Here is a 125,385-nt window from a genome sequence, read left to right on the forward strand (position 1 = left end):
GGAGTGGCACCAGGGCACGGGGAGGGACGGCAGGGCCACGGGCTGGGTGTGGAACCGGGGGGAATTGGGTGCTGGAGCGGGCAGAATGGGTGTGAAACAGAGGGAAAGGGGGGTAAAGACGTGCAAAAGGAGGGTGAAATAGCGCAAAAAATGGTGTAAAAGTGTGTAAAGGAGTGCAAAAGTATAATGGGAAAAATAGGTGTAAAACGCTGTAAATAACCAGTGTAAAACAGCACAAAAAATGGTGTAAAAATACGTAGAGCAGTGCTAAACTGTAATGTGAAAAGCAGGTGTAAAACAGTGTAAAACACTGTAAATAACCAGTGTAAAACAGCACGAAAAATGGTGTAAAAAATATGTAGAGCAGTGCAAAACTGTAAGGTGAAAAGCAGGTGTAAAACAGTGTAAAAAACACTGTAAATAACCAGTGTAAAACAGCACAAAAATGGTGTAAAAATACGTAGAGCAGTGCTAAACTGTAATGTGAAAAGCAGGTGTAAAACAGCGTAAAACTCTGTAAATAACCGTGTAAAAGATGTGTAAAGCAGTGCAAAACTATAATGTGAAAAGCAGGTGTAAAACAGTGTAAAACACTGTAAATAACCAGTGTAAAACAGCAGTAAAATGGTGTAAGAAACATGTAAAACAGTGTAGAATGGTAATGTGAAAAGCAAGTGTAAAACAGTGCAAAACCAGTGTAAAACAGCACCAAAATGGTGTAAAAAACATGTAAAAAAGTGCAAAACTGGCATAAAATTGTGTCAAACAGTGCAAAAGTGGTTTTGAACCCCTGCAAAACCAATGTAAGACAGTGCAAAAGCAGTGCAAAACAGCACCAAAATGGTGTAAAAAAACATGTAAAAGAGTGCAAAATTATAATGTGAAAACCAGGTGTAAACCAGTGTAAAACACTGTAAATAACCAGTGTAAAACAGCAGCAAAATGGTGTAAAACAGTGCAAAACTGGAATGTGAAAAGCAAGTGTAAAACAGTGTAAAAGACTGTAAATAACCAGTGTAAAACAGCAGCAAAATGGTGTCAAGAACATGTAAAACAGTGCAAAAGTGGTTTTAAACCCATGCAAAAATGGTGTAAAAAACATGTAAAGCGGTGCAAAATTATAATGTGAAAAACAGGTATAAAACAGTGCATAACCAGTGTAAAAGAGCACCAAAATGGTGTAAAAAGCACATACAACAGTGCAAAACTGGTTTTAAACCCATGGAAAACCAGTGTAAGACAGTGCAAAAAACACCGCCAGAATGGTGTAAAAAACATGTAAAACAGTGCAAAGCTGGAATGTGAAAAACAGGTGTGAAACAGTGCAAAACCAGTGTAAAAGAGCACCAAAATGGCATAAAAAACCACGTAAAACAGTGCAAAACTGGCATAAAATGGTGTAAAACAGTGCAAAATTGGCATAAAGATATGTAAAAACGTAAACCAGTGCAAAACTATAATGTGAAACCATGAAAAACAGGTGTAAAACATCTCATAACCAGTGTAAAACAGCACCAAAATGGTGCAAACCCCTGTAAAACGGAGCAAAACTGGCATAAAATGGTGTTAAACAGTGCAAAATTGGCTGCTGGGATTGCTCAGGGCACCTGAAAATCTCTGGAAAATCTTTGGAAATTCTCTGATGCCTGGGGAGGAGGTTTGGGCCCCAATCAGCCTCAGCGTGGGGTTACAGGGTGACAAAGCCACCAGGGGATTAAATAAATTCTCACCTTGGTCTCAATAAATTGAGATCAAATAAATTGTCACCTTAGTCCAAATAAATTGAGATTAAATAAATTGTCACCTTGGTCCCAATAAATTGAGATTAAATAAATTGTCACCTTAGTCCCAATAAATTGAGATTAAATAAATTGTCACCTTGGTCCCAATAAATTGGGATTAAATAAATTGTCACCTTAGTCTCAATAAATTGAGATTAAATAAATTGTCACCTTAGTCCCAATAAATTGGGATTAAATAAATTGTCACCTTAGTCCCTGTTTCAGATCAAACTGTTGCTGCTGTCCCAACCAAACCTGGGGTTAAACCCAGATTAAATTTTGTAAAACCAGAACCTCCACCCTGCCCTGGCAGTCGGGGTTCCTGGGCTGGGCTCTTTTTTTTTCCATCCCCTTGTGCTTTCCTTGGCTTAATTTCTCCTAACGAGCTGCAAATAACACAAATAAATAATCCACAGGGTCAGGGCTGACAGCAGGATCCTGTTCTGGGGGTGAGAACAGAACCCAGGAATCTCCACCTGCTATGGAAAAAGGGACAAAGGCCGAGGGAAATGAGGATTTGTGAAAAATTTGTTTTTAAAATTTTAAAAGTTTAATATTAATAAAATGGTTATAAAAATAGTAACAAAATTAGAGTAGTAAAAATTTGGACAATTAGGGTTAGGATTATATGAGACAATAAAAATAAAGAGTTATAGATGGTTTGGGTACCTTTTTTGGGGTAAAATAAGCCTGAAAAAGGACACATGTTAACAGAGGATTAACTTTTAAAAGTAATAGTTTATTGCATTTCATACATTTAATACATGATGTAGAAATTCTATTTAAACAAAGGATTTTGTTTGGTCAGTGTTAACTTCTTCTTAATCTTGACAGTGTCTTTAGGGCTCAGCGAGGTAGGAAGAAGTTAATTTCTTCTGATAAGGGAGCAATAAATTTTTTTTTTTAAAGATTTAGGTGTTTTGTGGCTGTTATTTTGGGTGTGAATACTTTATTTTTCTCTTTAAAAAAGTATCTTACATAGCATAGTTTCTCTTTTAACATTATGCTATAACCTAAAACTATATTTAACCCACTATTTAAGGAAATTAATACAGCATAACTTTCTAACATAACACATACAATATTCATTTCAATATTTGTGAAAAGCCAATCATAAAACACGCATTTTTCACATGGGGGACGACGGAACTAGTGTGTCCCAGCTCCTGGAATCCTCCTGTGCTCCCCAAGGCCTCCATGCCTATTTTTAAAGCTGTATTTTTAACACTCCTCAGGCCAGGAGGGGTGGGACGGGGCTGGATTTCACAGCACTCCAAACCACGCAGTGTTCAGGCTTCGCTCCTCGTTTATCTCCGTTTTGCTTTCATTATTATTATTATTATTAATTCAGCTTTTTCATTTATTACCTATAACAATTACTTGTGCTTCTAGTTCTCTGCAGATCGCTTCCCTGGCTCTTAGGAACCCAAATTCCAGCCCGGTTTATTGCTTTTTTAAGGCCAGAACGAGCCAGAAGGAGGCCAAAGGAGTCAAACCCAAAATCAGCAAAGTGCTGGAGGGATCAACCAGCTCCTGGGCAGGCTGCCGAATTCCAGTCCAGCAGCTTTTTGGGGCTGGCAGCACCGATCGTGCCCAAACCGTGCCAGCAGGGGAGTGTGGCAACGGGGAGAGCCCCGCTGTGCCTGGGCCTTGTCCCGGTCCCGCCGCGTGGCACCACAGACTACATTTCCCGTGCTGCCTCGCGGCGGGGCACGCGGGGAGGCGGGCACAGCGCTGCTCGCGGTGCACGCCGGGAGTTGTAGTCCTGCGCGGCTGCAGCGCGGGCAGCGGGGCGCTGCCGGCAGCCATTACCGGGAGCGCGGAGCCGCCGCCGTCGCCTGTCCTCGCTCCGCGGCTCCGCTGCCGCACGGGGAGGGGCCGCCATGGCGGCGTAGCCTCGCCCCCGCCCGCCCCTTCTTCCCCGCTGCGGGCGCTGAAGGCGCGGCGGCGGTGCGGCCTAGCGCGGAGGGTGGATCCCCGGCCTCGCGTAGCGGCTGCTGCCCGCCAAGGGCCGCCCTCCCCGCGGCCATGTCCCTCGTGGCCTATGCCAGCAGCGAGGAGGACAGCGATGCCGAGGAGCCTGCGGGCGAGGAGGAGGAAGCCGCCGGCTCTCCCCCATCCACAGCCGAGCAGCCCTCATCCCGAGGGCTTTTCGCCGCGCTGCCCCCGCCCAGAGCCCCCGCGGTACCCCCGGCGTTCCTCATGGGCCCCCCGCCCACCCTGAGCGGCTTGGGCAGCGCCCCGCCGGGCCAGGCCGGCACCGAGAGCCCCCCAGAGCCGGCTGCCAGCGGGGACGGGGCCACAGAGTCCCCCCGGGCCAGGGGGCTCCTCCTGCCGCCCCCCAGGAACGCGGGCACCGCCGCCTCCCCCCTCAGCCCGCCCCCCGCTGCCTCCCCCGGGGCGGGTTTGGGCCTCCCCAAGCCAAAGAAGAGGACGGAGCCGGTGCGGATCGCGGCGCCCGAGCTGCACAAGGGGGATGTGAGTATGGAACGAACCCGAGCCCTTCCCTTCGGGGGTGAAACTTCCCCCCAGCGGGGCTCTTCCCTCGCTCTGTCACTCCGAGCTACCGGGATCTATTGTTGTGTCATCCACGGGCAGATTTGTCCTGGCTGCCTGCCCTAATGCTAAAGCGCTTAGCAGAATCAAACTGATATAGAAACCTTATTTATAATCATAATGCAGCCAAACCCAGATTATCTGCACCCTTCTTATTCCTGGAGTTTAAGAGTTGATGATGTGGAGCTGCAGGGCGTTGCAGTCCAAAATCATCTTTTGTTTCCTGTGCAGGTGATGGATTTTTCACTCAGTTTATTGCTTATTTGTCTAAAGGCTTCGGGCATCTTCCAAACTTTTTGGTGACCGTTTCCGTCTCATTTTGTGGTTGTTTTTTGTTTGTTTGTTTGTTTGTTTGTTTGTTTTGTAATTACTGTGCCTTGCAGGCTTGTGAACCCAGACAGGGAGAGCAGGGAGAGACAGGTCCCTTTGCATCTGGTTTTTAAGTGGGGATCCCTGCTGATGAGGTTTCATCCTCTCCCCACTGCTCATTTCCTCTGGGACAGCACTGTCACAGAATCGTGGAATGGTTTGGCTTGGAAGGGACCTTAATGCCCATCTTGTTCCACTCCCTTGCCATGGGCAGGGCACCTTCCACTATCCCAGGCTGCTCCAAACCCTCTCCAACCTGGCCTTGGACACTTCCAGGGATCCAGGGGCATCCACAGCTTCTCTGGGCACCCCGTGCCAGGCCCTCCTGGCACCTTCACAGAATAATTTTTTTCCTAATATCTCATTTAAGCCATCACCTGGAGTGGTGTTTGGGTTGGAAAAGACCCTTAAAACTCATCCTGTTCACAGTGCCCACAGGCAGGGACAGCTTCCACCAGCCCAGGTTGGCCCAGCCTGTTGCCATGTGGAGGTGATGGTTGTGTCGCTGGTTTTGGTGTGACAGGAGTGTCTGTGGCAGTGGGAAGAGCTGACCTGGGAGCTTGGGGTCATTTCCATGGGGACAGGTGGATTTATAGACAGTGCCCATGAATAGTGGCCTGGCAGCATTTGGGGGAGCCCAGGTGAAGGCAGTGCTGTGTCTGGGGGGGTGACAGAAAGAGAGGGAGAGGACACAGGTTCCCCATCCCTTCCTGCTCCCAATAACCATCCCAGGGTGGCAAATCCCAGAGTTTTGGAGGCTCAGCCTTTGGGACAGAGGGGTGAGGGATATCCCAGTCCCTCCTTGCAGCAGTGTGCTGGGATTCCAGGCAGCTGGAATGAGCAGGGATCTGTTCCTGCCTCGGCCCTCTCTGTGCTCTGCTGTGACCACGCAATCTGCAGGTTCTCACTGTTGAGCAGATGAATTTGGAAGGGACAAAAAGTGCCTTAAAGTGGAGCTAGTGTGAGCAGTTCCCACTTGGGGTTCCTGGAGGTTCCTTGGGCTGTGGCTGACATCCTCAGTTGTTCCCTGTTTCTCCTTAAAACCCCTCCCATGGCTGTGGTTCACCCCCTGGAGATGCTCCAGTGTCTCCTCTCTCCCCTACCAGCAGTGGGTTTACAATCACTCCCAACTCTCTTTATTTATGCACATTTCTCGTCTTTCCCTGGTTTATGATTTGGAGGCAAACTGGCACAGGCCCTCAATCCCTGCTGCCTCTTCCAAGTTCTCTGAGGAGCCATGAAATTAGAAAGATACCTTTTCTGCTGCCAACCAGGCTTCCCACACAAGTTTTAACCACATATTTAGCAATTTCAGCATTATTTGGAACAATTCTCTGTATCCCTGCAGTGAATTTTGCATCCTTTGTGTGGTTTGTGCTTCCCCTCCAGTAACTCTGTTGTTGTTTGCCCCTGACCTGTAGCTGTGCACCTGCACTTCTTCCCTCCCTTTGGGTTTATTTTCCTGGGATTTATTAACATAACTTTTTTAGTTTGCTGTCTCAAGTTGTGCTGAGCTCTGGTTTTCTCTCTCAGTCAGATTCAGAGGAAGATGAACCAGCAAAGAAAAAAAATACTCTTCAGGTAAATAACAAGGGCACTTGGTTAAACAATTTTCATGGGAAAAAGTGTTTGATTCTTGGCCTTCCACTTGTGTAAATCAACCACTCTGATCACCTCATAGCTTTAGGGATATTCCTAAAATCCCAGGGGTTTCCAAGTAATTTTTTTTGCCTCCCATGAAAAAAAACATTGAAATAAATACATTTTTTAACTTTTTATTTCCCCCCAGGAATAAAACATAAAAATATTGCCCTACCTTTACACCTTTCCTTAAACTCTCTGATTTTAAGAATTCCCACACTTTCTTTTGGGCTCTTTCACCAATTTAAGTCTTGGCTAAAGAGGCATTAATTTGGGAATTGGGCAGATATTTGCAACATTGACATTTCCCTTCAAAACCCCTCTGGCTTTTTATGCAGTGCAGAGTGGCCAAGTGATGAGAAACCCACAAGAAGTGTTAGAATTGAGGGAGATAATTAGAAAGGAAAAGTGAATAATCTGCCTCTTTTCTTTCTGTGATCCCTTTGTCCACTCTGATCACCTTGGGCAGATTTTTGTAACATTTAACATATGCATAATGCTTAAGATATTTGTAACATTTAACATATGCATAATGCTTAACATTATGCAGTGCAGAGTGGCCAAGCAGTGAGAAACCCACAAGAAATGTTAGAATTGAGGGAGATAACTGGCAGTAAGTCATGAAAAGTCAATAATCTCCTTCTTTTCTTTCTGGGATCCATTTGTCCACACTGATCACTTCCCTTTAGGGATATTCCTGAAATCCTGTGGGTTTTCAAGTCCTTTCTTTTGGGCACTCTCAGCAATTTAAGTCTTGGCTAAAGAGGCATTCATTTGGGAATTGGGCAGATATTTGCAACATTTCCCTTCAGAATCCCCCTGGCTTTTTGTGCAGTGTATTCAGAATAGCCAAGTGGTGAGAAACCCACAAGTGTTAAAAATGAGGGAGATAATTGGCAGGAAGTCATGAAAAGTCAATAATCTCCCTCTTTTCTTTCTGTGATCCCTTTGTCCACTCTGATCACCTTGAGCAGATATTTGTAACATTTAACATATGCATAATGCTTAACATATTTGTAACATTTAACATATGCATAATGCATAACATTATGCAGTGCAGAGTGGCCAAGCAGTGAGAAACCCACAAGAAATGTTAGAATTGAGGGAGATAACTGTCAGGAAGTCATGAAAAGTCAATAATCTCCCTCTTTTCTTTCTGTGATCCATTTGTCCACACTGATCACTTCCCTTTAGGGATATTCCTGAAATCCTGTGGGTTTTCAAGTCCTTTCTTTTGGGCACTCTCAGCAATTTAAGTCTTGGCTAAAGAGGTATTCATTTGGGAATTGGGCAGATATTTGCAACCTTGACATTTCCCTTCAAAACCCCTCTGGCTTTTTATGCAGTGCAGAGTGGCCAAGAGGTGAGAAACCCACAAGAAGTGTTAGAATTGAGGGGGATAACTGTCAGGAAGTCATGAAAAGTGAATAATCTCCCTCTTTTCTTTCTGGCATCCCTTTGTCCTGCGTGGACATCACCAGGGACGCGGCGAGGGCTCCGGTTTGTCCGCTCTGCTCCCTCAGCCCAAAAACACGCCAGTGAAAGAGACCAATCGCTTGCTCCTGCCCTACGCCTTCTCCAGGAAAGCAGGAGAAAACTCCTCTGACTCCAAGCCTGCCAAGACCCCGAGCTCTTCCTCCAAACCCAAAGCCGTGCCCAAGCCGGCCGTGCCCACCACCCCGTCGCCGTCGGCCATCAAGGCGGCGGCCAAGAGCGCGGCGCTGCAGGTAACCAAGCAGATCACCCAGGAGGAGGAGGACAGCGACGAGGAGCTGCAGCCAGAGAACTACTTCTCCTTGTCCGACAGGAGCGAGCCTGGCACCGCTGGCACCGTGGGCACCGAGCCCTACCTGTACCCGGGCTCGGAGGAGCCTCCTCCCGGCACGGAGCCGCAGCCGCAGTTCCAGGACGCGGCCGCTAACGCCCCGCTGGAGTTCAAGACAGGAGTGGGCTCCAGTGGAGTTCAGCACAGCTGGGCACCCAAAGCCACTGAGGACTACGGCAGCCAGCCCTATGGGCAGTTCCCCCCTGCCTATGGAGAGCCTGGGGGCTACTACCAGGTGGGTTTGTTGGCCAGAGGGGAGAGGAGGGCTCTGGGCAGCTGCGTGAGTGAGTGGCTCCAGTTGGGTACTGGGTGCTGCTGCTGGGAGTGCAGCCTGTGTCAGGTGCCTGGGCAGGGAATGCAGCCTGTGTGAGCTGCTTGGGGCTCAGGGCAGGGAATGCAGCCTTTGTGAGGTGCCTGGGCAGGGAGTGCAGCCTTTGTGAGCTGCTTGGGGCTCAGGGCAGGGAATGCAGCCTGTGTGAGCTGCTTGGGGCTCAGGGCAGGGAATGCAGCCTTTGTGAGGTGCCTGGGCAGGGAGTGCAGCCTGTGTGAGGTACCTGGGCAGGGAGTGCAGCCTTTGTGAGCTGCTTGGGGCTCAGGGCAGGGAATGCAGCCTGTGTGAGGTACCTGGGCAGGGAATGCAGCCTGTGTGAGCTGCTTGGGGCTCAGGGCAGGGAATGCAGCCTGTGTGAGGTACCTGGGCAGGGAATGCAGCCTGTGTGAGCTGCTTGGGGCTCAGGGCAGGGAATGCAGCCTTTGTGAGGTGCCTGGGCAGGGAGTGCAGCCTGTGTGAGGTACCTGGGCAGGGAGTGCAGCCTTTGTGAGCTGCTTGGGGCTCAGGGCAGGGAGTGCAGCCTGTGTGAGGTACCTGGGACACAGAGCAGGGAATGCAGCCTGTGTGAGGTACCTGGGCAGGGAATGCAGCCTGTGTGAGATACCTGGGACATGAGGCAGGTAATCCAGCCTGTGTGAGGTACCTGGGACATGGGACAGGTAATCCAGCCTTTGTGAGCTGCTTGGGGCACAGGGCAGGTAATCCAGCCCAAGCTGTCTGGGACAGGGAGCCACAGCACCAGGCCAAAGGGGATTCCTACAGCATGAGAGCTGCAGATTTGCTTTGCCAGACAGATGTTTAACAGCTGCACTCCTGTGAAAATGCCCTGCATGTGAGGGTGCAGAGTCAAGGCTCACTGGAGCTGGTGTCTGAGCTCTGGTTGTTTCTAATAATTCTAAGAAATGGAATTCTAAGAAATGGAATTCTAAGAAATGGAATTCTAAGAAATGGAATTCTAAGAAATGGAATTCTAATAAATAGAATCCTAGACTGCTTTGGGTTGGAAAGGACCTTAAAGCCCATCCAGTGCCAGGGTTCCAACCTTCCACTATCCCAGGTTGTTCCAAGCCCTGTCCAGCCTGGCATTGAGCACTTCCAGGGATGGGCCAGCCCCAGCTACTCTGGGCAGCTTGTGCCAGGACCTCACTGCAAGGGAAGAATTCAGGGAAGAATTCCTTCCCAATATCCATCCATCCCTGCCCTCTGGCAGTGGGAAGCCATTCCCCTTGTCCTGTCACTCCTTGTGAGAGGTCCCTCAGAGCATTTGTTGCTTTGTCCCTCTGATGGGCTCACCCCACAGGGCAGTCTGTGCCTGGTGCCACTCCAGGATTGCTCTCATGCCAAACTGGTTTCCATTTCCCTGTTTCCCTGCCAGGATTACTACAGCAGTGGGTACTACCCTGAGGTGGAACCAGCCCAGGCCTCACCACAGGAGACCAGCACCGACTCCTCCTTCATCGACGACGAAGCGGTTGGCACCTGATTTTCTGTCCCCAGATTCTGTGGAATTTGGCTTGGAGCTCTGCCAGAGCTCAGGAGCCTCTTGGCAGCCACTCTCCTGCCCCCCAGCACAGCCTGGGTTTCCAGGGCTTTGGGCTGGGTGGTTTTTCTGGGGGGGCCTGTGCTGTGTTGTGGGCACGTGTGGGCTCCTGCTCCAGCTGGCTCTGCAGGCCCATTAAGTACAGAATAGAATCAATTGTTGAGGTTGGAAAAGGTCCCCAAGACCATCACCCAGCACTGCCAAGGCCACCACTAAACCAAGTCCCCAAGTGCCACATCCATGTGGCTTTTAAATCCTTCTGGAGGTGGGGACTTCCCCACTGCAGCCTGTGCCAGGGCTGGACAACCCTCTGGGTGAAGGAATATTCCCTGTGTCCAACCTCATCTAACCCTGGCACTCCTTGAGGCCATTTTCTCTTGTCCTGTCCCTGTTCCCTGGGAGCAGAGCTCACTGGCTGTCCCCTCCTGTCAGGGCCTTGTGCAGGGCCAGATTGTCCCCCTGAGCCCCCTCAGCCTCCCCAGGGCAAAAGGCTGCAAAGAGAGGCCATTTTGCATGGGAAAAAGAAGTCCTTTCCCCAGGGTCTGGGTGTCAGATGAAAGGTGGCCTTTGGGGCTCTAAGGACTTGCAGGATACTTCTTACTGGCAGCTTTAGATTTGGAGAAATCCAGCAAAGTTTGCAATTTTCTTGCTGGGCACCACCCTATTGGTGTGGGCAAGAGGCCACAAATGGAGGCCATTTTCCATGGGGAAAATGAAGTCATTGGCCCAGGGTCTGGGTATCAGATGAAAGGTGGCATCTGGGGCCCTAAGGACTTGCAGGGTGCTCCAGCCCCTTCCTCAGCTTTGTTTGCTTCTCTGGACATGCTCCAGCTCCTCAATCTCTTTCTTGTCATGAGGGGCCCCAAACTGACCCTAGGATTGGAGATGCCAGCACAGGGGATGGGCACTGCATGGAAACAGCAGCAAATGCTGCTTTCTGCATAGGAAAATGAAATTAAAACCTTCATGCTAAGTAGTTTTAGATATTCTGATGTCCAGCACACTGGAAATCTCCAAAAGATCAAAACCCCAGCTAAAAAACTGTTAGCTGTGCCTGGTGTCAGGTCAGTGCTGGGTGTAATTCCAACTCTTCTGTTCTGCCTTCAGTTCAAACGTCTGCAGGGCAAGAGGAATCGTGGGAGGGAGGAGATCAACTTTGTGGACATCAAAGGTGACGACCAGCTGAGCGGGGCCCAGCAGTGGCTGACCAAATCCTTGACAGAGGAGAAGACCATGAAGTCATTCAGCAAGGTGGGTGGAGGGTGAGGGCTGTGCCTGGAGCCTCTGCTCAGTGCCTAAATCCTGCTGGAGCTGTGCTGGGTGCTGGGCACTCAGCAGGGAGGGGAAATGATGACATGTGAGACCAGTGGAGTTCCTCAGAACACAGCATGTGGCTGGGGAGGGCCAGCCAGGAAGTGCTGCAGCCCCAGGAATTTAAATCTGCAGTTTAATGGGGAACAAATGCTGCTGGGGATGGCTCTGTGCAGGCCCTGGTCTTGGTTTGCTGTCCAAGCACCTCTCCAGGCTGAACACTTCACCTCTTTCTGCTTTTCCAGAAAAAAGGAGATCAGCCCACAGGACAGCAGAGGAGAAAACACCAGATCACATACCTGATCCACCAGGTGAGTGACCTCCCTGTGGTGTGTGAGCTGATCCAGCAGAACTGCAGGGCAACACAAGGCTGGGGTGCCAGGGGCTGTCCCTGAGAAGCCCCTGGTGAGACCCAGTGGGGCCAGGAGTGAGTCCTGGCTCTGAGGGGATCCCAGCCCTGAGATTTCAGCTTTGCTTTGCCCTTCCTGCACGTTCTGAGGCCCTGGGATCCTGTCCTGCATTCTGGCCTGGGCTTGGCTGCTGAGCCCATCCCCACGAGAAGCTGCTTTTCAGCATCAATGAAATGTCTGTGCATCCCAATTAATCCAGGCCTCTGTCAGGATGATTGTGCAAACCCCTGTCCCCACGAGAAGCTGCTTTTCAGCATCAATGAAATGCCTGTGCATTCCCAATTAATCCAGGCCTCTGTCAGGATGATTGTGCAAAGCCCTGTAACAGAGGCTTCTGGCTGAAGGGCTCCCTAATCCACATGAGGCAGGAATGCTGCTGAGTCACTGAAACACAGAGGCTTTAACAGCATCCTCTCCATCTCTGCAGGCCAAGGAGAGGGAGCTGGAACTGAAAAACACATGGTCTGAAAACAAGCTCAGCAGAAGGCAGACTCAAGCCAAGTATGGATTCTGACACATCTGTCCTGCTTTTTGGCTGCTGTGTCCGGTGTCTGCTGGGCTCCTGGAGATCAGCCAGGCCCCAGCATGGGGCTGGGAGGACACTGCACTCCCTGGCCTGGCAGGAAGAAGGGGCATTGCAAGCAGGTCCTGGAACTCCAGCTCTTAATCCTTCCCCTCCCTCCTTGTAAATGTGGAAGGTTCCCACCGGCCAAGGACGGTCCCGAGGCACCGCAGGGAACGTGCTGGGTGTGAGGCTGCAGCTCCTGGCCTGAGGGAACAGGCTGGGCCTCCTGACCCTTCAGCAGAGGCTCAATAAACTCCCAGTTCCCACTTTGCTCCTCTCTTGGACTTGCTGTGCATTGAGAATGTCGTTTTCCTTTCTAAAACACGGTGAGTTCCAAGAGCAAGCCTGGCTTTGGAATTTTTAGTTTGATCCTTACCTTTAAGGTGTCCTCACGGCTGTTTCCTCGTGTCTGGGCTGCTCCAGCACTCCTCTCATGTCAATAATTTTGAATAATTTTGATATCCTGGTTTTTAATTGGGTGTTTTCTCTCTGGGCTCCACAGGCTGAGGGGACACCCTCGTGCAGCTCAGAGCCTGTGCCAGGGGAAGCACCACACGTGGAGGGGAGGCTCTCCTGCCTGGCACACTCAGGGCTTTGGGTTCCCCTGAGCCATGTGTGCATGTACATTGTCCTTCCTTTTTCCTCCTCTTTCCTTCTCCCCCAGCCCAAGGCCTCCTGTCCTGCCCCAGGCTGTCCTCAGACTCATCAAAGTGAGTGTCCTTCGTGTGGCTGCCTGGGACTGAGCTCTGCACTTTCCTCTGGGCACACACAGAGGACAGCTGCCAACTGTAATTTTTTTTTTTCCCAGCTTGTTTGTATCAATTCTGTTTCAATTAAGTGTTGACTTTACCCTCCTGGCTGGGAAGAGGAGACTGCCCAGCCCTAATTTCTTCAAATCAAACCTTTTTTTTTATTTTATTTAAGGAATTCTCTCAAGGTGATGCGACTGCAAATCCTGTGCAGCTCTGCTGGCCCAATCCATGGATCCAAATCTGTGGCATCACTTTGTTGTTCACCAAAGCATGTGATGCTGAAGGGAGCAGAGAGCTGGCCTGGGTATTTAACTTATATTCCCACCAATCTGGGTTTTATTTGGCTCAAATGGCCAATATTTGTTATTCTGGTAAGAAGAACTCCCAAGAGGTGTTTTTTCTCCCATGGTACCTCTTAAAAACAGGCAAACCCCCATGACTGAAGTCTTTTCTTAGAACATTTTAAACTAATCTCATTTTTAGTTTAGCTCCCTGTATGTTTAGTATTTTGCAGAGCCTGTTTTGAGTATTTGAATGATCAGAATAAAGTTACTGTTGAGTAATTTATTCATATCTTGTATGTACAGTGAAACCCTCCCAGAAGAGATTTGCTGAAGGAACATATTTCTAAATGAACACACCCAGCCCTGTTTCCATCACCAGGGGCTCAGATCCTCATCCAGGTACCCTCTTGGCCTGGGGATTTTGCAGTGTGGGGGCTGGAACTGCCACCTTCCCCTTTCCATTTCTCGTTGGGGTTATGGCTTGGGTTTAGCACCAAGGGAAGTTCCAAGGGCTTGTGTTCCACTTTCAGCCCTCTGAGAGCAACAAAATTCAGGTCTGTGAAAGGTCAGAAGCGAATTTGCCCAGAGATTAAACAGCTACAGTCCCCCAACCCTCCTTTCCCCTCCAAGCCATGGCTTTGACCATCCTGGCTTCCCGCTCCTGTTGGGCTGGGAGCCTCTCAGGACAGCCCTGGGACAGTGGTGTCATCCCAGATTTTGTGGCTGAGGAAGCAGGCAGGGCTTGGAGTGTTGGCTGCAGGCTGGGGAGGTTCAGTGTAGCATCACTGCAATTTCTGACCAATTTAATATCCAAGTGCATGCACCAAGTGTGCCAAACCCATCCCTGTTTTTCCTGTAACCTGTAGCCTTTTTCCCAGTTTCTGGCCAATTTAATACCCAACTGCCTGCACCAACTGTGCCAAACTCATCCCTGTTTTTCCTGGAACAGCCTTTTCCCCTCATTTTATTACCAGAAGTCTCCTGGAATGTGTTCATGGGTAGGGTAAGGCTCCCCCTGTGCTGTCCAGCAGGGTTGGGAAGCTGGAGGAGCAGGTTGGCACTGCCAGCTGGGGCCAACAGCAGCCTTGGAGCTCCTCCCAGGGCCAAGGGCTTCCTGCAGTGAGGGGGAGGCTGAGGTTCCTCCTGCCTGGGAGCCAGGTGCTGTCCAGGTGGTTTAGGAGCAGTCCCCAGGCAGCTGCTCATACACATTCTCAGCCGTGGGGTGCAGGTCCCTGGGTGTGCTCCTGCTGTACACGGGGTCATCCAGCTCCAGCTCAGGGCTCAGGACAACCTGGGGGATTCCCAGAGAGAGGGAATTGAGAGCCAGGAAAGAAACAGCACAGGGTTGGGTTTTCACCCTCCCAGCCCTTGGCTTTGGGACAGGGACCCAGTTTTTGTAAGGACCTGGAGTGACAGGACAAGGGGGAATGGTTTCCTGCTGCCAGGGATAGGGGGGATATTGGGAAGGAATTCTCAGTGCAGAGGGCAGGCTTAGGTGGGATATTGGGAAGGAATTCTCAGTGCAGGGGGCAGGGTTAGGTGGGATATTGGGAAGGAATTCTTGCCAGTGCACAGGGCAGGGATAGGTGGGATATTGGGAAGGAATGGCCTCCCACTGCCTGAGATGGATGGGATACTGGGGAGGAATTTCTTCCCACTACCAGAGTTAGGTGGGATATTGGGGAGGAATTTCTTCCCACTGCCAGGGATGGATGGGATATTAGGGAGGAATTATTCCCACTGCCAGGGATGGATGGGATATTGCAAAGGAATGGCTTCCCAGTGCCAGAGGGCAGGGATGGATGGGATATTGGGAAGGAATGGCCTCCCACTGCCAGGGATGGATGGGATATTGGGAAGGAATTTCTTCCCACTACCAGAGTTAGGTGGGATATTGAGGAGGAATTATTCCCACTGCCAGGGATGGATGGGATATTGTGAAGAAATGGCTTCCCAGTGCCAGAGGGCAGGGATAGGTGGGATATTGGGGAGGAATTATGCCCACTGCCAGGGATGGATGGGATATTGGGGAGGAATTCTTCCCACTGTCAGAGGGCAAGGATGGGTGGGATAGTGGGAAGGAATTCTTCTCTGTGAGGGTGATGAGGCCTGGCACAAGTTGCCCAGAAAAGCTGTGGTTGCCCCATCCCTGAGCGTTCCAGGCCAGGTTGGACAGGACTTGGAGCATCATGGAAGGTGTCCCTGCCCCTGGCAGGGGGTGAAATAGGATGGGTTTCTTTCCAACCCAAACCATTCCAGGTTCCCTGCGCTCCTGGTGTGGAGCAAACCCCGATCCCTCCCAGGACTCGTGGTGGGGCTGAGCTCTGGAGCCATCACCTGCCCTGGGGCCCCACCCACCTGTGTGCCCGTGCTGGGAGCTCCTGTGTCCTCCCTGTCCGTGCTGGGAGCCGCCGAGTGCTGCCTCCTCCTGCAGTCCTGGCTGGAAACGCTGCGGAACAGCCGGCGGTGGGGCCGGCCTTTGGGGGGCAGCGTGGAGAAGGCGTTTTGGGGGGCTCTGGGGGGCCGGGCAGGCACATCCTGCCCAGCCAGGGCCACCTCAGAGTAGATGTTCTCCTCGGGGCTGCCGCGGGGGCTCCAGCCGCGGGCCATGGCATAGAAGGGGATGGGCCCCTCAGGGCTGGGGGGTCCCCCTGGGGTGGGGGGTCCCCCTGGGATGGGCTCCTGGGGTTCGGTGGGGCTGGGGTCGATCTCCTCACGGGGATCAGCATAGACGTGGAAGCACATGAGCTGCTGGTATTTGGCCTCGGGGGGCTCGGGGCGGGCGGGTTCCTTGTGCACCTGGGCATAGGGAGCCTCGGGGGCTGCCGCGCTGCTGGAGGGGCTCTGCAGCCCCCGAGCCGCGCCCCGGGAGCTGCTCTTGGCAGGGAGAGACGGCGGAGCCTGGGGGGAGATGGGACAGGGTGAAAGTGAGGGTGGGAGTGGCTGTCACTGCATCCCTCCCCTTCTCTCTCATCCTGTCCTTGGGCAGTGCCTCCATCCCCTCATGCACAAGTGAGGGTGGGAATGGCTGTCACTGCATCCCTCCCATGCTGCCCTTGGGCAGTGCCTCCATCCCCTCATGCACAGGTGAGGGTGGGAGTGGCTGTCACTGCATCCCTCCCCTCCCATCCTGTCCTTGGGCAGTGCCTCCATCCCCCCTGCCTGTTTTTACCTCCCTGAGGAGGTGAGGGCTGGGAGTGGCTGTCATTGCATCCCCCTGCCCCATCCTGTCCTTGGGCAGTACCTCCATCCCCCCTGCTCCATCTCCCTGGTGGAAGTGAGAGCTGGGGGTGGGTGTCACTGCATCCCTCCCACCCTGTCCTTGGGCAGTCCCTCCAATCCCCCTGCCTGTTTTTATCTCCCTGGCACAGGTATGGCTGGGAGTGGCTGTCACTGCATCCCTCCCCTCCTCTCTCATCCTGTCCTTGGGCAGTGCCTCCATCCCCCCTGTTACCTCCCTGGCACAGGTGAGGCTGGGATTTGCTGTCACTGCATCCCCCCTGCCCCATTACCGCAGCTCTGGGAGGCTCCGGGAGCTTGGCCGCTGCTTGGCTCGCTGGGGAATGAGCAGCATCGCCCCCACCCGGGGGCTGTGGCCGCCCTCGGGGCTCGTCCTTCTGCGGGGAGAGCAGAGAGCTGTGGGGATGGGTGTGTGCTCAGGGCACGCCCAGCCGGCTGCTGGCTCTGTGCTCCTGCTCGCCAACCCCGGCTCTTGTGATGCTTGGATTTCCCTTGGGAAAATCCTCCGATGGCTGCAGGTGTTGTGTTGTGATTTCAGGGTTTAGCTCAGAACCCTGGGTCCCTCCCCTGATAATTCCCTGCCAGGGGTGTCAGTCACCTCTCCTTCCCCCTCCCAGCACTGTCTGTCAGTCCTGGAATTCCAGAAGGCATCGAGTGATTGGCAGACTCAAACCCCTGGGGGGCATTGGGCCATCCAGGTGTCCTTTGTCCCTTGTCCCTCCCCTCCTGTCCCTGCTTGGTGCCTCCCTGCCCCTTCCCTGCCCCTCTCCCCGGGGTTAAAGGAGCAGCAGCCACGGGCTCAGGGAGTTCTGTGGGAGCTGGTGCTGCATTCAGAGGCCTGAGGGCCAGAATAAAGCTCTGGATCCAAACCCTCCAGCAGAACCGACTCCTTTCCTTCACCATCGCCTCAAAGCTTCTCTGGCAGAGATAAACCTGAGGAGCAGCCCCTGTTATGGGGGGAAGCTCCATCCCAGCACCACCAGAGCTCCTGCAGGCCTGGACTTGTCTCCAGTGCCCAGCTGCAGCACCCAGCCAGCCCAAAGTGTCTGTGGGGTGAAACACCACACACCCAGCCAGCCAAAAGTGTCTGTGGGGTGAAACACCAAAGTGCCACTATTTGGTTCAGCAGCAAGGGCCAGACAAGCTCAGGCACGTCCTGTCCAGCTATATTGGTAATATTCCAATGTGCAGGAGCTCTTGGGGGTCTCATGGACTCTCGGGGGCTCTCAGGATCTCTCAGGAGCTCTCAGGGCTCTCGGGAGCTCTCAGGGCTCTCAGGAGCTCTCAGGAGCTCTCAGGGGCTCTCAGTGGCTCTCAGGGCTCTCGGGAGCTCTCAGGGCTCTCAGGAGCTCTCGGGAGCTCTCAGGGGCTCTCGGTGGCTCTCAGGGGCTCTTGAGGGCTCTCAGGGCTTTCAGGGGCTCTCAGGGTCTCTCAGGCACTCTCAGGGCTCTCATGGGTTCTCAAGCACTCTCAGGAGCTCTTGGGGGCTCTCAGGGTCTCTCAGGCACTCTCAGGATCTCTCAGGGTCTCTCAGGCACTCTCAGGATCTCTCAGGCACTCTCAGGAGCTCCCAGGCACTCTCAGGGTCTCTCAGGCACTCTCAGGAGCTCTCAGGATCTCTCAGGCACTCTCAGGAGCTCTCAGGGTCTCTCAAGCACTCTCAGGCACTCTCAGGCACTCTCAGGATCTCTCAGGGCTCTCAGGCACTCTCAGGATCTCTCAGGGTCTCTCAGGTCTCTCAGGAGCTCTCAGGGTCTCTCAGGCACTCTCAGGGTCTCTCAGGCACTCTCAGGATCTCTCAGGGTCTCTCAGGTCTCTCAGGAGCTCTCAGGGTCTCTCAGGCACTCTCAGGCACTCTCAGGATCTCTCAGGGTCTCTCAGGTCTCTCAGGATCTCTCAGGGTCTCTCAGGCACTCTCAGGGTCTCTCAGGCACTCTCAGGCACTCTCAGGGTCTCTCAGGATCTCTCAGGGTCTCTCAGGTCTCTCAGGGCCCCCGGGGCTGGCACTCACCCGTGTGCAGGGCAGGGCCACGGTGAGGAACTCTGGGTACGGGGTCACCGGGGCCGTGCTGTGGTGCTGCAGCAGCTGGGCCAGCTCGGCGTGGGCGCTGCGCTCGCCCAGGATCACATAGCGCCCGTCCGGCTGCTGGTCCAGGACAAAGTGCCGGCAGCGATCCCTGCCCCTGGCCGGAGATGGCACAGCATGGCATGGCATGGCACAGCATGGCACGGTATGCATGGCATGGCACAGAATGGCATGGCATGGTATACATGGCACAGCATGGGTACAGCTGCCAGGAGGGGAGAGAGCACGGCATGGCATGGCATGGCACAGTATGCATGGCATGGCATGGCACAGCATGGCACAGTATGCATGGCATGGCATGGCACAGCATGGCACAGTATGCATGGCATGGCATGGCACAGCATGGCACAGTATGCATGGCATGGCATGGCATGGCACAGCATGGCATGGCACAGCATGGCACAGTATGCATGGCATGGCACAGAATGGCACGGCATGGTATACATGGCACAGCATAGGTACAGCTGCCAGGAGGGGAGAGAGCATGGCATGGCATGGCATGGCACAGCCGCTGGGAGGAGAGAGGGTATGGCATGGCATGGCATGGCATGGCATGGCATGGCATGGCATGGCACAGCATGGCGTGGGCACAGCTGCTGGGAGGGGAGAGAGCATGGTATGGTATGGTATGGTATGGTATGGTATGGCATGGTATGGTATGGTATGGTGTGGCGTGGCATGGCAAGGCACAATATGCATGGCATGGCACAGAATGGCACGGCATGGTATGGCACGGCATGGGTACAGCTGCTAGGAGGGGAGAGAGCATGGCATGGCATGGCACAGCATGGCATGGCACAGCATGGCACGGTATGCATGGCAAGGCATGGCACGGCATGGCATGACATGGCATGGCACAGTATGCATGGCATGGCATGGTACAGCATGGCATGGCACAGCATGACATGGCACAGCATGGCACAGTATGCATGGCATGGCACAGAATGACACGGCATAGCATGGGTACAGCTGACCCATGGCACAGCATGGGTACAGCTGCCAGGAGGGGAGAGAGCACGGCATGGCATGGCATGCATGGCACAGCATGGGATGGCACAGCCACTGGGAGGAGAGAGGGTATGGCATGGTATGGCATGGCATGGCATGGGCACAGCTGCTGGGAGGGGAGAGAGCATGGCATGGCATGCATGGCACAGAATGGCACGGCATGGCATGGGCACAGCATGGCACAGTATGCATGGCACAGCATGGCATGGCACGGCCAAGAGGGGCCTGAGCTGGCCGCCCCTCCTCAGCCTGGGCCGTATCTTTGCTCACCTGTAGGACAGCACGGAATGCACAGCACGGAATGCACAGCATGGCACAGCATGGCACAGCATGGCACAGCGTGGCACAGCGTGGCACAGCATGGCACGGCATGGCACGGCATGGCACAGTGTGGCACAGCATGGCACGGCATGGCATGGCATGGGCACAGCAGCCAGGAGGGACCTGAGCTGGCCGCCCCTCCTCAGCCAGGCCTTGTCTTTGCTCACCTGTAGGACAGCACGGAATGCACAGCACAGCACAGCATGGCACAGCATGGCATGGCATGGCACGGCACGGCATGGCATGGGCACAGCAGCCAGGAGGGACCTGAGCTGGCCGCCCCTCCTCAGCCAGGCCATGTCTTTGCTCACCTGTAGGACAGCACGGAATGCACAGCACAGCATGGCACAGCGTGGCACGGCATGGGCACAGCATGGCATGGCATGGCACGGCATGGGCACAGCAGCCAGGAGGGACCTGAGCTGGCCGCCCCTCCTCAGCCAGGCCTTGTCTTTGCTCACCTGTAGGACAGCACGAAGCCCACGGTGCTCTCGCTGAAGCGCACCAGGAAGCAGCCCAGGGGCTGATCCTGCAGCAGCTCCTCTGCCTCCCTGCAGGAATGGATGACACCGAGCCGTCCGAGCTCATCCCCTCCCTGCCATGCAGGGCTGCAACTCCCTGTCTGGGAGCCCAGGGAGGGGACACCGGGCTGAACCCATCCCCTGCTCCCCGCCCTGCCCTCCCTGCCTCACCTGCGGCTGATGAAGCCGTGGAACCACGAGGGCAGCTCCCCCTCGGGCCCCAGCCTCTGTGCCTGCGTCTGCTCGAACCACAGCCGGGTGCGGGCCCGCAGCGCCACCCTCTCCTCATCCTCGGGCAGGGACTGGGCTGCTGGGGCTGGCCGGAAACCTGGGGGGACCTGAGGGGACAGGGACAGCACCGGGAGCTCAGGGGAGGATACACAGCAAGGACATTCAGCTGCCAGTGCAGCCCAGAGGGCGTGGGAGCACAGGGAGGGTGAGCTGGGCTGTGCCCACCCTGGTGTGCCCATGTCCCACCCTGCCATGGCTGCTGTCCCTGTGTCCTACCCTGCCATGGCTGCTGTGCCCATGTCCTACCCTGCTGTGTTTGCTGTCCCCATGTCCCACCCTGCCATGGCTGCTGTCCCTGTGTCCTACCCTGCCATGGCTGCTGTGCCCATGTCCTACCCTGCTGTGTTTACTGTCCCCATATCCCACCCTGCCATGGCTGCTGTCCCCATGTCCTACCCTGCTGTGTCTGCTGTCCCCATGTCCCACCCCGCCATGGCTGCTGTCCCCATGTCCTACCTTGCCATGGCTGCTGTCCCCATGTCCTACCCTGCCGTGTCTGCTGGGCCATCCTGGGGGCTGCTCTGAAGCCCCCTGGGGCTGGCTGGGGGCGCTGCTGGCCGCTGCCTTGGCTCTGGCTGTGCTGTCCTCACCGAGGGGCTTGAAGGTGCTGAAGAGGGGTCGCTCGTCATCCATGGAGTGCCCTGTGCCAGGGAGAGGGGAGGAAGAGGCTCAGGGCAGGGGAGAGCACTGGGGGGCTCCAAGACAGCCCCACAGGCCCTGCTGTCACCATCACCTTCACCTTGTGCTCCCCAAGCTCAGGCTCAGCACCCTGATCCTCCCCGGGCTGTAAAATGGAGGGGGACGGGGGACAGTGACTTTGGCACCCCAGAGGAGAAGGGGGGACACTGATGTAGGTGGGGAGGAGCTCAGCAGGGAGCATGTGAATCCTCCTGCCCCTCCGAAGGCCTCACTGTGTCAGCTCAGCCCTGGGAAGGTGAGGGAGAGGCTGAGCAGCTCCTGAGGGACCTTGAGCTTGACCCTGAGCTGCCAACACCCAGCAAAACAACGTTAATGCCCAGCAGATGCCTGAGGGGGTGGAAGATGCCGGGGCTGCTTGGATCTGGGAGGCAAAGCTGAGTCAGAGGAGTGGGTCCAGGCTTGTTTGAGAGGAAGAGGGACCCAGCCACCTTTTCTGAGAGCAAGGGGACCCAGCCACCTTTTCTGAGACCAGTTGGGACCCAGCCACCTTTTCTGAGAGCAAAGGGACCCAGCCACCTTTTCTGAGAGTGAGGGGACCCAGCCACCTTTTCTGAGACCAACTGGGACCCAGCCACCTTTTCTGAGAGCAAGGGGACCCAGCCACCTTTTCTGAGACCAATTCAGACCCAGCCACCTTTTCTGAGAGCAAGGGGACCCAGCCACCTTTTCTGAGATCAACTGGGACCCAGCCACCTTTTCTGAGATCAACTGGGACCCAGCCACCTTTTCAAGGGGATGCAGCAAAGGCACCCCAGCTCCACCTTTAACCCACAGCAGTGCCCAGCCCAGCCCTGCACCCCTGCAGGCAGGGGAAGGTGAGGGAGGTGTTGACAAAGAGAAACAAAACGCCCCAAACTGCACTAACCCAGCTCAGGGAGTGCTGGGAAGGAGAATTGGGGTCAGCTCCTGCCCAGGTCAGGCTGTTGGGGACAATGCCACTGTCCCCAGCTCGCTGTGCATCCCCCAGGGGTGCTGGCCAGGGCTGGGGGGCTCAGCCCTGCTCCCCCAGCAGCTTTGGAGGGGCAGCTGGGGGGGATTTGCTCCCTGGGGCAGGATGTGCCTCTGAAACCCCGCAGTGCTGAGGTGGGAACGAGTCAGATCAGCCCTGAAACGGGCTGGAGGTTTTGCTCTGTGAGACAGTTCCGGGCTGAACTTCCCCCTTTGGAGAGGATAAGATCTGGCTGGAAGGGCTGGCGTGGGCAGGGGACCACAATCCCTCTCTTTTCACCCCATTAATGTGCCTTTTGTCCTGCCTTTGGGCAGGGGGACATCCCTGCACTGCCTGTCCAGCATCCCCAGCTCAGGGTTCACTCCTTGGCCTTGCTGCAAACCCAACCCTAGCCCCCAAACCCAAGCCCAGCCCCCAGCCCAAGCTCCTACCTCTGCTCAGTGTCTGTGGCTGGTGATGCAGGGGCAGGGGACGGGCAGGGGACAGGCAGGGGACAGGCAGGACGGGCAGGGGATGGGCAGGGGACAGGCAGGACGGGCAGGGGATGGGCAGGACGGGCAGGGGGACAGGCAGGGGGACAGGCAGGACAGGCAGGGGGACAGGCAGGACGGGCAGGGGATGGGCAGGGGATGGACAGGACAGGCAGGGGGACAGGCAGGACAGGCAGGGGATGGGCAGGGGATGGGCAGGATGGGCAGGGAATGGACAGGACAGGCAGGACGGGCAGGGGATGGGCAGGGGATGGGCAGGGGATGGGCAGGGGATGGGCAGGGGACAAGCAGGATGGACAGGGGACAGGCAGGGGATGGGCAGGATGGACAGGGGACAGGCAGGGGATGGGCAGGGGATGGGCAGGGGACAAGCAGGGGACAAGCAGGGGACAAGCAGGATGGGCAGGGGGACGGGCAGGGGATGGGCAGGGGACAAGCAGGAGGACGAGCAGGACAGGAAAGGAACAAGCAGGGAACAAGCAGGGGACAGGAAGGGAACAAGCAGGGGACAAGCAGGGGACAGGCAGGGGACAGGCAGGGGACAGGCAGGGGACAAGCAGGGTGAGGCAGCCCCGCTGCCCTGCTCTGCTCTGCCTCTGCTGCCGGCCACAGGCAGGAAGCAGCGACCAAAGCTGCAAGAGGCTTCATGTGATGGGGAAACGTCACAGGAAGGTGGCATGGTGGCCCTGCGGTGACAGCCAGGTGACAGCGGCAGCCTCGGGACAGGCTGGGCTGTGGCGAGGAGAGCACTGAGGCCGGCTGGCCACCGGCACGTCCAAGCCTGCAACGGTGTCATTGTCCCTCCTGTCCTGTCTGCATCCTGGCACCTGCCACTGATGGGCACAGGGAGAGCAGAGCTCGGGGGGGACAGCAGAGCTTGGTGGGAACAGCAGAGGGGACAGCAAAGATCAGTGGGGACAGCAGAGCTTGGTGGGGACAGCAGAGATCAGGAGGGGCAGCAGAGGGGACAGCAGAGATCATTTGGGATAGCAGAGCTTGGTGGGGACAGCAGAGATCAGTGGGGATAGCAGAGCTTGGTGGGGACAGCAAAGATCAGTGGGGATAGCAGAGCTTGGTGGGGACAGCAAAGATCAGTGGGGATAGCAGAGCTTGGTGGGAACAGCAGAGGGGACAGCAGAGATCAGAGGGGACAGCAGAGATCAGGAGGGACAGCAGAGCAGGGAGGGGACAGCAGAGATCAGTGGGGATATCAGAGCAGGGAGGGGACAGCAGAGATCAGAGGGGACAGCAGAGGGGACAGCAGAGATCATTTGGGATAGCAGAGCTTGGTGGGGACAGCAGAGATCAGGAGGGACAGCAGAGGGGACAGCAGAGATCAGAGGGGACAGCAGAGCAGGCTCAGCAGGCCCAGGCTCACACCATGAGCCAGGATTCAATCCTTGCATGGTGCAATCCTGCACCATCCCCTTCCTCAGACTCTGGGTGCCAGAGCTGGGCTGTTCTGGGCCGTTCTGGGCCGTTCTGGGGCAGCAGCCGAGCTGCCAACGCTGTGGCTGTGCCACCATGTGCCCTCTGCCACTCTCGCCCCAGTGGTGCCAGGCTCCAGCTGGAGCAGGGCGAGGGCAGTGCCAGCCCCAGGGCAGTGCCAGCCCCAGGGCAGTGCTAACCCTGCTGCATCCCATGGGTTGGGAATTAGGGCAGGGTCTGGCTCATCCATGGCACTGGGGCAGGGATGGGGGGTGTTGTTGGTTGGGGGTTTATTTATAAATTACAAATGGGATGGGACTGTTGAGGAGTTTGCTTTGAGCTGTTTTGTTTTTTGGTATTGGTCTCATTACATGGTTGTGATAATGGGAAGATGGTAGCAGTTTACATTTTTGGTAGTAGACAAAGAACTCAATGTTACAGCTCACTTTTAAAATTTTTTTGACCAATCACACAAAGCAGAAGCACATTGACAGCAGTTCTATCCAACCACCATAAGCACATGTACCTTTGGTTAAAACAATGCCTGCTTATTTCCAATACAATTCCTGCTTGTAAGCCTTGAGATACAATGCACAGAGCTCCATTATTAACCTTCAACCTTCCTAATATCTCACTAAGAACTTCCTAATATCTCTCTAGATACACTTTTTCTGCAGCTTAGGGAGTTATTTTAAACAAGGATCAATACACAAACCATTGCTCTATTTGTCCTCACTTTCCATTTCTTGTATCATTTTTTTGCTGACAAATTTTATGGTTATCACTTAGTTCTGCTCTTTCTGAGGCTGCCTTTTGCAACTTTCCCAAACCCCTCAGATTTTGAGGATTAAAATCCTTAAAATTTAGGATTCCCAAAGCTGAGCTGTGTGGTGACTCTGCAAACCCCGGGGTGGTGCCTGGTGCCCCCTGGCAGCCCTGGCTCCCTCCACCTACAGAAAGTCCCTCTGTTAAACACAGGTCAGAAACTGTTGTAAAATACTTGATAATTGCTAAGCATGTACTGTTAGTTTGGTTATTACATTGTAAAAGGGGTTAAAGGGGTAATTATTAGAAATATGGCACTGCACGTATGGTGCACCACGAGCCAGCCTGGACAGAACTGTCACGGCCAATCAAGGCCTTAAACCTTCATGCAAATGAAGGATCCAAACAGAACCCAATCCAAAGGGACAAAAAACAGGATAAAAAGGGAATCTGACCCAGGGAAGCTGTGCTGCTCCACCTGCTCAAGAAAACCCAGTGCCGGTGCTGCAGCATCTTCCATGGGAACGCCCCTGCTCGCCCTTTTCTTTTTTATAATAAAAGCTGAAATCACTTCAGTCCGGGAGCTTGCTCTCGTGTTTATCACCTCCCCAAAACCTTCAGGGCCTCCCACGTTTCCCGTGGCTCCGTCAGGCTTCCTGTTTGCGATGCTCACCGGAACGGGGAAAGCACGGGCCGAGAGGGGACAGCGCCTGCCCCGGCTCATCCCGCCGTGTCCCGGCTGTTCCTCGGGGAGCTGAGGCTGGAACCACCAGGAATTGCTCCTGAAAGGCTTTTTCTGGCTGCTCGGCACAGCCGGGGGTGTTTTCAAGAGGAACGCAAAGAGATCTCCTTGTCCCGAGGCGCCGGGGCCGGAGCCTGGCGCAGCTCCCGGGAATGCCGCGGCTCCGAGGAAGATCCTGGCACTGAGGAAGGTCCTGGCACTGAGGACGTCCTGGTACTGAGGAAATCCTGGTACCGAAGAATATCCTGGTACTGAGGAAGGTCCTGGTACTGAGGAAGATCCTGCACTGAGGAAGATCCTGCACTGAGGAAGGTCCTGGTACTGAGGAAGGTCCTGGCACTGAGGAAGGTCCTGGCACTGAGGAAGGTCCTGGTACTGAGGAAGATCCTGCACTGAGGAAGGTCCTGGTACTGAGGAAGGTCCTGGCACTGAGGAAGGTCCTGGCACTGAGGAAGATCCTGGCACTGAGGAAGATCCTGGTACTGAGGAAGATCCTGCACTGAGGAAGGTCCTGGCACTGAGGAAGGTCCTGGTACTGAGGAAATCCTGGTACCGAAGAAGATCCTGGTACTGAGGAAGATCCTGGCACTGAGGAAGGTCCTGGCACTGAGGAAGGTCCTGATACTGACAAGGTCCTGGTACTGAGGAAGATCCTGGTACTGAGGAAGGTCCTGGCACTGAGGAAGATCCTCGTACTGAGGAAATCCTGGTACTGAGGAAGGTCCTGGCACTGCCGGGGCTGCTGGAGGAAGGCTGGAGCTGGAGGTGAGCGGTCCCAGCTCCCCATGACGCACCAGGTTCGGGGGCTGGGGGGGTTTTGGGGTCCAACGGGGCTTTTTGGGGTCCAGCGGGGCTTTTTGGGGTCCAGCAGGGCTTTTGGGGGTGCAACGGGGCTTTTTGGGGTCCAGTGGGGCTTTTTGGCAGTTGGATGCTGAGCTGGGAGCTCATTTTTGGGCAGGCTGGTTGTCCTGGTGAGCGGCAGCGGGACACGGGGGGACAGGACAGGACAGGACAGGACAGGACAGGACACTCTGCCCCCCGTGGGTCCAGCTCTGCCCAGGAGCTCAGTGGGCTGTGGCCACCCGTGCCTCAGTTTCCCTCCTTTCCAAAGCAGCACAATGCCTGACAAGGCACGGGGCAATCAGCTGCTTGTGTCCATTGCCAGGGGACAAACGGACACACTGTGCCCCACGGACACAGCACAGAGCCAGGGGTGCTGGTCAGCTGCAGCTGCAGCCGGCCCCGGGCACAGACCCACCTGGGGATGGGGATGGGGATGGGGATGGGGATGGGGCAGCGCCGTGCCAGGGCCGTGCCAGAGCCGTGCCAGGACCAGCTCCGTGCTGTGCCAGGGCCAGCTCTGTGCCAGGGCTATGCCAGGGCCAGCTCCGTGCCGTGCCAGGGCCAGCTCCGTGCCAGGGCCGTGCCAGGGCCAGCTCCATGCCATGCCAGGGCCAGGGCCAGCTCTGTGCCGTGCCAGGGCCAGCAGAGCCTGCCCGGGGGACAGGGGACAGGCAGAGGGGACAGGGGACAGGCAGAGGGGACAGGCAGAGGGGACAGGCAGAGGGGACAGGCGGTGTCCCCTGTGCAGGCTGGCAGGCTGGGCAGTGAGGAAGAGGCGCTGCTGGATGTGGAGGAAGGCTCGGGCAGGGTGAGGGGGCACAGCTGGGCTGGGAGGGGGAGAGGCTGGGGGGGAACTGAGCTTGGGGGCCACCAATTGTCCTTTAGGGTATGGGGACCACTGATTGTCCTGTAGGATTTGGGGACTGTCCTGTAGGGTTTGGGGACCACTGATTGTCCTTTAGGGCTTGGGGACTGTCCTGTAGGGTTTGGGGACTGTCCTGTAGGGGTTGGGGACTGTCCTTTAGGGGTTGGGGACCACTGATTGTCCTTTAGGGTTTGTGGACTGTCCCTTAGGGTTTGGGGACCTCCTACTGTCCTTTAGGGCTTGGGGGCTGTCCTGTAGGGTTTGGGGACTGTCCTTTAGGGTTTGGGGACTGTCCTGTAGGGTTTGGGGATCACTGATTGTCCTTTAGAGTTTGGGGACCACTGGCTGGGGCTTGGGGACCTCTGACCGTCCTTTGGGCTTTTGGGACTGTCCCTTAGGTCTTGGGGACTTCCAGCTGTCCTTTAGGGTTTGGGGACTGTCCTTTAGGGTTTGGGGATGGTTCTTTAGGGTTTGGGGATCACTGACTGGGTCTTGGGGACCTCCAACTGTCCTTTAGGGTTTGGGCACCACTGACTGTCCTTTGGGGTTTAGGGACTGTCCTTTAGTATTTGGGGACATCCAACTGTCCTTTGGGGTTTAGGGACTGTCCTTTAGGGCTTGGGGACTGTCCCTTAGGGTTTGGGGACCTCCTACTGTCCTTTAGTGTTTGGGGACCTCCTACTGTCCCTTAGGGTTTGGGGACTGTCCTTTAGGGCTTGGGGGCCACTGAGTGTCCTTTATATATATAAAAATAATATTTATTATATAAATAATATTCTATTATATATAACAATATATTCACATTTATATATAATATTTCTTACAGAAACAATGTTTATATGTTGTATATTTACATATAAAATTATATATCGATATAGATATAGATATGTAAATAATTTCTATTTTTCAATAATATCTACATTATTGCTTGGATAAATATTAGTCTTAGAGGCTGTGGGATTTTAGAGCAGTAAGCATTTGCCCATAGCAGAAGTAGCCACAAGTTCCTCATTACATGACAATATAAAATTTCTCATTTAATGGCCAGTTGCTACAAGGTTTATTTTGCTTTTCTAACTTATCCCCTTTATTCCCTTTTACTGCAGTGTGGTTTTTTAGTTTATAGGCTGCTGTTGCATGTATACACATGTGCTTCTGTTATAACTTTTAAACTTTTAACTCTATATAATCACATTACTATACTGTAGACTCTTCACCATCTTATCTAACACAGTTTCTTATTTACTTAAGGTGTATTCTTACTTATAGAAACAGAAGTTTATGATTTTTCTACTTAATGCCTGTGCACTTTATTTTTACATAAATTTTAATTTGATTTTTACATCAATTTTCAACTTTATATAATCACATGACTATACTGTAGACTCTTCACCATCTTATCTAACACAGTTCCTTACTTAAATTATATTCTTACTTATAACTATAGAAACATAAGTTTATGGTTTTTCTTAATTATTTATGATTATAAGTTTATGATTTTTTTCTTTTTATTTTTTTTTTTACTTAATGTCTGTTTACTTTATTTTTATATCAATGTTTGGGTTCCTGGGTGGGGATAATGGCAGGGAAGGGTTGCTCACCCATTAATGTTGTCAGGAAAATGAACCCACAAACAGCAGAGGTTTATGTCCAAAAAGGAGACAGAGGAGTTGTTATTATTGTTATTATTCAATTTATTATTGAATTATTATTATAATTCAATAACAAATTGAATAATAACAATTTATTATTCAAATAAAGGGAGAGGCCATGGGGCATTCCCCTGGGGTCTCTCTAATTTTTATCCCAATTTCCCTCTCTCTTTCCCCATTTCTGAGGTACTTGAGAGGTTCAGACTTCCCAAAACACCTGATACCAAGGATTTCCCTCTAATGTATAATCCTCCCCTTAATTTTTAATTCTTATGGAATTTAGGGGTTTCCCCCATTGTTTCTTTCATCTTTCAATGTCCAATTTCATTTATCAGCAAACCTACAGTTTGTTTGTTAAATCAAATCTCTTTTTCCATTCATCAACCAGTGGAATCCTTGCCATTGTTTCTTTTATCTCTCAGTGCTGGTTTTATCTACCAACTTGTCTGTAAAGACAAATCCCTCACTCCTCTCAACGTCGTGGGCAAAATAGACTCGACTTGGGGAAATTAATTGCATTTATTACTAATCAAATCAGAGCAGGATAATGAAAAGCAAAACCTTAGCAACATCTTCCACCATCCCTCCCTCCTCAGGCTCTCCCTCCAGGGGAGCAGGAGATGGGAATGGGGGCCCTGGAATCCCTGGAGGCCCTTGTGCCCCTCCTTCTTCTCTTCTCTCTTCTCTCTTCTCTTCTCTTCTCTTCTCTTCTCTTCTCTTCTCTTCTCTTCTCTTCTCTTCTCTTCTCTTCTCTTCTCTTCTCTTCTCTTCTCTTCTCTTCTCTTCTCTTCTCTTCTCTTCTCCTCTTCTCTTCTCTTCTCTTCTCTTCTCTTCTCTTCTCTTCTCTTCTCTTCTCTTCTCTTCTCTTCTCTTCTCTTCTCTTCTCTTCTCTTCTCTTCTCTTCTCTTCTCTTCTCTTCTCTCCTCTCCTCTCCTCTCCTCTCCTCTCCTCTCCTCTCCTCTCCTCTCCCCAAAACTTCCCAATTCTCCACAATCCATTTTTCCCTCCCTGACTCTGTTTTTCCACAGCGCTGCCACCATCCCCACCAGGCCTGGCTCCATCCCAGGGTGGTGGTACCGGCTCTCCCGGGCATGGAGGGGTCCTGGCAGCTCCCACAGCAGCTGCCCCTGTCCCTGTCTCTGTCCCCCCTGCCCCTGTCCCCATCCCTGTCCCAGTCCCTGTCCCCATCCCCGCCCCTGTCCCTGTCCCCATCCCTGTCCCCGTCCCTGCCCCTGCCCCTGTCTCTGTCCCCATCCCTGTCCCCGCCCCTGTCCCCATCCCTGTCCCCGCCCCTGTCCCCGTCCCTGTCCCCGTCCCTGCCCCTGTCCCTGTCCTTGTCCCTGTTCCTGTCCCTGTCCCCATCCCTGTCCCCATCCCTGTCCCCATCTGTGTCCCCGTCCCTGCCCCTGTCCCCATCCCCGTCCCTGTCCCCATCCCCGTCCCTGTCCCCGTCCCTGTCCCTGTCCCCATCCCCGTCCCCATCCCCATCCCCATCCCCGTCCCTGTCCCCATCCCTGTCCCCGTCCCTGTCCCTGTCCCCATCCCTGTCCCTGTCCCTGTCCCCGTCCCCGTCCCTGTCCCCATCCCCGTCCCTGTCCCCATCCCCATCCCCGTCCCTGTCCCCATCCCTGTCCCCGTCCCCATCCCTGTCCCTGTCCCCATCCCTGTCCCTGTCCCCATCCCTGCCCCTGTCCCCATCCCCATCCCCGTCCCTGTCCCCATCCCCATCCCCGTCCCTGTCCCCGTCCCCATCCCCGTCCCTGTCCCCATCCCCGTCCCTGTCCCTGTCCCCATCCCTGTCCCCGTCCCTGTCCCTGTCCCCGTCCCCGTCCCCCCAGACCCAGTGTCCCCCTGATCCCCCTTGTCCTGCAGGGATGGCCCAGAGCGGGCAGGTCCCGGCTGAGGGGGGTTCCAGGGGTGCCCCTGGCAGCCCCCATGTGAGCCACAGCTCTGGGGGGGCACGGGGGGCACTGCCAGGGCGCTGGGGGTGGCTGAGCTTGCCATGCTTTCATCTCCTCTTCATCTGCTTTTTTAAAAAAAACCCAAACTTTGTGTTTTCTCTGCATTTTGCACCCTCAGCACACTGAGGGAGGGGGAGGCTGCTGTGAGCCTCCCCCCACCCCATTCCTGCTCCTGCCCCGTTTCCAAGCCCCCTGAGCAGCTCCTGCAGGTCCTTCCCAAGGGCTGAAAGTCTCCAAATTTCCACCTGCTGGAAAATTCGGTGTAAACTGGGAGAGCTGGGCAGGGCCTGAGCTCTGACACAGCAATGGGAATTCCCTTTGGAGCATCCTGGGGGGATCTGGGGGGTCCTGGGGGTCCCTGGGCAGGGGCTGAGCTGTGACACAGCACTGGGAATTCCCTTTGGAGTGTCCTGGGGGGGTTCTGGGGGTCCTTGGGCAGGGACTGAGCTCTGACACAGCACTGGGAATTCCCTTTGGAGTGTCCTGGGGGGGTTCTGGGGGTCCTTGGGCAGGGGCTGAGCTGTGACACAGCAATGGGAATTCCCTTTGGAGTGTCCTGGGGGGGTTCTGGAGGGTCCCTGCACCCCCAGGTGTGGCCCAGCCCTGGGCAGGGGCTCAGCCAGGTGCTGCTGCTGCCTCACAGGACATGGCTGAGCCCAGGGAGGACGAGGGGAGCCAGGGCCTGGCAGCCACCACGAGCCCGGGCAGCGTGGAGGACACGTATGAGCTGCTGGAGAGGCTGGGCAGGTGAGGGGGAGCTGGGTAAGTGAGCAGGAATTTGGGCAGGTGAGTGGGATCCAAGCAGGTGAGCAGGAATCTGGGCAGGTGAGGGGGATCTGGGAAGTTGAGGGGGACCCACCACAGGTGAGTGGGATCTGGGCAGGTGAGGGGGATCTGGGAAGGTGAGGGGGATCTGGATCCAAACAGGTGAGGGGGATCTGGGCAGGTGAGTGGGACCTGGGCAGGTGAGGGGGATCTGGATCCAAACAGGTGAGGGGGATCTGGGAAAGTGGGGACAGCCCAGAGTGGGATCTGGGCAGATGAGCTGGAATCCAGGCAGGTGAGTGAGATCCAAAGAGGTGAGGGGGATCCAGGCAGGTGGGGACAGCCCAGAGGGGGATCTGGGAAGGTGAATGGGATCAGGCAGGTGAGCAGGAATCCAGGCAGATTCAGTGGGATCTGGATCTAGGCAGGTGAATGGCTCTAGGCAGGTGAGTGGGATCTGGGCAGATGAGTAGGATCCAGGCAGGTGAGCAGGAATCTGGGCAGGTGAATGGGGTCTGGGAGGGTGAATGGAATCCAAGCATGTTCAGTGGGATCTGGGCAGGTGAGCAGAACCCACCACAGGTGAGCAGGTTGCAGGCAGGTGAACACAGGGCAGGTGGGGATCTGGGCAGGTGAGGGGGATCTGGGAGGGTGAATGGGATTCAGGCAGGTGAGCAGGATCTACCAGAGATGAGCAGGAATCCAGGCAGGTGAGCAGGTTGCAGGCAGGTGAGTGGGATCTGTGCAGGTGAGGGGGATCCAAACAAGTGAGTGGGCAGGTGAACAGAACTCAGCCCAGGTGAGCAGGTCACAGGCAGGTGAACACAGGGCAGGTGGGGATCCAGGCAGGTGAGCCCAGATCTGGATCTGGGAAGGTGAGCGGGATCCAAACAGGTGAGGGGGATCTGGGCAGGTGAGCAGGACCCAGCCCCGGTGAACCCAGGGCAGGCAGGTGAACCCAGGCAGGTGAATCCAGGCAGGTGAACCCAGGGCAGGCAGGTGAACCCAGGCAGGTGAATCCAGGCAGGTGAACCCAGGGCAGGCAGGTGAACCCAGGCAGGTGAGCCCAGGGCAGGCAGGTGAACCCAGGCAGGTTCAGTGGGGCACAGGCGGGGTCCCAGCTCCCTGGGAGCCCCGGGGGTACCCGGGTTCTGGGTTTTCCCCCCTGCCCGGTGCCAGCCCAGCCGTGCCCCAGCCCAGCTCTCTCTGCAGCGGCCACTTCGGCGTGGTGAGGCTCTGCCGGGAGCGCAGCACCGGCGCTTTCTACGCCGCCAAGTTCCTGAGGATGCGGCGGGGCCGGCCGGGGCCGGAGCGGGCTCAGGTGGAGCGCGAGGTCTCCATCCTCCGGCAGCTCCAGCACCCCAACATCCTGCGGCTCCACCAGCTCTTCGCCAGCACGGCCGAGGTGGTGCTCGTCCTGGAGCTGTGAGTGGGGTCCTGGGAGGGTGGGACCCCCCTTTTTGTGCCACGTGTTGGAGCTGGCCGAGCTCCCCTGTCCCCACCGTGCGCAGGATCAGGGGTGGGGAGCTCTTTGACTTCATTGCTGAGAAGGAGATGCTGTCGGAGGAGGAGGCCGTCGAGTTCCTGGGGCAGATCCTGAGCGGGGTGCAGTACCTGCACGCTCGCCTCATCGCTCACTTCGACCTCAAGGTGCCCGTGGGTTTCGCCGGCAGGGGGGCTCCTTACACACCGCAAACGGGACGGGGCTGCTGTGGAACGGGCCTTGAGCTGTTTGATTTTCCAGCATCAGCCTCATAACCCATGGTTATGGGAATGGGAAGATGCAGCACCCAAAGAACTCAATGTTACAGCTCGCTTTAAGAGTTTTTTGACCAATCACACAAAGCAAAAGCACATTGACAGTAGTTCTATCCAATCACCATAAGCACAAATACCTTTGGTTAAACAATGCTTGCTTATTTCGAATACAATACCTGCTTGTAAGCCTTAAAACACAACACACAGAGCTCCATTATTAAGCTTTAACCTTCCTAATATCTTGCTAGATAAACTTTTCTGTAGCTTAGAGAGTTTAATACACAGATCATTGTTCTATTGGTCCTTGCTTTTCTACAGTTTAAATAATTTTCCTGCTGACCAATCTCATGGCTGCTGCTTTAGCTCTACTCACAGTTCTGCTGTCTCTGGGGCCTGCCTTTTGCAGCTTTCCCAAAACCCTCTGATTTTGTGGATTCCCACACGTGGGGACCCCCCCATCCTCATTCCCTGAGGATCTGAGGGGTGCCAGGCACCTCCAGAGCCCTGCTCCCACCGTTCTCATCCTCTTGGGGTGCTGCTGGAACCCCAGCACCCCTCGGTCACCCCGCTGTGCCCGGCCCTGTTCCCACAGCCCGAGAACATCATGCTGCAGGACAAGGATGTCCCCAAGCCCTGGATCAAGATCATCGACTTCGGGCTGGCCCAGCAGCTGCAGGATGGCATCACCTACAGGAGCCTCTGTGGGACCCCCCAGTACATTGGTAGGGGGCTGGCACATCCCTGGGGGTCCCTGCACTCAGCCAGGGGTGGGGATGGGACCCCCAGGCTTGCTCCTGTCCCCCTGTCCCCTTAATGTCCCTCTGATGTCCCAGCCTGGCTCTGTGTTTGCCCCCAGCTCCTGAAGTGATCAATTATGAGCCACTGAGCCCCGCGACTGACATGTGGTGAGGATCAGGACCTGGGGGGGCAACAGGCTGAGCTGGTGGGTGTGGGGGTCCCCCCCTGGGTGCCACAGGGCATGGGGGAGCCCCAGGGAGGGCAGCACCTGACCCTCACCCCTGCATTTCAGGAGCATCGGAGTCATCACCTACATTCTGTGAGTATGGGGCAATGCTCTCTGTGGCTGGGGGAAACTGAGGCACGGGGACGCTGTGGGTGCTGGGGTGGCCGAGCTGGTGCTGTCCTGGCACTCAGTGGCTCTGTTGTGTCCCCGCAGGCTCAGTGGCCTGTCCCCCTTCCAGGGTGAGACGGATGCTGAGACGCTGTCCAACGTTGTGGCCGGTGCCTACGAGTTTGAGGAGCGCTGCTTCAGCCAGACCTCGGAGCTGGCCAAGGACTTCATCCGCCAGCTGCTGCTGAAGGAGCCACAGTGAGGCCCCAGCCCCATCCCTCCCATCTCCTTCCCATCTCTGCCCCCACTACACCTCCGTTAGCTCCACCTCCAACATCTCCATCCCCATCTTCATCATCACCATCCCCATCTCATCCTGGTCAAAAACTCATCTTCATCCCCATCCACACCTCAATCATTCTCATCTCTCTTTCCATCTCCATCCCATTTCTGTGCCAATCGCCATCCCTATCTCCATCCCATCCCATCCCATCCCATCCCATCCCATCCCAGTCTGTCCCCAAGCTCATCTCCATCTCCATCTCCATCTCCATCTCCATCTCCATCTCCATCTCCATCCCATTCCATCCCATCCCATCCCATCCCATCCCATCCCATCCCATCCCATCATCTCCATCCCCAACCCATCCTTATCTCCATCCCATCTCAATTTCCATCTCCACGCCAACCATCTCCACCTCCATCTGCTTCCTTCCTCAGTCCCCACCAGCACCATCCTAACACAGACCCTGACCCTCAACCTAACACTGACCCTAACACTAATCCTAACCCTACCATGACCCTGACCCTGACCCTGACCCTGACCCTAATGCTAACCCTAACCCTAACCCTGACCTTAACCCTGACCCTGACCGTGACCCTAACCCTGACCCTGAATTTAACCCTGACCTTAATCCTAACCCTACGCTGACTCTAACCCTAACCGTAATCCTAACCCTACCCCAACCCTGACCCTAACCCTACCCTGACCCTGACCCTAACCCTAACCCTAATCCTAACCCTAACCGTAATCCTAACCCTACCCTAACCCTGACCCTAACCCTGACCCTAACCCTAACCCTAACCCTAACCCTAACCCGACCCTGACCCTAACCCTAAACCTGACCCTAACCCTAAACCTGACCCTGACACTGACCCTGCCCTTTCCCCTGCCCCTGCCCCTGCCCCTGCCCCTGGCCCCCTCCCCATGCCCACATTGGACGTGTGGGCCCAGGACCCCTGCCCCAGCCCATCCCTCTGTTCCGCAGGCGCCGCATGAGCGCAGCCGAGTGCCTGGTGCACCCCTGGATCAAGGTGAGCGGCACGGGCAGGGCCTGGCAGGCCCCTGGCAGCGGGGTGGGGACACGGGGACAGTGCCAGTGCCGGTGCCACGTCCTTGTTCCCGCAGCCCCTGAGCAGGAAGCAGGCGCTGAGCCGGAGCCGTTCCTCCATCAACATGAGAAACTTCCGCAAGTTCAACGCCCGCAGGAAGTGGAAGGTGCCCGGCCCTGGGGTCCCAGCACCCCTGAGTCCCTTGGGGAGCCCCCCAGATCTGGGGAGGGACCCCCACCTCGGACCCCTTCCCTCTCTGTCCCCCTGTAGCTCTCCTACAACACCGTGTCCGCCTGCAACCGCCTGTGCCGCCTCGGGAGGGAGGATGAGGAGCTGGTGAGCCCCCAGACCCCACCCAGCATGGGCTGGGGAGGGGGAAGAAGGGATTTGGGGGGGTCTCTTTCAGTTTCTCTCTATGGCAGCGCCCCCTGTGCTGCAGACCCCCCGTTTTGGGCGTCCCCCCCATTGCTGGGATGGGATGAGGGCAGTGCTGGGGGCATGGTGCAGGGTGGGGTGCCCTCTCCTCTGGGGGAAGCCCTGGCCGTGCCCTGCAGCCCCCCCTGTGCCCCCAGCGCCGCTGTGAGAGCGACCCAGAGGAGGAGAGGAGCCCCCAGACCGCTCTGCTGCGCCGGAGGAGAAGCAGCTGCTCCTGAGCTCCTCCCCAAAGAGACAGGAGGAGCCTTGGGGGTGCCCCCATCACCCCATCCAAAGGGGCAGGGGCACTGCCAGATCCCAAAGTTCTGTGGTGCTGGGGGTCACTGGGGCATCAGCAGCCCACTCCTGCCCCCGGGTTTTGCCTTCTTCCCTGCTTTGTCCTAATGAGAAAAATAAATGTCACCTCCTCCTCCTCCTCTTCCTCCATCCTCTTCTCCTGCTTCTCCTTCCCCTTAGGGTGGCTCGTGTCAGCCAGGCGGGTGCTGAGTGCCCACAGCTTCCCCCCTCACTGCAGGGCTGCTCTTCTGTGGGGACCCCAGCGCCGTGGGCTCCTGGCGCCCCAGATCCACCCTGCCAGGCACAGCCACCCTTAAATTGTCCCTTCTGAGCTGCTCCATGGGTTGCTGGCTGCTTTCCCTGCCAGAGCCACTTGGAACCTCCTGCTCTGGCTGGGGAAACTGAGGCACGAGGCAGCTCTTCCTTCCCACCCACTCGGCCGCGGGGGGGCCGCCCTGTTTTTCCCCCCTCTCTATTTCCCAAACATGCCCTGGCCCCGGCCCTGACAGTTGTCAGGCTAAATATTTTGTGTGCGGCAGCCGAAAACAAAAGTGAAGGGGCCGCAGGGTCCGGGCAGGGTCCGAGGGCCCCCCCCGTATCCCGGCGCTCCCCGGGCACGGACGCGGCGAGCGGGACCCGACGGGAGCGGGATCCGGGACCCGGCAGAGCCCGAGGTGGGACCGGGACGGGGCCCGGCGGGTCCCGCTCGAGGATGGGGCCGGGGGCGCTGCGTGCCCCGAGGCTGGGGGTGATGCTGCTGCTCCTTGGCCACCTCCCGGTGCCCCCCGTGTGGGCTCCCTCCGAAAGTGAGTGTTTGGGGGGGGGGGGGCGGGAGTGGGCTGGGATGTTTTGGGGTGGGGGCTGCCTGTGCTTGGGGGTCTGCAAGGGATAAACGCCGAGGCAAAGCTCTTGGGGGGTGTTCCCTGTCTGGGTTTGCCCCCCCAGTGCGGACCCCCCCGTTTTGGGCAGGAGGGGCAGAGAGTGGGAGCTCCCTAGAGCTGGGGTGGGATGAGGGGAGTGGAGTGGGGGGCTTGGCCAGAGATGGGACCCTGAGCCCCACTGGGAGGGTGGGAAATTGTCACACATGGGGTGGGAAAGGCTGGGGAGGGGGTGCCAGGGTGAGGAGGGGGCAGCCGTGGGTCCTGGGTCTCGTGGCCACAGCAGGGGACAGCTGGGGGGTACAAGGAGGGTCTGTTGTTTGTCCTGCCTTCCCCTCTCCCTGCCACCCGTGCCTCAGTTTCCCCAGTCTCCGAGGTGCTGTGCTGGGGGGTGGGAATGATGGAGGAAGAGGATGAAGCACCCAAGGGACACAGGTCACTGTGAACTGCTCCCACGGGGACCCCCACCCTCTGTCTGTGCCCCCAGGGGCACCGGGGACCCCCTCCCCTTACAGGGGGACTTTACAGGGGCAGGGAGGTGATGGTGGCAGTGGGGGTCGGTGCTTCAGGGGGACAGAGGGACCCTCCAGTCCCCAGAGGGAGGGGACAGGGCTGATGTGAGGGGCTGAACCTGGGGTGAGGGGCTACGGGCAGCTGCCAGAGCCATGGTGCCCACTGAGCCACGGTGCCCACGGTGCCCACGGTGCCCACAGTTCACAGGTGACACCAAGAGGGGAAAATTGCCACCCAAATGGGGTCACAAGGACATGGCCACAAGCCCGAGCTGGCAGCAGGCAGAGGAGGGGGGAACCACGCACCTGATCCCCTCCAGGACCTGGCCCTGGTTTCTGGCTGGGGCTGATGTCCATGGGAAGCTCTGTGCTCAGTCTGGCTCTTGCATCCCTGCCAGGATCAGGAAGCAGGAGGTGCTGGGGCTCATGCTGCCCATTTCTGGGTAGAAAAGCTCCAGGACAGCAAATGTGGGGCTGGGGCAGTGCCACATGAGCACCTGTGGTAACCTTGTGTGCCCCATTGCCTGTCTGGGCACGAGGGGGAATTAATGGGGACAACCTTGCTGGAGCTGCCACTCCCTGGGTAACCATGAGTGGGGACATCCATGAGCACCCAGCAACTTGGGGAAGGGGAAAAGCTGTCTACACCCCCAGAGAGCTTCCCCAGGGCTGGGACGTGATCCCTGCCCCATGTCAGCCTGCCAGGCCTCGTTGGAGCTGCCACTCCCTGGGTAACGGTGAGTGGGGAGATCTGTGAGCACCCACAGCTGCCCCACAACCTGGGGAAGGAGCAAATCCATCTGCACCCCCAGACAGCTTCCCCCAGGGCTGGGATGTGATTGTGGGGCTGACATGGGGCAGGGCAGCCTGCCAGGCCTCGTTAGCATCACTGCTGATGGACGTGCCATGCCCCGGAGAGCTCTGCTGCCAGAGCCACTCACATCTCCAGCTCCAGCCACGCTTGGCAGGCAGCACCAGGATATTAAACCCGCCCTGAGCATCCCCTGAGGGATCCCTGGGTGGGGGTCTGGGGGTGGGGGGCTCTGCCCCATCCCTGCTGCCGCCCACGGGGTCCCCCTCTCGCCACCCCAGTCTGCGGCAGCATGGACATCCGCCACGACGTGTCGCAGCTGCGGAAGCTGGAGAACTGCTCCATCATCGAGGGCAACCTGCAGATCCTGCTGATGTTCACCACGGGCGCCGAGGACTTCCGGGGGCTCAGCTTCCCTCGGCTGCTGATGATCACGGAGTACCTGCTGCTCTTCCGCGTCTACGGGCTGGAGAGCCTGCGGGATCTCTTCCCCAACCTCTCGGTCATCCGCGGCACCAACCTCTTCTTCAGCTACGCCTTGGTCATCTTCGAGATGCCGCACCTGCGGGACGTGGGGCTGCACAGCCTGGGCCACATCCTGCGCGGCTCGGTGCGCATCGAGCGCAACCAGGAGCTCTGCCACCTCTCCACCATCGACTGGGGGCTGCTGCTGCCCGATGGAGGTGACAGCACCTACATCGTTGGCAATAAATTGGCTGAAGAGTGTGCTGATGTCTGCCCGGGCATCCTGGACGTGGAGAAGCCGTGTGTGCAGACCAGCGTCAACGGGCAGCTGGATTATCGCTGCTGGACCTCCAGCTACTGCCAGAAAGGTGGGTGCCAGTGCCACGGGGCCTGGTTGTGCTGCTTTTCTGGCATGGTGCTGGTTTGCACTGTGGGGCAAACTGGGAGGGCACTGGTGGTGTGGCTGTGGCTGCCCTGCTGCCGGGAGTGTGCCGTGCAGGCAGCACGGTGGGGTAACCAGATCCGTGCTGTATCATCCTCCGAGGAGAGGCCAGCTCCTGGCTGCTGTGTTTTCCCAGCGGCGAGGTAAATACAGGCCCCTCCTGAGCTCGTTTTCTGTAAACAGGAGAGCTGGTAATGAAATATGTACTATAAACACAGATCCTTATCTGGGCTGCAAGCTCAGCTGTGGGCCTGGCCTGGCTGCACTGGGCAGAGGGGGTTCAGCATGGGCCGAGCCCCACCTTGTCCATCCATCTGTCCTGCTGTCCCTCCATGCAGCCCCTCATCCACCCACCAATCAGCTCACCTGCCTGGCCAGCCTCCCTCATCCATGGCCATCCATCCGTTCCTCCATCCCTTTGGGCACCCCTCCACCAGTGCTGCCATGCCTCCATCCACTCCTCCATCAATCCATCCCTACCTCCCTCTATCCCTGTATCCTTCCCTTTCTCCCTCCATTGTTGCATCCTTGCATCCCAGCATCCTTCCTTCTGTCCCACCATCCTTCCTTCTGTCCTTGCATCACATTCCTCCCTTCATCCCACCATCCTTCCTCTCTCCGTCCCTGTATTCCTCCATCACTGCATCCATCCCCACGTCCCTCCCTCCCTGCATCCCTTCATCCCACCATCCCTCCCTCCATCCTCACATTCCTCCATCACCAAATCCATCCCCACATCCCTCCCTCCATCCCTCCATCCCTGTATTCCTCCATCACCAAATCCATCCCCACATCCCCACATCCTTCCCTGCATCCCTTCATCCCACCATCCTTCCCTCCATCCCTGGATTCCTCCATCACTGCATCCATCCCCACATCCCTCCCTCCCTGCATCCCTTCATCCCTCCCTCCATCCCTGCATTCCTCCATCATTAAATCCATCCTTCCCTTCATCCCTTCATCCCACCATCCCTCCCTCCCTCCATCCCTGCATCCCTGCATTCCTCCATCATTGAGCTCATCCCTCCCTACATCCCTTCATCCCACCATCCATCCCTCCATCTATCTCTTCACCCCACCCTCACTCCCATTTTCCCCCATCCCTGGAGGACACCAGTAGCCCCCCAAACCCTTCCCCCTCTCTCCTCTCCCCCTGCCCCCAGTCCCAATCCATGCAGCCCGTGCTCCATGCCCACGCACCCCATCTCCCCTCTCAGTGTGCCCGTGCGGGGCGGGCTCGGCGTGCACAGCAGCGGGCGAGTGCTGCCACGCCGAGTGCCTGGGGGGCTGCGGCCGCCCCCACGACCGACGGGCCTGCGTCGCCTGCCGCCACTTCCACTTCAACGGGCACTGCCTGCCCTCGTGCCCGCCCCGCACCTACGAGTACGAGGGCTGGCGCTGCGTCACGGCCGAGTACTGCGCCAGCCTCCGCAAGGTCTCCCACGACCCCCGCGACGCCTCCAAGTTCGTCATCCACCAGCGGCAGTGCCTGTCCGAGTGTCCCTCGGGCTACACCAGGAACGAGAGCAGGTGGGGGTGTCCCCGGTGCCCTGGCACACCCCGGTGCCCTGGCGGGGTGGTGGCACGCTGGATGGTTCATGTCCCGTTCCTGTCGCCCTGCCCGCAGCATGTTCTGCCACAAGTGCGAGGGGCTGTGTCCCAAGGAGTGCAAGGTGGGCACCAAGACCATCGACTCGATGCAGGCGGCGCAGGAGCTGGGGGGCTGCACCCTCATCGAGGGGAACCTCATCCTCAACATCCGCCGGGGCTGTGAGTGCCAGAGCCGGCCCTGCCAGACCCACCCCGGCTGGGAGAGCTGCTGTGGAGGGCAGGGGGTGTTTTGCCTTGCAGGGTGGGTTAATGGGGAGGTGCTCCTCTCCCTGAGCTCACTCAGTGTGTCATTCCCAGATAACCTGGCCTCGGAGCTGCAGAACAGCCTGGGGCTCATTGAGACCATCACGGGCTTCCTGAAGATCAAACATTCCTTTGCCCTCGTCTCCTTGTCCTTCTTCAAGAACCTAAAACTGATCCGTGGTGACTCCATGGTGGATGGGTGAGGATGATGTGGGTTTGGGGGGGAAACCTGTGGCCCTGAAGGTGCCTTTGCCCACTGCCTCCACCCACATCTCCTCCCCCAGGAATTACACCCTGTACGTCCTGGACAACCAGAACCTGCAGCAGCTCTGGGACTGGAGCCACCACATCCTCTCCATCCCCGTGGGCAAGATGTACTTTGCATTCAACCCCAAGCTGTGCCTGGCCGAGATCTATCGCATGGAGGAGGTGACGGGCACCAAGGGCCGGCAGAACAAGGCGGAGATCAACCCTCGCACCAACGGGGACCGGGCATCCTGTGAGTACGGGCATGGGGACAACCAGCAGCGCCGTGAGCCACTGCCTGAACCCTGCCTCCTCCCCACAGGCAAGACCCAGACCCTGCGCTTCATCTCCAACGTCACCGAGTCTGACCGCATCTTCCTCAAGTGGGAGCGGTACCGGCCCCCCGAGTACCGGGACCTCCTCAGCTTCATCGTCTACTACAAGGAGTCGTAAGTGCTCCTCTTGTCCCCGTGGTGGAGGGCTTGGGAATGCCAGCCTGTGGTGCCCTCTGTCCCTGCTGGACCCTCCCTGATGCCCGGTGTGGGACAGACCCTTCCAGAACGTGTCAGAGTACGTGGGGCAGGACGCCTGTGGGGCCCAGAGCTGGAACGTGCTGGACGTGGATCTGCCACTGAGCAGCGAGCAGGAGCCGGGGGTGACGCTGCTCAACCTCCGTCCCTGGACCCAGTACGCCATCTTCGTGCGCGCCATCACCCTCACCACGGCCGAGGAAGGGCGCAACTACGGGGCCCAGAGCGAGGTGGTTTACATCCGCACCATGCCAGCAGGTAAGGGGCTGGCACGGGGCTGGCGATGCCCGTGGTGGACCCACCCCACCCCTACAGGAAAGGCTGACCGCCCCTGTGTCATCCCAGCCCCGACGGTGCCCCGGGATGTCATCTCCATGTCCAACTCTTCCTCCCACATCGTGGTGCGTTGGAAGCCGCCCACACAGCGTAACGGCAACATCATCTACTACCTGGTACTGTGGCAGCAGCTGGCTGAGGACATGGAGCTCTACATCAACGACTACTGCCACAAAGGTGAGGCCAGGCAGGGCAGGGGCAGCCCAGCAGCCGAGGACACCGGCAGCATGAGGGTGGTGCCGCTGAGCCAGGCTCTGCCAGCCCTGCCCGTTGCTGCCCACAGGCCTGAAGCTGCCCACCAGCAGCGCAGACACGCGTTTCGGGTTTGGGGATGGTCCCGATGGGGAGCAGGATGCGGAGGAGAGGTGCTGCCCCTGCCGCCCCACTGACGGGCAGCTCCGCATGGAGGGCGAGGCCGAGTCCTTCCAGAAGAAGTTTGAGAACTTCCTCCACAATTCCATCACCATCCCCAGGTGCCATCTGGGGGGGTTCCCTGCTTTGGGGGGCTCCCTCAAGCTGGGTGCGTGGGTCTGCCTGGGTGGGGGGGTCCCATGGCTGCTCCTGGCAGACCCTTTAACTGATTTCCCGCTGTCTCAGGCCACCCTGGAAGGTGACATCCATCAATAAGAACCCACAGAGGTGAGCTGGGACCAGCCTGGGGGATCTCCCCTCCCCTGACCAATTTTGGGGGACAACATCAGGGCTTCAACTCCCCACCACATCCCGTCCCCGTGTCCTGCAGGACCCCAAAGCAGCGCAGGGACGTGGTGGCCGTCACACCTGCAGCCAACACCTCCTCAGCAGAGCCGCTGGCCCCAAGCCGGCCCGGAGGCGAGCCCAAGCCTGACTTCCAGATCTTCGAGGACAAGGTGGTGCGTGACCGGGCGGTGCTGTCGCGGCTGCGCCACTTCACAGAGTACCGCATCGACATCCACGCCTGCAACCACGCCGCGCACACCGTGGGCTGCAGCGCCGCCACCTTCGTCTTCGCCAGGACCATGCCCGAGCGTGCGTGCCCAGCCCTTCCAAACCCCACCCTGGCCATGCTGTTGAGATGGGGGCTGGGGTACAGGGAGTGCCCCCAGGAGCTGACTCCCTTTGTGCCCCTCTCCAGTGCAAGCTGACAACATTCCTGGCAATGTGACGTGGGAGCCGGCTGGCAAGAACAGTGTCCTGCTGCGCTGGGAGGAGCCCAGGAACCCCAACGGGCTCATCCTCAAGTATGAGATTAAGTACAGCCGGGAGACTGAGGTGAGAACCTCCTGTGGCATCCTCTGCCCAGCCCTGCCAGGTCTGGTTATAGGGGCACAGCACCCATGCCATCCTCATCTCCATCCCTATCCCAATCTCCATCCCCATCCATGTCCCTGTCTCCATCTCCATTTCCATCTCCATCTCCATCTCCATCTCCATCTGCATCTCCATCTCCATCTCCATCTCCATCTCCATCTCCATCTCCACCCACATCTCCATCTCCATCCCCGTCCCCATCTCCATCTCCATCTCCATCTCCATCTCCATCTCCATCTCCATCTCCATCTCCACCCACATCTCCATCTCCGTCCCCGTCCCCATCTCCATCTCCATCTCCATCTCCATCATCTCCATCTCCATCTCCATCCCGTCCCATCCCATCCCATCCCATCCCTCTCCCAAGCCTTACACATGGCTGGGGGGGAACAAATCCCCTTTGCCACCCCCCCGTTGTCCCCTCCAGGAGGTCACCACTGTTGTCTGCGTCTCACGCCACCGCTACTCCAAGTACGGGGGTGTCCACCTGGCTCTGCTCCAGCCAGGGAATTACTCAGCCAAGGTCCGGGCCACCTCACTGGCTGGCAACGGCTCCTGGACAGGGCTGGTCAAGTTTTACATCCTGGGGCCAGGTACCTGCAGGGGACAGGGGGACATCAGCAGGGACCTTTCTGGGCAGGGAGGGGGCAGCTGTGGGGTCAGGGAGCTGGGGCTCACTGGGGAGTTGGGCTGTGCTGCTGGGATGGATGTGTGGGGTCAGGGGACGCTGCTGGAGGTGGGAATTGTTTCTGGGCTGGGAAGTTGAGGGGTTGAGGGATGATCCTGGCCTGAGACACTGGAGCATCACAGAGTCACAGAATCGTTTGGGTTGGAAAAGGCTCCAAGATCAGTGAGTCTAAATGTTCCCTCAGCACTGCCAAGGCTGTCTCTAACTGCTGTCCCCAAGTGCCACATCCACACCTCTGTTAAATCCCCCCAGGGACAGGGACTTCACCAGTGCCCTGGGCAGCCTGCTCCAATGCTTCCCAATTTCCCCCAATATCCAATCTAAACCTCCCCTGGCACAACCTGAGGCCACTTCCTCTGCTCCTGTCGCTGTTCCCTGTGAGCAGAGCCTGACCCTCCTGGCTGTCCCCTCCTGTCAGGAGGTGTGCAGAGCCACAAGGTCCCCCCTGAGCCTCCTCCTCTCCAGGTTGAGCCAGCCCCCCATCCCCTCAGGTGCTCCTGGTGCTCCAGACCCCTCCCCAGTTCTGATCCCTTCTCTGGTCACATGCCAGCCCCCCTTCTCTTGTCACATGGGGTCCAAAACTGACCCCAGGATTTGAGGTCCCTCAGCAGTGCCTGGCACTCACTTTCTTCTCAGCTCTCCCTTGGGTACTAACAGATTTATAGAAACATTTTTTATTGTCTCTTATGGCAGATTCAGTCCTAGCTGGGTTTTGGCCCTTCTAATTTTCATTCTTGTCCTGAGCTCCCTCAGATCCTCCTGAACTTTCCGCCCCCTCTTCCAAAGATCAGAGCCTCTCCTTTCTCCCTGAATTCCAGTCAAAAACCTGTGCTCAGCCAGGCTGGTCCTCTTCCCATCCTTCATCCAAGGATGCTGCTGGATTGAGGGCTTGGGAGATTGGGGAGATGGGACACTGGGACAAAAAGGTTGAGGGCACACAGGGATCAGAGGGTGCTGCTTTTCTGGGGAGCTGCAGGCTCCCCTTTCCAGCCTGCTGGTGGGACAGGTGCCCCCTGTGATCTGGGATGAGTGCCCAGACCCTGATCCAGGGGCACCTGCTCCCGGCAGCCGAAGAGGAGTCCAGCAGCTTCTACGTGCTGCTCACCGTCACGCCCGTGGTGCTCATGGTGCTCATCTCCTGCCTGGCTGTCTTTGTCTTCTTCTACAACAAGAAGAGGTAATGACGCCCCTGGGGCTGGGCTGGGCTGAGGTCTGGCCAAACCAGGCCTGGGCAGGGCTGGGGGGAGGCAGCAGCTCCGAGCCTTGCCCACCCCTGGCAGGAACCACGACGGGTACCCCAGCGGGACCCTCTACGCCTCCGTCAACCCCGAGTACTTCAGCGCCTCGGACAGTACGTGGGGACATGGGGACAGGCAGGGGCCACCCCAAAGGGCCACCGAGCCCTTTCTGTGCTGGGGTCATGCTGGAGGGGATGGGGATAGGATGGGGTGAGAATGGGATGGGATGGAGATGAATATGGGGGTGGGGATGGAGTGGAGATGATGGGAATGGAGATGGGAATGGAGGTGGGAATGGGAATGGGATGGGGATGGGGAGGAGGATGGTGATGGGATGGAGATGGGAGTGGGAATGGGAATGGGAATGGGGATGGGGACAGGGAGGAGGATGGTGATGTAATGGAGATGATGGGATGGAGATGGGAATGGGAATGGGAATGGGAAAGGGACATAGGGACAGGGAGGAGAATGGTGATGGGATGGAGATGGGAATGAGAATGGGATGAAGATAAAGATGGGAATGGAGGTGGGAATGGTAATGGGATGGGGATGGGGACAGGGAGGAGGATGGTGATGGAATGGAGATGGGAATGAGAATGGAATGAAGATCAACATGGGGATGGGGAAGGGAATAGGATGAGGATGGGGACAGGGAGGAGGATGGTGATGGGATGGAGATGGGAATGAGAATGGAATGAAGATCAACATGGGGATGGGGAAGGGAATAGGATGAGGATGGGGACAGGGAGGAGGATGGTGATGGGATGGAGATGGGAATGAGAATGGGATGAAGATCAAGATGGGAATGGAGGTGGGAATGGTAATGGGATGGAGATGGGGACAGGGAGGAGGATGGTGATGGGATGGAGATGGGAATGAGAATGGGATGAAGATCAAGATGGGATGGGAATGGGAATGGGAAAGAGAATGGGAATGGGATGGGGACAGGGAGGAGGGTGGTAATGTAATGGAGATGATGGGATGGAGATGAAGTTTAATGGGAATGGGAATGGGAATGGCAGGGGGATGGGGACAGGGAGGAGGATGGTGATGTAATGGAGATGAGAATGAGAAAGGGATGGAGGTGAGGGTGAGGATGACGATGGAGATGAGGATGGGAATGGGGATAGGGACGAGGATGGTGATGGCATGGAGATGAGGATAGGGATCCAGATGGGGTTAGTCACAGTGATGGGGACGGGGCGATCCCCGCTCACCCCACAGTGTACATGCCTGATGAGTGGGAGGTGTCCCGGGAGAAGATCACGGTGATCCGGGAGCTGGGACAGGGCTCCTTTGGGATGGTGTATGAGGGGGTGGCGCTGGGGCTGGTCACGGAGGGAGAGGAGACCAAGGTGGCCCTGAAGACAGTCAACGAGCTGGCCACCATGCGGGAGCGCATCGAGTTCCTCAACGAGGCCTCCGTCATGAAAGCCTTCAAGTGCCACCACGTGGTAGGTGGGCAGCTGAGGGGGAGGGAGGGGACATGGGGGGGTCTGGCCACTGACATGCCAGCCCTCTCTGTCCCTGCAGGTCCGTCTGCTCGGCGTGGTATCCCAGGGCCAGCCAGCTTTGGTCATCATGGAGCTGATGACACGTGGCGACCTGAAGAGCTACCTGCGCTCGCTCAGGCCTGAAGCCGAGGTGAGGAGCTGGTTGGATACCAGGACAATGACGAAGGGACACTCACCCTGTGTCCAGGGGGGTCCTGGCGTGCCCCTGCTCCATCCCTGAGTGTGTGCACGGTGCAGAACAACCCCGGGCTGCCTCCACCGTCGCTGAAGGACATGATCCAGATGGCGGGGGAGATCGCCGATGGCATGGCCTACCTCAGCGCCAACAAGTTCGTGCACCGGGACCTGGCTGCCCGCAACTGCATGGTGTCCGAGGACTTCACCGTCAAGATTGGAGGTGGGCATTGGAAATGTACAGAAAATTCTCAAAACCTGGCAAAACTGTGTCCAGTTCTGGGCCCCTCAGTTTGGGAAGGATGTTGGGATGTTTGAGTGCATCCTGAGGAGGCAACGAGGCTGGAGAGGGGCTGGGAACACAAACCCTGTGAGGAACAACTGAGGGAGCTGGGGGTGCTGAGCCTGGAGAAAAGGAGACTCAGGGGTGACCTTATCACTCTCTACAACTCCCTGAAAGGTGGTTGTGGTCAAGAGGGGTTGGTGTCTTTCTCCAAGAACTTACAGAACCAGAGGACACATCCTAAAGCTTCACCAAGGGTTGGATATTAGGAAAAAGTTTTTTACAGAAAGAGTGGTAAAGTTCTGGAATGGCCTGCCTGGGGAGGTGGTGGAGTCCCCATCCCTGGATGTGTTTAAAAAAGGCCTGGATGTGGCACTGGGTGTCATGGTCTGGTTGAGGCGTTGGGGCTGGGTTGGACTTGATGATCTTGAAGGTCTCTTCCAACCCAGTGATTCTGTGAATTCTGTGAGAAGACTCACATCATGTGTATCTGTATACAAATCTTGAAATAAGATACTAACTTAGAAATACCATGGAATAAGACAGATATTGTTGAGAGAAAAATTGAACTTGAAACAAATCTCAAAAGATGGCCTTACAAAAAAGACTAGATACTTTAGAGAAATAGAATTATGAAAGATGCATTGTAGCAGGACCCACAAAGAGTAATTTTAGATGATTAGCTGTAAGGCATTTACAGCATGGTGTACCTAAAGCTGATAGGCCAAAAAACACTTAGAGTGTATTGTAATTAAGAAAATCATCAGCTTCTGATTGTGATGGCATGAATTATAACATCTGTATTGTCTCACCCTTCGCATGAGACTGAAAATAGAGTCAAAGTTTTTCAAACACCTCTCAGTTGCCCCATCTCTGGGTCAGAAAAGGGCAACGGTGGGTGGGCAGTGGCGGTGCCAGCCTTGTCTCCTGCTGCCCACACCTTCCTCCTCCTCTTCCTCCTCTGCCAGATTTCGGCATGACCCGGGATATCTATGAGACGGATTATTACCGGAAGGGGGGCAAGGGGCTGCTCCCCGTGCGCTGGATGTCCCCCGAGGCGCTCAAGGACGGCATCTTCAACACCCAGTCTGACGTTTGGTGGGTGCTGGGGTGGGCAGAGCCGGGGCATTTGGGGATCCCCCAGGCTGAGCAGAGGTGCTCTGGCAGGTCCTTCGGGGTGGTGCTGTGGGAGATCGCCACGCTGGCCGAGCAGCCCTACCAGGGCATGTCCAACGAGCAGGTGCTGCGCTTTGTCATGGACAACGGTGTCCTGGAGCGGCCTGAGAACTGCCCCGACGAGCTGTGAGTGCTGGGGACACCCCCCCACAGCCCCACCCTGCTCTGGGGTGGAAATCTTGCTCTCTGCGGTGCTGGGGGGGCTGCTGGGAGCCCCCCAAAGCCAGCGGGTGCCCTCTCTCCGCAGCCACGAGCTGATGTGCCTGTGCTGGCAGCAGAACCCTCGCCAGCGCCCCTCCTTCGTCCAGCTCCTGGAGCGCATCAAGGACCACATGGCGCCTGCTTTCCGCACCCTCTCCTTCTTCTACAGCCCCGAGAACGGCCATCACGGCTCGGGAGAGCCCTCCAGCACCGAGACAGACCCGTGCCCCGAGGAGGAGGAGCCCCCCGCATCCCCCCTGCCCGCACGCAGGGACCACAGCCCAGGGCAGCTCCCCAACGGGACAGCCTCGCTCTGACCCCGGGGTGCCCTCGGACCCCGCTGGACTCTGCACCCCGAGCCCTTCTCCAGCCACCCCCCACTTGCTGGGACCCCCCCCGCATTATTTATTGCTTCCAAGGGCCCAGCCGAGCCGCGGGTGCCTTGGGAGGAGGGTGGCAGCAAGGCAAGGATGTTCCATGGGATTCATTTCCCCCTGAAAATAAATTGGGGGTGCTCCGAGTCAGAGGGAGGGAGTGGGGGGCTGCTGGATGGGAGGAGAACATCCATTTTTCCTTTTTATTTTGGGGGGTGGGATAATGTGGGTATGGGAATGGGTAGCAGGGTTTGACATTTGGGGTCCCCCATGGATCTGCCCTGGTTGTCGCTCCCCAGGTCAGCAACCCCTGTGATCCCCACACCTTTCCCAGGTGGGGAAACTGAGTCACGGGACTCAGACAAGCCTGGGGTTGCCCTGATGTCTCTTCCCAGAGGCCGTGCTGGTCCACGGAAGGGGCATCACTGCCTAACGTGAGCTCGAATAAAGGGGATGAAGCTCAGCTGCGGCAGTGCCTGGCTTGGGGGGGGTCGCGGGGGGGGCGGCACAAGGGGCTCCCCACTCCCCACCCCCCCAGCCCTATCTGCGTCCTGTGGCTTTGCCCTGCGGTGCCCAAACCGGGGGCGTTTCGAGAGAAAAACGTCAAAGCGGTGGAATTTAGGAGGATGTGGCAACAGCCACCGGCCCGCTCTGCCGGGGGGGGGGGGGGGTGTGGGTGCTGGGGTGTTCAGTGGGGCCCCACGGGAGGTGTCCCCAAAGGAATCGGGGTCCCGTGGGTGCCGCTGAGGGCTGGCGGTGGGGATGAGCCTTGGGGAAAGGCTCAGTGCAGAACTCAGCGCTGGGATGAGCCACCCCCGACGGGCTTCCCAGCGAGCTCGGGGACAAAACAGCATCCCCTGGGGATGGGGAACCCTGTCCTGTGCTGCCCCACCTCGGGGAGGAGGGGACAGCTGGGGACAGGGCCACTGCGCCACCAAACGTGTCCCCGTCCCCAGCATCTCTGCACCCCCGGGGTGCTGGGGAGGGCTTGGTCCAGGAGAAGCCGTCACTCCTGGAGGTCTGGGGGCACCGTCGGGGTGTGCGACAGCTCGGGGACAGTAGGTGGCCCTCGGGGTGGCGATAAGCCCCTGTCCCTTGTACTGCAGCCCGCCCTGAGCCAGGTCCTGGAGCGGGTGTGGGGTGTGTGTGTGTGTGTACACGGGTGTGTCCTGGGAATTTGGGGGGTTTGGTGGGAATTTTGGGATGGAACCGCTCAGTGGGGCTGGGGGTGCCGGTGTGGGGTGCCAGCGTGCAGGGAGGGCACGGGCAGGGCACAGACGGGCTCCGTGGTCGGTGCCAGTGTGAAGAATCTCCCTCTCCCTGCTCGGAGCCTTCCCGGTGCCGGTGAATCACGGCCGGGGGTGTCTCGGGCCGGGCCGGGGGCGGTGCCGGTGCCGGCCCCTCCCGGGAGGCCGGTCCGTGCTTTGCTTTTAAGCCCCGCACGGCCCCGTGCTCGGGCTGCCGGGCAAGTGCGAGGGAGGGCGGCACCGGCAGCACCGGGTCCAGCACCGGGACCGGCACCGGGACCGGCACCGGGACCGGCCCCGCGATGCTGCCGCTGCCCGCCTGGCTCTGCCTGGCCGCGCTGCTCCTGCCGCTGTCCCCGGCAGCCCCGGGCGCTGCCGGTGCCTGTCCCCGGCCCTGCCGCTGCCCCGGGGCCGGGATCTTGCTCTGCCGGGAGCCCGACACCGTGAGCAGCCTGGCCTCGCTGCTGGGAAGCGGCAGCTTCACCGACGTGTGAGTGGGGCCGGGGCTCGGGGGATGGAGCTCAGACACCGGGCAGAGCCACGAGGAGCGGTGGGACAGCGCCGTGGGGCTGGGGGTGACACGGCTCAGGGTGGGGGTGCCAGAGCTCGGGGAGCAGGCGGAGGAGCTGGGGGTGACGAGGCTGAGGGATGCAGCGATGAGGCTGAAGCAGCGATGGAGTTGGCGGTGACAGTGCTCGGGAGTGGTGGTGATGGGGCTGGGAGTGCTGGAGGTGATGGGACTGGGAGTGAGGGATTTTGGGGAGCGGGCAGAGGGGCAGGGAGCGATGGGGATGGTGGTGGTTGTGGCTGGGGGCAGCAGAGCCGGTGGACTGGGCGGTGATGGGGATGATTTGCTCGGGGGCTGGAGCGGGGATGGCTGCATGGGCTGGGATCGCTGTGGGGAGAGCTGGGATGGGGTGAGGGGGTGCAGCGTCCCCCCAGGGAGCAAGCGAGGGGCTGGGGGCAGCTCTTCAGCCCCTCCTGCAGCAATGAGGGTGCAGCAGGGAGCACCCATACTGTGCTGGGCTGGGCAGGGCTGTGGGGAGCTGCTTGTCCCCATCCTCTTGGGGCTGTTGCTGTGCCCTGGGGCCTGTGGGTGGGCATGTGTGACCCCAAATTTGCTGCTTTGGGGCGTCTGCTCTGCTCCCACTCCTTTCCCTGCTGCAAGATGTGTGGTGGGGAGACCAGGGCAGGAGCGAGCAGAGACAGGAGGGTGCTGGGGGGACGGGGTGCTGCAGGACACCAAAGTGCCCCAATTGCTGGGTTCCCCCCGCCCCAGAGCCCTGCCTGTGCCGCATTGCTGGGGCCTGGCTGCGGTGTCTCCGTGCCTCAGTTTCCCCGCGTGCTGCACCACGGGCGCTGCCAGCTCTTTGTTCGCTGGCTCGTGGGGTGGGGTGGCTGGTGGTGGGGATGGTGGTCCCTGAGAGACCCCCAGCCAGCCCAGCTGCTCTCGTCCCATCCTCACCGGGGTCACGGGGACCAAAACCCCCTTGGTGTGGATCTGAACCCCAATTAACCAACCCCCGTGATTTGGGGTTCACAGGAGTGGGGTGGGGCAGGGAAAAACCCTGCACCTGCTCCCAAAGGGGCTTTTCTTCATCTCCCACTCGGAGGAAAGTGTGGGGGGACAGTGACAGCAGTGTCCCTGTCATAGTGCACAGCCTGGGGTGAGAGAAAAGGTGGGGACCCAAAGGGTGAGGGGGGCTGAGACCCAGCAAACTTATTCTGTGTGGGCTCCAGGTGGTGGCAGAGCCCTGACCCCACACAGTTCACACTGACCAGGGGCTCAGCACCATGGGGATCACCTGCTGCCATCCCCCCTTCTTCCCAGCTCATCCCAGGGGAAACTGAGGCACGGTGGGGTGGCACAGCTCCATCCTTGTCCCCATCCCCGGCTGTGGGCACAGCCTGGGGGGTGGGAGAGCTCTCACCTCACTCTTTGGGGCAGGAGGAGTCGTGGGCTGTGCCCACCCTGATCCCCCTCCTTTGCCTTCCAGGGTCATTGAGAACCAGCCAGCGCTCACCACCCTGACCCGAGCTGACACCCGGACACTGCGGGACCTCAGGAACCTGTGAGCACCCCGGGGTGGGCTCCCTGAATGGAGAAACAAGGGGGGTGGACAGGAGCATCCCCAGAGCTCCATCCCACTGCCAGGGGTCACAGGGATTGCTCCCAGAGTAGAGAACCAGTGAGCACCTCGGGGTGGGCTCCGTGAATGGGGAAATGAGGGGAGAGAAGGGCTGTGGCGGAGGGGGAGATCCCCAGAGCTCAATCCCACTGCAAAGAGTTGCAGGAGATGCTCCCAGAATGAAGAACCTGTGAGCACCCCGGGGATGGGGTCCCTGCATGGGGAAATGAGGGGGGTGAAGGGGAGGGTCCCCAGAGCTCAATCCCATTGCCAGGGGTCACATGGATCACTCCCAGAGCAGAGAACCAGTGGGGTGGGGTCCCTGAATGGGGAAATGAGGGGAGAGAAGGGTTGTGGTGGAGTGGGGGGGTCTCCAGAGCTCAATCCCACTGTAAGGAGTTGCAGGGGATGCTCCAAGAATGGAGAACCTGTGAGCACCCCGGGGATGGGGTCCCTGCACGGGGAAATGAGGAGGGTGGACAGGAGGGTCCCCAGAGCTCCATCCACTGCCAGGGGTCACAGGGGACAATCCCAGAGCAGAGAACCTGTGAGCACCCCGGGGATGGGGTCCCTGAATAGGGAAATGAGGGGAGGGAAGGGCTGGTGGAGGGGGAGCTCCCCAGAGCGGAGATTCTCACAGGTGCTCAGCCCTTCCCTCCTTTCAGCACCATCTCCAGGTCGGGGCTGCAGCGCATCTCTGCCGATGCCTTCCTGGACAGCCCCAGGCTGAGCCACGTGTGAGTGTCCCCTTCCCCACTCCCCTCCCTCCACACCCTGCTCCCGTTCGTGCCCCGGGGGCTGTGCCTGCTGCAGGGTGGCCGCTCCCCGTGTCCCCGTGCCCGGGCAGGATCGATGGTGTCCCATCGCTGCCCCCCGGGCACATCAGCCCGGCCGGGGGGGCACGGGGGCTCTGCTGCTGAGTGGGAAAACATCGATCAGGGCAGGAATGCAGGCAGCTGCTGCCCCCCCGGCCCCGGGAGCTCTGTGCTGCACCAGGGAGGGTGGGGTCCCCCAAAAACGGGGGGGGAACCTGTTCTGGGGCGCATGGGGATCCCCCCTGAGGGCTGGTGGTGGCACGCCTGGCAGAGCTGGTTTTGCTTGGTCACGGTGTGACAGCCCCGGGGCTGCCCCGTGCCACCAGACCCTGTGTTGGATGGGAAGGGGTGGCTGATGGGGGCTCTCCCGACAGGAATCTCTCCTCCAATGCACTGCAAAGCCTTTCCTGGAAAACCTTCTGGCATCTGCCCCTGCAAGAGCTGTGAGTGATGAGAGATGGGGGGAGGTGGGTGTGGAGCATCTCCCACTGGGGATGTGCCCCTCAAGTGACACAGAGGCAGAGCTGGGGACGCAGTGAGATGGTGAGGTGCTCAGTGAGATGGTGGCTCTCACATCCACGGGTGTGGGGACAGAGACAGGGGTGGCACATGGGGCATGTGTGACACAAAGCCAGAGGCTGGGAGTGCCCAGGTGCAGCCTTGGCTGACTCTGCTGGGACACACACACAGACACGTGGGGCCCGGAGTCCTTCTGATCCCATGTTCTCTTCCCTGCTCAGCATCTTGGTAGGAAATCCCTTCAACTGCTCCTGTGGGCTCCGCTGGCTGCAGCTGTGGCACAACAGCAGCCGGGCCGAGCTGGGGAACCAGTCCCTGCTCTGCTGGGAGGGCAGCGTGCCCGTGGCCCTGGGCAGCCAGGCTCTCCACGCCTGTGGTACGTGCCCGGCCATGGCTGTGTCCCCTGTCCTGAGCCTGGGCATGGCAGGGACACAGGGACACACCTGGCTTACCCCTCCTGCCCCTGCAGACCCCCCGAGTGTCCACATCGAGCCCCCCGAGGTGGTGCTGAGCCAAGGGGACAGCGTCAACCTCACCTGTCACATCAGCGCCAGCCCAGCGGCCACCGCCGAGTGGGTGGTCCCCGAGGTGGTCCCCGAGGTGGGACCCGAGCTGCTCGCTGTCACCAAGGCAAGCTCAGCCTCCCAGCAGCGCTGACCCCCCCAGCATCCTCTCCCTGGTGGGGTGGGCACGGGGGGATGCAGGAGCTGGCCGGGCTTGGGAGGCGGCATCTGCTCACCCCTGGTGTTCCCTGCAGCTCTCAGACTGGGAGATCGTCCTGGAGATCAGCAATGTCTCCTCCCAGCTCAACCACAAGGAGCTGATGTGCCGGGCAGAGAACGTGGCGGGGCTGGCAGAGGCCAGCGTGGTGCTGAACGTCACCTGTGAGGAATCCAGAAGGGGCTGGGCTGGGGGCTGGGGGCTGGCTGGGGGGGTCTGGCTCAGGAACCCACCCAGCCCTGTCTGTCCCAGTTCCCCCCGTGATCCTGCTGCTGGACACAGCCATCCCCCGGCATTCCTGGTGCATCCCCTTCTCCGTGGATGGCAACCCCGTGCCCGACATCCACTGGCTGTTCAACAGCACGGCCCTGAAGGAGGGGCTCTACATCCACACCCTCATCATGGAGTACGAGCACAACTCCACCGTCCTCCACGGCTGCCTCCAGCTCAACCGTCCCACCCACGTCAACAACGGCAACTACACCCTGGTGGTGGAGAACGCCCTGGGCTGGGCCTCCCGCAGCGTCCAGGTGCGCTTCATGGACAACCCCTTCAGCTTCAGCCCCGAGGAGCCCATCCCCGGTAGGTGCCGGCTGACGGGGGCTGCCTGGGGTGTCCCCCATCTCACCGAGGAGCTGTGTCACACCTGCTGTGCAGGATGGGCTGTACTGGGCTCTGCCTGTTGTCTACACCAGCCCTGGTGTGCCTCAGTTTCCCCCAAGGATGAGAGGGGGAAGGGTGGGCTGCTCCCACCTGAGGAATAACGAGTGTTTCTCCTTTCTCTCCCTTTGGGCTGCTCCAGTGTCTCTGTCCCCACTGGGTGAGTGGCCAGGATTGCTGCCCCAGCTCCCTTAAACTGGGCATTCCACCCATCCTGGGAGTGCCCAGATCCTTCCAGGGCCATTTTGGGGGGATTGAGACCCCACACTCACCCTGCACCTTCTCCCTGCTCCAGGCACCAGGAACAGCTCATTGGAGGGGCCTGTGGAGACCACAGATGAGCACACGTTTGGGGTGAGGAGATGCTCTGCAGTGTGGGATGGGGGGACCAGGACACCTGCAAGAGGGTGGCACAAATCCCCTGGGAACAGCCAAACCACACTCAGGGGATGTGGGATATACAATGGGGATGAAGGACAGACTCTCAGTGCCTCAGTTTCCCCTGTGGCCCCTCCTGGGGATTGTCACCATCTCACAGTTTGTTCCCATCCCATGGGCTGAGAAAAGGGATGTGGTGGGACCTGGTGGGACCTGGTCCTGATCTCTGTCCTTGCTGCCAGCAGGTCTTGGTGGCCAAACCAGCACTCAGGGGATGTGGGTTATACAATGGGGATGAAGGACAGACTCTCAGTGCCTCAGTTTCCCCTGTGGCCCCTCCTGGGGATTGTCACCATCTCACAGTTTTTTCCCATCCCATGGGCTGAGAAAAGGGACCTGGTGGGAGCTGGTGGGATCTCTGTCCTTGCTCCAGCAGGTCTCGGTGGCCGTGGCTCTGGCTGTGTTCGCCTGCCTCTCCCTCTCTGTCATGCTCATCCTGCTCAACAAGTGCGGGCGCCGCTCCAAGTTTGGCATTAACCGTGAGTGCCCCCAGCCTGGCGACTCAATACTGGGGCTGTGACACGGGGACAGCCCGGTCCCCACGTCCCTGTGGCACCTGGCTTGGGTCACAGGTGTGGGAAGAGGGGGCTGTGGGTGGGGGGACACCCGTGGAGAGGTGCTGGCTCCCCCGGGAGCGCGGGCAGCAGCTGCTAATTCACTCCTGGAATGGATTCAGCCTCTAAATGGTTTTGATCGGGCTGCCTGGCCCCCGGGGGCCGGACGAGCAGGGGGATGCTCGGCAGAGCCTGGCACTGGCTGCACAGGCTGGAGGGAGGAGAGCTGGGGGACCCCCTGATGGCCTTGTCCTTGTCCCCACAAGGCTCAGCCGTGCTGGCCCAAGAGGATGACCTGGCCATGTCCCTGCACTTCATGAACCTGGGCAGCAGCCCCCTTTCCTCGGCCGAGAGCAAGCTGGAGGGGCTGAAGAGCAACTTCATCGAGAACCCCCAGTATTTCTGCAACGCCTGTAAGGCTTGGGCTGGGGACTGTGGTCCCTGAGCACCCCTCAATGCTCACACCCGGGCCGGGGGGCACTGACGGGTGGGGGTCCCCCCAGGCGTGCACCATGTACAGAGGAGGGACATCGTGCTCAAGTGGGAGCTGGGCGAGGGCGCCTTCGGGAAGGTTTTCTTGGCCGAGTGCTACAACCTCCTCCCGGAGCAGGAGAAGATGCTGGTGGCCGTGAAGGTGAGGAGGGGGGCAGGATGTGGGGGTGATGAGGGGGTCCCTGGGGGGTGTCACTGATGCCGTGTCCCTGCAGGCGCTGAAGGAGGCGACGGAAAGCGCCCGCTTGGATTTCCAGCGCGAGGCCGAGCTGCTGACGGTGCTGCAGCACGAGCACATCGTCAAGTTCTACGGCGTGTGCACGGAGGGCGAGCCCCTCATCATGGTCTTCGAGTACATGAAACACGGCGACCTCAACCGCTTCCTCAGGTGGGACAGGGGGGGGACAGGAGCCCCCCATCTGCCTCTCCATCAGAGCAGCCAGCCTGCTCCCTGCTAATGCAGCCCTCCTTGCAATATTGATTAGATTAGCTGTCTGAGAGGCTTAAATAGAGAGAGATTGGCCATCAGCTGGAATAAGCAGAGACTTTTCGATTGCCCCCCCAGGTATTGCTGCTAGACGGGGGGGGCTGCCAGAGGCATCGCTTTAGTGGCCGCGCGAGGAGCTCTGAGACGTGGCTTTTATGATTATTGTTATGGGAGTTGGCATTAATGGTTCTGCCGAGCAGAGCTCCCCCAGCCCCCGGCCACGGCCGCCCGGGCCGGGCTGTCAGCCGCGCTCCGCATCAAAGGCACCGAGGGCTGCGGGCGGGCGGAGCCGCGCTGGCCCCGGGCCGGGCTCGCACGCCCCAGTGCACACACGCTGCTGCTTTCACACCCTCCCCGTGTGCCCTGACACGCGGCCGTGTGCCCTGACACGCGGCCGTGTGCCCTGGCACGCTGCCGTGTGCCCTGGCACGCTGCCTTGCACGCCAACCTGCTGCCTTCCACCCTGTCGCGCTGCCTTCTGCAGGGCCCGTGTGTGTGCACAGGTGTGTGTGCTCTCCTCGTGTGTGTGCACCCTCCCCTGTGTGTGCACACGTATGTGCCCTCCTTCTGTGTGTGCACAGGTCTGAGTGCCCTCCTTGTGTGTGTGCCCTCCCTGTGTGTGTGCACACACATGCATGCCCTCCCCTGTGTGTGCACACGTATGTGCTCTCCTATGTGCGTGCACAGGTGTGAGTGCCCTGCCCGTGTGCATGCACAGGTGTGTGTGCCCTGCCCGTGTGCATGCACAGGTGTGTGTGCCCTGCCCGTGTGTGTGCACAGGTGTGTGTGCTCTCCTCGTGTGTGTGCACCCTCCCCTGTGTGTGCACACGTATGTGCCCTCCTTCTGTGTGTGCACAGGTGTGTGTGCCCTCCCCTCTGTGTGTGTGCCCTCCTTGTGTGTGTGCCTATGTGTGTGTACCCTCCCTGTGCATGTGCACACACGTGTGTGCCCTCCCCTGTGTATGCACAGGTGTGAGTGCCCTCCCTGTGTGCATGCACAGGTGTGAGTGCCCTCCCTGTGTGTGTGTACAGGTGTGTGTGCCCTTCCAGTGTGTGCACATGCGTGTGTGTCCTCCTATGTGTGTGCACAAGTGTGTGTGTGCCCTGCCCATGAGTGTGCACAGGTGTGAGTGCTCTCCCTGAGTGTGCACAGGTGTGTTTGCCCTCCCTGTGTGTGCAAAGGTGTGTGTCCCTCATCCCGTGTGCACACACAGGTGTGCCCACCCACGCACACTTCTCCCCCATGAGTGTGTAACTCCCCTGTGCACACACACCATGTGAGCACAGTTCCCTTCCATGCACACGTGTGTGTGTGTGTGTGTGTGTGTGTGTGTGTGTGTGTGTGTGTTTGTGTGTGTGTGCTCCCTTCCCTGGCACACGTGGGCTCACTTTCCACGCCTCTCCCTTGCGTGCCCGCATGCCAGGGGAGGATGCACACGCATGTTTGCGCGTGTGTGTGTGTGTGTGTGTGCGTGTTTGTGTGCTCTGACCCTGCCGGACTCTGCACCCCACACCCTTCCCCAGCCACCCTCCCCTGCATTATTTATTGCAGCCAAGGCATGGGTGTCTCCCCCACGTGTGCACACACAGACACACACACACATGTGCACACTCTTCTCTGGTGTGTGTGAACACCGGTGCTTGCCCATCCCTGGACACACATGAACACCTTTCTCCATGTGCCAACCCTTTATTTTTACCCCTTTCCCCCATCCAGAGAGTATCAAATCAGGGCATCACCCACGTGGTGAATAATGAGCTCTGACTCTGTGATTCAGAGTGCTGAACAATCGTTTTATTAAGCTATATTACACTAATCTATACTAAATTACATACTAAAAAGAAAAATATATATTTCTATATATTTATATATTTCAATATATTTTTCTATATATTTCTATATATTTTTCTATATATTTTTTCTATATATTTCTATATATTTTTCTATATATTTTTTCTATATATTTCTATATATTTTTCTATATATTTCTATATATTTTTTCTATATTTTTCTGTATATTTTTTCTATATATTTTATATATTTCTATATATTTTTTCCATATATATTTTTATATATTTATATATTTTTTTATTTATTTATTTTTATATATTTCTTTACTGCACTAAAGAAAAACCCATGACTGTCTCCACACAGTCAGACACAGCTTTGAGTGACTGCTAATCACTCAAAACAACTTTCACCCGTGTCCAATATCACTTCGGGTAAACAATCTCCATAACACATTCCACATGTGCAAAAACAGGAACAATATTATTACAATATTATTACAATTATTATCTCAATAGAGATAATAATTGTTTTCTCTCCTTCTCTCTGTGTGGTGCTGGAGTCACCATCCCTGGGTGTGTTTAAGACAAGCCTGGATGTGGCACTGGGTGCCAGGGTTTAGTTGAGGTGCTGGGGCTGGGTTGGTCTCAATGATCTTGAAGGCCTCTCCCAACCCTGTGATTCTGTGCTTCTCACTGCCTTCCCAGGAAAAACGGGCATTTTGTGGAAAATTGGGAAGTTGTGCCTGCTGTTCTCTGTGATGAGGCAGCACAGACTCTCTCCCACCCACCCCACGCTCCAAGCAGCCCCTGTGCCCCACAGATCCCACAACCCCGATGCCAAGATCCTGGAGCAGGGCGCAGGGCAGCTGTGGGCTCGCTGCCTTCCCAGGAAAAATGGGAATACTTTGGAAAAATGAGAATTTTGTGGAAAATTGGGAAGTTGTGCTCCCTCCCACCCACCCCACACCCCAATCAGCCCGTGTGCCCCACAGATCCCACAGCCCCGATGCCAAGATCCCGAAGCAGGGCCTGGGGACTCTGTCTTCCCAGGAAAAATGGGAATTTTTTGGAAAATTGGGAAGTTGTGCTCCCTCCCACCCACCCCACGCCCCAATCAGCCCCTGTGCCCCGCAGGTCCCATGGCCCCGATGCCAAGATCCCGGAGCAGGGCTCAAGGCACAGGGACTCACTGCCTTCCCAGGAAAAATGGGAATTCTTTGGAAAAATGGGAATTTTTTTTGAAAATCGGGAAACTGTGCTCCCTCCCACCCACCCCATGCCCCAATCGGCCCCTGTGCCCCGCAGGTCCCACGGCCCTGATGCCAAGATCCCGGAGCAGGGCCTGGGGACTCACTGCCTTCCCAGGAAAAATGGGAATTCTTTGGAAAAATGTGAATTCTTTGGAAAAATGGGAATTTTGTGGAAAATTGGGAAGTTGTGCTCCCTCCCACCCACCCCACGCCCCAATCAGCCCCTATGCCCCACAGATCCCTCAGCCCCAATGCCAAGATCCCGAAGCAGGGCGCAGGGCAGCTGTGGGCTCGCTGCCTTCCCAGGAAAAATGGGAATTTTTTGGAAAATCGGGAAACTGTGCTCCCTCCCACCCACCCCACGCCCCAATCGGCTCCTGTGCCCCGCAGGTCCCACGGCCCCGATGCCAAGATCCTGGAGCAGGGCCTGGGAACTCTCTGCCTTTCCAGGAAAAATGGGAATTCTTTGGAAAATTGGGAAGTTGTGCTCCCTTCCACCCGCCCCACGCCCCAATCAGCCCTTGTGCCCCGCAGATCCCACAGCCCCGATGCCAAGATCCCAAAGCAGGGCTCAAGGCACAGGGACTCACTGCCTTCCCAGGAAAAATGGGAATTCTTTGGAAAAATGGGAATTTTGTGGAAAATCGGGAAACTGTGCTCCCTCCCACCCGCCCCACGCCCCAATCAGCCCCTATGCCCCACAGATCCCACAGCCCCAATGCCAAGATCCCAAAGCAGGGCGCAGGGCACAGGGACTCACTGCCTTTCCAGGAAAAATGGGAATTCTTTGGAAAAATGGGAATCTTTTGGAAAATTGGGAAGTTGTGCTTGCTGCTCTCCATGATGAAAGCTGCAGCCACAAGGCAGCACAGCGTCTCTCCCACCCACCCCATGCTCCAAGTAGCCCCTGTGCCCCGCAGGTCCCACGGCCCCGATGCCAAGATCCTGGAGCAGGGCGCAGGGCACAGGGACTCACTGCCTTCCCAGGAGAAATGGGAATTCTTTGGAAAATTGGGAAGTTGTGCTCCCTCCCACCCGCCCCACGCCCCAATCAGCCCCTGTGCCCCGCAGGTCCCACGGCCCCGATGCCAAGATCCTGGAGCAGGGCGCGGGGCGGGCGCGGGGCCCGCTGGCGCTGGGGCACATGCTGCACATCGCCACGCAGATCGCCTCGGGCATGGTGTACCTGGCCTCCCTCCACTTCGTGCACCGCGACCTGGCCACCCGCAACTGCCTGGTGGGCCACGAGCTGGTGGTGAAGATCGGGGATTTCGGCATGTCCCGGGACATCTACAGCACCGACTATTACCGGGTGAGCTGCTCCCTCTTCCTCTCTGGGTTGTGCTGGGAGACCACATTCAATTTCCCTCGTGGCTGCTGCCTCCCACCCCTTCTCCTCACATCCATATTTAACCACAGAATGGGTTGGAAAGGATGCTTGGAAGCCATCCAGCTCAACCTGCAGGGATGCTTTCCAAAAGAGCAGGTGGCTCGCTCCAAATCCTGACCTTGAGCATCTCCAGGGATGGGGCAGCCGCAGCTTCTCTGGGCATCACCGCCCTCAGAGTAAAAAATTTCCTCCTTACATCAAACCTGGGGCTTAAGGGGTGAGGGAAGGGAAACAGGAAGGTCCCTGCCGTGCTGACAGCCCTGCTGTGGGCAGGTGGGGGGCAGGACCATGCTGCCCATCCGCTGGATGCCTCCTGAGAGCATCCTGTACCGCAAATTCACCACCGAGAGCGACATCTGGAGCTTCGGCGTGGTGCTCTGGGAGATCTTCACCTACGGGAAGCAGCCCTGGTACCAACTCTCCAACACTGAGGTGAGCGAGCGGCGGGCAAGGAGGATGACAAAAACCCCCTGGGAGCATCCAGAGTGGGGCAAGGAGGATGGTAACAGACCCTGGGGGTACCAGAGTGGGGCAGGGGGGACGGTAACAGCCCCAGAGTGGGGGAAGGAGGATGGTGACAGCCCCCAGGCGTACTCAGAACAGGGCAAGGAGGATGGTAGCACCTCCAGAGCGGGGCAGGGAGGATGGTAACAGGCCCTGGGAGTACCAGAGTGGGGCAAGGAGATGGTGACAGCCCCAGAGCGGGGCAGGGAGGATGGTGACAGCCCCAGAGCAGGGCAGGAGGATGGTGACAGCATCCAGAGTGGGGCAGAGAGGATGGTGACAGCATCCAGAGTGGGGCAGAGAGGATGGTGACAGATCCTGGGGGTACCCAGAGTGGGGCAAGGAAGATGGTGACAGCCCCAGAGCAGGGGAAGGAGGATGGTAACAGCCCCTGGCACTACCCAGAGTGGGGCAAAGAGGATGGTAACAGCCCCAAAGCAGGCAAAGAGGATGGTAACAGGCCCTGGGGGTACCAGAGTGGGGCAAGGAGATGGTAACAGCCCCAGAGGTGGGCAGAGAGGATGGTGACAGCCCCTGGGGTACCCAGAGCAGGGCAAGGAGGATGGTGACAGCCCCTGGGGTACCCAAAGCAGGCAAGGAGGATGGTGACAGCCCCTGGGGTACCCAGAACAGGGCAAGGAGGATGGTGACACCCCCAGAGTGGGGCAAGGAGGACGGTGACAGCCCCAAAGCAGGGCAAGGAGGATGGTGACACCCCCCAGGGGTACCCAAAGCAGGCAAGGAGGACGGTGACAGCCCCAAAGCAGGCAAGGAGGATGGTGACAGCCCCAAAGCAGGCAAGGAGGATGGTAACAGCTCCCTGGGGTACCCAGAGGAGGGCAAGGAGGACGGTGACAGCCCCTGGGGGTACCCAGGGCAGGGGCTCCCATGTCCCCCCTGTTCCTGCAGGCCATCGAGTGCATCACGCAGGGCCGGGAGCTGGAGCGGCCCCGCACGTGCCCCTCCGAGGTCTACGCCATCATGCAGAGCTGCTGGCACAGGGAGCCCCAGCAGCGCCAGCCCATCAAGGAGATCCACAGCCGCCTCCAGGCCCTCGTCAAGACACCCCCTGTCTATCTGGACATCCTGGGCTGAGTGGGGACCCCCAGGCACCCTCTGCTCCCTGCTGTTCCCCTGCCTGCCCCGCTGCCCGGGGCACGGCTTTGCCCCTCACAGCCCTGGACTGATGCCCCGAGGAGGGAGAAGCCTGAAATCTTATTTATAGTGCAAAATGCCAGCCCATTCCTGGGCAGGGGAGGGGGCTGGGGGACTCCCCCAGGGCTGTGGCACCCCTGGTTTGGCTCCTTGGCACTCCCACAGTGCCAGGATGGAGGCTCTTGGCTGATGTGGGTTGGCTCAGGGGGGGCAGAACTGGGAGAGCCCAGCACGGGGAGGAGCTGGGGGGGCTCAGCTCTCCCAGGGGAGTTGGGATTGCCCTGTGCCCACCTTCTCTGCAGCAAAACCAGTCACTAATAAACTGTGTCTCCCCTGCACTCCCCCTGCGTGCTCCAGGCTGTCAGCTGGGCAGGAGGGATGGGGGCATTTGGGGGTGAAAAAAGGGGCTTTTCACATCAGGGAAGCTGCCCTGGCTGGGGGAGAGGAGCTGGAGGGGAGGTGCTGTGCCAGGGATCCTCCCAGGGTGTGGATCAAGGCTCACTCGTGCCCGGGATGCTGTGTGCTGTACCCAAGGCCCGGGGCAGGGATGGTGCCCCCATCCCCAGCCCACCCAGGGGCGGTTTGGGCTCGGGCATTGCTCCAGGGATTCCTGTGCCACACCCTGGCCCGGGGAGTCTCCTCGCCAAGGGCTCTCCAGGTGGAGGATGGGACTTTGCAGCACAAAGCCAACACCCATCCCCCCCAAAAGAGTGACATCCCCCCTTCTGTGTGTCCTCTCCTCGGAACCAGGGGTTATCACATGCCCTGTAGCATCCACTCCATCATCCTTCCTCAGGCTCTCCAGCCGCCTTGGTAATGGTTGAGACCTGGATTTGACCATAATGGAGCTGAATTGATTTCATCTGGATAATTAGGCAGCACAGGCAGAGCCCTGGCAGCTCCTTTGTTACCCCCTGTGACCCAAGATAAGCAGGAGGGAAGCGAGGTCGCGGGGGAAACTGAGGCACGGCACGAGGTGGGAGCGGTCAGGGGGGGCTGTGCTGGGGTTTGGGGCTGCTGTGGCACCTGGCTGTGCCCTGTGGCTGCTGTGGCACAATGACAACTGGAGGAGAGGGGAGCTTCCAGCCTGTAATTCATTCATCCCAGGTCAGGCCCCTCTGGCTCTCCTGGACCTTTGCTGAGGGTCCTGCCCCGGGAAATGGGGACCTGGCATGGGCAGGTCTGGCTCTGCTGGAGCCCAGCCCGGCTGGCAGAGCCCCCCAGCTGCTTCCTTGGGGTCTTTAATCGCTGCCCACGCTGATTTATGGCCTTTTTTTCCCTCTTATCTAATTTGAGGAAGGAACTAGATTACAACCTTGAGCTTTTCCAGCCCCGTGCTGGAGATTGCCGCAGCCCAATGCCCCAAAAGGACCATGCGTGGTGGTGACACCCCCTCTCCAAACAGGGTGGGCTTCCCTGCCTCTGTGCCTCAGATTCCTTCATGGCGTGGCCGTGCCTCAGTTTCCCCCTCCGAGCGGGCAGGGAAGAGTTAAGGTTCACCCCGCGATCGATTTTATCCCCCCCAGCCCCTCCCTCCTCGCCAAGTTTCTCCATTTCAGTGCTCCGGGGGGAGCGGTAATGGACTCTGGCAATGAGGTAATTAACGGCTCCGCTCCCCGGCGAGGCTGCCGCCCCAGCGGCACCGGGGCCTGGCCCTGCTCACCCGCTTTCGGCGGGGCTGGGGCTCCCTGGGCCCGATTCTGCTCCGTTCTGCATCGCCACTCACATCCTGCCCTGCCTGTGCCACCCTCCCGTGCCCTGGTGCCACCAGCTCTGAGCATGGCAGGGTTGGGTTTGCCCTTTAGAGGGTCCCCAAAAGCTCCTAAGGGGACCCTAAGAGGCTCAGAGATGTGTTTGGGGTCCCCTCCTGCCCGATTCTGCTGCGTTCTGCATCGCCACTCACATCCTGCCCTGCCTGTGCCACCCTCCCGTGCCCTGGTGCCACCAGCTCCGAGCATGGCAGGGTTGGGTTTGCCCTTTAGAGGGTCCCCAAAAGCTCCTAAGGGGACCCCAGGTCCGCTCTAAGAGGATCAGGGGTGGCTTTGGGAGAGCTGAGGATGCAGCTGGATGCCGGCACTGGGAGCGATGGGCTCTGCACAGCCCCAGCCACACCAAAGGGCACTCGGGGGTCTCGCTCCTCTCCGCCTCTGGGGGTCCCGGGGGGGCTGCAAAGGCATCTCAGCACTGAAGTGCCCCTGGAATGTCCCCGAGCAATATTTCCCCTCCCTGCCCTGGGGACGCCTTAAAAAGCATTGGAGGGAGGGGTCACTTCCCCGGCAGATCCCCAGCTCCGGATGTCCCCAGCTCGTCCCATCTCCAATATCCTCTCCCGTTCCAGGGCACCGCAGCCCCCACGTTCCCCATTCCCAGCCCTGCTCCGGGAAACGCCGTTTTGGGGGAGCCCCAGCTGCGGGTGGGCTCGATCCTAATGGAGACCCCGGGAGAGGAACGGCGAGGGGGGCGGGCAGCCGGGTCTCCCTGGGATGTGAAAATCGTTGTGAGTGATTAGAGCTGTTCCTGTAACGAGCAGAGCAATTAACGGCGCCTCGGGAGCCGCTAATGTGTGCTGGGGGTGGGGGGCAGCTGGGCAAGGGGGCCCGCGGTGCTGAGCTGCCTGCCCGGGGGTCCCGGGGTCGGGGGAACACGTGGGGACACGGGGGTCGCTGGATGAGGGGAGCTGGTCAGGAGTCCGGGATTTAATTGTGATATTTGGGATGCAGAGGTGGTGGAGGGCTGAGAATCCGGGGGTGTGGGGGTGATCCCAGGATCTGGGGTGAGGTGTGGGGGTGATCCCAGGATCTGGGGTGAGGTGTGGGGGTGATCCCAGGATCTGGGGTGAGGTGTGGTCAGGGATCCTGGGATGCAGGGGAACACACAGCCAGGGATCCTAGGGTGTCTGGGGTGAGGGGGTGACTCGTGCCTGCAGCCCTGGGGTGTGCCCAGGATCCTAAAATGTGGAGATGCTGTGTGACCAGGATGGGGGGAACACTGTGCCTGGGATGGGGGGACACTGTGCCTGGGATGGGGGGGAGATATGCATCTGAGATTTGGGGATGCAGGGATGAGGTGTCCCTGGGATGCAGGGATGATGTGCCCAGGATGTTTGGATATCCTGGGATGCAGGGATGATGTGTCCCTGGGATACAGGAATGATGTACCCAGGATGTTGGGATGCAGGGATGACATCCTGGGATGCTGGGATGAAGGAATGGTATCCTGGGATGTTGGGATGCAGGGATGCTGTGCCCAGGCTGTTGGGATGCAGGGATGATGTCCTGGGATGCAGGGATGCTGTGCCCAGGGATGTTGGGATGCAGGGATGCTGTGCCCAGGGATGTTGGGATGCAGGGATGATGTCCTGGGATGCAGGGATGCTGTGCCCAGGCTGTTGGGATGCAGGGATGCTGTCCTGGGATGCAGGGATGCTGTGCCCAGGGATGTTGGGATGCAGGGATGCTGTCCTGGGATGCAGGGATGCTGTGCCCAGGGATGTTGGGATGCAGGGATGATGTCCTGGGATGCAGGGATGCTGTCCTGGGATGCAGGGATGCTGTGCCCAGGGTGCTGGGATGCAGGGATGCTGTGCCCAGGCTGTTGGGATGCAGGGATGCTGTGCCCAGGCTGTTGGGCACCAACCCCAGGCTCTGCTCTGCTGCCAGCAGCCGCTGCCCTGAAGCCAGAGGACACCCTGGTCCCCACATGGCCTCACCACAGAGCAGCTGCCCCTTGCCCAGAGGGTCCCTTCGCTTGCCCCAGCCCTTGGGGACAACCCAGGTCAGGCCCTGGGGAAGGGGACACCCTGCAGCACCAGGACCCCCCCGAGGGGCTGCACCAGGATGTCCCCACAGACCCCTCCCCATGCTGTGCTCTGTGAGAGCAGTCCCGGCAGTGCTGCTCTGCCAAAACCCTCTGGTTTCTGGACAGAAGAGAAAAAAAAAAGAAAAAATAATTAAGGGGATTTTTTTTTATTTTTTTCCCTTTTCCGTAGTTGACTCCACGTCCAAACTTCCTGAGAGCAGCTCCAGCCCTCCCTCCGCTTCCGACGGCCGCGCTGCGCCATCCCGGCCGGCCAGGCCAGCCCTGCGCCCGCCTGCCACCGCGGCCCGGCCAGGTGAGTGCCACTGTCCCCACCGGGACACCCCGGGGCGGGGCTGGCGCGGGCGGGTGGCACCGTCCCCTGCTGGGCGCTGTGCGAGGGGACGGTGCCCACGGCGCCGGGGGGCACGGGAGGGCGCAGGTTCCAAGGTGTGGGGACAGCGGGTGGGACAGCGCTGCGACACCACTTTGGTGACCCCAAAGCTGCCCCTGTGCCTTTCCCTGGCCCTGACTCGCAGCCGTGCCCCCCTCGCCCTCCCCAGCCCCATCCCCGCGGCTCCGCGGAGGAAACGCGTCAGCCCCCGGGCTGTGGCAGAGGAAGCGCCGGGGCACCGATAGCGACTGTGGGGGGGTCAGCACCGTGTCCCCCGCAGGGCCAGGGCAGGGCAGCTCCCCTGCCCTCACCCCACACGCTGCTTTCAGCCCCATCGCCCTCGGGATGCTCCTCATCCCACCCGGGGGGCTCTTAGGGACGCAGTGGGGAGAGGAGCGCCGGGTCTGGGGGTGCCTCTTGCCGTTTTTGGGGGGGCTCTTTCCCGCGGTGAGGAGCAGATGGGACGTGCCGGCAGTGTTTGATGACTCCTTGCTTTTCCTGCCAGCATCTCCCCGTGGTTCCTGTTTTTCCCAGCAGTGCTGGGACCCCCCTGCTCCTCCCACGTTGCTGGAAGAGGGGGACGAGGCTGGGGATGAGCTCGGGGTTCCCCTGAGGATGAGGCTGGGGATGAGCTCGGGGTTCCCCTGAGGACGAGGCTGGGGATGAGCTCGGGGTTCCCCTGGCTCTCCCCCCTCGGCAGGGTCCATGGGAGGGAATTCTGGCAGCGGATGAGCAATTAATTCCTCACTGCCGGGAGTTGAAGGGAAATGGGGGGAAACTTTCCCACTGACAGTTTTTCCACCCCAAACCGGATGCTCTGGCCCCAAAACGCAGCGCGGGCTCTGATGAGGGGGAGGATGAACCCCGGGAGCACCTTTGGGGTATCCTACGGCTGGAACAGCAAGGAAGCCCCGGTAAATCCAGCTGTGCTGACCAGGAAACCTCTGTTTCCTCCCTGGCACACGGCAGCCCTGCCCCGAAACGCTGATCCCGGTAAACAGCACACCCGGCACGGCGGGCTCGGGGGTCGCCGGCCCTCCCAGCCCGGCCCCCGGCTGGAAACGCTCCCAGAGCCGCCCCGGCAGAGCCAGACCCTCTCTGGGTTGAGCAAGAAGCTGCTGGATCCAGGAAACTCAGCTGGGAATAAACACAGAGCGAGTTGAAGTGGGGCCACGCGGTGCCGTGCCAGGGCTGGAGGCGCCGTGCCCGGCCCCACCCTGGCACCCCGGGCATCGCCCCCTTGGCATGGGGTGCCCAGGACAGGTCGGGGGGATGCTCCCGATGTGCCCCGGGGTGTCTCAGGATGCTGGGATGAGGCTGCGTGGGGCCACCCAGGCTGCTGAGCAGCCGTGCCTCAGTTTCCCCTTGGCACAGGTCGGCGCTCGGGGAGCAGCGGGGCCGGGGCTGTTTTCTGGGATGGAGGAATGCAAAGCCAGCCCTGCAGGGAGGTCGGATGTGGAGCTGGGCCCGGGGGCGGTGGGTGGGGAGCGGGAATGTGCAGAGGCACGGGGTGAAGCCGTTCTCTCCGTGCAGGATGCTGCTGCGGGCCGCGGTGCTGGCGATGCACGCCGGGCTCCTGGCTGCCCTCCGGCCCGGAGACCCCAACGTCTGCAGCTACTGGGAGAGGTAGGAGTGAGGGGACAGGGGAGGGGGACAGCGACAGCCGTGGGGTCTGCCAGGACCCACAGTCACCCCGAATTCTCCCCACCCGCAGCTTCACGGCGCCAGTGAAGGAATCCTACACCAAACCCCACGTGGTGTCCTCCAGCCAGCCCTGCCCCGGGGGGCTGAGCCTCCCCCTGCCCTGCCCACAGCAGAGGTGGGAGCACCCCCAGAGCCCCTCGGGGACCGCAGGGTGTCCCCAGGGCCGTGGGGGGACAAGGACAATGAGGGGGCTGGAGGGGGACAAGGACAGTGAGGGGACTGGAGGGGGACAAGGAAAATGAGGGGGCTGGAGGGGGACAAGGAAAATGAGGGGGCTGGAGGGGGACAAGGACAGTGATGGGGCTGGAGGGGGACTGTCCCTCTGCAGGGTGTCCCCAGGGCTGTGAGGGGCAGGAGGGGGGACTGTCCCTCTGCAGGGTGTCCCCAGGGTCATGGAGGGGCTGTCCCACCTCAGGGTGTCCCCAAGGCCAGTGAGGGGCTGGAGGGACACAAGGACAATGAGGGGGTTGGAGGGGGGCTGGGGGAGGGGCTGGAGGGGGGTTGCCCCAGGCTCAGGGGGGCTCTCCCAATGTGGGTGTCCCCAAGCTCATGGAGGGGCTGCAGAGGGTCTGTCCCCAAGGGTGCCAAGATGCCCTGGGGAGCTGAAGGGGGATTATCCCAGCACAGCGTGTCCCCAAGCCCTGGGAGGACTGGAGAGGCGCTGTGCCCAAGGCCAGGGGGGACAGGGGAACTGGGAGGACTGGAGGGGATAGGGGGACTGGGAGGGCTGTCCCAGTGCAGGCAGAGGGTCTGGAGGGGGGCTGAAGGGGGATTATCCCAGCACAGCGTGTCCCCAAACCCTGGGAGGACTGGAGGGGACCAGGGGGACTGGGAGGGCTGTCCCAGTGCAGGCTGTCCCCAAGGGCAGGGGGGACATGAAGGCTGTCCCAGTGCAGGCTGTCCCCAAGGGCAGGAGCTGGGAGGGCTGTCCCAGTGCAGAGTGTCCCCAAAGGCAGGGAGGACTGGAGGGGGGGCGTTCCCAAGGCCAGGGCGCACAGGGACACTGGGGGGGCTGTCCCAGCTCAGGCTGTCCCCAGAGCCTGGCCGACAGCACTCTCACGGTGTCCCCTGGTGGCGCAGGGTGCTGTACCGCACCGAGTACCGCCTGGCCGTCCGCACCGACTACCGGCGGCGCTACCAGTGCTGCCAGGGCTACTACGAGAGCCGGGACTCGTGCGTCCGTGAGTGGGGCGGGGCTCGGGGGGGAAGCCTGGGGCTGTGTCCCCCTGCAGGGTGTCCCCAGGGCTCCCTAGGGACGCTCCGTGCCGTGTCCCCCCAGCTCACTGCAGCCAGGAGTGCGTCCACGGGCGCTGCGTGGCTCCCGAGCTGTGCCAGTGCGAGCCGGGCTGGCGCGGCCCCAACTGCTCCAGCGGTGAGGGCACAGCTGGAAGGGGGGGCACAGCTGGGGTGGGCACAGCTGGGGTGGGTGGGCACAGCTGGAAGGGGGGCACAGCTGGGGTGGGCATAGCTGGGGTGGGCACAGCTGGAAGGGGGGCACAGCTGGAGTGGGCACAGCTGGGGTGGGCACCCCCAGCCAGGAGGGGCAGATGGGGCTTCCCTGGAAGGCTGGGAGGCCATGTGGGGGCACCCAAGGGGTTAATGGGGATGGGATTGGGATGGAGAGTGCATGGAATGGGAATGGAGATGGGACGGGCTGGAAATGGTGTTGGGTGGGAAGAGAATGGGATGGGATGGGATGGGGATGTGATGGGATGGGATGGGATGGGATGGGATGGGATGGGATGGGCGTGGAGAATGGGATGAGTTGGGATGGGGATGGAGATTTGGATGGGGAGGAAGAGGGGATGGGAGCAGGGAGAGGATGGATGGGAATGGGGTAGAGGTAGAGATGGGATGAGGATGGGGTTGGAATGTGGATGAAGATAGGAAAGGGACATGATGGGAATGGACATAGGATGAGGATGGGCTGGGGAAGATGGCATGGCATGGCATGGGGACAAAATGGGGACTGAATGGGCATGGATGGAGGGCTGGCAATAACTGGGATGGGATCGATGGGATCAATGGGATGAGATAGGATGGGATGGGATGAGATGGGACAGGATGGGACGGGATGGGACGGGATGGGATCAATGGGATCGATGGGATGAGATAGGATAGGATGGGATGGGATGGGATGGGGCAGGATGGAACAGGAAGAATCCCTGCTCTCCCCCATGCAGAGTGTGATGAGCATTCCTGGGGGCTGGACTGTGGGCAGCGCTGCCCCTGCCACCATGGTGCCCCTTGTGACCCCCTGACCGGGGTCTGCTCCTGTCCCCCCGGCTTCACCGGCCCCCTGTGCAGCCAGCCCTGCCCACCTGGCACCTACGGGCAGAGCTGCCACCTGCCCTGCCCCTGCCACCACCAGGCCCCCTGCAACGCCTCCACCGGCGCCTGCCTCTGCCCCCCGGGGCTGAGCGGCCCCCTGTGAGTTGGGACCCTCCCTCTGTGCCCTCCCCTCCCCTGCCAGCCCCTGCCAGGGTCCTGCTCACCCCTGACCCCCCACAGCTGCGAGGTGCCCTGCCCTGAGGGGATGTCCTGTGCCACCTCCTGTCCCTGCCAGAACGGGGGCATCTGCCACCCCTCCAGCAGCAGCACCTGCGTCTGCCCCCACGGATGGATGGTAGGTGGGCTGTGCCCCTCTCTGAACGTGCTCCCTGCCTCAGTTTCCCCTGCTGACCCTGGTGCTCCTTTGCAGGGGGAGATCTGCTCTGTGCCGTGCCCCCCCGGGCGCTTTGGGCCCGGCTGCCAGGGCCAGTGTGGCTGCCACAACGGGGGGCACTGTGACCCCCATGGGGGGCAGTGCCAGTGCAGCCCCGGCTTCACCGGAGAGAAGTGAGAGGCCAAAAATGGGGGAAAAATGGGGATGGGGGTCTGTGGTGATGGGGGATGGAGGGGAGGGGCATGAGCAGCACCTGGATTGTGGGAGCTGGGGATACATTTTGGGGTGGGGAGAGGAACGAGGGGCTGGGGGAATGGGGGTACAGGGGCTTGGAAGGCTGAGGGGATGGGGGCTGAGGGAGGGGACACTTGGGGACAGGGCATTTTTGGAGGGGGGCTCCATGGTCTGGGAGCAGGTGGAGGTGGAGGTGCCCAGGGAGGGGACACCCAGGGACAAGGCACAGGGGATGGCAGGGGATACACGGGGATGTGGCACATGGGGACAAGGCCACCACAACCCACTGCATGCAGGCCAGGCGTCCCCAGCTCCCGCAGTGTGGCAGGCAATGAGCTGGATGGCCTCAGCTTGGGGCTGGGGGGATGCCAGGAGGGCACCCCAGCTCTTGCTGGGGCTGTGTCACCAGCTGTGCCCCCCTGCAGGTGCCAGGAGAGGTGCCCGGTGGGGCGGTACGGGCAGGACTGCCGGGAGAGCTGTGACTGTGCCAATGGTGGGCAGTGCTTCCACGTGGACGGGGGCTGCCTGTGCGAGGCCGGGTTCCGCGGCAGCCGCTGCGAGGAGCGGCACTGCCGGCCCGGCCTCTACGGGCTGCACTGCGAGAGCCGCTGCCTCTGCCACCCGCAGCACAGCCTGAGGTACTGCACCCAGCGCAGCACGGCGTTCCACCCGATCCTGGCATCCCCAGCCCACCCCAACACTCCCAGCCCATCCTGGCACCCCCAGCCCACCCCAGCATCCCCAGCCCATCCCATCCTGGCACCCCCAGCCCACCCCAACACCCCCATCCCATCCTGGCACCTGAATCCCACCCAAACACCCCCAGCCCATCCTGGCACCCCAATCCCACCCCAGCATCCCCAGCCCACCCCAGCATCCCCAGCCCATCCTGGTATCTCCATCTCACCCCAGCATTCTCATCCCACCCTGGTGTTCCTATCACACCCTGGCACCCCAATCCCACCCCAACACCCCTATCCCTTCCTGGCACCCCAATCCCACCTCAGCATCCCCATCCCATCCTGGCACCTGAATCCCACCCCAACACCCCTATCCCACCCGGACACCCCAATTCCACCCCAACACCCCAATCCCACCCTAACACCCCAATCCCACCCCAATACCCCCAGCCCACCCTGGTGTTCCCATCACATCCTGGCACCCACAACTCACCCTGGCATCCCCAGCCCACCCCAATATCCTTATCCCATCCTGGCACCCCCACCCCATCCCGGCATCCCAATCCCACCCCAACATCCCAATCCCACCCTATCATTCCATCCCACTCCAACACCTCCATCCCTTCCTGGCACCCCAATTCCACCCCAATACCCTCATCCTACCCCAATATCCTTATCCCATCCTGGCATCCCCAATCCCACCCTGGCACCCCAATCCTACCCCAGCATCCCCAGCCCACTCCAACACCCCAATCCCTTCCTGGAACCCCAATCCCACCCCAACACCCCCATCCTACCCCAATATCCTTATCCCATCCTGGCATCCCCATCCCACCCTGGAACCCCAGTCCCACCCCAACACCCCAGTCCCACCCCAGCACCTGCATCTCAGCTCCTCCCACCATCCTCCATTCTCCCACCACCCTCATCCTCCCCTCCTTCCTCGCCCCACGATTCCCCCACACCCTCACCCACCCCGGCTTTGGCTGCATCACCAGGAGCTCTTCAATCCCCCCCTGGGGCAGGAGTTTTGTGCTCCCCCCTTTGCAAAGCCCCTCCCCAGCAGCACCAGTGCCCCGTACTGGGAGCCCTGGTGTTCTGAGCGTGCCCCCCCAGCTGCCACCCGATGCTCGGGGAGTGCCTTTGCCTGCCGGGCTGGGCTGGGCTCTACTGCAACGAGAGCTGCCCCGCGGGCTCCTTCGGGGCTGGCTGCCTGCAGAGCTGCCTCTGCCTGCACGGGGGCGTCTGTGATGGCACCACCGGGCACTGCCACTGCCCCCCGGGCTACACGGTGAGGGGCAGGGGGAGAGGGCGGGCTGGGTGCTGCTGGAGGGGTCATGGGGGTTCTGGAGAATTCTGGGGGCAATGGGGGGGGTCTGGATGGTTTGGAGAGGGGGGGTCTGGGTGCTGCTGGAGGGGTCATGGGGGCAATGGGGGAGTCTGGATGGTTTGGAGAGGGGGGGAGAGGGAGGTCTGAGTGCTGGTGGAGGGGTCTGGAGAGTTCTGGGGGCAATGGGGGCTCTGGATGTTTTGGATGGTTTGGAGAGGGGGGTCTGAGTGCTGCTGGAGGGGTCACGGGGGCTCTGGAGAATTCTGGGGGCAATGGGGGGGGGGTCTGGATGGTTTGGAGGGGGTGGGCAAGCATGAGGTCTGGGCATCCCTGGGGCAAATATGGGAGGCTGGGCATTCCTGGGGGAAATCTGGGGTCTGGGCATTCCTGGGGGAAATATGGGAGTCTGGACATCCTTAGGGGAAAACAGGGGGGTCTGGGCATCCTTAGGGGAAATTTGGGTCTGGGCATCCTTAGGGGAAATATGGGAGTCTGGACATCCTTAGGGGAAATCAGGGGGGTCTGGGCATCTCTGGGGGAAATTTGGGGTCTGGGCATCCCTGGGGGAAATTTGGGGTCTGGGCATCCTTAGGGGTAATATGTGAGTCTGGACATCCTCAGAGATGGGTTGTGGGTCTGGTTGGCTCTGAGGGCAGTTTCAGGGTCTGGGCATCCTTTGGGGGCACCTTTATGGGGCAATTTGGGGATCTGAGCAACCCTGGGGAGAGCTTGGGGTTCCCGTGGGAGAATGGGGGTTTGGGGGCTGTCCACTTTCCCTACAGCACCAGGTTCCCCCCAGACACGGGGGTGCTTTCCCCAGCCCTGGCCAGGGGTCTGGTGTATCCTGAACTCCTGTTCCCCACACCCAGGACGAGCACTGCTCCTCCCTGTGTCCCCCCAACACCTTTGGGGTGAACTGCTCGGGGCGCTGCTCCTGCCAGCACAGCCTCGCCTGCTCCCCGCTCGACGGCTCCTGCTTCTGCAAGGAAGGTGGGACCCTCCCTCTGTGCCCTCCCCTCCTCTGCCAGCCTCTGCCAGGGTCCTGCTCACCCCCTGCCCTGAGGGGATGTCCCTTGCCACCCCCTGGCCCTGCCAGAATGGGGACATCTGCCACCCCTCCAGCAGCAGCACCTGCGTCCTGGGGTGTGGGGATCTCTGCTGCTCCCAGTGACCCCGAGAAAAGTTCCAAAGTCTCTTTTCCCAGCCTGAGCACTTGAAGAAGGAGTCAGGGCTCTTCATTTCTCGCTCTCAAGGTTGTTTATTTTGTCTTATCTATAAAAAAGTTTCTCCTGCCCTGCCAAGGTCCATCCAGCAGGACAGTTCCAGGCACTCTGCCTGCCCCCAGGGGTGGTTTTATGTCTTTATACTAAAAACTACCTGTACAATATTTACAATAACTTCCCAATACCCATCACCTGTGTTAGACACTGAGCTTCTACTCTAAACCAATCCAAAAGTGCCACCATCACAGCAGAAGATGGAGGCCAAGAAGAAGAAGGAGAAAGGCTGGACATGCCCAGATCCCTCCATCTTGCCCCCGGAACCCCCATTCTAAAAACCCTCAAATCTACTTTTCCACCCCATGATAACTTCACTATTATTCTACTTAAACTGTTGTGGCTTGTTGATCTTCATACAAGGTTGGTGACTTGCTCCAGGGGTCACAATCAAACCCACACAGGCATTGTGGGCTCTGTGCCAGGCTCCCTGAGCCCCCTGGCAGGGCTCTGGGCTGCTCAGGACAGCCAGAGGGGTGTCCTGGCTGCTGACACTGGGGGTCCCTGTCCCCGTCCCCACACCCACCCCGGTGTCCCCTCATCCCACCCCACAGGCTGGCACGGACCTGACTGCTCACTGCCCTGTCCTGCTGGCACCTGGGGTCCCGGCTGCAACCGGAGCTGTGACTGTGCCCATGGGGCATCCTGTGACCCCCAGAGCGGGGCCTGCCACTGCCCCCCGGGCTGGCAGGGCCCTCAGTGCCTGCAGCCCTGCCCGGTGAGTGCTGCTGGCTGTGCTGCTGCTGCTGGCACTGGGCTTGGTGCCACCAGCCCCTGCTCAGTGCCAGCCTGTCCCTGTGCTCCAGAATGGGACGTTTGGGGTGGGCTGTGGGCAGCGCTGCGTCTGTGCCCACGCTGACGGCTGTGACCCCGTGACAGGAGAGTGCCACTGCCTGCCTGGCTGGACAGGTAAAGGGGACACCAGGGCTGTGGAACACCCTGTGGTCCCAGTATGGGGCTATTGGACCACCTTATGGTCCCAGTATGGGGCTATTGGATCATATTGTGGCTGACTGGTCTCAGTATGGGGCTATTGGACCACCTGGGGGCTGACTGGTCCCAGTATGGGGTTATTGGACCACCCTGTGGTCCCAGTATGGGGTTACTGGACCACCTTGTGGTCCCAGTATGGGGTCACTGGACCACCTTATGGCTGACTGGTCCCAGTATGGGGCTATTAGACCACCTGGGGGCTGACTGGTCCCAGTATGGGGCTGTTGGAACCCCTTGGATTTGGAAGGGACAGGGATTGATGGGATGGGGAAGTGACAGAATTTGCTGGGATGTGGAAGGGACAGGATGGCTTGGGCTGGGGAAGAGGCAGGGATGGGATGGGGATGGGCTGGAACAGGACTGGATTAGGGTGGGGATGGGGATGGGGAAGGGACAGGGATGGGGTAGGAAAGGGATGGGGCTGGGACTTGCCTGAGACACATCTGCTCCTTCTCCCCTGTGCTCTCTGCCATGGGGAGACCCTCAACTCCTTCTCCCCCAGACTGGTCCCAGTATGGGGCTGTTGGATCACCTTGTGGCTGGCTGGTCCCAGTATGGGGTTATTGGACCACCTCCTCCTCGGGAGGAGCCCTCAGCCCTGATTTCCCCTCTCTCCTCCCCTCAGGGCAGCAGTGCAAGCAGGGCTGTCCCCAGGGCTCCTGGGGCCGGGGCTGCCTCATGCCCTGTTCCTGCCGCAACGGAGCCTCCTGCTCCCCCCAGGATGGATCCTGCACCTGCACCCCGGGGTTCCGCGGGCCCAGCTGCCAGCGCCGTGAGTGAGCACCCCACAGACTCCAGGGTGCTGCTTCTGATCCTTTGGGATCAAGGCCAAGCTCGTTGCTCTGTCCCCAGCCTGTCCCGCCGGCCGCTACGGAAAGCGCTGCTCGCTGAGCTGCTCCTGTGCCAACGGCTCCTGGTGCCACCCCACCAACGGCTCCTGCCTCTGCAGCCCGGGCTGGCGTGGGCCCCGCTGTGCCCAGCGTGAGTGGGAGGGCAGGGGGGAGCAAGGGGCCCTTGGTTTGGATGGGGGGAGCAAGAGAGAGAGCTGTCCTGGGTGACTCCTGTGCCCTTCTGGCCTGGGCAGTTCAGAGCCACACAGGCCCCTGTGGACCTCCATGGTCCTGGCCACCTTGTGGCTGGCTGATCCCAGTATGGGGCTATTGGACCACCTTGTGACTGACTGGTCCCAGTATGGGGCTATTGGACCACCTTGTGGTCCCAGTATGGGGTTATTGGAGCACCTTGTGGTTCATTGGTCCCAGTATGGGGCTATTGGACCACCCTGTGGTCTCAGTATGGGGCTATTGGACCACCTTGTGGCTGACTGGTCCCAGTATGGGGCTATTGGACCACCTTGTGGTTCATTGGTCCCAATATGGAGCTATTGGACCACTTTGTGGTTCATTGGTCCCAGTATAGGGTTATTGGACCACCTTGTGGCTGGCTGGTCCCAGTATGGGGCTGTTGTTCCACCCAGTGGTCCCAGTATGAGCTGTGTGGTACCACTGTGTCCCCAGCCTGCGCCCCCGGGACTTTTGGGCTCCAGTGTGAGCAGCTCTGCCACTGTCCCCACAATGCCACCTGTGACCCCTCCAACGGGACGTGTCCCTGTGCCCCAGGCACGACTGGGCCCCGCTGTCAGGCTGGTGAGTGGGGACAGGGCAGGGGTCCCCAGGGGTTATTGGACCACCCTGTGGCTGACTGGTCCCAGTATGGAGCTATTGGGGCCATCCCATCCCATCCCATCCCATCCCATCCCATCCCATCCCATCCCATCCCATCCCATCCCATTGATCCAATCCCATCCCAATCCCATCCCATCCCATCCCATGCCATTGATCCCATCCCATCCCATTGATTCCATCCCAATGATCCCATCCCATTCCATCCCATCCCATCCCATCCCATCCCATGCCATGCCATTGATCCCATCCCATGGATCCCATCCCATCCTATGGATCCCATCCCATCCCATCCCATCCCATGCCATGCCATTGATCCCATCCCATGCCATTGATCCCATCCCAATGATCCTATCCCATTGATCCCATCCCAATGATCCTATCCTATCCCATTGATCCAATCCCATCCCATCCCATTGATCCCATCCCAATGATCCTATCCCATCCCATTGATCCAATCCCATTGATCCAATCCCATCCCATCCCATCCCCATCCCATCCCATCCCATCCCCATCCCATCCCATCCCATCCCATCCCAATCCCATCCCCAACCCTTTTCCCAACCCTTTTCCCATCCCTCCCCCACCCTCAGGACTGACACCCTCCCCTTTTTCCCAGGGGATCCTGACGTGCCCTACACCATTGAGCCAGCCCCCCCTGCAGCCCCCAGCCCCCTGGGCATGGTGCTGAGCCTGGTGGCCCTGGTGGTGCTGCTGGTGGCCGTGGTGGCCACAGCCCTGTGCTACCACCGCTGGCACAAGGGCAAGGAGCGGCGGCACCTGGCCGTGGCTTACCGAGCAGGACAGACAGACACCTCTGACTACATGGTGCCAGGTCAGCGCGGCGTGCTGGGCGTGTGGCCCCAGCCCTGGTGGCTCTCTGGTAGCAGGCTGTCACCTCAAGCACCGCTCGTGTCCCTCCAGATGTGCCCCCCAGCCACCATGCCCACTACTACTCCAACCCCAGCTACCACACGCTGTCCCAGTGCCCGCTGCCAGCCCCCGGTGCCCAGGACAGAGCCAGCAGCTCCCTCAAGGTATGGCAGGCTGTGGCACAGCACGGCGTGGGGCACCGCTGCCACCTCCTTTGAGGCCAATCCATCCCCTTTTTGGGCTCCAGGTGCCTGGCACCCAGCTCTTCCCTGGCATGGAGAGACCCTACAGCCCCGAGGGCAATGCCACGCTGCCTCCTGACTGGAAACACCTCGGGGCATCAGCCCTGGGCACCAGGGGTAAGGAGGAGGTGGAGGGGCAGATGCAGAGTGGGGTGGGCACCTGAGTCCTCCCCCTGCTCAGGATCCCCTGGGAAGGGGCTGGATGGGGTAACCTTCATGCTGGGGGGAAGATGAGGCAGAGGGGACCCCAAATCTGCCCTATTAACAGGGAGGCAGCTGGACAGGAGCTACACCTACAGCCATGGCCTGAGGAAGGGTGACAGCAAAGGTGGGAGTGGGATGGAGAAAGGGAAGAGATGGGGATGGGAAAAGGGTTGGGAAAAGGGTTGGGGATGGGATTGGGATAGGATTGGATCGATGGGATGGGATGGGATGGGATGGGATGGGATGGGATGGGATGGGATCCATGGGATGGGATGGGATGGGATGGGATGGGATGGGATGGGATGGGATGGGATGGGATTGGATGGGATGGGATGGGATGGGATGGGATCCATGGGATGGGATTGGATGGGATGGGATGGGATGGGATGGGATCCATGGGGTGGGATCCATGGGATGGGATCCATAGGATAGGATGGGATCCATGGGATGGGATGGGATCAGTGGGATGGGATGGGATGGGATGGGATGGGATTGGGATGGGATGGGGAAGTGACAGAATTTGCTGGGATGTGGAAGGGACAGGGATGGCTTGGGCTGGGGAAGAGGCAGGGACGGGATGGGGAAGAGGTAAGGATGGTTTGGGGATGGGCTGGAACAGGACTGGATTAGGGTGGGGATGGGGAAGGGACAGGGATGGGGTAGGAAAGGGATGGGGCCGGGACTTGCCTGAGATACATCTGCTCCTTCTCCCCTGTGCTCCCTGCCATGGGGGGATCCCCAACTCCTTGTCCCCCAGAGCACCCCTGGGAGGGGCTGAGGGCCAGCGCCAGCTCCCTGGCCAGCGAGAACCCCTACGCCACCATCAAGGAGCTGCCCCCTGCCGCTGCCAAGGCCCACGAGGGCAGCTACATGGAGATGAAATCCCCTGTGCAGAGGGAGATGTCCTACGCCGAGATCGGGCTCCCTGAGGAGCCACCACAGCAGGGTACGGCTGGGCATCCCCTGGCCCTGGTGGCCCTGGTGGGGTCACAACCCCAGTGATGGGGAGTGCAGAGCCCCAGGAAGGGAACAGCCTTGGTGACAGCCCTGGGGGGCACATGACCCTGGTGACAGCAGCTCGGGGTCATCCTCAGGGATGGGTTGGGGGTCTGGTTGGCTCTGAGGGAAGTTTCAGGGTCTGGGCATCCTTTGGGGGCATCTTTGGGGGGAAATTTGGGGATCTGGGTGACCCTGGGGAGAGCTTGGTGTTCCTGTGGGAGAATGGGGGTTTGGGGGCTGTGCACTTTCCCTGCAGCACCAGGTTCCCCCCAGACACGTGGGTGCTTTCCCCAGCCCTGGCCAGGGGTCCGGTGTGTCCTGAATTCTTGTTCCCCACACCCAGGACGAGCACTGCTCCTGTGCCCAGGGGGACATCAATGACCTTCATCACCCTGGGGGGGAACGTGTCCCCTTTCAACCTTCTCTTGTCCCCACAGAGAGTTGTCCTGAAGGGCCTGAGGGCCCCCCCAGCAGAGACCCCCCCAGCCACTACGACTCCCCCAAGAACAGCCACATCCCCAGCCACTATGACGTGCCCCCCGCCCGCCACTACCCCCCGTCCCCACCCCTGCGCAGGAAGGATCGCTGAGGGACCCCAGAGGGACCACCCCAGAGGGGACAGGGTCCCTGTGGGCACTGGAGTACCCTGGGACTGTTGTTGCTTCCCAGTGGGTGCTGAATAAAGGGTGTTTGGTGTGGATTTGGGGTTTGGTGTTTGATGTTCAGCGTGGTGGGCGCTGCCTGTGCCAGGGAACCGTGCAGCTCTGGCACCATGCTGGGAGGAAGGGGGAGACTGGGGGGGTCCCCAGGCTCACTCTGGGTTCCCCCCCAGCTCCCTCCAGGGTGTGCAGGAGGTGGGAACTCCAAAGCTTTTGGGTCCTACTCAAAGTGTGGCAGTGCCAGGAGTCAGAGTGGGCTCACCTGTGGCCCTGCATGACACCCAGGCAAGGGAGAAGCCCTGAAGTGCCCCAGGAGGATGAAGGGGCCATCTGGCCTGCAGAAAAGCTGGCAGAGCCCCCAGAGCTCTGCTGATGGAGCCCACTGAGCCTTTTGGGGGGAGCAGGTGCTCTTGTGGGCTGGGCAGAGCGTGGGGAGGTCTGCAGCTGATTCAGAATAGAGCAGGGGCTTGTGTGGACGTGGGCAAAGCCCAGCAGAGGCCACAGTGCCCCTGGGAGGGAGCAGGGTCCACGCTGCTCTCTGGAAACTCCATCAGATCCCACTGTGGGAAGGAGAAGGGGTCTGTGTGATGCCATGGAAAGTTCTGGGCACCTTGGGAGGGACCAGGGGTCCCAGAAAGCTCAGCAAAGCTTGTCCCACATCCTGGGAAGGAGAACAATCCCTGCACAGCCCAGCTGGGCCTGCCATGGAGCAGCAGCGGGAGCAGGGACCTGCAGTGTCCCACACCCAACAGGGTGAGCGGCGTTCATCGGGAACTGGAGTGACAGGACAGGGAGGAAAGGCTTCAAGCTCAGAGAGCAGGGTTAGGTTAGGTTGGGAATTCTTCCCTGTGAGGGTGGTGAAGGTTGCCACAGGTTTCTCAGAGCAGCTGTGGCTGCCCCTGGATTCCTGGAAGTGCCCAAGGGTCAGGTTGGACAGGGCTTGGAGCAAGCTGGGATAGCAGAAGATGTCCCTGCCATGGCAGGAGAGGGATGAGATGAGCTTTAAGGTCCCTTCCAGCCCAAACCATCCCATGATTCCATGATTCTGTGACTCTGCCTTGGGAATGACTTGGCCCTGGGGTTTGAAGCAGGTTTCTCTGCCAGAAGTGCAATAATGAGACACCAAAGGCTCGGGGAAATTCAGCTTGGCAAGTACAAGCTGTGAGCAGCAGGACTCGATGTGCTCCTGGAGAATGAAACCCGTGGCTCAGCAGGCTGTGAAGATGACACTGCAGAATGCATCAGAGTCAGAAACACTGATTAAAGGAACAAGGGATATGTGAATATTAAATTCACCAGTGGGGAATGCTGTGTCTGTCCACAATGCTGCTGCTTCCATGGAAGGAGCCTAAGCCAAGGTGAACAAAAGTGCTGAGCAAACCTTGGGGTTGTTCTGGTAATGGATGGAGTCCTAAACCATGAGTGAAACTTGCTAACAACAAAAGGGAAGAGGAAAGGGGAAAGGGGAAAGGGGAGAGGGAAAGGGGAAAGGGAAAAGGGGAAAGGAAAGGGGAAAGGAAAGGGGAAAGGAAAGGGGAAAGGAAAGGAAAGGAAAGGAAAGGAAAGGAAAGGAAAGGAAAGGAAAGGAAAGGAAAGGAAAGGAAAGGAAAGGAAAGGAAAGGAAAGGAAAGGAAAGGAAAGGGAAAGGAAAAGGAAAGGAAAGGAAAAAGGGGAAAAGAAAAGGATTGTCCTGGTGTTGTGGCCTCTGGGGCTCCCAGGATGGGGAAATGGCTGATGCAAACAGGAGTGATGTTGTCGGTGGGATTTATATTTGTAAGGATCTGCGTTGCTGTTATTCCTTGTAGAATTCCTCATTTGCTCTCTTCTATCTCATCTCTTCCTTCTGTTCACGGCGCAGCAATCACCGAGCTGGAAGAATTCCCGGGAAGGAGATTGAAAGGCTGGGAGCCACGGGGGGGTGGTGTTGTCCCAGAGCAGCCACACACAGGGCGAGGTATTTGATTTATTTACTGCTCTGTGCAGAGAGCAGGGCTGGGCAGCCTGGCTGGACACAACACAGAGGGACTGGGAGATGAAATGTGGGTGCCTCAAACATTCGGCACTGGGAAGGGCAGGAGGGGATGCGCTGGGGCCGGGTCTGCATCTCTGCCTGAGGGAAAGGGAGAGCCCGTGGGTGTGGTGGTGAAAGCTCAGATCTGCCCGGCCGCAGCTCAGGGACTTTAAAAGACTCAGTTCGAGGGGAAAAGGGGTGATCCCAGCAGCGGAGCACAGCCAGGAGGGAGTGAGCACACCACGGGACCCAAGGGCGGCCAGAGCATTCTTTTCTTTTCTCTTTTCTTTTCTTTTCTTTTCTTTTCTTTTCTTTTCTTTTCTTTTCTTTTCTTTTCTTTTCTTTTCTTTTCTTTTTTCTTTTCTTTCTTTCGTCTTTCTCTCTTTCTCTCTCTCCCTCCCTCCCATTCTCTCTCCCTCCCTTTCCTTTCCTTTCCTTTCCTTTCCTTTCCTTTCCTTTCCTTTCCTTTCCTTTCCTTTCCTTTCCTTTCCTTTCCTTTCCTTTCCTTTCCTTTCCTTTCCTTTCCTTTCCTTTCCTTTCCTTTCCTTTCCTTTCCTTTCCTTTCCTTTCCTTTCCTTTCCTTTCCCTTCCCTTCCCTTCCCTTCCCTTCCGTTCCCTTCCCTTCCCTTCCCTTCCCTTCCCTTCCCTTCCCTTCTTTCACTCAGTGCCAAATCCCACTCACTTCACTTGTTGCCCATAACTACTGTTCTATTTGCAAAGGCCTCTGGATAACCATTATCATCCCTCTCATTACTGCACAGAGATGGAAAACAACCTCCTCCCTTTTCCCCTGGAAGGGAGTGGGGTGGGCAGGGACTGCCAGCACATGGGAGGGGCTGCCCCAGCCCCAGTGCCAGCCCCACAGGGCACCCTGGGCAGGACCTGGGCCAGTGGGGCTGGGGCTGCACGGGCAGCTGAGAGCTTCTGCCCCCCAGCTACAACTGAGGGACCATTTCCAGCACCTGGATTTGCCACCTACATGAAAAAAGTGCCCATGCCCCTCCTCAGCCACCTGGTCTGCCTGCCCATGCAGTCCAGGTTCCTCTGCCAAGGGTGATGTGTGGGACCATCCCCTGACCCTCAGGGGGCACAGTGATGCCTGGGGATTCCAGCTCTGCTGCCACCATCCCCTTCCATCCCTGCAGCCAAGAGCTGGTGGTGCAAGGAGAAGATCCCAGGGGTCTTCAACAGCTCCATACACAGCCCCAGAACTCAAAGCTGTCCCCACAGCCCCTCAATGCCCCCATCTCTGTTTCTGCCATGCCCCCAGCCCTGGGAAGGAAGTGCCAGGTAGGGCAGGGGCAGCTCCATGTGTGCTGCATGACAGAGACCTCAGTGGTGCTGCTGGGGACAGGACCCCCATCCTCCCCACCTCAAACCCCCCACCTCCATCATCCAGTGCAGCAGAGACCCCCCCCCTTCAGCATGCCCCTGGCAGACACCAGACCCCACATCACACCATACACAGGGGGCTGAAACATTTATTCCCAAGTACCTTCATCCTGCATATCCCTGCTCCTCCTCATCCTCGCTGCTCTCCTGGGCAAGGTCAGGGTCTGCAGGCCCACAGGCGAGGCAGGTGGCCCCCATCACCCTCCAGCAGGACTCGCAGTACAGGGCAAAGCAGTCGGGGTTGGGGCAGGGCTGGTGCTGGGGGGTCTCGGGGGTCCCACACAAGGTGCATTTCTGGCGCAAGCAGCGGCGCAGCCAGGGCCAGCGCCGGCGGCACCACCGCAGCAGCACCGTGCCCTGCAGCGAGGACAGACCCGTGTGGGGTCAGGGGACAGTGGCAACCCCACCTGGCAGCCCCGTGTCCCTGTCCCCACTCACCAGCTCGGGCGGCTGCCGGGCTTGCCGGGCTACACGCCCGCGCTGCAGGTGCAGGAAATTCTTCCTCTGCCGCAGCAGTTTGTTGTACAGGAACAGCACCCGAGCCTTCTCCCTCTGTGCCAGCAGAGACCCTGAGGGTCAGCAAAACCCACCCCAGAGCCACCCCAGGCTGTGCCCAGCCCTCGGGCTGCTCACCTTGGGGAAGCGGTGTTGCGGTGTGATTTCAGGGTTTACCTCAGAACCCCGGGTTCCTCCCCTGAAGATTCCCTCCCAGGTGTGTCAAGCATCCCTCCTTTGCCCACCCTGACCCCTCCCAGCACTGTTTGTCAATCCTGGCATTCCAGAAGGCATCGAGTGATTGGCAGATTCAAAGGATGCCCTCTGCCCCTGGAGGACATTGGAGCATCCAGGTGTCCTTTGTCCCTTGTCCCTCCCCTCCTGTACCTGCTTGGTGCCTCCCTACCCCTTCCCTGCCCCTCTCCCCGGGGTTAAAAGGAGCAGCAACCACAGGGTCAGGGAGTTCTGTTGGAGCTGGTGCTGCATTCAGAGGCCTGTGGGCCAGAATAAAGCTCTGGATCCAAACCCTCCATCAGAATCGACTCCTTTCCTTCACCATCGCCTCAAAGCTTCTCCACCAGAGGTAAACCCAAGGAGCAGCCCCTCCACAGGAAGAGGCTCCATGCCACCATCACCAGAGCTCCTGCAGGCCTGGACTTGTCTCCACATGCCCAGCTGCAGCACCCAGCTGGCCAAAAGTGTCTCTGGGGTGAAACACCACACATCCAGCTGGCCAAAAGTGTCTCTGGGGTGAAACACCACAGTTGCCGCTATTTGGTTCAGACACAGGGGCCAGACAAGCCCAGGCACGTCCCATCTGCACTATTGGTAATACCAATATTTTGGTGCCCAAAAGTGCAGCTGGGTCCACCAGCAAAGACCATGAGGGTCAGCAAAACCCCCCCCAGAGCCACCCCCAGGCTGTGCCAGCCCTTGGACTGCTCACCTTGGGGAAGTAGAAGGCGGCGATGGCGCGGCGCAGGCGGAACGGGTACACCTGGGCCAGGCAGAGCAGGGCCAGCAAGCCCAGGGGCAGGCAGGTGTTCAGGTACTGCTGCCTCGTCATCCCCGTGGGCCGTGGCAGGCAGACTGGGGACAGGGCACTGCTGTGAGCCCCCTGTGGCAGCCCCTGGCCAGTTGTGGGGCTGGCTGGAGGGGGTTTTCCATCCCTGGCAGGGGCTTACCGAGGTTGGAGGTCTCCACTTCGGATTCAAAGGAGGTGTTGAGGGCCCCGATGGTGCCCCGCAGCAGCTGTGCCATCAGGGATGTGCCCATCACGTTCACTGACAAGTGGTGGCTGGCTGTGGGATGGGAGGATAGGGAGGATGAGGAGGGGCTGGGAGGGCTGAGGGGGTCCCTGCATTGCTGAGTGGCATGGTGGGAGCACGGGCCGGCCCTCCAGGGTTGTGAGCTCACCTTGGTAGGAATACTCGATGAAGGAATGATTCTGGATGACGCTGAGAATGGTGAAGATGAAGTGGTCCAGGCCACAGACAAAGAGGAGGAAGAGCAGGAGTGGGATGCACCTGATCAGCTCCATCACCTGCAGGGATCAGGGGAGCTGTCACAGCCTGCTGTCCCCAGCTCTGACCCCCCTGATTACCCCCAACCCCTCACCATGTGCTGCCGCTCAGGCCGCTGCACAGCCGGCTTGCACGGGAAGATGAAAGACGAGACCTCCTCCTTGAGCAGGGGCAGCAACGTCTGTTTGTTCTGGGTGAGGGGCAGGGGGTGTCTCAGTGCAGCCTCTGGGACACCCCACTGGGCGTGATGGGGCTGCCCTGCACCCCTTTCCCACTGCCCAACCTGCTCTCTACGCCGGGCATCGATTTGGCGGAAATAGGTGGTGATGTAGCAGTTGTCAAAGCCGATCTTGTGACAGTACTGATAGGTGTAGCGGAAAGCCCTGGAGAGAGAGGATAGGTTTGGGGTGAAGGAGGCACTGGGTGCAGCCCCCAGGACCCCTCCCTTGTCTTCATGTCCCCCCCTAGACCTGCTGCCAAAGAAGGCCCCCACCCCTCTGCGCCCCACGGCTGGCACAGGGGTGTCACCCCCAGCCCCTGTGCCAGCTGTGACCATCCCAGGGGTGTCACCCCCAGCCCCTGTGCCCCTGACCATCCCAGGGGTGTCACCCCCAGCCCCTGTGCTAGCTGTGACCATCCCAGGGGTGTCACCCCCAGCCCCTGTGCCCCTGACCATCCCAAGGCTCACGAGAAGAAGACAAAGAGGAAGGTGAAGGACAGCAGCAGGCGGAAGAAGGAGACGGCCAGGCCCAGGCGGGCGCCTTCCTGCCGCAGCTGCGAGGTCACGTCCTCCCGCATCTGCGCCGCTACCTCGGTGCCCACCAGCATCTCGTGGTGTTCCTCCTGTGGCAGAGGGGTCATGGGGCAGGGCAGGGCCATGGGCGCAGGGGACAGCCACCCACAGGGTGCCCAGGTACCCACCTGGTAGGCAATGCTGGCGCTGAACTCCTGGCTGAGGCTGTTGACGGAGCCATTCACCCGGTCGTACATGTGCCCAAAGTTCCCATCCACGGGGATCTTCTCCTTACACCAGTGCCTCATGACTGCACAGGTGGCACAGGGACAGTGGTGGCTGTGGCTGCATGCCAGGGGGCAGAACTGGATCTGCCCCTCCGAGGGAGCACGGGGTCAGGGTCACCTACGTTTGACCGTGTGGCAGAGGAACCCAAACTGCATGGGCAGGCAGACGAGGTGGTTGAAGAGGGGCAACTTCACTCGTTTCATGCATTTCTTGTACATTTTCCGGAAGTGGCTTGTACAGCGCATCAGGCCCGTCTGGATCACAGCTGGGGGACAGGAGGAGCCCTCAGCTGCCTGTGCAGCCCACTGCCCCAGCCCCCAACCCTGTGGGGACAGCAGTGGGATTTGGGGCAGCCCCCTCCCCACGTGCCGCCAGTCCCTGCCCTCCCTGCTCACTTTCACAGCGAAGTTTGGTCTTTGTCTCGTAGAGCTGCTGGGTGCTGGACTCTTTGCCCGTCTCTGGGCGTTGCTTCAGGTCATAGCCGTCCTCGTTGGCCACTTGCTCGTTCAGCTCCATGAAGGCTTCGGAGACGTTGTGTGTCTCGGCGTTGAGCGTCTCCGCACTCTTCTACCAGGGCACACGCACACAGACACAGGCAGAGAGAAGCTTGGTCCTGCTCCCCCAGCCCCCCAGCACCCCTGCCCAGAGCCCTCCTCACCACCAGCTCCTCCATGACTTGGCGCAGGGGGGCTGTAGATGCGTGCCAGAGGAGTCCCGTGTGGTTGACCTGTAGCTCCACCACGCACTCCATCGAGCGCTTCGTCTCCATCAGGTTGTACCAGAGGTTGGCCCCAGGTCCTGGTGGCAGCAGGGGTGGCTCAGAGCCCACCAGCTCCCAGGAGCCCACTGGGGGACACAGGGAGATGGGGAGGACCCTACCGTTGTAGATGGCAGCAAAGACAAAGGAGAGAACGTAGAGCCGACCCTCCTTGCCCAGGAACTTGGGCACCATGAGCAGGTTGGCACAGCGGAAATGGGGGGACGTGGCCCAGCCCAGGGCAGTCACCCCTGTGGCAGAGCAGAGAGCTGAGCCCATGGTCCCACAGAGAACCCCCTTCCTTGGGGGTTCTGATGGTTCTCAGATGGGGCTTCTGATGGTCCCCATGCCCTCAGTCCCCTCCCTGCCCCATCCTCACCTATCAGCCACCAGGTAAGCTTCACCTTCAGCTTCTCTGACACGTCCAGAGGCATGATGAGGAAATGGCAGAGCCCTGAAACACCCAATAATATTCCTCATTCTTCCTAATGTTCCTAATGTTCTGATTCTTCCATTCTTCCAATGTGCCTAATTCTTCCTCAAAGACTTAAAAACTCACCGACAATTTGCCAATAGTTGGTAACACAAACCTTATCTCATAAGGTTTGTCTCATAATCTGACAGGGAAAAATCCATCAGCTCAAAAGAGACACCCACAAACAATCATCACACATTACATAGATAATCTACTCATTACAGCACCAACAAACAAAAAAATACAAAAGACTCGTGACAGCATAATTACAGAACTTCAAAGCACAAGACTAGAAGTCTCTACATCAAAAGTCAAGAAAATCTCACCATAGAAATACCTAAAATTAAAAATCACAAAACAAACAATTAAGTCACAAAATATAAAACTCAATGTCAACAATTTAAAAGAAATCAATTAAATCAGGCCAATTTTAGAGATCACCAATGACAAACTTACACCACTTTTCAACCTATTAAGAAGAGACTACAACATCAAATCTCCCAGAACCCTCACACCTAAAGCCCAGAAAGTCCTTAAGAAAATTACTAAAGCCCTTTAGCAAAAATAAGCACATCATTGTGCAATGCCACAACATGTACAAAACGTACAAAATAATTTTTGTAATATACAAAATCACGAATGGGATGGGGCTGCTGTGGAATGCAATCTTGAGCTGTTTATTTTCCAGCATCAGTCTCATCACATGATTATGACAATGGGAAGATGCCAGCAGCTCGTATCCTTGGCAGCACCCAAAGAACTCAATGTTACAACTCACTTTAAAAGTTTTTTGACCAATCACACAAAGCAAAAGCACATTGACAGTAGTTCTATCCAACCACCATAAGCACACGTACCTTTGGTTAAAACAATGCCTGCTTATTTCAAATACAATACCTGCTTGTAAGCCTTAAAAGACAATGCACAGAGCTCCATTATTAAGCTTAGAACTTCCTAATATCTCACTAGATAAACTTTTCTGTAGCTTAGGGAGTTATTCTAGACTAGCCTTAATACCTTTGGTTTTATTTGTCCTTACTTTGGAGATAATTTGTGAAAATTTTAATTTTTATTTATTTATCATGAATTATTTATTTAATATATATTTAATATATATTAATAATAGAAATATTCTTATATTTATTTATTTCTATTATTTATTAATAATTTTCGATTTTTTTCCTAAATTTTCTATTTTTTGTCCTCAATTTTCTCCCAAAGTTTTTCCCAAATTATCTCCAAATTAACAACCATTGTTCTATTTGTCCTTACTTTCTACACCTCACATAACTTTTCTGCTGACAAATCTTCTGGTTACCACATAGCTCTAATCATTCTGTTGTTGTGTCTGGAGGTGGGCAGACAAGTGTTGGGGACCAGCAGTCCCAGTGTGTGGGAAATGGGTTAGAAAAATTTATAGAAAATTTATAATATAGAAAAATTTTAATATAGAATAGATAGATAGGAAGATAGATATAGATAGATATCAATATCTTGAAATATTTATATATTGATATACAGATATATAGGTAGATAGATATAGATATAGATATAGAGATGTAAATAGATATAGATACAGATATACATAGATAGATATGGATATGGATATGGATATATATATGGATATAGATATAGATATATATATAGATTAGATATAGATATATAGATGTAGATGTAGATGTAGATATAGATATAGATATAGATATAAATATATACATGTAGATATAGATGCAGATAGATATAGATACAGATATAGATATAGAGATAGAGATAGAGATACAGATACATAGATTTATAGATATATAGGTATATAGCTATATAGATGTAGATAGGTAGATATAGGTACAGATATAGATACATAGATATAGATATAGATATAGATATAGATATATTAGATATATTAGATAGATGTATAATCTATATAATCTAGAAAATTTATAGCAGCAGTTCTGCTGTGTCTAAGACCTGCCTTTTGCAGCTTTCCCAAACCGCGTGACTTTAGGGATTCCCGCACTCACCGAGGCCGAGGAACATCCCGAAGCCGGCTCCCAGGAAGGCTTTCCTGCAGCGGTACTGGTCGGGCCGGCTCCAGAGGAAGCGGCTGCACGGGCCGGGCAGGACCGAGAGCACCACTCGCTTCAGGGCTGGGAGGGGACACAGGTGTCAGCCCTGCCCTGCCACTGCCCTGCTGGGGACAGGAGAGGTGGCGGAGCTCACTCGTGTTGGGAGCTTTCTGAGCACGGGATTCTGCTCCGGAATTGGTGCCCGGGGGATGCTCCGATGGAGAGGGAACAGGCTCGGGTGTTTCTAACACCACCACCTCCTGCAGCTCTCTGTCACTGCTCGCAGCCTCATCCTCGTCGTCAAAGTCGGGTCTGGAGGTGGGGAGAGGAGTGTTGGGGAGCAGCACTCCCAGTGGGTGGGAAATGGATTGATAGAAAATTTTATAGAAAATTTATAGTATAGAAAAAAATTTAATATAGAATATATATATGTATATATATCTATATATCTATATATATATATATAGATATATACACATACATACATACATACATACATATATGTATATATATCTATATCTATGTATATATATATATACACACACACATACATACATACATATATGTATATATATCTATATCTATATATATAACATAACTATTTAAAATCTTTATTATATATATATATAATATAGAAAAATTATAATATAGAAATATAATGTAGAAAATTTTATCGAACATTTATAATATAGAAAAAATAATATAGAATGTATATATATGTGGATATAAAATATATCAAAAATTCAAAATAGAGAAATAGAATATAGAAAATTCTATAGAAAATTATTAATCTAGAAAAAAATTAAATGTAGAATGTACATATATAATACAGAGAATTTATAATTTAATTTTATTTAAAAATATGATATAGAAAAAATTTCAATATAGAATATATATATAATACAGAAAATGTACAATATAGAAATAGAATACAGAAAATTTTATAAAAAATAATATAGAAAAAATAATCTATAATATATATAATGTATATAAATATATAATATAGAAATTTTATAAAATAGAAATATAGAAAACTTTATTAAAATTTTAATATAGAAGATATATATGTATATATATAATGTAGAAAATTTACAATATAGAAATAGAATGTGGAAAATTTTATCAAAAAATTCTATAGAAAATTATGGACAGAAAAAATTAATTTTTTAAAATTATAGAATATTTTATAGACATGTATAGAAAATTTATATAATTTCTAATAGAAAATTATATATAGAAAAATTTAGCAGGTTTTTTTAATTAAAGAAAAATTCATAGACATTTATAGAAAATTTATAGAAAAATTTTAATAGACAATTTAATAGAAAATTTATTAAATTTTATAAATATTGATTTTTTACATTTATTTTAAATATAGAAAATTCATAAAGTTTGACAGAACTTTAGAATTTACAGAAAATATTTAAAGTTAAAATCTGTAGAAAATTTTGAAAGTTTGACAGAAGGTTCACATAGTGTGTATTTGTATGTGAACTTTGAGATAAGAAATGTTGATTTAGAAATATTATAGGACAGACTGTTGGGAGAGATTGTTGAGAGAGAAATGGAACCAGAAACAAGTTTTAAGGGATGGCTTTACAAATAAGACTAGATACTTTAGAGAAATAAAACAATGAAAGATGCATTGTGGTAGGACCCTGAAGGGGTAATTTTGGATGATTAATTTTAATTTATTTATAGCATGGTGTGGCTAAAGCTAATAGACTAAGAAACACTTATAGTGTATTGTAATTCTGATTGTGATAGCATGAATTATAACATCTGTATTGTCTCATCCTTCTCACGAGACTGAAAATAAAATAAAAGTTTTTAAAACACTTCTCAGTTGATCCATCTCTAAGTCTGAAAAAAGTATAATCCAAGACCAGTGCTGGAAGGGAAGGAGGACATTGCCATCCCCACAGGCAGCCTGTCACCATCATATTTTCTGGAAAAATCCTTTTGTCAGGATTTCTTTCATGGGAAGCTGAGACACCTCAGAGAAAAAAGGAAAACAATATTATCTCATTTGCTTCTCCTGTGTTTTGGTGCTTTGGAATGTGTTTGGAGATTGTTTATACAACAGGTGATTGTTTCATTGGTTTCATGTGAATTGTTTTTACCTACAATTAAGGTCAAGCTGTGTCAGGACTCTGGAAGGAGTCACAAGTTTTCTTTAGTATCTTTTAGCCTTCTGTAAGTATCCTTTCTCTATTCTTTAGTATAGTTTAATTTAGTATTCTTTAATATAATATAGTATCATATAATAATAAATTAGCCTTCTAAGAACACGGCGTCAGATTCATCTTTCCTCCCTTCGTCAGGGGTCTCAGAAAATACCACAGCAGCCCTCACCTGGAGAGCAGCCCCTCACTCTCCTCCTCCTCCAGCTGCTCCTGCAGCCTCCTGGATGTTCTGGAGGGGAGCCTCCAGCCCCTGATGATGTCCTTGATGCGCTGCAGCAGCCGCTGCCCTCGCTCCTGGCCCCGCAGCGCCCGCACAGCGCCCTGCTCCTCTGTCTCCTCCTCACTGGAGTCCCTGCAGGGCACAGAGGGCAGGGCTGAGCTGCAGCCCCCCTGCTCCCACACCTACTGCAGCCCCCCAGGCTCGGGCAGGCTCCCAGCACCCCTCTGCTCACTGCTCCTCATCCCCAGAGTCCGGGTAGCTCAGGGGGGCCATGCAGACGGAGCAGATGTTGTTCAGGGTTCTGTAGCAGTCGCTGCAATACAGCCCTGTGGAAAATGGGGATGTTAGGGTGGAATTTTCTGGGGAGGGAGTCCCCAGGCTGTGGGGGCTCCTACCTTTGCAGTTGGGTGTGATGCAGGCAGTGAAATCCGGCCTCTCTGCCATCCCACAGGTCAGGCAGTGTTTGCGCTGGATGCCCGCACGGCGAGCGAGGCGAGCTAGGAGAGGGAACCTGCAAGCACACGGGGCAATGCCATCCCAGAGGTCCTTGCCAGAGACACCCAGGGATGATGCTGCCCTTTTGTATCTCCTGGAAGAGCTTACCTGGAGATGAGGATAAGGAAGAGCCTGCTCTTCCCGGTATCGGCCAAGCGCTGCGTGCCCCCTCGGCTCAGGGCAAACACCGCCCATTCCCGCCGTGCCCGGATGATGTTGTGGAGATAGGCCAGGCGCTCCTGGCATGGAGGGGATGGGGTGAGGGCAGCTGGTGGCTCAGGGAGTTGAGAGGGACACACACAGGGGGCTTCTCACCTGCTCACGGGATGGGAAGTAGCAGGCACACACTGCCCGGCGCAGGCGTGCCATGTAGGAACCAAAGACAGCAATGAAGAGCCAGATACCGTACAGGATTCCTGGTGGGAAGAAAACGAGTTAAGTGGGGAGTGCATCCTCCTACACCCTCCCACCCACCTGGGTCACTGAGGGTGCAGCAGCCCCGGTCTGCACACCTATGGTGATGTAGGTGCTGTGGTCGGGCTCCACGGGTTGGATGAGGCAGACCTGGGACAGCACCGAGACCTCGCCCTCCTGCAGCGTGTTGAAGGCAGAGACCAGGTCCTTGTAGATCTCACTGGTGTAGCCCGTCCCGTTGACGCTGATGGTCATGGTCGACGGCGCTGTGGGCGAGCAGCTCAGACCTGGGGCCATCCCACAGCCCTGACCCTCAAGCAGCAGAGCACCCAAGGGTGCTGCTCACCCCTGGCAATGATCTCCGCACTCAGCTGGTGCCGGAACAGGTCAAGGAGCCAGAAGATGCTGTAGTCAGCCAGGATGATGCTGAGCCCCAGCAGCGTGTGGCGCAGGAACCCAAAGAGCTGAATCCCATACTGGCTTCGCTCAGCCTTCGACAGCCACAGCGCACCTGCCCGGCCACGGGAGCACCGTGAGGCCGTGTCGGGGGGCCCAGGTTGGGCTGGGGGGTACCCTCGGGGGTGAGACTGACCTGGGGGGATGTAGCGGCCCCTCTCCCGCGCCGACAGGGGCAGCACGGTGGGTTTGCCCTGCTCTGCACACCGCAGGTCCATCTCCACGAAGCGCCGCGTGATGTAAACGTTGTCAAAGGTGTCGTCCCGCAGGTAGCGGCGCCGGTACTTAACCGCGCTGGGGGCACAGGGGGGAAGCTGAGCACCCCCACACCAGGTCCCCGTCCCTGTGGATCATCACCGGGGCACTACTCACCGGTACCACAAGAAGAGGACGGCCAAGAAGGAGATGTAGGAGAAGAGCTCCAGGACACGGTGGTAGGGCTCCATGTGGTGCTGCACGGCCTCCATGATATCGGCAGACACCTCCCCCAGGCTCTTGCTGGCGTTGAGGTTGACGCTGAAGTGGTGCACGACCGAGATGTTGAACTCAAACTCGGCACGGACGCGGTTCAGGGCGTCCGTGAGGGCTGCAGAGGGGACGAGAGGTGCTGTGCATTGCAGCCAGAACCAGAAGAGAGGCACGGAGAAGGACCCGTGCAGTGGTTTTGGTTTGTTAATTTGAGATTTTATGGTTAATGTACTAAAGAGTGTGGTGGCTAATAATTAATGTACTTATTTCTTGTCGTGAGGTAGGATTAGGAGAAAGGCAAAGAAGGTTTAAAATTTTAAAAGAGTATAAAGAAAAATGTATTAATAGTGACTTAAAGAAAGAGCAGTAAGAATTAGAACAAAACTTTTAGAATACTTTTCTTCTTATTATAACTTTTTTTTCTTGCTGATAATGTAAAGAAATAAAATTTTAGTTAGTTTACTACTTTTTCTATAGTCTTCTTTTTGTTTATTTAGGGAGAGTGGTTAAAAGCTTTGTATACTTCCATAGATGTCTCTCATGTAAAACAATGACAACCCCCGACCCCTACATGGCACTGGATACTCACGGTTTGCGACATTGGCCCGGATGAAGGTCTGGATGTACTTTGGGATGGTGCAGAACATGAATGAAACTGCAGAGAGGGAAATCTCTGTAGGTCTGGGCCCCCATGATGGGGACACCTCTGCCCCATCACCCCATTAGCCCCCCGTGGCACAGGGACAGGGACTCACGAGTGCTGATCATGCCGCAGAGGGCCTTGAAGGTGAGGACAACGTAGCAGATGTGGAAGAGGAGGGGCAGGGCACGCTCACACCTGTCCTTGGCCTTGTCTATGTAGCGAAAGCAGCTGGTCTTGGGATCCCCCAGCTCGCGGTTGCAGATGTTCCCAGCCCTCGACAGCCACATCCAAACGTTGCGCAGGGCCCGGGCTGTGGGCAGGGAGGGGCATTGGAGACAGGGATGGTCAGAGAGGAGGGTAGGGGGTGCTGGGGCTGGGGGCACCCCCAGGGGTCCAACGCTCACCGATGTGTCTGGTGGAGTCTGTGATGGAGCGGATGAATTTACGGACACGGTCACCCAGCACCTTGGCATTCTGGCCAATCTCCTTGATTTTCCTCTGCAAGTCTGCAGAGACAGGGGACACTTGAGCGTACTCCAGAGAGTGAGGGTAGCCTGAAGCTGTCTGTTCCCCCCCAGGGAGGGCCCCTCCAGTCCCTCCACCTTGCCCCAGCCCCCTGCTCACTCAGCAGTGGCTCCTTGGCACGTTGCAGCCGCTCGGCCGTCTGGTTTTGGGCCAGCTCCGCCCCACATGACAGCGCCTTGGCGAGCTGGGAGACGTTGTGCATGAGATTGGTGCCAGGGCCTTGCACGGTCAGGCACAGTGCCAGCATCATGATCATCATCTTCCCCTCCTCTGCAAAGACACAGCAATAATCAATCTCATAATCTGACAGAGAAAAATCAATCAATCTCATAATCTGACAGGCAAGAATCAATCTCATAATCTGACAGGGCAAAAATCAGTCTCATAATCTGACAGGGAAAAATCAATCAATCTCATAATCTGACAGGGAAAAACCAGTGTCATAATCTGAGAGGGGAAAATCAATCAATCTCATAATCTGAGAGGGAAAAATCAGTCTCATAATCTGACAGGAAAGAATCAGTCTCATAATCTGAAGATTGTGAATTCGATCCTCAAACATGAGGCACCACTGATGTTGGTTATCTAACTTCTTTTTTGTTTCTGTTAGGGTTGGGATTGAAAGTGCTTAAAATGATATTTTGTGTCAGGATTTAGATGTTTATTATTTTTTATCTATATCACAGTCTTATAAACTGTTCTACAGTATTTTACTAATAAATTACAAAATGGTTGCGTACCCATTTTTACAAGGTCTTTAAAGGAAAAATTATCTAATTAAGAAGTGACACAAATTATTTTTATTTTTAACTGAATAACTAATCATTTGTGTTTTGCAATGTGGACTTTTTAAAGTTTAATTATAAAATACTACTTAGACTTATGAAGAAGAAGGTGAAGAAGAAGGATTAGCTACTGTCTTAAATTTCTATCTTAGTTTTATATATATTTTATTTTGATTTTTTTATATTTTATATATATATTACTATACTTTAAAACTTTAAACTCCAAGTTTTCTACTAGGTGATAATACACACTTCTATTTCAACTACACACTTATAATCTTATTATTAATCTGTTATATATAACTAATCTGCTATATATAATTTATAATCTTATTATTGATCTGTTATATATAACTACCCTGTTATATATAATTATATTATTAATCTGTTATGTGCAACTAGTCTGCTAAGTATAATCAATAATCTTATTATTAATCTGTTATATATAAATAATGTGTTATATATAAATTATAATTTTATTAATAATCTGTTCTATATAATTAATCTGCTATATAGAATTTATAATCTTATAATTAATCTGTTATATATAACTCATCTGTTATATAGAATTTATAATATTATTATTATTATTCTGTTATATATAACTTATAATCTTATTCATCTGATACATATAACTAATCTGCTAAATATACCTTATAATTTATTCATAATCTGTTCTATATAATTAATCTGCTATATAGAATTTATAATCTTATTATTAATCTGTTATATATAACTTATAATCTTATTCATTTTATAATCTTATAATTTATAATCTTATTCATCATACATATAACTAATCTGCTAAATATAATTTATAGTACTATTATTAATCTGTTATATATAATTTTTAATCTTATTCATCTGATACATATAACTAATCTGCTAGATATAACTTATAATCTTATTATTAATCCGTTATTAATTAATTTTGGAAACTTTTTTTACGGGTTTAGGTCAAATGTAGTGTTCTCTTGAGGGTCTGTGTTTTTTAATGCAGAAAACTGAAATTTTTTAGTATCTAAAAAATTTTAGTAGTATTTTTTTAAAAAAATACTACTATACTAAAAAAATTTTTTAGTATCTAGGGTTCTGACACAATCCTGGTGCTCAGCCAGGAGCCAGCATCCCCTGGCATCCCCTGGACCCCATGGCTGCTCACTGGTGAAGAAGTGTGGCAGTGCCAGCAGCACAATCATCCTCGTCTTCATGGAGAAGGCCATGCCCAGGCCCATCCCCGCGCCCATGAAGACGGTGACGCTCAGGCAGTACCAGACGTTGTGGCCCTGCACCAGCAGCACCAGGGCCCCGTAAATGCTGGCCAGCAGCAGGCCCAGCGTGAGGCCGCCCAGGCTGCGGGCGAACTCCTGGGCCTTGCTGGGCTCCTGCGGCCTGCGCTTGGCCCCAGCCCGCGGGGCCTGGTCCTTGAGTAGGCCCCGCCGGGCCCGCAGGGCTCTGCCCAGACCCGACACCAGCTTCATGCCGAGGCTGCTGCTGCTCCCTCCAGCTTTGTCTGGGTGGCAGATCAGCACAGTGAGCCAGCAGTGTCCAGGGCGCTGCTGCACCCTTGCAGGTCCTGCCTGCGGTTTCCGTTGAGTTCAGAACCCCTGAAACTGAACCCAGTTTCCGTTGAGCTCTGCTGCACTGGGTGCGTTGGAATGCAAGAGTCTCTGAGTTCCTCAGGGAGGGAAATAAATGCAGGCATTTGTCAGGAAAATCAATCCACAAACACCAGAGGTTTATGTCCAAAAAGGAGACAGAGGACTCCCTTTACTTTATTAGAATAAAGAGAGAGGCCATGGGGTATTCCCCTGGGGTCTCCAATTTTTGGAGGATGCAGCCTCCTTTTTATCCCAATTTCTCTCTCTCTTTCCCCATTTCTGCGGTACTTGAGAGGTATAGACTTCCCAGAACACCTGATACCAAAGATTCCCCTCTAATGTATAACCCTCCCTTTCAATTTTTAATTTCTTATGGAAGTTAGCCTCATGCTGAGGCTGCTGCTGCTCCCTCCAGCTTTGTCTGGGTGGGAGAACAGCAGAGTGAGCCAGCAGTGTCCAGGGTGCTGCTGCACCATTGCAGGTCCTGCCTGTGGTTTCCGGTGTGTTTGAAACCCCTTGGCAGTTTCCGTTGAGCTCTGCTGCACTGGGTGAGTTGGAATGCAAGAGTCTCTGAGCTCCCCAGGGAGGGAAATAAATGCAGGCGTTTGTCAGGAAAATCAATCTACAAACACCCGAGGTTTATGTCCAAAAAGGAGACAGAGGAGTCCCTTTACTTTATTAGAATAAAGGGAGAGGCCATGGGGTATTCCCTTGGGGTCTCTCCAATTTTTGGAGGTTGCAGCCTCCTTTTTAACCTAATTTCCCTCTCTCTTTTCCCATTTCTGAGGTACTTGAGAGGTATAGACTTCCCAGAACACCTGATACCAAAGATTCCCCTCTAATGTATAACCCTCCCTTTCAATTTTTAATTTCTTATGGAAGTTAGCCTCATGCTGAGGCTGCTGCTGCTCCCTCCAGCTTTGCCTGGGTGGGAGAACAGCAGAGTGAGCCAGCAGTGTCCAGGGTGCTGCTGCACCATTGCAGGTCCTGCCTGTGGTTTCCGGTGTGTTTGAAACCCCTTGGCAGTTTCCGTTGAGCTCTGCTGCACTGGGTGAGTTGGAATGCAAGAGTCTCTGAGCTCCCCAGGGAGGGAAATAAATGCAGGCGTTTGTCAGGAAAATCAATCTACAAACACCCGAGGTTTATGTCCAAAAAGGAGTCCCTTTACTTTATTAGAATAAAGGGAGAGGCCATGGGGTATTCCCTTGGGGTCTCTCCAATTTTTGGAGGTTGCAGCCTCCTTTTTATCCTAATTTGTCTCTCTCTTTTCCCATTTCTGTGGTACTTGAGAGGTATAGACTTCCCGGAACACCTGATACCAAAGATTCCCCTCTAATGTATAACCCTCCCTTTCAATTTTTAATTTCTTATGGAAGTTAGCCTCATGCTGAGGCTGCTGCTGCTCCCTCCAGCTTTGTCTGGGTGGGAGAACAGCAGAGTGAGCCAGCAGTGTCCAGGGTGCTGCTGCACCATTGCAGGTCCTGCCTGCGGTTTCCATTGTGTTTGAAACCCCTTGGCAATTTCCGTTGAGCTCTGCTGCACTGGATGCGTTGGAATGCAAGAGTCTCTGAGCTCCCCAGGGAAGGAAATAAATGCAAGACCTTGTCAGGAAAATCAATCCACAAACACCCGAGGTTTATGCCCAAAAAAGAGACAGAGGAGTCCCTTTATTAGAAGAAAAGGAGAGGCCATGGGGCATTCCCCTGGGGTCTCTCCAATTTTTGGAGGATGCAGCCTCCTTTTTATCCCAATTTCCCTCTCTCTCTCCCCATGTGAAAAATGTGTATTTTATGATTGGCTTTTTGCAAATATTAAAATGAATATTATATGTGATATGTTAGAAAGTTAGGCTGTATTAATTCTCTTATGTAGTGTGTTAAATATAGTTTTAGGTTATAAAATAATGTTAAAATAGAAACTATGCTATGTAAGATACTCCTTAATTAGCTCAAGAAAGAGATGAGATAATCAAGAAATTCTTCACACAGAGATAACAGCAGCAAGCCCCAAGAAAAGAAATATTGCCTCATTATTGGAAAAGACAAACTTTTTTCCACCTCCTTTTTGTGCCAACAGGATTAAGGAGGAGAAGTTGACAATAACCAGAGAACACCCTTTGTTTGAAAAGAATTTATGCATCATGTGTGAGATATATGAATATGCAACAGGCTATTGCTTTTAAGAGTTAATCCTTTGTTAGCAAGGGATGCTTTTTTTGAGGAAAGCATCTGAACGTTCATGTTCTTTGCTTTATTGTCCTAACTGTGGTTGTCCAAATTCTTATTGCTCTAATTTGTATTACTATTTTTACAACCATTTTATTACCATTAAACTTTTAAAATTTTAAAATAAGTGATTGGCGTTTTTCACATTGGAATACAAGCCTCTTTGAGCTCCTCAAGGTGGGAAATAAATGCAGAGGTTTGTCAGGAAAATTAATCCACAAACTCCAAAATCAGAGGTTTATGTCCAAAAAGGAGACAGAGGAGTCCTGTAACTTTATTCAAATAAAGGGAGAGGCCATGGGGCATTCCCCTGGGGTGTCTCCAATTTTTGGGGTTGCAGCCTCCTTTTTATCCTAATTTCCCTCTGTCTTTCCCCATTTCTGAGGTACTTGGGAGGTATAGACTTCCCAGATACCAAAGATTCCCCTCTAATGTATAACCCAAACTCCAGCTTGGGACTCTGTACTAGGAAAGCTTTTAACACGGATTTTCACACCCTGAACTCTCGCCTTCCAAACTGATGTATTCATGCAATGAACAACCTTACAGCAACCCACAGCTGCTTGTGTCTGTTTGAAGACACCAGACCCAGTAAAAGCTCGACACCCTGATGTTCATCTTCCCAACAGAGAAATTCTGTGTAATTATGTGTCAGTAATTGCAGGTTCAATAAGCCTCAGCAGCTGTAGAGAGAAGAAACTTCAGCCAATAAATCAGTAGAGACCAGAGCCCATGGGACACTGAAGACAAAGACCAGGGAGATTTGGCCACACAACCACGAGATGAGGAGGAACAAACAAGGCCAGCCATGAGCCAAAAGGACAAAGTGGCTAATTGCAGCAGGGGAAGATCACAGCCACTGAGTCAAGAAACCCACTGACCCAAAAGGAGAACACTGGTTCTCCTCCACCCTAATTAGCATGAGAAGCGAGAGACTCATTTAACCAATAGAAGAGAAAATAGTCATTAATACTAATTAATGAGGAACTGTGTGATTTGCAGACCATGTTTAATACTTGTTTGCTAAAGTGTAGAAATGTTGTAGTTGAGACAGCGACAATACAAAGCAACACTCTCCATTTTCAGAAGGCTTCCAACTGTTTTTATTCTGGCATGCATGCTTTTTATACATTCTTACAAAACTCATAAGTTTACACTTTACTCATGGGTCAGGAAAGACAAAGTGCTCATTGGAACAGGCAGTTGCAGGTTTCTCTTATTTATCCTTCTTTTTTCTTGGTTTCTATGTCAACAACTCTGGTAGAAAATTCTTTCAGGGGTAAGTAAATACAAATCCTCTTCTCAAACTTCTCTGGCTCACAGAAATCACTGTAAAACCTCTTCCACATAGAAATACCAAACAGTTTGCTCATTTGGGGTTGAATTGGGGATTGACCCCTGCACAGAACTGAAGATCAATCAAATCCCTTGGCTCTGGCTGGGATTGGCCTCCCGCACTCCAGGGGGAGGAACCCATTTCAGGAGAACATTTTGGTGCCCCAGATGGGCCATAAAGCCTTGCTTGGATCATCTTCCTGCACCCAGAAATGGAGAGTGGGATGGAGCAGGGCTCCTGTGGTGTCTCAGAGCGGGGTGGCAGCTCGTGTCTCGCTGGTGGTGTCACAGACCCCAGGCTCCTGCAGGACAGCAGCAATGCAGGCTGCAGCCCCATGCATGGTGTGAAATGAGGTCTGTGGGGTGCATCTGCTGGGGGGTTAAAGTGGATATAGGGAAGATGGAAGTGGGGGGAGGATCTTCTGTATGTAAAATCTGATAAACAGAGGAAGGAAACAAAATATGTTTCTTTGCTTTAAATAGTCCTTTATGTGGATGGCAGTGTTTCATAATAAAGACAAAGTTTTCTGTGCGAAAAAGAGGGGGAAGAAAGCTTCCAAGGAAGCAACCTCCCTTGACAAAGACCAGTCTCAAAGAAGGAAAAAAAAAAAAAAAAAAAAAAACCTGACACAATCTTTTTCTTAGTTTCCTTACTTATATCTGGTTTTAAAAAGGTGAAGGTGGGGCTGTGTGGTGTCTGGCTTGTGAGGGTGGGGGTCTCTGCTGTTTGGGATGATGAAGGTGGGGGTCTCTGCTGTTTGGGATGATGAAGGTGGGGGTCTCCATTGCACAAGGAGATAAAGGCAGGGCTGGTGACGCTGGGGGATGTGGGGGTCTCTCCTGCCCTGGGGGATGGAGGCAGGGGGCTCTACCATCCGGGGTGGTGAAGGTGGGGGTCTTCAGTGTACAGGATGATGAAGGAGGGGTCTCCAGAGCATGAAATGATGAAATGATGAAGATGGGTGCCTCTGCTCTCCGGGGTGGTGAAGGTGGGGGTCTCCACTCTACGGGATGATGAGGGCAGGGGTCTCGGGATGGGGACGGGTCCCACGCCATCACCACCACCGCCTCCCCAGCGCTACCCCGGCCACCACGATCCCCTGCCGGCGTACACGGACCCACCCCCGCTCCGCCCCGGCCTGGGCGGTGCCGGAGGAGCGGAACGGGGCCACGGCGCTGGCAGGGAAGTTCCGCCCCCGGGCCGGGCCGGGCGGGGTCGGTGCCGGTGCCGGTGCCGGGGCCATGCGCGACGGGAGCCGGCGGGGGCGGCCGCGGCGGGGCAGCGCGACCCGGAGGGGCCATGGGGGCGATGGGGCCGCGGCTGCTGCTCGCCGCGGGGCTGCTGCTCGCCGCTGGCACCGGGAGCGCTGCAGGTGAGCGGGGAACCGGGGTCCCGAGCGGGATGGGGGCGGCGGGGTCGGTGGGGTGCGCGGCTCGCCCCCGGTCGGGGCATCGCGGGGATACCCACGGGTTCACCGGGATGGCATCGGGAGTCGTAGCCCCTCTGGAAGCTCGTTGCCACCTCCTCAGGATGGCCGGTGCGTCCTCCCGGTACGCTCGGTGCGCCCCCCGGTACGCTCGGTGCGCCCCCCGGGATACGCGGGGATCCCTCCCCGGGATACGCGGGGATCCCTCCCCGGGATGCTCGGTGCTCCCCCGGTACCCCGGTTCTGTCCCCGGCGCTCCCCGGGCTGGTGTGGCCGTGCAGAGTGGGGTTTGGTGCTCTCTCCAAACCCCTTCCCGTAGCCCGGGGCCCTGGGCGGGCAGGGGTTCCCCAAAAGCTGACGGGAAGGGGGGGGTCTGAGTCAGCCCAACCGGGCTCCCAGCCCTGCCCAGTCTCTGTGCTGGTTGTACTGGGCAGCCGGCCGAGGTGATGCAAGGCTTGGCCGAGGAGCCCATCCCGTCCTCCTGCAGCCCCCAAACAGGGGGGTTCCCCCCAGGCTCTGCTGGGAGCCGTGCTGTGAATGTGGGGGTCCCTGACACTGCCTCCCACCTGTCCTGGGGGCTGCAGTGGGTGATGGCTGGGGGGGCTGTAATGCCTTGAGTGACCACACTTGGATGGGTGACCAGGAGGGTCCAGGGTGCAGGCTGGGGGTCCAGGGTGTGATGGGTGACCTTGGGGGTCTGGATTGTGATGACCATGGGGGTCTGGGTGTGATGAGTGACTGGGAGGGTCTGGACTCTGCTGGGTGACCTTGGGGGGGTCTGGGCCGTGCTGGGTTACTGGGGGGGTCTGGGCAGTGCAGGGTGTCCATGAGGGTCTGGATTGTGATGAGTGACTGCAGGAGTCTGGGCAGTGCTGGGTGTCCATGAGGGTCTGGACGGTGCTGAGTGACCTTGGGGGGGTCTGGGCTGTGCTGGGTGACACAGTGGTGAGATCTCTGTGCAGGTGGCACAGTGGTGAGGGCCATGTGCAGGTGACACAGTGGTGAGGGCTCTGTGCAGGTGACAGCTCACAGCAGCAGCAGCAGCAGCAGCAGCACAGTGAGGAATTAGGACGCTCCTGGTCAGTGACCCCGTGGGTGCTCTGGGCTAACCGGACACTCAGCTTGGCTGAAGCCACCCAGGTGAGCCCCCACCCGCATTCCTGGGGTCCCCCACACTTGTGACAGTGCCTGCACCCTGCCACCTCCCCCTGCCCTCTTCTCAGTGCAGGACATGTCCTGGTGCCCCATCCCCGGGGTCCCCAGCACCCAGAAGCACTGGGGAGGGGGGGCCCCCAGCAAATCCCCCTTCCCCTCCTGATGCTGGGAGGGACCTTTGTGGGTCGGGGTCCGCACCCCGCGCCCCTCCCGGGTGGGGCGGAAGGGCCCAGCCCACCGTAGGGAGTCTCTCCGGTGTTTCCGCAGCGCTGCACCGGGCAGGAAGAGCGGGGGGAACGGGGTGGGGGCCCCGCTCGCTCCAACCCCCCTTTCCCCGACACAATGAGCCCGGGAGGGAGGGACGCTTCCTGCGGGGAGGGCAGGGCATGCCTTCCGACCGCTCCCTCCGGGCACGCGGCAGGGCCGGGCGGGTCGCGGTGCCTCGGGGGCTGCGTGGGGAGGGGGCAGCTTGGCTCAGGGGGTACCCCCTTAACCGCGGCCCGTGCCAGGGGGGGTTCCCCGCCCGTCTGACAGTCCTGCTGGAGCTGGAGGGGGTGCGGCTGATGCTGGAGCTGGAGCAGAACTGGTGAGTCTGTGGCTCTGGGGGCAACAGCAGGGCGTGGGATGGAGCTCCTGGACCCGTGCAGGGTGGGGGTCCTCCTGGGGCCCTGGGGCTCTGCCTCTGTCCATGGTGCACTTAGACTGGGGGTCCCTTATTCCCTTATTCCCCTTATGTGTCTCCATCCATGCACAGGTGGGGTGGGGGCCCCAGGGTGTGCCCACTGCAGGGACATGGGAGGTGCTGAGTCCTCCCTTCCTGCCGAGGTGTGCTCAGGGCAGGGTGAGCTGGGGGTTCCTGCTGTGGGTGACACGAGTCTCTGGCAGGGAGCTGGTGCAGGGCACTGGGGCACTGCTCTATTACCTGCCCGACGGCACACGGGTGATCCAGGAGCCCAGAGAGCAGGTATGGCCTCCAGCATGGCTGTCACCTGTGCTGTCCCCAAGCTGTCCCTGCTCCCCAGGGGGACCCCAGCCCGGGGTGGATCCTGAGCCTCCTTCTCTGCTGCAGGAGCACTGCTGCTACCAGGGGACCGTGCAGGGCTTCCCTGGCTCCTGGGCCAACCTCTGTGCCTGTGCTGGACTCAGGTGAGCCCCCAAGCCCAGTGGTCCATGAGCCCACTCCCACTGTGCTGATGATGGGATGGGCTCCATATCCGAGCTCCTCTGTCCTTCCCCAGTGGCCGCCTCTGGCTGTCAGACACCAGGAGCTACACACTGGAGCCAGACAGCAGCAGCCCCCCAGGACAGCACTTGGCATCCCAGCTTCGGCTGGAGCCACAGGGCTGCAGGCAGGGCTCCCACCCTGGGGCAGAGGCAACAGAGCCCCCCTGGCCACAGAGGGTAGGTCACCCAGGGGTCTTGCCCCACAGAGTGTCCGTGTATCAGCACTCTGACCCCTCTCTGTCCCCAGGGCAAGCGGGCAGTGGCAGAGCAGCGCTTTGTGGAGCTGGTGATGGTGGTGGACCACGCTGCGGTGAGTGCTGGGCAGTGTCCCCACAGCAGGGGCTGCCCTTCCCACAGCCACCCCTCTGACCCTTCTCCCTGTTCCCCCAGTTCCAGAACTACCCCAGCCTGCAACGTGTTCGCACCCGGACCCTGGAAATTGCCAACCAGGTGGATGTGGTGAGTCACGGTCGTGTCTGTCTGTCCGTCCCAGCCCGGTGCCTGGCTGTGCCCCTGCCTGTGCAGTGCTGGGGGGGCTCTGACCCCTCTGTGCCCCCCCAGTTCTTCCGCCCCCTGGGAGTGCGGGTGGCCCTGCTGGCCGTGGAGGTCTGGAGCGAGGGTGACAAGATCGCGGTGGGCGGCAGCGCCCGCGCCATGCTGGAGCGGTTCCTGCGCTGGCGCCGGGAGGAGCTGCTGCCCCAGCTGCCCCACGACAATGCCCAGCTCCTGACGTGAGTGGGGGACAGGGTGGGGACAGGGGGACAAGGCCATAGCAGTCCCCCAACCCGCTGTGCTCTCTCCCCAGGGGTGCCCACTTTGATGATGTCTCTGTGGGGATGTCGACTCAAGCCTCCATGTGTTCCCCCACGCGCTCTGGGGGGGTCAGCATGGTCAGTACCTCTGTCCCCCCACCCCGTCCTCCCACCAGCTGCCCTCCCTGACCCTCCTGTCCCACAGGATCACTCTGTCAGTGTCCTTGTCGTGGCCTCCACTGTGGCCCATCAGCTGGGGCACAACCTGGGCATGCGCCACGACAGCGCCGGGCGCCTCTGCGACTGCGGCGACCTCCGGCACGACCGCGGCTGCATCATGGCACCGCCCACGGGGTGAGGGCAGCGGGCAGCCCTTCGGGGAGCTGGGGCCAAGCCCCTTCCTCACCTCACCTCACCTCACAGGCCCCTTCCTGCCTCTGCAGGTTGACACCTGGCCTGAGCTTCAGCAACTGCAGCCAGCAGGACCTGGAGCGCAGCCTGCAGCAGGGCCAGGGCTGGTGCCTGTCCAACGTTCCCGAGCCCCAGGTCCTGACCGGGAGCCCCACCTGTGGGAATCACTTTGTAGACCTGGGCGAGGAGTGCGACTGCGGCCTCAGTGTGGTACGGGGGGCTCTGGGTAGGCCTGAAGCCCTGAAGCCAGCCCATTTCTCCATGGCTCTGCCCAGGGGTGTCTGGGGCTGGCAGGGTGGTTTCCAGTGCCCAGTTCTGGGTGCTGGTGGCACCCGCTGATTGCAGCCCCCCCACCTCAGGAGTGCACCGATCCTTGCTGCAACAGCAGCTCCTGCCAGCTGATGCCAGGGGCCGTGTGTGCCACCGAGGATGCCTGCTGTGAGGACTGCCAGGTGTGTGGGGATGGGCACCTGTGCCTTGGGCACACCAGCCACTCCCCGTGGTGGGCAAGTCCCCCACTCGCCCTGTTTGTCTGACCCTGTCCCCCACTCGCCTCATTTATCTGACCATGTCCCCCATTCACCCCATTTTTCTGCCCATGTCCCAGCACTCACCCCATTTATCTGACCATGTCCCCCCACTCACCCCGTTTATCTGACCATGTCCCCCACTCACCCCGTTTATCTGACCGTGTCCCCCATTCACCCCATTTATCTGACCCTGTCCCCCATTCACCCCATTTTTCTGCCCATGTACCCCCACAGCTGCGCCGTGCTGGCCACGTGTGTCGGGAGCCGCTGGGCGAGTGTGACCTGCCCGAGTTCTGTGACGGGGTCTCACGGCACTGCCCCCCTGACACGTTCCTGCAGGATGGGCAGCCCTGTGCCAGCGGGCGGGCACGCTGCTACAGCGGGGCCTGTGCCACCTACGAGGGGCAGTGCCAGCAGCTGCTGGGGCCAGGTAGGTAGAGCAGGGCCAGGGTGGGGTGCTGGCAGCTAGGTATGGGTACTGAGGGTCTCTGCCCCCGCTGCAGGTGCCAGTCCTGTCTCCAGCTCCTGCATGGCCGCCCTGAACACAAGAGGGGATGAACATGGGCACTGTGGGCAGCTCCCCAACGGCTCCTATGTCACTTGCACCCAGCAGTGAGCAAGGTCCCCATCCTTCTCTATGTCCCCCTTGCCCTGCCCCCTGCCCTGACCCCTCTGTCCCTGCAGGGACACGAGCTGTGGGATGCTGCAGTGCCAGCGCAGCAGCTCCCGTGGGGGGAGCCCAGAAGGGTCCTGCCAGGGCACCACCCTGCCTGGGGATGAGGATGTGACGGATGCGGCCATGGTGCTGCCTGGCACCACCTGTGGCCCCGGGAAGGTGAGCAGTGGGGTGACAGGGAAGGGAGCAGGGGGAGTCTCCCAGTGCTGACACCCCATCCCCTGCAGATGTGCCTCCAGCACCGGTGCCAGGACATCTCCGTGCTGGGTGACCTGCAGTGCCAGAGCAAATGCCACGGGCACGGGGTGAGTGTGGGGCTGGGGAGCAGCTGTGGGCAGTGGGGACCTGCCCCTCAGGGACTGTGCTCAGCCGGTGTCACCCACCCAGGTGTGCAACAACCACGGTCACTGCCACTGTGAGCGGGGCTGGGCCCCCCCAAGCTGTGACAGCCCCGGCGTGGGGGGCAGCCAGGACAGCGGCCCTGCTGGCCTTGAGCGAGGTGAGGGACAAGGCCAGCGCAGAGAATGGAGCTTTGTGCGGCGCCGGGGGGGTGCTGGGCACGGCGGGGGCTGACGTGCTGCTCTCCCGCAGGGGGAAGCGCCCTGCCCACGGCCCTGCTGCTGAGCGCGCTGCTGGGGCTGGCGCTGGCACTGGGGCTGTGCCGTGCCCGCCGTGCCGGCCTGCACAAGCGCCTCTGCCAGCTTGGGAAAGGCACCTCCTGCCAGTACAGGTACCAGGGACAGGGGGGCACGTGGGGGGCACATCGGGGGTACGTGGTGGGCACGTGGGTGTTGGCACGCTCGCCTCTGCATGCATGTGCCGAGGCACACCGGTGGCACGCGGCTGCCATGCTCACCTCTGCATGCATGTGCCGTGACACACGAGTGACACGCTTACTTCTACGTGTGTGTTGTGACACGCAGGTGGCACACAACCCTTCTCTGCATGCGTGTGCCGTGTCATGCAGATGGCACGCTGGCCTCTGCACGTGTGTGCCAAGGCACGCAGGTGGCACACGACACCTCTGCACGCGTTCGCCGTGGCGCATCAGCGGCCTGCTCGACTCTGCTCACGCGTGCTGCGACACACAGGTGGCACGCCCACCTCTGCATGTGGCACGCAGCTGGCACGCTCAATCCTGCATGCGTGTGCCCTGGCATGTGAGCACACACACACACGTGTCCCCCGTGGTGGCCGCCCGAGCGTGGTGCACACGTGTCCCCACAGAGCGACCGTCCCTGTGTGTGTTTGTGCGTCCCCAGCGCAGGTCACAGCCCCGTCACCCCACATCCCCGCGGCTCCTCTCGCCCCCCCAGCCTCCGGCTGAGCCCCCCACTCTTCTCCCCACAGTGCTGAGACCCGGGTGCGGTTCCTGGGTCCCGGAGCCGCAGACGGCTGGAGCGGGTAACGTCACCGCCGGCGCCCGGGCGTGGGGCTGTCCCCGAGCCGTCCTGCTTCGCAAGGCCTCCGGTGCTGCGCTCTTCCCCTGGCAGTGCCCGTGGGGTGCGGGGCAGCCCCGGGGTGCGGGGTGTCGCATCTTCCAGCGCCGAGGGGTTCGTTTCTCTTGGGCTTCTGCTGGTGTCGGTGTCGCTCGGTGGCCGTGCGGGGTCCCCCAAACGCCCAGAGCGAGCAGGGTCTCATCCTGGGTTTTCCCTGCAGGATCTCACAGCCAGAGCCCACACCGGGCAGCAGCCAAGGTCCCCCTGCACGTCCCCGGCCCCCACAGTGGCGGCAGGCCACGGAGCTGCAGGTCATGCATGGCAGCAAGGTGAGGATGGGGGTAGCGGGTGCCCAGTTCTCTCTGGTCCTGGGGTGCCAGCTCAGAGCATCCCACGTGTGGGATCCCATTCCTTGGCACGCAGAGCAGCCTGGCACGGCCACTTGGCACAGCAGGGATTGGAGCCCGTCCCAGCCAGGGCTGTGCACTGAGGGGGGGTCTCTGTCTCTGCCTGGCGGGAGGGGGGTCTCCGCATGCTGCATGGCTTGCCCCCCCTCTCCCTCTCTCCGCAGCCGGCTGCCCTCGGCTCAGCCCGGCCTGATCCGCCCTCCCGGCCTCTCCCGCCGGACCCTGTGCCCAAGGTAATGCCCGGGCAGGGCGGGGGGTACCCCCCAGCCCACCCCGGACCCGCTGCATGTTTGGCTGCGCTCCAGCTCTCGGGGACCTGTGTGACACGGCTGTCCCCCAACCTCTCCAGCCCAGCGGGAGGCCGCTTCCCGCGCTCCCCCACTTGTCCCCCGCTGTCACACTGTCCCTCTCTCTCTGCCCAGGCCCCCCCCTCGGACAGGCCGCCCCCCCCCACACGCCCGCTGCCCGCAGACCCTGTGCTGCTGAGCGCTCAGGTAACGGCAGCAGCACCTGCGTGTGGGGCAGGAGGCCGATTCCCACCACCGAGCCCATCGGGGGGTCAGCCCCTCACCGAGCTCTGACCCCCCATGGCCTTGCAGCCCCCAGGTCCAGCCAAGCCCCCCCCACCGCAGCGGCCGCTGCCCTCGGACCCCGTGGGCCCTTCGGTGTCCCGCAGCGAGAGCCCCCCGGGGCACCCCTATGTCACCGTGATTCCTGCCAGGTGAGCACGGGATGGCTGGGAGCTCCGGGGGGTGTGAGGGGGCGATGGGGAGTGTGAGGGGGAGATGTGGGGTGTGAGGGGGAGATGGGGAGTTTGAGGGGGCGATGCAGGGTGTGAGGGAGCTCCGGGGGAGTGTGAGGGGCGATGCGGGGTGCCAGGATGGGGCCCTGCAGTGGCCTGAGGGGAGTGCGGGTTGGGGAGAAGGGGTAGCCAGGAGAAATGAGGGGCCGGAACAGAGCGGAGGAGGAGAAAGGAGAGGGTCAGGGTGGGGATGCAGAGCAGGGGACGGGGGGAGCTGCAGGGGGAAATTTGCGGGCCCCACCCTCACCCCAGCGCCCTCCCTTCTCCTGCCAGGCCCGCCCCGGCCCCGCCAGAGGCCTGAGCCGCGGGCAGGGAATGCGCAGCGCTGGATTCGCGGGGAAGGCCGAACCCCGCCGGGCCGCGCCGCTCGCTCTTTCTCCTGCCACGTCAATAAAGGGGCTGTGAGCCGCCTCTGCGCTGCCTCCGCCGTACCGGCACCGGGGCACCGCGACCGGCACCGGGGGGAGGGGGGAGCGGGGCGGAACTACAACTCCCGGCAGGCCCCGCGCCGGAACCGGGGCTCCGAGCGCCGCCGCCCCCTGGCGGGGACTGCGCGCAGCTGCAGCGGGGGCGGTGTCCGGGAGCCACGTGGGCACGGGCGGGGACACGGGGGGACACACGCGAGTGGGCACGTGTGTGTGTATGTGTGTGTGTGTGTCTGTCTGTCTGTGTGTCTGTCTGTCTGTCTGTGTGTGCGTGTGTGTGTGTGTGCGTGTGTGTGTGTGTGCGTGTGTGTGTGTGTGTGTGTATGTGTATGTGTCTGTGTGTGTGCGCCAGAGCTCCTCCGTGGGCACACAAGTGTGTGAGAGCTGCTCTTTGTGCACACGAGTGTGTGAGAGCTGTTCTGTGGGCACACGCATGTGTGAGAGCTGTTCTGTGGGCATACACGTGTGTGAGAGCTGCTCTTTGTGCATACGAGTATATGAGAGCTGCCTGGTGGACACACGAGTGTGTGAGAGCTGCTCTTTAGGGACATGAGTGTGTAAGAGCTGCTCCATGGGCACACACATGTGTGAGAGCTGCTCCTTGGGCACACGCATGTGTGAGAGCTGTTCTGTGGGCATACACGTGTGTGACAGCTGCTCTTTAGGGACATGAGTGTGTAAGAGCTGCTCCATAGACACACGATTGTGCCAGAGCTGCTCTTTGTGCACACGAGTGTGTGAGAGCTGCTCTTTGGGCACACGAGTGTGCCAGAGCTGCTCTTTGGGCACATGTGTGTGCTAGAGCTGCTCATTCTGTGTGGGCACAGGTGTGTGTGTGTGTAAGAGCTGCGTTAGGGGCACAGGTATGTCTATGTATGTAAGAGCTGCCTGGCAGACAGATGTGTAAGTGTGCAAAAGCTGCCATGTGTGCATGGCCACACAAGTGAAGAGGGGCTGCCACAAACACACACGTGTGTGCAGGAGCTGCCCTGTGGGCACACTCATGGGCACATGTGAGTGCAGGAGCTGCCTTGCAGGCAGGAACACACATTGGCAGGAGCTGCCACACACTCATGGGCACGTGTGTGTGTAAGAGCGGCCCTGTGGGTCTGACACACGCGTGTGCAAGAGCTGCCCTGTGTGCTCAGCACATGTGTATGCAGGTCAGGAAACCCATACCTGCACAGGCACAGGTGTGCAAGAGCTGCTCTGGGTGGGCACAGATGTGGCAGGAGCACGTGTGAGTGTGAGCATTTGGGCACACGAGTGTGCAAGAGCTGCCTGGTCGGCAGGGACATGGGCGTCACACGTGAGCAGGAGCTGTCACACCTGAGCACATGTGTGTGCAGGAGCTGCTCTGGGGACACACACACACATGTGCAAGAGCTGCCCTATAGGCTTGGTCACAGGTGTCACACGTGAGCAGGAGCTGTCACACGTGAACACACGTGTGTGCAGACACACACAGGTGTGCAAGAGCTGCCAGGTGGGCAGGGACACTTGTGGCCAGCAGCTGCCACCACCTTGGGCACACGCGTGTGCAAGAACCATCCCATGTGCATGGGTACACGTGGGCACAGCCCTGCGTGTGCAAGAGCTGCCCCGTGGGATCTGCCCGTGCCCGCAGGGCCCGGCCGGTGCCGGTACCGGTGGCTGCCGTCCCGGTAAGGGCGGGAGGCAGCCGGCGCTGCCGGTGCCGGTACCGGGGCGGTGCCAGCTCGGCTGGGATTTAACAGGGAGCCGGACTGGGCCGGAGCCGCCGGTGCCAGGGGCGGTGCCGATGGATGCCAGGGGTGCCGGTGCCAGGGATGCTGAGCCCACAAGCCCGGGCAGTGTTGGTGCCGGTGCCGGTCGATATTCACGGTACTGGCTCGGTGTCGGGCTAAGAGAGCTACCGGGGAATTGCCAGGGATACCGGTGCCGGTGGATGTTGGCGGTACCGGGGGTGCCGGACTGGGGCGTGGCCGCTGGTGCCGGTCCCGGTGCCGCTGGATGCCGGCGGTACCGGCCGCTGGGCAGTTACCGGTGTCGGTGCCGGTCTCGATGGCCGTGCCGGTGCCGGTGGGTGCCGGTGCCGCCCGCCAAGGGTTAATGGCAGTCGGTGAAGTTGCCGGGCGGCGGCGCGGCGGGATTGGCCCGAAGTTGTCGGGGCGGGCCGGGCCGTGCCGAGCCCCGCCGGGCCGCCCCGCCCGCGGCCCCCCGCCGCCCCCCGCCGCCGGCGGAGCCATGCGCCCCGCGCCGCTGCTCGGGCTCCTGCTCTGGGCGCCGCTGCTCTGGGCGCCGCCGGTGCGCGGCTTCCGCCACGGCGTCCACTGGAACGGCAGCAACCCCAGGTACCGCCGCCGCCCCCGCCGGCCCCGCCGCCTTTGTACGCCCCGGGCCCGCCGAGCCCCGGGCCCCAGCGAGCCTCGGGCCCCGCCGAGCCCCGGGCCCGCGCCGCCGCCACGGGACGGGACGGGACGGGACGGGACGGGACGGGAGGGGACGGGAGGGGCGGCGGGCGGTGGGCTCCGGGGGGGCGGGGCTGCTGGCCACCGGGCCACCGGGCGGGACTGAGCCGGGGAGCGCCTCCCGGTGGGACCGAGCCCCCGGGCATCCCCGGCAGCAGCGAGCCCCCAGGTAATGCCGAGCGGGCCAGCGGCCCCCCGTGCGCCGAGCCCCCGGGCATCCCCAGCGGCACCGAGCCCCGGGTGGTGCCTCCCGGTGGTACCGAGCCCCCGGTGGTACCGAGGCACCGGGCAGCCCTGGGCGTTGTGGGGTGGGTGAGAACCCCCGGGGGTGCTGAGCTCTGAGCAGCACCGGGCACCCCCGGTGGCACCGAGCCCTGGGCAGTGCAGAGCCGGTGAGTGCCCCAGCTGGTACCGACCCCAGGGTGCCCACGGGGGGCACTGAGCCCTGAGCACCCCCGGTGACACCGAGCCACTGGGCATCCCTGGGTGCCACCGGGGTAGCGAGCACACCTGGGTGGTGCTTAGCCCTAGGCACTGCCGGCGGCACTGAGCCCCGGCTGGCATCCTGCTCGTGAGTCTCCCTCAGGGACACCAAGCTCTGGGTGTTCCCTCACCATGGGCAGCCCTGGTTGCCCCCAGGCCAGTGGGCACTCCTGGTGGCACCAAGCCCTTGGTGGCACCGAGATGGTGGGCAGTCCTGGTGCTCCCAGTCTGCCGGTGGTACCCACCTGTGCTGAGCCTGAACGTGCCCTTGGTGGCACTGAACTCTGGGCATCCTCTCGTGGCACCAGGCTGGTGGGTGGCACTCCTGGGGCTGTGGGTTTCCATGGTGGGGGTCACTCCAGCCCACAACCTGCCATTGCTGCTGCCTGGGAGCTTGGCTGTCACCAGCAGGCCAGGGTCTGGCTCCATCCCTCTTCCCAACCTCCTCCATTTTAGGAATTTCCCAGCTCCGGGCTTCTCAGGGAGCAGGAGGCAGGGTCAGGATGCTGGGGCCTCCCCATGGAGGTCCTGGGCTCTGGGCCTGCTGCCCTGGGGCAGACTGGCACATGATGGGCAGGGCTGGGCGTGCAGACGCTGCCCTGCTCCCATCCTGTTGATGGGAGAGGTGAGACCCCACCAGCCATGGATGCCCCGGGAAGGGGGGCTCTGTGTGCCCCTCTGCTGGGTCAGGCAGGGCCCCGTCCCCCTGCCCTGGCTCTGCCCAGGCCCGTCCCAGCCAGCGTCACCCGTGGGATGCTCTGAGTCAGCAGGAGTCTGTGCTCCATCCTGCCCTCGGGGAGCCCCCAGCCTGAGTGGGGTGTCAGGGGTTCAATCCCCCCTTGCCAGCGCTGCCATCCCAGTGATGAACATTCTGGACTCTGCCAGAACTGTCTGTGAACACCGGCTGCACTGGGGCCAGTGTGGGGGACAAGGTCTCCCTGCCAGCGCCCCTTTTCCATCACCAGCCCCAGACGCTCAGGACCAAGCGTGTTCACACGCGTGTGCACGTTCGTGTGTGCGTGCACACGTGTGTGTGCCTGCACAGCTGCTCCACCCCGGCCTGGCCGCGCTTGCCGTCGGCACAACCACGAGCTCAGAGCATCCCCAGCGCTGCCCCCGTGCCCTGCCCGCCCCGTGCCCCCTGCCCCGGCCACCACCCCCTGCCAGCCCCGGAGCGTCCCTCGGCACGGTCCCCCACCGCCGTGTCATGTCCGATCAGCGGCCGGGCGGCTGCCTGGGGCGAGGGGCTTTGTGCCCGGCCAGCGCGGCTGCACAAACCCCCCCGAGCCCATTCAGCTCCAGCGGCCTGCGGCTAATCCGAGATGATGCCTGGCGGTGTCCGATCGCGGCTTTTTTGGGAAAAACCCAGCTCCCTGCTCCGCTGGGGCAGCAGGGCACCCCTCTCAAGGGATCCCCGGCTTGTCCTGCCCGGCAGGTTCCTGCGGGACGACTACTCCATCCAGGTGGCCATCAATGACTACCTGGACATCTACTGCCCGCACTACGAGGGGGCGGTGCCCGCCGGCCGGGCAGAGACCTTCACGCTGTTCATGGTGGATCGGGAGGGTTATCGCGGCTGCTACGAGACCCCCGGCGCCTTCAAGCGCTGGGAGTGCAACCGGCCCCGGGCGCCCTTCGGGCCCGTCCGATTCTCCGAGAAGATCCAGCGTTTCACCCCTTTCTCACTCGGCTTCGAGTTCCAGCCGGGGGAGACCTACTACTACATCTGTGAGTCCCCGCTGGGGTCACGGCACACTGGGTGCGGTCCCCGGGGTCAGAACATGTCAGGGGGGCTTGAGTGCAGCTCCCCAGGGTTGGGGGTCACCAGGATCCCCATGGAGCCGAGTTTAGGGCGAGTAGGGGGTCAGGGTACAGCCAGGATGTCACTGAGGTTGAGGAGAACACGGGGGCTCTGGATGATGCCAGGGCTGAGGTGCAGGAGGCTGTGGGTGTCCCAGGGGTGGGGGCACGAGGGGATGGGGATGCAGGGGGTGTCTGAATGCCCTGGGGTGTGGGATTCATGGAGATGTGGGGTGCAGAGGGGTTCTGGATGCCCTGGGGTGTGGGATTCATGGAGATGTGGGGTGCAGAGGGGTTCTGGATGCCCTGGGGTGGGGGATTCATGGAGATGTGGGGTGCAGAGGGGTTCTGGATGCCCTTGGAGGGAGGCACAAGAGGATCAGGGTGTGTAGGTGGGGTCTGGATGCCCTGGGATGGGGGATGTGTGGGGAGGTGGGGTGCAGAGTGGGCTCTGGGTGCTCCGGGGTTGGGACACGAGGGGTTGGGGTGCCCCCGGTTCGAGGTGTAGGGTGGACTCTGGAGGCTCCAGGGTGGGGGCATGAGGGGTCGAGGTGTCCCTGGTTCGAGGTGTCTCTGGTTCAGGGTGCCTCCAGTTCAGGATGTAGGGTGGGCTCTTGGTGCTCTAGCGGGGGGCACGAGGGGTCAGGGTGTCCCCGGTTCGGGGTGCAAGGGGGGATCTGGGTGTCCCTGGTTCGGGTTGTCCCTGTTTCGGGGTGTTCCCTGTTCTGGGTGTCCCCGGTTCGGAGTGCGGGGGGGGCTCTGGATGTCCCTGGTTCGGGATGTCTCTGTTTCGGGGTATTCCCTGTTCTGGGTGTCCCCGGTTTGGGGTGTTCCCTGTTCTGGGTGTCCCTGTTTTGGGGTGTCCCTGTTTCGGGGTGTTCCCTGTTTCGGGGTGTCCCTGTTCTGGGTGTCCCCGGTGCGGGGGGGGCTCTGCGCGCTCCGGGGTGGGGGCGCGGTCCCCGCGTTCCGCCGGGAGGGGGCGCCCCCGGCCCGCGCGGAGCCGCCGTCGGGGGGTCCCGGGGGGGCCGCACCGGAGCCGGTCCCCGCTGACCCCCCCTGCCCAGCCGTGCCCAGCCCCGAGAGCGCCGGGCGATGCCTGAAGCTGCGCGTCACCGTCTGCTGCCGAGGCACCAGTGAGTCCGGCGGGGGGGCTGCTCCCCAAAACTCGGGGGCTCCACCAGTCCCCACTGGGGGATACCGGAGCCTCCCCGTAACCCACGGGAGCCGCTCCCTGACCACCGTGGGGGTTTTTTTTCAGCGCCAGAGCCGGTGACAGAGGTGCCGAATTCGCAGCCCCGAGGGCGCGGGGGCCCCGAAGGTGAGTACGGGGGCGGGGCTGGGAGGTCGGGAACCGGCTCGCCCTGACCGCTGCTTCTGCCCCGGCAGATGTGGCTCCTGCCCGGGGCACCGCGCTCCCATCACAGCCCTGCACCCCATGCCTGACGCTCGCGCTCCTGGCCCTGCTCTGGATCTGACCCCGGCGCTGCCCCTGGCGGGGGGATGGGCTCCTCTGCCCCAACGCCGCTTCCAGACTCTTCCTCCCAGCCAAACCCCCGAGCCCGTGGGGCAGCCCCAGGCCATGACCCGCCTGCTGGACCTCCGCAAAGCCGAGCTGGGGCCGGGAGCTCCGGGCTGGAAGGTGAGGGGCAGTGGAGGTTCTGGGGCACTGGGTGAGCACCTGCGTGCTGCCCTCAAGCATCCCTGGACGGGGCTCTCTCCCTCCCAGGGCCATCGCAGCGCCGCACGTCGGGATTGCCGAGAGCTCCTGCGCTGGGATTGCCACGCCCCGGCACTGCCCCACCGGCCACCGGCCCGGCGCTGGGGTCCCCTCAGCGAACGCCTGCTCTGCCCCACGGCCATCACCTCATCTCGTGCCTTTCCCCACGGACCCCTCCCCTGGGGCCCAGGGACCCCCGACCCCGGAGCGGGGCAGCAGCTCCGACGGCGGCATCCGCCGCTCTGCCGTGTCCTCCTGCAGCGAGGACACGCTGATCTGTCTTCTGGGAAGACGCCTTCCTCCGTGCCCTCGGTTTGGTTTTAACCCTTGGTAGTGACTGAGCAATACAATATTTGCAAGATTGCTGCGCCCCGGCTGTGCAGCCCCCGCCGTGCCCCTGCCCGTGCCCCCCAGCCCTGCACGGGTGCCAGGGCGGCTCCTCCAGGGTGTCCCCTGCAGGGTGTCCCTGCCCCTCGCTCCCTGCACAGCCCTCATGGCCTTAATTGCAGCAGTTTGATATTGAGTCGTCAGCTCCCGTCACCGGAGAGCTTTAATTACAGACAAGCTGCTGGTAATTAACACCTGGTGGTGGGATGAGCACTGGGACAGGGGGTGAGGGGGCAGTGGGCTTGGGGGTCACTCACCCAAAGCCTCCAGCCAGGCACCCTGGTCCCTTTTGCCACCTTTGGGTGTTGTTGGGGTGCCCACAGAGCAGTCACTCTCAGTCCATCTCTCCATCTGCTACACACCCCATAAGATGCCAAAAATGGGGGGTGTGGGGAGCTGCAGGGTTTCCCCCTTCCCGAGTGAAAGGGGGATCACTGGGGGCTGATCCCATGGCACAACCAGGTCCCTGTCAGAGCCGTGGCTCTGCCACATGCCCCTGCCTTACCAACCAGCAGCAGAGTTCCCTGACGCTCTCAGTCCCCCATCCCATGAGTGCAGCCCCCCACTCACCCTCCTGAGGGGCTCCAGAGGGGCCCAAACCCCCCCCGGGGCCGCCTGCAGCAGGGCCCCCTCGCCCCTCGCCGTGCAGGCGTTGCCGGCCGCCTGCCGCAGTGGTGCCGGGCACGTCAGACAGGTTTTATGGCTTCTGGGAGAGAGAAGCTGCTTGGCAAGAGGCTGAGAGAGAAAGCATCGACCGTGCCGCTCCCCTCCCCCCGCTCGGCTGCCTGCCCTTCCCCCACTGCACCCCGACCTGCACCCCGCCCTGCAGGGAGGGGTCCCCGTCCCCGGGGGGACACAGGGGCTGCCGAGTGCAGGGGGGCATCTCCTGCAGGACCCTCCCCTCCCCAGGAGGGGGTGAGACCATCCTGGGGGGCATCGTACCCAAGGGACCCCCGTGCTGGGTGGGGCATCCCCCAAAGTACCCACCTGGGGGCATGCTGGGGGGCAATGGGGCCTGTAGGGCTGGTGGGTGGGGATGTCTGGGTGATGGTAATTGTGGGACCCCCATGCAGGGATTCCAGGGGGCTGTACCCTGTGGGACCCCCATGCAGGGGTTCCAGGGGATGACCATGCCCTGTGGGACCCCCAGGCAGGGATTCCAGGAGGCTGTACCTTGTGGGACCCCCAGGCAGGGATGATCAGGGTCTGTGCCCTGTAGGACCCCCATGCAGGGATTCCAGGGGGCTGTACCTTGTGGGACCCCTATACAAGGATTCCAGGGGATTGTGCCCTGTGGGACCCCCATGCAGGGATTCCAGGAGAAAACCAGGCCCTGTAGGACCCCCATGCAGGGATTCCAGGGGACAACCATGTCCTGCAGGAACCCCCACGCAGGGATGCTGAGTGGGGGCATCCCCCAAAGAACGCCCACACAAAGATGCTGGGGACAGCTGTGCCCTGCAGGCCCCCTTGCAGGGATGTTAGCAAGCTGTGCCTTGCAGGAACCCATGCAGTGATTCCAGGGGGGGGCTGCCCATTGCACCACCCCTTCCCCAGACCCTCAGGGACTCCCAGACAAGGCCAAGGGGTTCCTGTGGGACCCCCAGAGTGGGTGCTAAGTCTGGGCCCTGTCCTTGAGCCGGTGTTGTTTGGTATGCAGGAGCTGCCACCAGCTTCAAATCCCATCGACTTCCAATGAGCAATGCCATCAATAACGGCTAATTGATGGCGCGGCCGCTCCAAATCAGATTCCCCGTCCCCTGAATCCAATTGATGGCTCCGCACCCCGCAGCCGCCGCGGCAGAAATTGAATCTATTCAAGGAATGGGCTCCATTAGCCCATCCCTTCTGTCTCGCCACCCCCCTGCCTCAGGGCCGCCCCTACCCCCCTCCCCAGTGCCACCCACACCACCCCCGGGGTGCTGGGGTGCCCGTGGGGAGGAGTGTGGGGTGAGGATGTCGGGTGCCCCAGGTGGGTGGGAGTTAAACCTTCAGAAAGTGGGAAGGAAAAATTTATCACCTGGCATAGCAAGTGATGGGAAATGGTAATAGCAGCAGGGAGATGGAGAGCAGGATAAAGAGCCGTGTCGTGCCAGGGGCTGGGAGCCGCAGCAGGCACTGAGGAGGGAGCACAGCATGGCCGTGCCCACCCCGTGGCCTGGCTCACTGTCACAACAGGGACTGTGGCACTAGGAGGAGCCTGCTGGGCACAATCCCTTTATCTCTGGGGTGTTCCCACTCCTGGCACCAGATCCCTCACCCGGCCACACTGCCCCCATCCAACCCTGCGTGGCCCCAAAGACCCCTCATCACCCCAGCACGAGGATGAAATCAGATTCTGCAGCTGTCCCGGGGTAGCCCCAGGACACACAGGGGACACGGGGCACGGTGCCCCTCCCCGAGGGCTGACAGGGGGGAGCACAGCCCCCCAGGGCAGCAGGACCCATCCCCGCCTGTTCCCCATGGGCGAAGGGCAACAGCGGCAGCGCCCACCCCAGAGCTGTCGAGAGCATCCCGGAGATGGGAAATGGCTCCGTGTCACCATGGAAACGGGGCCACTGGCTCGACATGCCGAGGGGACACGTGTGCTGAGGGGACACGCACGCTGAGCCCTGAGGAGCAGGGCACTGGGAATGCCAGGCATTGGGCACGATGGACCAGACAGCGGGCACTGGCTGCAGGACCCTGAGAGCCCAGCACCCACCTCAGGCAGATCCCTCACTACCCGGCAGCCACTCTCAGGGATGCCACCTCTTCCTGATGCCACCTCTTCGTGGTGCCACCTCTTCGTGGTGCCACCTCTTCATGGTGCCACCTCTTTGTGATGCCCCCGTGGGCAGGCAGCTCCAGAGCCCCACAGCAGGGCTGAGCAGGGGGTGCAGGGGCCGGAGCAGCCGTTCCCCGAGCAGCCTCCTGATGATGTGCATCGTCAAGGTTATCATTGAGCAAAACACTCAGCGGGGGCTTGGAGGCAGCCGGCCCGCGCCGCTTAATTAACCGGAGCTGCACGCGCCGAGCCCGCTCCTGCCATAGCAATGAGGGCACGGGCACCAGCGCAGGCAGGGGCTGGCACATCCCACCTGCATCCCGGGGGGCTGGCAGAGCAGCTGGCCGGTCCCTGCTGCCAGGTGTGCCCGCTCCAGGGGCCAGGGTGGCAGTCGGTGTCTGTGTGAGACAGCCTGGCACCGGTGGGTGCGCACGTGCACGGCTGTAGGCACAGATGTTGCCTGTGCAATCACCGTTCTGGGCCAGGGTGGCTGTCCGTGCCTGTGTCCGTCTGTCCTGTCGTGCCTGTACCCTTGCACATGCTGGAGGGCACTCCTAGTGTGATGTAATGCTGCTGGACAATAATCCTGCTGGACAATGTCAGAGCAGGGATGGGCAGGAGCTGCCCTTGCTGCCAGCTCTGCTTGGAGCTGCTGCAGACTGAGGGCCTGCATGGTCCCTGTGCTGGGACAATCTGCATCCCTGGGGAGAATGACTAGGACTTCAATGTGTGGGTGCAAATGACACGGGGCACCACCCCAGCACAGTGTCCCTGTCTCCAGGGCAGCCAGACAGTGGGGACAGAGGCTGGGCTAGGTGCCCACCCAGGGCAGCACCTCCCAAGGGTGCCCAAGTGGATGCTGAGGTGCTCTGTGCCAGGGTGCCACCAGGCTCACGGCCTCTCCAGTAGAAGGATGCTGTGGGGATGGTGGAGGTGGAGCTCTGGAACATCTTGGGCTCTGCTCCCAACATCCACCACATGCCCTGTGCTCCTTTGATCCTCAAGCTGCTAACAAGCTTCCCTGGCAAAGATCTCGTTAGCCAGGGCAGAGCCTGAGCTGCCTGACCAGCACCAGGGCAGCTCCTCGGGTGCCTGCAGTCCCAGCCCAGGGACAGGCCAGGCCAGGCCAGTCCCAGCAGCTGGCAGGAGGACTGGCTGGTGTGGCCAGCCCATGGCCAGAGGCAAGTGCAGCACAGGTGGGTGGATGCTCTGAATTATTGAGCACAGGAGCCACAAAGTGGCTGCGACAGCAACACCTGCATGGGGGGCATGGGGCCATGCTCACAGCCAGACCCCACCTAGCCCAGATCAGCAGCTGGGCACTGCCAGGCTGCAGGGACATTGCACACACCCAGGGTCCTCTGCCAGCCCCTCGGGTGGTGGCTGCCAGCAGCAAAGGGCACCCCACAACTGCCAGCAGCACAGGGCAGCCCACACCTGCCAGCAGCACAGGGCACCCCTCACCTTCCAGCAGCACAGGGCAGCCCACACCTGCCAGCAGCACAGGGCACCCCTCACCTGCCAGCAGCACAGGGCACCCTCACCTGCCAGCAGCAAAGGGCACCCCACACCTGCCAGCAGCACAGGGCACCCCACACCTGCCAGCATCAAAGGGCACCCTCACCTGCCAGCAGCACAGGGCAGCCCTCACCTGCCAGCAGCAATGGGCAGCCCTCACCTGCCAGCACCTCCTGGTGCTCTCCTGGCTGCCCCCAGCAGTGCCAGCAGCACCTCCTGCCCTGTCCCCTGTCCAGCACCCAGCTGTCATCACCTGGGCAGCAGCACAGGCCTGGGGCAGCTGCAGCCAGTGGAGGGAACCCCCATTCTCACTGTGCCCCCAGCCCCTCTGGTGAGCCAGGGGAGGGAGCCCCCATTTTCCCTGTGCCCCCAGCCCCTCTGGTAAGCCGTTTCCAGCGATGCATTATTGAAGCCCCCCCGTGCCATCGCTCGTGGCCGCCGTGACGGCAGGCGCCGCCTCAGCCCTGATGAATATTTCAGGCCCTGAAATCTCCTGCGCCTGCACGCTTAGCCCCAGTCCCCCCCTGCCCCCCCCAGCTCGTTGGCTCCTTTGTTTCCCTGTGCTTCTGCCCAGCAGCAAGGCAGGGGCACGGTGTCACCCTGCCCTTCTCCCTGGGGACGGTCACCCGTGGCCTGGAATGGGATGGGAATGGGCTGTTCCCAAGGGGCAGGTGGGCACTGCTGGTGGCACAGCCAGAGCAGCCCCACACTGCCAAGCTCAGCGCCTGCTGGGGGTTCCTAGGATGGCTCCTGTGCTTCCTGTGCCCATCCCCAGCCCTCATTTGGGCCTGAGGGACTGCAGGTCCCCTGGCAGCATCACCTGCAGGGTCAGGGCAGAAGGATGGGGACAACCTAGAGCACAGCACATTGTGGGTCTGTCCCTGGCACCTCCCCGTTCACTTCCACCTCTGCCAGTGCTCCCAGATGCTGATTGTGGCGTGATCTGTGTGCAGTGGGAGCAGGATATCGATGCTGCTTGTCACTCGTTCATCAGATTAACGTCACTTACACACCACCAGACACCTCACAGGGGACACCAGGGTGGCATGGCTGGGATGAGCAGAGCATGTTCCAGAGCCAGTGGGGAGCCAGGTGCTGTGGCTGGCAGCCACAAACCCATCCCTGTGTCCTTGTCCCTTCCCCAGAGATCTGTGGCTGCAGTGGGGCCATGTGCCAGCCCTGCCCTACCCAAGCCTCCCACCTGTCACGGCCCTCACACCCTCCAGCACATCCACGCTGTGGTCATGTCAGAACAGCAGGGGACAGGAGTGAGGTTGGGGCTGCCACAAATCCATCCCTGTGTCCTTGTCCCTTCCCCAGAGAGCTGTGGCTGCAGTGGGGCCATGTGCCAGCCCTGCCCTACCCAAGCCTCCCACCTGGCACGGCCCTCACACCCTCCAGCACATCCACGCTGTGGTCATGTCAGAGCAGCAGGGGACAGGAGTGAGGCCGGGGCTGCCCCCGGCGGGTGATATTGGAGTGATCTTGAGGCCAGGAGGGAGGTTTGGAGAGGAGAGGAGCTGGCTGAGTCACCTGGTGCCGGCTGCTGACTCAGGCGCTTCCTGCCAGGTAACCTCCACTGCAGGCGTGGGCTGCTGGGACAAGGATGTGGCACAGGGGACAGACAGGACTGGGACAAGGATGTGGCACAGGGGACAGACAGGACTGCCTGGCACACCAGTCCAGCACCCAGGGTGGGCTGTACTGGCAGTGTGCACAGCTGTGCTGCACCAAGTGGTGACCCCTTTCACCTGGGCTCACCTTGGCACCGTGGCTCCCAGCCGTGGGAGCCACGAGGAGCCGGTGGCTCTCACCTCCCAGCCACCACCTCTGGGTGCCCACACACCCAGGGCGGGTGAGATTTGGCACAGCTGCTGGAGCCAGGGTTCCGGCAAAAGGCGTCTGGCGCCCAGGGCAGGAACCCTGCAGCTTCCTCCCGCCAGGCAGCGGGAGCAGCGGGGCTGGAGCCACGCACAGCTTCACCCAGCGGCTCCAGCAGGAAGCTGATTTCCTCTGACGGCCCTGGCACCGCCGCCTGGCACCGCTGCTCCCTCACTGGTGGCAACTCAGCCTCCTCTGCAAGGCCACAGAATCCAGCTCCGCATAAATTAACTCAGGCCGCTAATTAACCAATCTCTCCCATGTCCCTCCGTGCAGTAGGGCTCG

General features: G+C 58.4%; 9 protein-coding genes across 41 annotated transcripts; 7 read left to right on the plus strand and 2 right to left on the minus strand.

Annotated features, from left to right (window-relative positions):
* The first annotated feature begins 3,560 nt into the window (after positions 1–3,560).
* On the plus strand, positions 3,561–13,648 carry PRCC (proline rich mitotic checkpoint control factor). Of its 2 annotated transcripts, XR_011684402.1 has the most exons (8): positions 3,561–4,259; positions 6,240–6,287; positions 7,829–8,407; positions 9,879–9,974; positions 11,151–11,294; positions 11,600–11,665; positions 12,192–12,655; positions 13,254–13,648. XR_011684402.1 is itself a non-coding variant. In XM_071456872.1 (7 exons), the coding sequence occupies exons 1-7, from the start codon at positions 3,810–3,812 to the stop codon at positions 12,276–12,278; spliced, it is 1,470 nt and encodes a 489-aa protein (XP_071312973.1). In that variant the 5' UTR covers positions 3,561–3,809; the 3' UTR covers positions 12,279–13,648. The 2 variants fall into 2 exon arrangements, 1 of the variants encoding a protein (XP_071312973.1); XM_071456872.1 differs by having other exon boundaries at positions 12,192–13,648.
* On the plus strand, positions 12,568–36,990 carry LOC139605438 (death-associated protein kinase 2-like). Of its 23 annotated transcripts, none has more exons than XM_071456895.1 (13): positions 25,986–26,096; positions 26,237–26,307; positions 26,362–26,671; positions 31,871–31,974; positions 33,205–33,417; positions 33,504–33,642; positions 34,343–34,472; positions 34,607–34,655; positions 34,781–34,807; positions 34,928–35,080; positions 36,091–36,136; positions 36,231–36,490; positions 36,727–36,990. In XM_071456895.1, the coding sequence occupies exons 4-13, from the start codon at positions 31,874–31,876 to the stop codon at positions 36,971–36,973; spliced, it is 1,365 nt and encodes a 454-aa protein (XP_071312996.1). In that variant the 5' UTR covers positions 25,986–26,096; positions 26,237–26,307; positions 26,362–26,671; positions 31,871–31,873; the 3' UTR covers positions 36,974–36,990. The 23 variants fall into 23 exon arrangements, with proteins under 23 accessions (XP_071312998.1, XP_071312997.1, XP_071312996.1 ...); XM_071456886.1 differs by adding an exon at positions 26,167–26,218 and having other exon boundaries at positions 25,991–26,096; positions 26,273–26,671; XM_071456887.1 differs by lacking the exon at positions 25,986–26,096 and having other exon boundaries at positions 26,105–26,413; positions 26,486–26,503; positions 26,628–26,671.
* Positions 13,631–25,966, minus strand: SH2D2A (SH2 domain containing 2A). The gene is made up of 8 exons (XM_071456873.1): positions 25,838–25,966; positions 21,289–21,473; positions 20,713–20,879; positions 20,482–20,571; positions 18,617–18,788; positions 16,878–16,982; positions 15,724–16,266; positions 13,631–14,656 (listed from the first exon to the last, which is right to left on the minus strand). The coding sequence occupies exons 2-8, from the start codon at positions 21,463–21,465 to the stop codon at positions 14,540–14,542; spliced, it is 1,371 nt and encodes a 456-aa protein (XP_071312974.1). The 5' UTR covers positions 21,466–21,473; positions 25,838–25,966; the 3' UTR covers positions 13,631–14,539.
* Positions 36,991–37,577: 587 nt separating the features above from the next.
* Positions 37,578–50,013, plus strand: INSRR (insulin receptor related receptor). 2 transcript variants are annotated; one of them, XM_071456870.1, is made up of 22 exons: positions 37,578–37,671; positions 39,348–39,899; positions 41,191–41,503; positions 41,601–41,743; positions 41,882–42,026; positions 42,112–42,326; positions 42,396–42,522; positions 42,623–42,861; positions 42,949–43,116; positions 43,223–43,412; positions 43,537–43,578; positions 43,682–43,947; positions 44,054–44,190; positions 44,657–44,822; positions 45,986–46,094; positions 46,198–46,268; positions 47,380–47,609; positions 47,689–47,799; positions 47,907–48,066; positions 49,095–49,224; positions 49,294–49,428; positions 49,550–50,013. In XM_071456870.1, the coding sequence occupies exons 1-22, from the start codon at positions 37,578–37,580 to the stop codon at positions 49,818–49,820; spliced, it is 4,014 nt and encodes a 1,337-aa protein (XP_071312971.1). In that variant the 3' UTR covers positions 49,821–50,013. The 2 variants fall into 2 exon arrangements, with proteins under 2 accessions (XP_071312971.1, XP_071312970.1); XM_071456869.1 differs by lacking the exon at positions 37,578–37,671 and having other exon boundaries at positions 38,294–39,899.
* Positions 50,014–51,426: 1,413 nt separating this feature from the next.
* Positions 51,427–64,204, plus strand: NTRK1 (neurotrophic receptor tyrosine kinase 1). Its single transcript, XM_071456795.1, has 17 exons — positions 51,427–51,614; positions 53,122–53,196; positions 53,919–53,990; positions 54,443–54,511; positions 54,809–54,963; positions 55,057–55,217; positions 55,345–55,471; positions 55,560–55,889; positions 56,110–56,127; positions 56,263–56,321; positions 56,782–56,884; positions 57,226–57,372; positions 57,463–57,593; positions 57,667–57,839; positions 62,051–62,291; positions 62,643–62,801; positions 63,783–64,204. Exons 1-17 carry the CDS (start codon positions 51,427–51,429, stop codon positions 63,966–63,968), a joined length of 2,394 nt encoding a protein of 797 aa, XP_071312896.1. The 3' UTR covers positions 63,969–64,204.
* A 3,819-nt stretch (positions 64,205–68,023) lies between these two features.
* Positions 68,024–81,793, plus strand: PEAR1 (platelet endothelial aggregation receptor 1). Its single transcript, XM_071456793.1, has 22 exons — positions 68,024–68,139; positions 69,751–69,843; positions 69,932–70,036; positions 71,002–71,102; positions 71,201–71,293; positions 72,105–72,351; positions 72,433–72,547; positions 72,623–72,759; positions 73,246–73,458; positions 74,617–74,791; positions 75,700–75,820; positions 76,662–76,825; positions 76,914–77,016; positions 77,726–77,872; positions 77,953–78,081; positions 78,618–78,746; positions 79,402–79,617; positions 79,707–79,819; positions 79,903–80,014; positions 80,166–80,225; positions 80,859–81,047; positions 81,538–81,793. Exons 2-22 carry the CDS (start codon positions 69,752–69,754, stop codon positions 81,687–81,689), a joined length of 2,913 nt encoding a protein of 970 aa, XP_071312894.1. The 5' UTR covers positions 68,024–68,139; position 69,751; the 3' UTR covers positions 81,690–81,793.
* A 3,474-nt stretch (positions 81,794–85,267) lies between these two features.
* Positions 85,268–104,093, minus strand: LOC139605371 (uncharacterized). Its single transcript, XM_071456706.1, has 31 exons — positions 103,932–104,093; positions 98,851–99,268; positions 97,003–97,173; positions 96,783–96,884; positions 96,491–96,688; positions 96,325–96,390; positions 95,640–95,853; positions 95,404–95,561; positions 95,158–95,322; positions 94,910–95,077; positions 94,713–94,813; positions 94,506–94,636; positions 94,298–94,413; positions 94,135–94,228; positions 93,852–94,034; positions 91,651–91,808; positions 91,452–91,577; positions 89,338–89,412; positions 89,081–89,209; positions 88,860–88,999; positions 88,597–88,768; positions 88,323–88,466; positions 88,102–88,223; positions 87,869–88,023; positions 87,464–87,563; positions 87,275–87,370; positions 87,074–87,200; positions 86,842–86,958; positions 86,604–86,746; positions 85,601–85,714; positions 85,268–85,519 (listed from the first exon to the last, which is right to left on the minus strand). The coding sequence occupies exons 1-31, from the start codon at positions 104,091–104,093 to the stop codon at positions 85,268–85,270; spliced, it is 4,617 nt and encodes a 1,538-aa protein (XP_071312807.1).
* ADAM15 (ADAM metallopeptidase domain 15) lies at positions 103,987–112,083 on the plus strand. 9 transcript variants are annotated; one of them, XM_071456782.1, is made up of 25 exons: positions 103,987–104,239; positions 105,318–105,416; positions 105,941–106,017; positions 106,317–106,395; positions 106,501–106,577; positions 106,670–106,832; positions 106,903–106,965; positions 107,046–107,114; positions 107,217–107,386; positions 107,461–107,545; positions 107,613–107,761; positions 107,851–108,028; positions 108,178–108,270; positions 108,583–108,778; positions 108,852–108,960; positions 109,033–109,183; positions 109,252–109,329; positions 109,412–109,523; positions 109,616–109,754; positions 110,375–110,428; positions 110,684–110,792; positions 111,035–111,103; positions 111,293–111,364; positions 111,470–111,591; positions 111,946–112,083. In XM_071456782.1, exons 1-25 carry the CDS (start codon positions 104,150–104,152, stop codon positions 111,971–111,973), a joined length of 2,631 nt encoding a protein of 876 aa, XP_071312883.1. In that variant the 5' UTR covers positions 103,987–104,149; the 3' UTR covers positions 111,974–112,083. The 9 variants fall into 9 exon arrangements, with proteins under 9 accessions (XP_071312883.1, XP_071312884.1, XP_071312882.1 ...); XM_071456783.1 differs by having other exon boundaries at positions 105,321–105,416; XM_071456781.1 differs by having other exon boundaries at positions 103,987–104,222; positions 105,295–105,416.
* Positions 112,084–112,192: 109 nt separating this feature from the next.
* Positions 112,193–118,909, plus strand: LOC139605404 (ephrin-A4-like). Its single transcript, XM_071456791.1, has 6 exons — positions 112,193–114,430; positions 116,466–116,758; positions 117,895–117,963; positions 118,089–118,148; positions 118,217–118,469; positions 118,557–118,909. The coding sequence occupies exons 1-5, from the start codon at positions 114,090–114,092 to the stop codon at positions 118,303–118,305; spliced, it is 852 nt and encodes a 283-aa protein (XP_071312892.1). The 5' UTR covers positions 112,193–114,089; the 3' UTR covers positions 118,306–118,469; positions 118,557–118,909.
* The last annotated feature ends 6,476 nt before the right edge of the window (positions 118,910–125,385 follow it).

The sequence above is a fragment of the Agelaius tricolor genome, unplaced genomic scaffold (assembly GCF_023055355.1).
Source record: "Agelaius tricolor isolate 1412-34295 unplaced genomic scaffold, bAgeTri1.0.p SCAF_66, whole genome shotgun sequence".
In the NCBI taxonomy this organism is placed as follows: Eukaryota; Metazoa; Chordata; class Aves; order Passeriformes; family Icteridae; genus Agelaius; species Agelaius tricolor.

Coding starts and splice junctions, on each gene's coding strand:
- PRCC (XM_071456872.1), top strand. CDS start 3,810: ATGTCCCTCGTGGCCTATGCCAGCAGCGAGGAGGACAGCGATGCCGAG. Junction 8,408..9,878: donor AGCCTGGGGGCTACTACCAG/GTGGGTTTGTTG, acceptor TTTCCCTGCCAG/GATTACTACAGCAGTGGGTA. Junction 11,666..12,191: donor TCACATACCTGATCCACCAG/GTGAGTGACCTC, acceptor CCATCTCTGCAG/GCCAAGGAGAGGGAGCTGGA.
- SH2D2A (XM_071456873.1), bottom strand. CDS start 21,465: ATGGATGACGAGCGACCCCTCTTCAGCACCTTCAAGCCCCTCGGTGAG. Junction 20,880..21,288: donor GGGACAGCAGCCATGGCAAG/GTAGGACATGGG, acceptor CTGTCCCCTCAG/GTCCCCCCAGGTTTCCGGCC. Junction 14,657..15,723: donor CTCCCAGCACGGGCACACAG/GTGGGTGGGGCC, acceptor GGAATCCCCCAG/GTTGTCCTGAGCCCTGAGCT.
- LOC139605438 (XM_071456897.1), top strand. CDS start 31,874: ATGGCTGAGCCCAGGGAGGACGAGGGGAGCCAGGGCCTGGCAGCCACC. Junction 34,473..34,606: donor TGGGACCCCCCAGTACATTG/GTAGGGGGCTGG, acceptor GTTTGCCCCCAG/CTCCTGAAGTGATCAATTAT. Junction 36,491..36,726: donor GGAGGGAGGATGAGGAGCTG/GTGAGCCCCCAG, acceptor CTGTGCCCCCAG/CGCCGCTGTGAGAGCGACCC.
- INSRR (XM_071456870.1), top strand. CDS start 37,578: ATGGGGCCGGGGGCGCTGCGTGCCCCGAGGCTGGGGGTGATGCTGCTG. Junction 42,862..42,948: donor CATCCGCACCATGCCAGCAG/GTAAGGGGCTGG, acceptor GTGTCATCCCAG/CCCCGACGGTGCCCCGGGAT. Junction 48,067..49,094: donor CTTCACCGTCAAGATTGGAG/GTGGGCATTGGA, acceptor CTCCTCTGCCAG/ATTTCGGCATGACCCGGGAT.
- NTRK1 (XM_071456795.1), top strand. CDS start 51,427: ATGCTGCCGCTGCCCGCCTGGCTCTGCCTGGCCGCGCTGCTCCTGCCG. Junction 57,594..57,666: donor AGATGCTGGTGGCCGTGAAG/GTGAGGAGGGGG, acceptor GTGTCCCTGCAG/GCGCTGAAGGAGGCGACGGA. Junction 62,292..62,642: donor ACAGCACCGACTATTACCGG/GTGAGCTGCTCC, acceptor TGCTGTGGGCAG/GTGGGGGGCAGGACCATGCT.
- PEAR1 (XM_071456793.1), top strand. CDS start 69,752: ATGCTGCTGCGGGCCGCGGTGCTGGCGATGCACGCCGGGCTCCTGGCT. Junction 78,747..79,401: donor TGGGCCCCGCTGTCAGGCTG/GTGAGTGGGGAC, acceptor CCTTTTTCCCAG/GGGATCCTGACGTGCCCTAC. Junction 80,015..80,165: donor ATCAGCCCTGGGCACCAGGG/GTAAGGAGGAGG, acceptor CCCTATTAACAG/GGAGGCAGCTGGACAGGAGC.
- LOC139605371 (XM_071456706.1), bottom strand. CDS start 104,093: ATGGCCCCGGCACCGGCACCGGCACCGACCCCGCCCGGCCCGGCCCGG. Junction 96,885..97,002: donor TGCCAAGGAGCCACTGCTGA/GTGAGCAGGGGG, acceptor CTGTCTCTGCAG/ACTTGCAGAGGAAAATCAAG. Junction 96,689..96,782: donor AGACTCCACCAGACACATCG/GTGAGCGTTGGA, acceptor CCCTGCCCACAG/CCCGGGCCCTGCGCAACGTT.
- ADAM15 (XM_071456781.1), top strand. CDS start 104,150: ATGGGGGCGATGGGGCCGCGGCTGCTGCTCGCCGCGGGGCTGCTGCTC. Junction 107,762..107,850: donor ATCATGGCACCGCCCACGGG/GTGAGGGCAGCG, acceptor CTGCCTCTGCAG/GTTGACACCTGGCCTGAGCT. Junction 110,793..111,034: donor AGGTCATGCATGGCAGCAAG/GTGAGGATGGGG, acceptor CTCTCTCCGCAG/CCGGCTGCCCTCGGCTCAGC.
- LOC139605404 (XM_071456791.1), top strand. CDS start 114,090: ATGCCGGCGGTACCGGCCGCTGGGCAGTTACCGGTGTCGGTGCCGGTC. Junction 116,759..117,894: donor GGAGACCTACTACTACATCT/GTGAGTCCCCGC, acceptor CCCCCTGCCCAG/CCGTGCCCAGCCCCGAGAGC. Junction 117,964..118,088: donor CGTCTGCTGCCGAGGCACCA/GTGAGTCCGGCG, acceptor GTTTTTTTTCAG/CGCCAGAGCCGGTGACAGAG.